The 144,179-nt window shown below is 42.2% G+C and overlaps 4 protein-coding genes across 12 annotated transcripts; 2 read left to right on the plus strand and 2 right to left on the minus strand.

Moving 5' to 3' along the window:
- Window positions 1-8,460: 8,460 nt before the first annotated feature.
- On the plus strand, window positions 8,461-10,975 carry aqp7 (aquaporin 7; the record flags this gene model as incomplete). Its single annotated transcript, XM_084543808.1, has 6 exons — window positions 8,461-8,820; window positions 9,658-9,784; window positions 9,884-10,021; window positions 10,118-10,236; window positions 10,384-10,601; window positions 10,786-10,975. The coding sequence occupies exons 1-6, from the start codon at window positions 8,683-8,685 to the stop codon at window positions 10,973-10,975; spliced, it is 930 nt and encodes a 309-aa protein (XP_084399934.1). The 5' UTR covers window positions 8,461-8,682.
- Window positions 10,976-11,842: 867 nt separating this feature from the next.
- On the minus strand, window positions 11,843-14,875 carry tpgs2 (tubulin polyglutamylase complex subunit 2). The gene is made up of 8 exons (XM_084543984.1): window positions 14,725-14,875; window positions 14,541-14,620; window positions 14,359-14,446; window positions 14,102-14,242; window positions 13,819-13,932; window positions 13,544-13,707; window positions 12,982-13,196; window positions 11,843-12,342 (listed from the first exon to the last, which is right to left on the minus strand). The coding sequence occupies exons 1-8, from the start codon at window positions 14,798-14,800 to the stop codon at window positions 12,318-12,320; spliced, it is 903 nt and encodes a 300-aa protein (XP_084400110.1). The 5' UTR covers window positions 14,801-14,875; the 3' UTR covers window positions 11,843-12,317.
- Window positions 14,876-15,030: 155 nt separating this feature from the next.
- Window positions 15,031-29,912, plus strand: kiaa1328 (KIAA1328 ortholog). Of its 2 annotated transcripts, none has more exons than XM_084542849.1 (12): window positions 15,031-15,121; window positions 15,606-15,641; window positions 15,743-16,002; window positions 16,121-16,221; window positions 16,330-16,445; window positions 21,992-22,116; window positions 23,136-23,524; window positions 23,660-23,878; window positions 24,062-24,154; window positions 24,307-24,392; window positions 24,524-24,632; window positions 28,977-29,912. In XM_084542849.1, exons 1-12 carry the CDS (start codon window positions 15,067-15,069, stop codon window positions 29,203-29,205), a joined length of 1,818 nt encoding a protein of 605 aa, XP_084398975.1. In that variant the 5' UTR covers window positions 15,031-15,066; the 3' UTR covers window positions 29,206-29,912. The 2 variants fall into 2 exon arrangements, with proteins under 2 accessions (XP_084398975.1, XP_084398974.1); XM_084542848.1 differs by having other exon boundaries at window positions 15,108-15,480.
- A 7,740-nt stretch (window positions 29,913-37,652) lies between these two features.
- On the minus strand, window positions 37,653-113,078 carry celf4 (CUGBP, Elav-like family member 4; the record flags this gene model as incomplete). Of its 8 annotated transcripts, XM_084543042.1 has the most annotated exons (13): window positions 37,653-37,780; window positions 38,867-39,010; window positions 40,062-40,139; window positions 40,515-40,577; window positions 41,784-41,894; window positions 42,276-42,428; window positions 43,886-44,024; window positions 44,328-44,468; window positions 44,819-44,898; window positions 45,776-45,904; window positions 51,380-51,428; window positions 91,792-91,874; window positions 112,802-113,078. In XM_084543042.1, the coding sequence occupies 13 exons, from the start codon at window positions 113,076-113,078 to the stop codon at window positions 37,653-37,655; spliced, it is 1,575 nt and encodes a 524-aa protein (XP_084399168.1). The 8 variants fall into 8 exon arrangements, with proteins under 8 accessions (XP_084399168.1, XP_084399172.1, XP_084399171.1 ...); XM_084543046.1 differs by lacking the exon at window positions 41,784-41,894 and having other exon boundaries at window positions 38,927-39,010; window positions 40,062-40,142; window positions 44,325-44,468; window positions 45,776-45,901; window positions 112,802-112,949; XM_084543045.1 differs by lacking the exon at window positions 41,784-41,894 and having other exon boundaries at window positions 38,927-39,010; window positions 40,062-40,142; window positions 40,482-40,577; ... (1 more) ...; window positions 45,776-45,901; window positions 112,802-112,949.
- Between the last annotated feature and the right edge of the window lie 31,101 nt (window positions 113,079-144,179).

Here is a 144,179-nt window from a genome sequence, read left to right on the forward strand (position 1 = left end):
ATCTTTCTTCTGAGCTGCTCTACCTCCCTCCCAGGTTGCATGCAGCACGTCCTGAGACAGCTCCTCAGTACATGTTGCCACATAGTTGTCAATATCGAGTGGGATGCGTGAGAGAGTATCGGCGTCGATATTGTTTTTTCCAGGTCTGTATTTGATATTGAAGCGGAAGTCTGACAATTCTCCAACCCAGCGATGTCCAACTGCATTGAGTTTTGCAGTGCTCATGACATAGGTAAGTGGATTATTATCCGTATAGATGGTAAAATGTGGAGCGTAGAAGAGATAGTCTCTGAACTTCTCACACACTGCCCACTTCAGAGCCAGGAACTCGAGTTTTCCACTGTGGAGTCTGTAGTTCCGTTCCGCTGGTGTCAGAGTTCGTGATCCATATCCGATCACTCGCATTTTCCCACCCTGTTGCTGATAGAGGATGGCGCCAAGCCCTTTCTCTGATGCATCGGTGTGTAGGACGAATGGTTCCTCGAAGTTGGGGTATGCGAGGACTGGGGGCTTCGTCAGCACACTGACCAGCCTTTCCAAGGTGCCTTGGTGATCAGCCTTCCACTCAATGGGTGTTTTGGACGGGAGTTGGGGACCCTTGGACTTACAGTGACGTGGAGGGAGTTGGGGCATGGAGGGCTTAACTTGGAGCAACTCGTACAGTGGTTTCGCTATTTTAGCAAAGTCCTGTACATAGGAACGGTAATAGCTCAGGAAGCCGAGAACCTGTCGTAGGTCACCAACTGTTTGGGGTGGTTTGGTTTTTAAAGCCAGCACCGCGTCGAGGTCTTTGGGGTCAATACGAACTCCCTGGGCTGATACCAAGCGCCCAACATAGCGAACCTCCTTCTGGAACATCTCACACTTCTCCGCCCGTAGCTTCACCCCATGGTGCTGCAGTGCTTGGAGAACCTTGCGGATCACCTCCACGTGGTCACTGAAGGATCTGGAGTAGCAGAGTAGGTCATCCAGGTACGGAATGCAGCACTCGTCTCTCAGGGACCCCAACATCTCCTCCATGCTCCTCTGAAAAGCTGCAGGTGCATTAGAAAGTCCAAATGGGATTCTTTTCCACTCGTAAAGCCCCCAGGGAGTGATGAAAGCAGTGAGATGGCGTGACCCTTCTGCTACAAACCCCTGGTGGTAAGCTTTACCCTGGTCAAGTATGCTGAACATCGAATACCCACCCAGCGTGTCTGTCAAATCCTGTATTCGCGGAAGTGGATGCCTGTCAGGTACAGTTTTTTGATTTAGGAGGCGGTAATCTATACAGAGGCGCAGAGTGCCGTCCTTCTTCCGCACACACACCACTGGGGCAGAATAAGCGGACTTAGATTTCGCTATCCATCCCTTTACAATAAGATCTTGAATGTATTCCTTTACCTCTTTAAACAGCGGTTTGGGGATGGATGTGTACGCCCTCTGCACAGGGACATCATCTTTGAGGTTGATCACCATCTGCAGATTTGGGATACAGCCAATGTCATCTCCATCCCTTGCAAAGGCGTTTGACTCCTCATGCAGCATCTTTCTAGCAGCCTCCTGCTGTTCTTTCTCCAGGTGGTCGAGGTTTACAGGTGGGTGCCACAGAGGTGAATCTGAGCTGCTCACATGAGCGGCGGTGACCTCGCTGACAATCGCTGCAGGCTGTGTTTTGTCCAGGACATCTGCCTCCACAACATTTTCAACATGCTGCAGGATCCCTAGAGCTGTTTTACGTGGTATTGTGATGTCATGGTTGGTGTTGTTACCAATTGGAATGGTGACATAGGGCTTGATTGGGTTCTGAATTTGTAACAAACCTGGCCCCACATCCCATTGCCCCGACGGCGGCTTGTCTTCATCTGCTTCGAACAACACTAATCGGGTAGAGGCATCCATGTTTGACGGGACCCGACACTTCACCCATGACACTTGACCAGCGGGGAGTATGATGTCGTTGGCCCCTGTTCTCACGCGTCCCTGCTGCATGACTAGCTTTGACGTCTGAATAAAGTTGACAAGAGCTTCAGCTGTTTCACTGGGGACAGATATGGCATTGCCAAGAAGGTTAACAAGTACTGGCATCAGCTTCTCTGGTTGGCCACAAATTAACACCTCCAAAACATTAAAGCCAATCAAGGGTCTTTCCATGGGGTAGCTGCTAATGAGGAATGGGACACTAATGGACAGATTGGGGTCCAAATTCCCTGGCAAGTTCACTGTAATGGCTACCCACCCATCATATGGGATGAGACCGCCATTTGCTGCCATGACCCTCAGTTCCTCCTCCCCTAAGATCTCAGAAACTGGGTGGATGCTGAGGTCTGGTAAGTATTCATCTTTCCAGGCACGGCTGACTATACTGACTTGTGACCCCGAGTCAAGCAATGAAGTGACTGCTAAGCCATTTAGATAGCTCTGTACTAGGGCCTTTTTCCCAATCAGGCTAGCAACAGCTCTAGCTTTAGCTACACGTGGTAGTTGAGGAGGGGCCTGAGCTACTTGGGTGCGGTGACTTTGTTGGCTTGTCATTACTGGGGCCGAGGGTGAGGAGGGGCGTGTTTTGTCATTTTTACCCTCGCTTACCGCTTGGGACTTACTTCCAGACTCGGCCACTAGATGTCCCCCTCCAGCGGCCGGTTGAAGTTTCCCTGTCTCTTTGACCGTTGTAGACAGCCTGCTGCACGGTGTCCTTCATCCCCACATATGAAGCAATGTTTACAGTCTTGTCTGTCTTGTTCCACACAGCTTGGGCAACCATAGAGTTTTCCACGTTTAGATTGTGTCCTATTTTGACTGTACTGGCGCCCATTGTGGGTTAGCTGTTGTTGGTTTGGTTTTTGCATGGTCATAACCAGCCTGGTGAGTTCCTCTACTTTGGTCGTGAGGTCCCTCAGTGGATCTGGTTTTGTCTGGTTTGATTTGGACTCTACACTCTCTGACTTTGGGCTAGGCCTCTTTACCCCATCAGACTCAAGCTGTGCGCTGTGCGCATTTGTTACAGTTTGCCGGCGGGAAGAGCCAAGTCTTTTCATCCTCTCATTCTCTTCACTGGTGATTTTCATCACATGGCGAAGGATCATCTCATCGGTGACCCCACTGCTTGACAACAAAGGTTTGAGTTCTCTGCGTATGTCAGTGTGTTTGTGTCCAAAGCCTTGGTATACTGTATGCAGAAAAACATCTTGTACTGTAGCTGCCGAGTATTTAATGTCAGTGTCAGCCAGTTTTGATGTGAATAGGATGCGTTGTTTTAAACCTATCACCCGGTAGAGAAATTGCTGTGGTGTCTCGTTCTCGTCCTGTTTCGTGCACATCAACTCTTGGAATAACTCTGTGCTGTTTTTTTCTCTTAGGTGAGTTTGGAGAAACCCCTCGAGTTCAGTCACTGTTATGTCATCTTTGTTTATCAACATCTCTTTAAAGATGCCTGGTCTTATGATTTTGAGCACTCCACGAACAATCTCTGAGTCGGAAAATCCCTCCCTGATTCCATCATCAATTTGCTTGCAGACATTGTTGTAACTGATGTCAGAGGATTGATCACCCACCTGACCGCCTTGCACTTTGAACTCTCTTCTAGGTAGGTAGCTGAGTTCCCTCAAGGACACCATTCCCTCGCGAGCTGACTGGGGGGCAGGCTCACCCAGTGGACTGCTGCTCGGCTGACTGGGCAGGATAGGGGGTGGGGGCATATGTGTCTGTGGCGGTGTAGCATATGCTGGTATACACTGTATGAATTTCTTGCTCAGCTCTTCATAGCTAGCGAGCACTTTAAGCAACTCAGCATTTGCTGTGTCAGGTGCATTTAACATTGTACCTTTAACGAAGCCTAAATCTGGTGCAGCAATATCACTAGGTGATGCAGTACTGACCGAAATGGGTGTGCGGTGACTCTGAATGTCTGCGGTGGCTTTAGGAGGTGTCTGGTTAATGACAGAACCATCAGACAAACTAACAAGGTCAACAGGCTTTTCCCCACTCTGCACAGTATATAACTCAGAATCACCTTTCACATTTAGCAGTGACATATCATCATCACGACGTTTCACTACATCATCAATAGCGTCTTTTAACATCAGCAACTGGACCATGCCCTCGTCTTCTGTTTCAAGTAACTGCTTACTATACATGAACGAGTTGATGCGGTCGTAATATACTTCCTGATCTCCCTCCATAAGCTCTGACTGGTCCGCATCCAACGCTGGATCCACCACTCTGGCAACCCGAAAGAGCTCTTCAGCTGACAGGGTGAGTAGGCCCTTCCTGATGTCCCACACCAGGCTCTTCCTCCCACCACTCGACATGATGGCTCCTCGTTTCCCTCTCGGCTGGCAACACAGCTCGATGATGGCACAGTCAGCTCTGAATCACAGACCTCCACTCATCCACGGTCGCAGTCCCCACGGCTGGATAGGGCTGTTGGTCGGCGGCTGGATGATACGGCCCTCCCTCCTAGTTGCTGATCAGCGGTGTCATCGACATCACTCGGCTTCCAATCCAATAGATGGCACCGAAGAATCCCGGACGAGCCCCCAAGAATCTGTAGCGGGTCCCAGCTTGGTCCCCGCTGACAGATATATAGATAATCCTGGATTTATCAGATAGAAATCAGAGAAGCAGGACAACTGTTGCTCATTCTCCATTCATCTGGATTATCTTTATTCTCACATTCATTTTAACCTTTACACTGCAATCATGAATTATTTCTGTTATTTTGTCTGCATTAAAGCACTGGTATTAACCATTTTTAGATAACATTCAAAGTTAGTTTTACATATTTTCAAGAAATAAACTTATCAATATTTGTATTAAACCAAAGATAAACATTTACCCTTTTAATCATGTCATCCATCTATCATCAATCATGTATGTACTTAACCCTTACACACATCATCTTTATCCTCTCATTGGAAGAGTATTTTCTTCATATGACTGTACCTAAAGTACATTAAATACATTAAGTGCTCACTTAATATAACAGAATAAATCTCCCTTACAGTTAAACTATTTCACATTTACACTATATGAACACAAACTGAAATAATAAACATGGCTAGCCCACAGCTTGCCGCTCTAACCCGTGAACTCAAAACCGATTTTCACACATAAAGCAATAACCCACAAATGCCCAGGAGCCGAAAGAAACAAATGAAAGTAACCATTTGGTTACGGCGTCGGACGCCATTTTCTCTCCTACAATCCTCACGTACCGTGACAGTTTACTTTATTTACACACTTAACGAGCTTTCCGCTTATGGACCACACATCACCGGGAATTCATGTTAGCTTACAATCCTCTGAAGTCACAGAAAAGGTAAGTAACTAACCTGGATTTATCAGATAGAAATCAGAGAAGCAGGACAACTGTTGCTCATTCTCCATTCATCTGGATTATGAGCCCTACTTCGCGCTACATTGCGAAGAGTCCCAGTGACGCTGCCGGTGAGTGCTGCCACCCAGTGTCCATTCCACGCAACAGCATGTAATTGTGTGTTTCTCTGTGTGACTTCTTATCCTGAATTAGACAGACTATAGTAAAATAATACAATTGCAATAAACTAAAAAAGTGACTCTCAGAGTAAATAAAACAATAATCATATATCCACAAAAACATTTATTTTGTGAGTATCACACAAACACGGCGAGAACATGCAAAGTCCAAACAGAGAAGCAACTGCCCCATGTAAGCATCCAGGTGTGTTTGACGTTTCCCACCCAGATGTGCACAACACCCTTCTCCCTTCAATGTTCTTCATCTCAAGCAAGATGTTCTCAACATACGGTGGTATAAACAGCTCAAATGTTGTCTTGATGTCTTGAACATGTGACACAGCGTATCTGGTATAGGCCCAATGGTCATTCTGATGATGTTCTCAGTTGATGCTCTGCTTTGCGGATCATAAGGGATTGATGACCATGAAATGTTTTGATTTGAAGACCTCTCTTAGAGCATCTAAGTCATCCCTACTCTTCATCAGATTTGTGTTCTTCTTCATGATCATACTCAACATCATCCTCATTGTCAGACACATCTTCCTCAATGTCCGTTTGGTTTCCATCTTCACTATCAGTTTGTGGAGTGGGGGATGAAATGCCGCTTTTTTTATTTGAAAACCTCTCTTTGAGCATCTTTGTCCCCAAAGATGCTCAAGTCACATGCGAGAAAAGTTGTGTTGCCAAGGGATTAGGCGCCCCAAGGGTAGACTGGTGCAGTGGAATGGGAAGGTGATGGCATGAGATGGGATGGGGGGAGTGTAAATTGAGCCAAATTTAATCTGCACAGCAACCTACAACTTTTTTATGATGGATGCGTACAACTACCAATATTCTTGGCGGGTCATACTTCACCTATAACACACCATAGATGTCACTTTCTTTTTTGAGGTTTTCAGAATTTACAAAAATGGTGAAAAATTCTGTTGTTGTGTTAAAATAGCTATTCCTGGGGATATCTTGAAACCTTGTTCCAATAAAAAGAAGGAAATTGTACTTTTTACATAGTTTATGGTAAACAGGTCAAATTTGACCCTAACACAATATAAGGGTTAAAATGATTCAAATGAGTTGGATAAAGCATAGAACACAGACAAGACATCTTCCAGAAAATGGCTCAACAGTAAAATTGTCAAGAACAAGACATCCCTCTAAAGTTGATGAGATTACAATGGGAGAACTGGGCAGAGAGGCTTTCAGGGGGTGTACCACAACATCAAAGTGGCTACATCTAGCAAGGACTGATTTATCCCTTCATGCAACAATCACCTCTCTGTTCTTCATCACTCTGGGTTATGAGGCAGGGTGACAAAAAGCAGGCCTCTTCTTACCAAAAAAAACAAACAAAAAAAAAACAAACATCCAACCCCGGCTTAAATTTACTAAAACATACAGTATATCCAGAACCAGGTGGAAAAATGTGTTATGATCTGATGAGACCAAGACAGAACATCACTGTAAACACAATTGTTTTAAGAACCTGCTGGCCATCCCCCGGACCAGGTTGCGGACTTTTGGGGACAGAGCTTTCTCTGTCAATGCTCCCACACTCTGGAACACTCTACCACTCCATGTTCGCTCTGCCCCGTCCCTGCCCATGTTCAAAAAGCACCTCAAAACATTTCTTTTCACAAAGTCCTTTAATGTGATTAGTTTTCAGGTATTGGACTTATAGGCTAGTGACAATGCCCCCAAAAATTTGAGATACCCCTCCCGGAGGTAGAACAAAACCTAACAATGTTTTTCCTCATCTCTAAGGTCTCCCATATATGAAATGGGTTCTTAGGTTAAAATATTTTACTGCAAACATTGTTAAATTGATACATATTGTTATACACCCCAAAACTAAAAAAGAACAAAAATATAGCCTGGCCGTATGGGAGTTAAGACATATAAACTTATGTAGATTAATAACACAAGCTCTGACAGCTTTGAAACTTGACGTAATTGTGATCAGGAAGTTGCTTTACCTATTAGAAAAAACTGGATGTGAATATCTTGATGTGTGTAACATATAGAGCCCTATGAACACTTGCCTAAAATAAGCGGACATACAAAAAAAGAATATCTATGCAGAATGTTCACATTTACTTTGTTGTTGCTTTGTGAGGGATTGTCACAGAAACACATATGATGGCTTGTTGGAAAGATGGGGTTGTGCTTAATCCAGTGATACCAAATATGTAAATATAGCATGCAAAGTCAGCGTGCTACATCACTAAATGTATGAGGTGTCCCAAATGAAAAAATACTAATACTAATATTATTCCTAATGTCCAAGTGCAGCTGGGTTGTGGGTTCGATCCAAGGCTCTTCCTGTCCACATGCCGAAGTGTCCCTGGGCAAGACCCCCTGCATGTCAAGACCTCATCCTGTCAGTCTATAAGAAAAACAGATGACAGATAAATGTTCTTGTTTTGTTTCTAGGTATTCATCAGCTTTTACTGCCACCTAGAGACTTTTTATTGCAATGTAAATCCCTTTGTATTTTTTCAGTGTTTAGATGGGATAAGCATTTGTGGACTTTCTAAATTTCTGTCATGAAGTCCAGATAATGTGTGACTTTGGAGCCCTCCTTTTAATCAATTCTGTCTCTTGTTTTTCCCCCCTCCACTGTCCTATGAGCTCAGTATTCAAAATGAAATTGTTTCAACAGGGTAGCAGTGCAGAGGGGATGGTAAAAATGCTGCAGGACATGTACAAACAATATGGAGCAGAAGCCAAAATAGACTGAAAAACAGAAAAGAATTAACTATTAAACAATCTCTGTGAGAAAACAGACGCTCATTTAACATGTAATGGTGTCATTTTACAGAAACGTATTTGTCTTTTTGAGCTCATCATTACTTTAGCCTTAGTACAGAAGCAACTGGGGTATGAGTAGCAGAGCAGGTTGACTTTTTCTAAAGCCTTTTCTTCATTGGTCAAGTGCTCTCACATTGCAAAGCTATTGGACAATGTGTCTGACTGTGAGTGTCTTTGAGCATGTCCAGCAGGGGGGGAGGGGACAAATTGTGGACACACACAAAATGAGAAAGTGAGTAGCTGGAGGAGAGGAAGGAATAGTCACTACCACACTTGTTTTGGACTACTGTGTGACATGGGAGACACTTCATAAAGGGAGCCGGAGCAGATCTTTAATTTTGGCTCACTGAAAAAAGAAACCTGTCAAAAGGAAGAGCGCAAAAGAGAGAAGAAGAAGAAATGAAGGACTTGGCGCAGTCAGTAGAACTAGGGGTCTCTCAGCGGAGGGGAGTTAATGTAACGGCACCCAGAGTTTGGCTAAAGAATGAACTTGTTCGCGTGGGACTCGCTGAATCTCTTTGCACTTATGTCATGATGGTAAGAGAAGCTTCATTACAAAAGATATCTGGATGCTTTCACACTGCTTGATGTCATAATTTGTACTTCCAAGTTGCCCAAAATGCCTCTTACTTCCATCATTTGTTTCACAACTTTACTTTTATTTATTTGGTTTTGGACATTGCTTTATTCTTATCTGTAACAACCATATACCATTAATTATTAATGTCATGCTCTTTACCCCGATGACCTGCCGCCACCCACAAATGCACGCACCCACAAGCGTGTCACACAGTCACATGGCAGAGTGCCGATTGGTGGGTGCTAGTGGGTGAACCAGGAAATCCAGTGTTATTAGATGAATGGTCAGTCAGTGGGCCACATGGGGAAGGTTGCAGAAGTCACATGTTATTTGTCAGCTGTTACAATAAACCCTATACTTAGAGCACGACATGTAGATAAACATGTGAGCACACACACAGGGGAATTTTTCTATTTTATAGTCTTGAACTTTGTTTGCAATTGGGAAACCAGCTTTAACGCAAATGGGTTTCGAAGGAGGAAGCACACTTTTCCTGTTTGCTCATGAAAAGGTTCCGCTATTCAGTGTCAGCTTTTTTCTTTCCATCTGTTTTCACAGCTAACAGTTCAGTGAAAGCAAGAAAATGCTTGACTTTGGCTTCTTTTATTCCTGTTAATGCAGGGTCACAGTTATTTCAAACAAAACACTTCCCGGAAAATAAAATGTCTTGGCACAGCTCAGTCCGTAAACAGATTTATTATTGTTCATATCTAGTGTTGATAGGCTTTCCCTGAATTGGCTGTAATCATCATTAATGGGTGTGCTTGTCAGTTGTGGGTCCTCTTTGTGTTCAGGTTTTCGGCCTGGGGTCTGTGGCTCAGGTAGTGACTGGACAGGGAGCATTCGGGGAGTACCTCAGCATCAACCTGGGCTTTGGACTGAGTGTTGCTATGGGGGTTCATGTCGGAGGGAAGGTCTCGGGTATGAAAGCAGACCCTAACAAATTCTTTAAAAAAAGGCTTGCCATTTATGGCCTATCAGCCATGTTACTTATGTTTTTTTTATTTATTATTCTATCAGGAGCTCACATGAACGGAGCAGTGTCATTCACAATGTGCGTGTTTGGACGCCTTGCGTGGAAGATGCTACCCCTGTATGTTTTTGCGCAGCTGTTGGGCTCATTTCTTGCAGCAGCGACAATTTATGCCGTCTACTATGGTGAGGACACGCTACTGTACATCAAACACAACTGGCAGTGAATGCTTGCATTTCCACATCTGTGATAATCTGCCTTGTCAATGCTTTCATTTACAGAGGCCATTTATGACTATTGTGGAGGAAACCTAACAGTAACTGGTGCAAAGGCCACAGCTGGCATCTTTGCCACCTATCCTGCACCGTACCTTTCCTTGATGGGTGGATTTGTTGACCAGGTAGCCATGAAATTGGATTAAAGGATTACAACTAAAAATCACTAGCATCTCACAGATTCTGCACTAACCCTTTTAGTCTTTGTTGTACTGTTTCACACCCAGCTATCTTGTTTCTATATTGATGTTTGTGCTGCGTATGTGCGCCAGGTGTTTGGCACAGGGATGCTACTGCTGGGCCTGATGGCTCTGTCTGACCAGAAAAACAAACCGGCCGCAGCGGGCAGCGAGCCTGTCGCAGTGGGCCTCCTGGTGCTGCTCATTGGCATTTCTCTGGGCAGCAACAGCGGCTACGCTATCAACCCGACCAGAGACATCGCACCCAGGGTCTTCACCGCCATAGCAGGCTGGGGTTCTGATGTTTTCAGGTATACAGGAAGGATGTATTGTTTTTTTGTGAAGAGTTCACTTCTGCCACATGTCACTTTAACTAAGGGTTAGTCAGGGGCATCGCATCTCTGTTAATAATTAACTGCACTGGAAATCTTTGTTTGCTCTTCGATAGTCCAGTTTATTTAATCAATTTGTGGTTGTCTGCCCTTATCTGCGTAGGTGTGGAAATGGGTGGTGGTGGGTGCCTCTAGTCGCCCCTCCTATTGGAGGAGTGCTAGGAGCAGGGCTATACAAGGCCTTTGTGGAGCTTCACCACCCACCCCGCTCTGAACAAGGTGGGGAGCTGGTGGAGGAGGAGTTGTTCCCGCTGGAGAAAGAGCAAAACATCTCTTCCAATGTATGTGTGTGACAACCCCTGACTCTGCAAACAACTCAGCGCACGTAGAGCTGTGTGGACATTTGTTGAAACATTCCATGGTGACGAAAAGGACCAGGACTTATTGATCGGATAAGGACAGCTGCACTTTTACAAAAAGGGAGACTGACTCAAATATGGGCTTTTACATCTAAAATGATCAGGCTATCACATTAATTTCACACTAATTTCATTCAGAGTAAGTGTTATTGGAGGAATAGGCATACTGATGGATCTGTAGCGCTGCAAGGTTTAAACAAAACTTGAGCCGTTTCATGAATGAAAGGTGAACAAAAACACACTTGCCGGCTTAGATGTTGTGTTTTATAACACTGAGGCAATAGCAGATTCATTTAACAATCAAGAGGGGCCCACTTAAGGCAGTGGTTCCTGAAGCTTTTCTGCAAGTCCCCCCAATTGTAAAAAAGCAAATATATTGCCCCCCACCCACCCTAGTTTGACACAGATATTTGTCAAAATAGATATATTTGTTGCTGTCGGTCGCTTCATCCATCTGTAGAGCAAAGCGGCATCTTTCTCGTAACTTGTCATTAAGCTGTTCCTCTATGTCCTCTGACAGAATCTGAATCTGAGATCACACATGAGCCTCGTGATGGTATAGTTTGATAGAGGAATTGCTTGCTGTTGCTTCATCACCCATTGCTGAGACCATATCAATAGCAGAGGGAAGTATTCATTCCTCTGCTACAGTATGTGGTTTTTACACTGAGCAACCCTATAGGAAACTTTATATGGGGCAAGCTGAGCATTTGAAGACAGACGCAGCTTTTATAAAGCAGTTTTGTTGTGCACAACAGTTTATATATTTTTTTTCCCCCTGAAGAAATCTATTGGCTTGTCCTTATTATCTGGATGCGCTGTCTCCAAGTGGCGTCTTAACTTGTTCAGCTTGACTGTCAAAAGCTAATATTTGTAGACACACAACACACTATGCCCAGTCATATTTTCTTGTCTTTGCTTCGGAAGTTGTGTATTAAGTTGATGGAAGACTCACCCTCTGCTGTACATTTAGCTGAGAACCCTCTTACAAACCTCTACACGGTATGATAGCAGTGCTCAAGCAAGCCTCATTCAACTGCCTTTCTGCCCCCCACCCGCAATAGCTCCTTGCTCCCACTTTGGGAACCACTGACTTAAGGTTAATGTAAAAACTAAGAGAAAAAAAAAAAGTAAGAGAGCAGCAGCACAACCAAAGATAATACACACATTTGTCTTTCCACCAATCAGCTGCACAGCAACCTAATGGCAAAACATTAATATGTGTCTCCTCCAACTCCAGAAAGCTTGGACCAAAAACTGAATTCTTCAGATTTCATCAGGTAGGACACCACTTGTGCCACCTAGAGCAACAGATAGATAAAGACAAATAAAGATGCTTTGCTCGGTCTTTATTCATACGATTCTTTGTTGTATAATGCATTCAAAGAAATTACAAGCACATGGAAAATAACTGCAGTCATAAACTGATAATGTTCTTTTTTGAAATGTCAGTATTATTTGTGTTACCACAGCAGTACAATTACATTATAGGACTTGGCTGTTTTAAATTCTGTTTACCAGGAGGTGTCACTAGTGAACAGTGTATCAAATGACTGTGAGTACTAAATCTGTTGCTGGTCATTCAATGAATATTTAGCAGCAAAAGGTAAATAAAATGACTGTATTATCAGTATTGGCAAACTAATCAAGTGATATTTTAAACTATCTAAACTATCTAACTATCTTTAAACTATCTAAGCCTGAGGTGGAGATGGTGCAATTATGGTCTCAAAATGTGATCAGTGTTGGAAACATAGCGTACATTTCACATTACCTGTATCAAATAGGTACCATCTCAGCTATAGACATGCAACATAGTCTTGCACAACTTTCAGTGATATTGCTAACGTACCAGTTGCTTATAGGTGTTTTCTGAGCCATGGTCATATGGAGACAGTAAAGCTCACAGAAATGTCTTTCTTGAATGGGAACCTTCTCACCGCTTTGCTCCACTGTGTCTTCCTGTGTTGCCTTGGCCCTTGGCGGCGACCCCTGAGCTGCACTGTGCCAACTGCTTCTTCTTTGGGGCTGGCGGCTTAGCTTTGCCTTTGAAGGCCTTGGTAGGATCCAGCTTGTTGATATATGAATCTCCAGCAGGATCTGCTAGGCTGGGCTCACAGCTGAAGGTCAGGGGCTGGTAGAGAGATGCCCACTGCTGCAGAAAGACCAAGGACAGAGATAGTTTAAAATCATATATACATACATATATAAAATTTCCTCCTTTACCAAATTCAAACTATTGAAATATCCTTTATAGGTGTAAAGAAAAGGAGTGGTGATGAATGGAGCACAAAAGTATGCAATGTCCCAGATGTTGACATCTTTGTGAGTGTCTCATACCTCAGTGTTAAAATGTTGTTAAAATGTTAAATCTGCCACAATTGCTGTATAATATAAAGGGAACATGCAGAATAAAATGTATTTATATACCTATAACAATTTGAGTGTTTAATACTCTTACTAACTATTACCACTTTGAAAGACTCATTAACCATCTGCTACCTTAGACTGGGGGCTTGGGCCGTATGGGGTGAAAGCATACTGCCACTCTGGCAGACCCAGGTGGGTTATCATCAGTCTGTAGTAAGAGGTAAAGGTTGCCGTGAGAAAATGCCAGCCCAGTGAACGGTCTAGGAACCAGATTTCACTCTGCTGGGCTACCACGCCTGGAAAAAACAAAGATCTAAATGATGAAATTTTGACATTCATTCCTATTTTTTAGGTTAACATTAGTGCATTAGGAATTAATGAGAAGGTAAAATATGCAAACAGATCACCTGGCGTGCAGTTTTTGTAGACTAGACACACTTTGCCATTGCCACTGCAGGAGTCCAGCTCGAAGATTCGGCTCCGGGAGTCAAAATGAGGTGCAGCGGGCGCCTGGTCCAAACCTGACAGATAGCATTAATGAATCTTGAATAAACATTTACTGGCCAATCAACAGCTCATTCATTAGCATGCTTTCTGCACAAGAGAGCACACACAAACAGACATAATTGAACTTGACATGCTGTAATTGTTGAGTTAGGGCCTAGCGAGGATCTGACAGGTGAATTTTACCACTTTCTCTGCTGCTTTCCTCCCAGTCCAAGTCGACCAGTGATGGCGCATTGGGGAGAGAGAAGAGTGACACCGGTTGGAGCAGCGGGCACAGCCTGGCCACGCTGTTAACAGTCATGCATCCTAAAGGAACACACTCATCTGAAAGACACACACACAATTAAACAACATCACATTATTTTAATATGTTTTGAATAAATGTAGACTATTCTTGGAAGATTGATATTATTACAGGCAGATTATAGGAAGACACCTACTGTCTAGTTTAACGCTCCATGTTAGTGTGAATCCATCAGTTGTCAGATAGAAGTCTCGCAGGTCCTCTGGTAAAATACATGTGTTTTTCTGGGAAAGGATAAAGCAGATTTAGGGTGCACTGAAAGAACACGATTTGACATATTCTATTTGGAAGATTTAGTTTTTTTTTTTTTTTCTTCACCTGTTCCCATGACAGCAGGCTCCTCTTCTCTGCAGGCTCCCTCTCTGCAAAGCGCACATCGACCACACCAGGCATGTTCTCTGGCCCAACATAGACAAATTCATGACATTTATTAAAATGCATTCATTTGCTAGCCAACCTTGATGTTAGTTGCTAGTTTCACTGCGAATGCCATGATACACACCAAGTATACGAGTAATGCCAAGTGTCAGTCTCTCAGCGACACCTTTGAACGCTAAGCTCTCCTTTGTTTCTTCCATTTGGATAATTGCGCTTACAAATTTGTAAGAAACCCTGAATACACCATCTGCATCGCATCGTTCTCCTTGCTCCCGATAGCTCAGTTGGCAACATACGCACAGGAAGCGACGAGAGCAGGTTTGACGTAAAACTGACACATATTTAAGCCAATAGAAAGCAAGCTTTCTACAGCTCAGCCAATTGCGTGTTTGGTTGTAAAAGAAAGGCGGGGCTTTAATTCCTTAGCAACGCTTGGCTCCCTGGGAGTGGTGGCGGTTGATTCAATATGGCGGCAGCAACCAAAAGAAGTGCAAATTCGGGGATATTTTGGATGAACGGCGGTATGTCTACTTTCACTGGACTACATTACACTTATTGCCCAGTTCCCATCCGTCAGTGTCTTAAAGATAGATGTTAAACTTTAGAAAGGGTCTCACAGATGCTACTTCTGTGTGACTACTGAAAAGTTACAACAGCTGAGGAAGTGAGAGAGCTTCTTAGCTAACTACATGTAGTTAAAATATTAGTTAACTAACCACCTCTTTTATGTTACGTCCAGCGTCAGATACTTTATATAAAGACTTAGGTGTAACAATATCAGTGTTTTCTATTAATATTAGCCGATCGTAATGCTGCTCATATCAACATAGCAAAGACCATCCGCAGTAGAAAGCTAACTCTGATTTCCTGCTAATTCAACGTAAGATACTGTTTGTTGTTTTAGGAAATGGACAGCGTTTGGAAACACATGCTTGACCAAGTCTAGTTACACTTTAACGCGACGTTAACTAAAGTGCTTTTCCTCTCTTTGTCGTCTTCACACAGTGTCTGATGAGGAGCAGCCTTTGGTGTTTGTTCCTGGTGAGTATTTGACATTGCTTGGAGCGTTTCTGTGAAAGAATTTAATGCATTTCATGTCCACTGGCTTCCTCTGATTGTGTTTTCCCCTTACTCTGGCACAGGGGTTGACCGAGAGGTGAAGGCCCCTTTCAATTTGGGACCCAGCAGCACCAGTGCATCCAATAAAAGAGGCACAAGGATGGGAATAAAACGTATATCTAACGGCAAAAGTCAGTCGGTGCAGAAGTCAAGAAGCAAAAAACAGGACCACTCCCAAAGCGATTGCGATTCTTATACAAAGGAAAACATCCATCACAGTACTGTGATGACTGCAGACCACATTGTTTCCCCACACTCTGGCCCCTCGCTCCCTTTATTGCAGGTATACCAGCATTTTGTATAGACTTTGCTTTTCTCCACATGGATGACTAAGGTTGACAGTATTTCACTACTACTCTCTTTTAAGAAGTCATTATGCCTGTTAACTTTTTTCCACCTAGGTAACGTCTGACACCAGCAGAGCTAAGAGCGACGTCTGTTTGAAGGACCTCTGTCCTGAAGATAAACGCCGCATTGCAAACCTCATTGAAGAGCTAGCCAGGTAACCAAATGCATATGCCACTGAACTCTGTAAAGTGACCCTGCACTCCTGTATGTTCTCATTCCTTTGTGCTCATTCCTTTAACAATGTCATTTCCTGTTCCTACAGAGTGAGCGAGGAGAAAGAAGAGTCAGTGCAGCGTCTGAAAGACGAACAGGGAAATTTTGAACGCAAGATCCAGCAGCTGGAGCAACAGAACCTGGTCATAGCACAGGAGCGGGAGAGTATCCTTTCAAAATATAGTATTGAAAACACTGCACTGAGTTAGATTTTACTTTTTGCAGTCTGTTATTCAATTTTTTTGTTGGAATAATGGGGCTGTTAATGTGGTGTACTGGTTTATGATTAGACAGTGAATGAATGCTGTCCAGCGTGGCTTTTTAAAAAAAATAAAAATAAATGTTTAATGGAGTTATTTGCTGTTGGTCACATTGTGGTGCCTTGATGTGCTCGAGCTATGGTAAAATGCTGTAGTTTGTAAAAACCTGAGATTTCTTTCTAATTCTGAGGTAACGCTGAGGTATGAATGTTGTAAAGAAGTTATGCCAGAATGCTCAAGTCTTGTAAGCAAAACTTTCATGAAAACTGAGCACTGCTTTTTAAAGATTCTTTAAAAAAGTGGAAAAAAATATTTAGTGGAAATTTCGCTGAGTAGCCCTGAAAGGTTTAAGTGTTTTCACTAATTAGCCCAGTTTCAGACAAACCAGGGGTTGTTAAAATACTGTGTATATAGAAAATAAGACTAGACCACACCATTTGTGGTTCTATTGCTGTATGTGCTATTCTAAAATGAAGTCTGTAGAGGGGAGTGTTGTCCTAGGTACGGGGTACTTGCAGCCGTTTGGCGAGGCCCCTCAATCTATTACAAAAGGCAGAGAAATGGAGCAGCTGCATTTAAACGATTTGATGCCTGCTGAAGTTGTCTTTTGCAAGTGCTCGTAGCTTATCAGCTGTTGTGTAGAGATCAATTTCTGATCTAAATCATCCAAATTTTGATATATGCTGAGAAGACAACGATTTTTGCTTTCACCTTGCAGTGTTTCCCCTGGGTTTATGGCTTCGGGGGAGGGGGACGTGCATGCGGTGGTGGCAGGCCGAACAGGTTGACAGTTAGCAAACAGGAATCATATTTAATAACAATACTTTAGAACACTCTTTTACAATATTTTTCTCTCCAACAATTACAACAACTTTATACAATATCTCACAAATTACAGATACAATTACTTACAACTATTTGCAGTGGTTTTATCAACAAAATGTGCATCTTTTGTTGCTACAGTGGATCTTTCTCAGCTTCTGAAAGACCATTTCCCGTGCCTCTTGATAAGCATCAGCGGACATACCTGGCCCATCCATTTTAAGAAAACTGAAATAATTTCCCATTCATTCTCTATGTACTGTGTCTATCTATCTACTTATTTACCTTTGTTTATTTATTCATCCATCTGTCTTTATCGATACCATCCATCTACTTATTTTTGTTTATTTAATCTATCATCTGTCTACCTTATTTTTGTTTATCTATCTATCTATCTATCTATCTATCTATCTATGTATCGGGTAAGGGTTTTATTTGTTTCCTTATTTCTGGCAGTGGGGGTCGACGCGACTTGTTGTCCTCCTCTCTTTCTGTCTGGCTATAGGTGTGTGTTCACGTGTCACGGGTCTCTCTCTGACTGTTTAATGTTGAGTATAAGATATATCTCCGTCCTTTTACAGAATGTGATCAGATGGGTCATCAGCCGATTCTTCAGGAGTTATAATGCTACCTCCCACCTACTGTCTTCATAACAATTCTACTCAGGTCAAACCAGAGCCTGGCCAGCAGTCAATTTAGGTTAAAAACACTGCGAAATATGGAGAGTAATTGACCCGGCTGGTAAATTGCATGATTGGCAACGGCGGCGGGGAAAATTAGGAAAGCACAACTCAATTAAAGGCATTTTGGCTTGGAGACTTGGCATTTACACCAAACTTCTAAACTCCATTAAAAAGGTATTTGAGAGGAAAAAGTGTTCGGATCCAAGCACCTCAGGGGGGATAACGTAGTCTTTTAAAGTGTGTGCAAGAGTCATGAAGGCTCTTCTCAGGCAGAAGGTTCCGGCACTTCTCCGAAAGGTTAAGGAGACACCAAAGGCAAACACATTGAATGAGCGTCTTGTCAAGTTTAATTCCATTACGCCTCTGCTTATCTTATCTAACCAAGTTTCAGGGTTGTCAGAAGCATAAAGAATGTAGGGTTATACCTTAGCCCCAAGCCACATAGGATGAGAGGGAAAAGTAGCCTTGATATTTGGGATGTTCAGCTGACATTTGGAACTGACTGGCACACAGGACCGAATTTTTGTTTTGAGATATGAAGGATGTCTTTTTGTACTGCAGGGTATGCTGGAATCAGCAGAAGTCAAAGTGGCGTTACTAACATGGTATACTGTGGTATGTATCAGAACAAGGCACAGCAGGTGCTACAGCTAATAACACCTTATTGACTTTAAACAATTGGAGGCAATCCTGAGGCGCATAGTTACATGCCACTACCAAAATGCTAATGTCTTTGCGATAGAGGAATGCCAGAGCAAAATCCATTTTGCAAGTTTTGGGAGTATGACATTTACAATGTGGGAATCTGCTTCTATCAAGGGTGGTTTTTGTGATAAGCACACATCAGAAGCTTGCTTTGTGAAAATCATTATTTTCCCAACTTTGTGGGTGTTGTCATCCTCTTGTCTTGGTGTTTTTTTATCTTACCTTTTATTCTTGGATTGTAGTGTAGTGGTTTAAATAATTTGCTCTGTGCGGTGTGATGAATCACAAACTTATCTCAATCTTAGTTCACTGTCTTTTCATTTAAGTGCTTGCCACTGGTTTGATATTTCAGCTGAGAACTTTTTTGTGAGTAATTCTTTCTTCAAACAGAAGATTAAACTGATGTCTTGTCTAATGATTCATTCAAGATGCAACTTCCCTCAAAACTAGTGTTACTTTTAAGTTGTGATCACTGAATCATACAGATTGCAGAATGTTTTTGATGATAATGGTTCTCTTAATGTTTACTCTTGGAAATTTACTGCCTCTTTCAAAATAGTTGTTAGCTGGTGTTATTTATACTTTTATGGTGTGACTCTCTTCTCCATATTCAGTAGTATTGAAGCTGTTATGTAAACCGTCTTCTTCCATTAATTCCCCGCCATTTTTCCCCCGCACGCATTCATACGCTCACACAGATTCACACATCAGTCTCCACCCCCGTTCCTCTCTCATTCCTGCTCAGGCTCAATCTGTTTGGCACCGTGCGCTAAAGCAGGCTTTAAAATATTCCCCCCTCCTGTGCAAATTTGTTCCACCTTGAAGTGGATTTCATTATTTCATTTGAGCCGCGGTCTGACAGGGAAGTGAATCATTTTGACAGGCCCCGTCTGATGCCGCTTCAACCCAAGCCCTTGATTCTGAGTATTTTTGGAGCAGAGGGGAGGAGTAAGTCACTGTTGGCACTTTCCAGCTCTGATGTAAACCAGGGGCTTGCCGAGTGCTTGGCCCCCATTGGCTGATGTCCAAGGCTGTGGAGGAAGCATGTTTAGAGTAGCGACGGGCTGAGAGGTGGAATCTTATCAGTGTTGCTCCATTCGGTTCAGATTGCCTAGCACTTGCTGTCCAGGGACTGCGCTACCCTGTCAACACATTAATACACGTTACCTTTATTTATGTATTGGAACGCTAAGATCCTGTATACTGGTAGGTTCCATACCACAGAAGACTTTATTTGTGTGTATTGGATTGTATGTTGTCCCGAGCATATCTCATTTGTACTGGGGCTTTGAATCCAGTGTGCTGTACTATGTATGTATATATGTTGTTTTCGGCACAAGAAATTGTGAAGAAATATGTTCTATGTGAATTTGCTATCTTGCATTGAGATTAGGCATAGCTGTGTAAGCATATTCAGTATCTTCCCTTTAAGAGCTGTATTCATGCTGCATAAATAGACCTCCCAGCACAGGTTTACATGATGTGATGTCCTTGTGATGTCCTTACGTTTTCCATATGAAAAACTACTTCTGTGGACAAGAGTGCAGCTGTGGAGCAGCTTTAGTTAGACGAAGGGTTCAATCAAAGTGTCTCTTCACATTTTCCCAGTGTTTATGGAAGCTGCTGCATTGCATTTGTCTGGTGTCTAGTCCTCAATTCAAAGTCATCCCGGCTCTCTTCTCTTTCCCCCTGTTTCATTTCCACAGCCTGATTGAAGTCTTCTAACAACCAAAGTGTTTTCTTATGGAGTGTTCTGCCAACTATTTCTTCAATAAGACTCTACTTTGAACTTTGATTTTCTCTTAAAAGGAGGGCTTTTTTTCAAATGGATGCTGAGAAACTCATCAGCTGGGGGAGCAGGGCCACCATCATAAAAAGATATGGCCTGGAGGAACACACTTTATGGTCAGCTTGGGTGGGAGTGTGTGTGTACTGCTTGCTTTATTGTAGTGTTTGTGTGTGGGCTGTTTACTGTGCAGGTGGGGAGTTCACGCTCTCATGTCTTGCTGTTTTTGTGTGTACTAGAAAGTCAGACTGAGGTTGATTATTGAATGTGTGCGAGCGTGTCTGTGTGTAGTCTCTCCATTCTCATGCTCATTATCTTTGCATGTGCTGGTGTGGTGTGGTGCTGCCACTGTCATTAGTGGGCTCCTGAGGCGCAGCAGTGGTCCCGCTCCAGATTAGTTTTCTTGTGGCTGCCAGGTCTCTGTCTGGCAGATAGCCTGGCGTGGCACTGCCGAGCTCAGCTCAACACAGCTTGGCCCGACCCAGATGGTGAAAGCACTGTGCCACAACAACAACTTTGATTTTGCTGGATTCTTCTCCCTCACTGATTTCAGCTTTGCTGTTCTCTCTCTCTCTCTACTTTTCTCTTCCATTGTGTAGTTGATTGCTGAAAAAAAAAAAAGTTTTAATTTAGACTGACAATCTAAATGCAGCATCTTTCGTTGTTCAAGTGAGGTTTCACAGGAGATCCCGTTCCTTACTAAAATGGCTGCGCTGTACAAGTGTACCTTTGCAATAGAGCTACCCATTGGTTTAAACCTTCAGAATATGTAGGTCCATTTTAGTTTATTACATAAAGTTTCAGCCACACAATTTCACTTTTTCTTAGATGAATCTCGGAAAGCGGCTATGAGACCATCAAAGAACTATCAGTGTCAAAGGCAGACAAAATTTTGCACTTGAACACACCACATCACTATGGCCTACAGCCAGCTGGTATCTACATTCTATGCCTACATGAAAGGGAAAAAGTCTTCATACCTGCAGGTGGCAGTAGTCTGTATTTGACATAGAAACGGGGACCAGAAGAGCTAGTATGGCAGATAAAAGACTTTGTGAAAATATTTGTGTAATGGAATGTTCAGATAAGATGAAGATGAAAAATGGCACAAGTCTTATGTGTGTTTGGCCTCTTCTTGCTTGCTATTGTCACTTCCATTTCTCTTCTCATGCATTGGTTTGCTAAGCTGAACAGCCAGTCAGAGCGATGTCTTTCACTGACGGGCTGCTCTGCTGATTCACCATGTTCAGCTGGCTCAAAACCCGCAGACAGGGGTCCAACTCGTGCCAGCAGTATGTGGCACACTACAAAAAACCAGGGCCACAGATGCTCACTGATGACTCTAGATTGGCCAGCGGCCAACTGTCGGCTTGGTGTGTCACAACCCAAAGTGTTGTATTGTTTTATTTTAGTTGTTGTTTTATTTTGTTAGTTACTTAACACTCGATCCCTCAGGCCTGCAGCAGCAATACAGAGAGTGCCAGGAGCTGCTTCAGCTCTACCAACAATACCTTTCTCAGCAACAGGCAAAGCTCAACCAGTCCATTGCCCAGCTCAGCCAGCCACCATCCCACAGCCATGTAAGGTATAGGATGGAATGAGTGTGTGATAAGTTGTAGATGCAGTTACTGTTGTTATTAGTGCATGTGCAGTGGAAAATACTTGGTAACGATGATGGCTCTGCTCCTATGGAAGCCATACTCACAGAGAGCCCTGGTTCTCATGTGCCGTGTGCTGAGACACAAAAATTATCCTTAGGAAACACATGCAACAGTACATGATCTTATTGCCAAATCACTATAGTACACTTCAGTCACTTGTTAAACATGGCAACAAAATAGTGAAAACTCTGTCAAGGTGACACTTTAGAAACGAAGACACCTGTCTGGCTTCAGTCTTTGTAAGAACAGATGACTTGGCTAACCTCATTGTCCCGCAGTGGCTCTGAATAATGTGTGTTTCTCTGCTCTCTGACCTGCAGCAAATTAGTCACAGTCTCTTTCCCAAGTAAACTGTAAGATGGACTTTCCTCCATATGTTTATCTCATAATGTCCGTAACCTTGGCTTACCTGCAGTTTATGCTCAATTGTAAATTGCGCTCTTAATCCACTGGCGAGTTTACAGTTTTAATGGGAGGTTTTGCATTTGTGCTGCTCAGAAGCCCAGCTAGTCTCATGTCTATACAAGCTCTGTTGTGAAAACATTAGAGTACAATGTGTTCAGGTGTTGCTGTTGATATAACTTGTGCTTCAGTTGCACTTGGAGCTCAGTATGCAATCACTGTAGTAGTTACATGCTAAAACATGGAAATAGACCAAAAAAAGATGCTCTGGGTTGTAGCAACCCGCATAAAGTGTAAGTGAAACCTAAGCTCTTGTGAAACAGCTCTTGCCAGCAAGGGGAGCTTTTATAGCACATAGCAACATGAGAAAATTAGACTGGTAAGCAAGGACTAATTCAGTATTGGTACATTTCAGTTTGTAGTCCTGCCCTAAATTAAAGTTTTATGGGGCGGTCTAATGTTGTTGGCTGAAAAACTTTCAGAGGCTTCCAAAATTGGCCAAAATGCATTCATTGTCCTCTTTGTTCTCTGTCCAGGTGCTCAGTAGCGAGGAAGCCCCCAGCAGGATATCTACAAGCAGAGCTAATGGCTCACTCTTTGATGGCTCATACCTCAGCCATGCTGCTACAGGAGCACAACAACCTCACATGCACAGGAGTGGTGACGGAGGAAGAGGAACTGTACAAACCTGCAGAAATCCTGAATCTTTTCCCTATGTTAGTGAGTTAAGTTCAATCAGTGGGCAGATCAAAGAGCATATGAGCCAGAAAAGGGAGTGCAGGGAGCCACACTCATGCCACGCGTGTGATCACTGCAAAGGTAGCAATCATGACACAGATTATGGAATACAACAATGGAGAAGTGACAACGGGTCCCGTCTAGTGAAAGGCCACTATGACATCTTTAACCAAGAAGAGTGTGAAAGGTACAGTAGTAGTCCATACCGTCATAATCCATCATCCCCCACGACTACATCATTTTCCTTGACTTTTTGTGAAAGAAGCAAACAAAGAGAATTTTAAGTATGAATATTAAGCATGGATCATGCATTTACACACAGGCTCCGCAGTAGGAATATTATGAGCTCGGAGGCTAAGGAAGCCCTGATCCGGCCTCATCTGGGTCATGAGGACTGGGAGGAGAAGAGGCACCAGCTGCTGCTGCAGAAGATGCAGTTGGAGTTGGAGAGAGAGAAGCTGCAGGCCCGGCTGGTGGAGCAGGAGGAGAGGCTCAACAGACAGAATCAGCAGCTACACCAATCACGTCTTGATTACAGCAGGTAGGATACAGAGGCCTGAGAGAAGTAAATCATATTTTTAAATGTTAGGTAACAGAGCTGATTGCAGTTACTTCTTGTGTAGATCTAAGTACCTGTCCATGACCAGAGTCCTTTTTTCCATCGTGTTGCACATCTTTGCAGACTAGTAGAACCTCTCTTTTTCTTTTCCTGTATTTTTGTTAGATTTCAAGCTACTCAAGCACAGCTCAGCACCTCAAGCATTAGAAATGGAGGTCCAGAGCCAGAGGGTCCTTCACACCAAAATTTACCCTCCAGGTAAACTCTGGTTGAGAGAAAGACAGACTCTCAAACTGCAACTGCTTTAGTCAGATACACACAGACTTTCTTTCACACACCGTAAACCTAAATATACACATACACTAGTCACACACATGAAAGCCATCTTAATATGTGTCTGTGATCTACAGTGTGTGTGAAGATGCAGAGGCACATCCTGCAGGACGGAGCTTACATGAAAAACACTCACAAAGAACACCTGCTCCTCTGGGCAACGGTAAGCTTGTATTTTCAGTGAGATGTTACACATAGAGGAACAACTCAGCTCATAACATATCATATTTAATAGCACTTTCATATGCATGTAAACTATTTTTTAAAACTATGTTTCCTGCACTGTAACGACAGATCCCGTAGTACGGTCTAGCAGGGACATGGCCACATCTCCAACAAGGTCCCTTGCAAGCCCGAGTAAGCCCACATCAGTCTCTGCAATCCAAAAGACCCCCGAGGCCAGGTAACACATTCTCACTTAGCACCAATGAACCATTTAATAAACATTTACCATTTACTCTAATAGTTTTTAATTTCACTGAGTCTCCACAGAGCTTTATGAGGTCTGTACAATTTATTATGCTGGATAAAAAGTAGGACTATTGCAAACAAAGTGGATAATCTAGTAGTATTAGTTCTCAGAAGAACAGCCTGTGTGGCTTCCTGGTAATAAGAGTCAGTTAATCTCCTGAATGATGCAGTAGAAATATGTGACTCTGTGCTGGTTTGAATTTCTGAGTTTTCTGCTATAAGAAAGTTTAGGTGAAGACAAAAGTCATGTGTGGGACACTGGGGAGATCGTTTGCTTTTTTAAATAGTTTTCGCTGACCTCTGATCAACAATTGTTGTTTTTCCTCATTCCCCGCGAATAGTAACATAATTGCAACACATATCGAATACAAGAATAAAATGAATATCTTGAAGCTTTTATTGGACTTTGCTGCAGTGTTAGTGGCTAAATGATGACGTTTCTTAGTGTATCTAAGTTTTCGAGCTGTGAGAAGCTAAATGAAGCTTTTTACTGGGCTAGCTAGTGCTGCGGCCAGCCTGTCAGGAGACATGCTGCGTTCCATTAGTCGGCCTAGCAGGGATCCTGCAGCAGGTGTAATTGAACAGACTTCTGGATGCACACGCTGCCCTCCCTTCTCTCTCTGCCACAGTAATGAGACAGAGAAAGCAAGAGTGAGGGAGAGATGTTAAAAGTGTGTTTGAGGGTGAGAGCATTGGATAAAGTGAAAAATGCAAAGCGAGGAAAGTTAGAGCGGGTCCAGATGGATAGCAGTGGAAATGTTGAGAAAGATGTAAGGAGGGAGAGGAGTTTTGAGGACGGAAATGAATTACTGAGTGTCAGGCTTTGCTAAAAAGGAAAGGAGACTATACGTGGAATGTTAATTAACCTGACTGTGTGTCATCTTACTGTGCGTACGTGTGCAATTTCATTCCACTGTTTAAGGACTTTTTTCGGTGGTGCTGGCTTGAAAATGAATGAAATTAAATACTGAAGCAATTTGCATTCCTAAACATTTTAATGTCACAATTTCCTCTTCCCTTTTGTAAATGTGATCATTGTTGGGAGATACAGAAGCTGTAAGGCCGCTCCTTGTTTTGAAGTACAGGTCTCCAAAACAGCTCAAAGTTTATAACATCAGATGATTCGCTCTTAATCAAAACACTGTGTGGTCCAAGTTGAACTGTGAGCTCTGGCAGATGCCCATTAATTCCAGCAGGGGACCCGGGGTATCGGATCTTATTACCATCCGTGTTTTGTTGTTTTTTTTTTACCTCCAAAGCCTATTAAAACTGTTGGACTGTTAGCTACACAGTGTTTTTTTTTTTTTTTTTTGACTGTCAGTAATGAGGAAGTCTGCTGCTCACTTGCCTTTCATATGTTCATATCCATCTCTTTAGACAATTATAATCCTTTGGTAATTCACTGATTCGGATTAGACATATGTCTTTTTCTTTGCTGGTGTTCAAAATTCACTGCTGATAAAAACTTAGAAAATATAAACTATAGTAAAATAGTGAAAGAGGTAAAGGCAAAACTGTACGTTGTGTTCCTCAGCTCACCAGATATCTTGTCAGAGTGTTAGCATCGTGTTATTTAGGTGTTGTGTTAAATATATATATATATTTTTTTCACATTTTTTTTTATTAGAAAGATGAGTCATCAGTGCCCACATCAGTTATTTCTAGAAATATTTTATTGCAGCATGTATCACGAAAAGAACTACATCAAATGTTGTTTAAAGGATGGATCACTTACAATCGTTGAATGCTTCGTCTAATATTTAAACAAAATGGGAAAACCTGCTGTCAGTCTGTATCAAAGATCCAGAAACAACACTGTAAGCTAGATTAAATGAAAAGTCTACTACTGTAACATTTGGCATGCTACCTGAAGCCTTCTCTTTCTTTCGGCAACAGCATGCCCCTCGTGGCCGTCTAATCTTAACCAATTCAGTCTTGATGTGCAAATTGCAAAAACCAAGCTGGGGTTAACATTAAGGGACCTTCTTAATCCTTTCATGAATCCTATGCTCGTTAGTAATGAGACGGTTCCAACGCACCCCGCCCATCTCATCGCCATCCTTCCTGCCATAGCCCGCCTGTTATTGATTGGTTGGGAAATTGACATGCGGGATATACGCAGTGGCCATTATAGGTTTTTTATCTTACTGTTTGGACTGCAAATGAAAAGGGGCGCCGGGGCGAGACGGCTATCTTTAATGAAAGAGAGGAGCCAAATAGGCAGCGAAAGTTATGAGTGGTGGGAAGCGTATGCAGAGGAGTTTTGTGGAAATTTCTATCTGGGGTTGCAGCGCTTGAAAAGACACACACAGTATTGGTGCACCGGGTGAACGAAGCCCAACTAGTTCATTATACTGAAACGATTCGGTTCTGGTAGTATTTATGTACTGTTTCTGAGTAGTCCCACATCAAGGTGAAATATTGTCAACAGAGTTGACTTTGTTACTCTGCCTAAGGATGATTCTAATAAGAATATTGTTGTGGTGACAAATTGAGGTTCTGTAATGTTGGCAGCGCCGTGTCTCCAGATGCTCTCAAAATGACCCAACACACCAGGGCCAGACAATGACAGAAACCCGTGTTGCTGCGACTGCTGTCCATGCATTTTCTCTTTATACATGTAGCAGTAAAATAGATCTGCCAGGGCTCCCTAGGGCGATATTAATATCTAGCAGCAATTCACAACTTTACTTCACGCAAACTGGAGCCAGGGAATGAAGTCTTGTGTCACACCGTATACTCCTCTGAAAGTCTATTTGCATTCTTCTCTGTGGCCCTCGTGCAATCTCTATGCCACCACCCCTGCCTCGCCCCACCCACTGCCATACCCCCCCCCCCCATCCCCCGTCCCCCATCCCTGCCCAAACCGTGCCCCCCACACTACCCTTGTTATAGATTGTGACCGCCGGTAAGTGATGCATTATTCATTACCAACATGTCGTTTGTTGATGGATGGCTGTTTGAGAGCCCTGTCCGTTAAATAAATCAACAAATAAAAATGCAAATTCTCACATTTCGAGTGAGGCAGCCCAGCCAAAGTCCCTCCCCCACATCCCCCCCTCTGCCTTCCTATCCCTCTATCCACAAAGCAGCACTCATTTCCAGTCTTTCTTTCACAAGCAGACACACACTCTCAATTGTGCTCACTGTCTCCTTCTCCGTTTCTCCTTCGGTGTTGACAGGCAGGCAGTCAAATAAGGGGAAAAAAATTGACTTACTCGAGTTTCTGTCTCTTTTTTTTCATTAGTTTTCATCCCATGGTTGTCTTAAACCTCATTCACTTTCCCTGCCTCACACTCAAACATGTGTATGCATGAGTTCAGGTCGTTAAAGCAAAATATGGCGTTTTAAAGCTTTTCAGCTTCTGATATGCGCTGCCTCGAGTTAGTTTGAATACATGACATATCAAGGTCCGTAGTTACGTGTGGTGGAACACAAATGCGCCCTGATTGGAAGCGTGTGTCTGTCTGCTGACCACCCACATGCATATCAACAAGTACATCCCAGAGATAGGCCTTACCTGGGAGAGCTGTGCGCAGAGCCGTGCCATGCAAATCGATGCAGCTTTAAACGAGCAGAGAATTATGTTAGCAACATCAGTCGAGCGTGCTTTAAAGAATTCATGTTTTGTATCTGGAATGGCCGTCGTTCGACTGTGTATACACTGAATAATTTATCAAGCCAGCCAGACTGAGGGATTGAATCTCTATTAGCTTAATCTCCCCCGTTTTGGTTTATTTATTTCACTGCACATTCCCTCATTTCTATTCCAGGGGAGAAAGCACTGGGTTCTCTCCCCCATTTTTTTCCTCACACCTGCAAGAAACTGTGTTTTTCTGCCAGGACGCCCCAGTGGTTTTGGCTTGTTAATGCTGCTTGTTGGGGTTCAGTAGGCAGTTCGGCAAGAAAAGATTTTGTTAACACTTGGAAGAGAGTTTTGCTTTCATATCGTCTGTGTTAACAAGTGAAAGGTGAATGACAAATATCTTCAGGTGCTGCAAGTAGTCTTTATTCTTGTTCTTGTCTGGTGTTGGTCCCTTAGCTTGCACTTTCTCTGCTTAAATTTGAGGGCACGTAGTGTGAATGGCGGCCTTTGCTGCCACAATGAAACGGCTCGAGGGTGCTCATTTACAGCATTGCCTCTCCACTGGATTCTCCATTATAGACATAGCCTTTGTTAGTTCAACCTTTGTAATAAGCTGATGTCAAATATGGGAAAAGCAACTAAGATTAATCAAAACACACGCAAAAAAAACCCAACTTTAACTTTTTTCAGGTTGGACCTTTCTGTGGTTGAGTTATTGGATATCTTTAGTCCTGTCCCTGCACCAGAGCGATGCAAGCCAGCTACTCGAAGAACCAAAACATCTCAGCATAGGTCGGTCCTCGCTGCCCCCAAATCAGTGGGTCGAACCTGGCTCACCCCCGGCGGGTCTCATCCTCAGAGCACTCAGCAGGACCTGGAAGAAAGCCAAATACTGGAAGATATTTTCTTCATTTGCTGACAAAGAAGAGAACCCAGAGATATTCATTAACCTGGTCTTAACCTTTGTTTTTTTTGTTTTTTTCATTTCTAAAATCAGAGTGTGATGTTGTAGATTGTACTCTTGTTATACTGTGATTTTTAATTCAAATAAATGCTTATTTATTCAGAAGAGTTCTCCTTCTGGTTTGTGATTGATATCTTATGTTGCCCCTCCAGGAAAACTTTGACATTGAGCTGTGTCGATTTTCTCTGAAGACAGCATAAATCTGCACTCGCCAAAATACTAGGTAGTAAAAACAAATGCATCTAATCCAACGGTCAAGCACTAAATCTTAGCTTCATGACTGTTCTAACGTTCAGTTTATGTTGAAACAGCATCGGAAAAACTAGTAATTCATCTGTATGATCATTTTGGGCGGATGGAGTTTGTGGTGCTGTTAAGCTGGATTGAATTAAACACATTACAATTCAATAGAACTTCAAAACACATCAACAGCTCTTTCTGTTAGTTTAAATTAATGCTGAATAACATGACCTTCGTGAAGATGAGATTTAGTGCAGGACTGTTATATTAGAATGGTTTTGTTTTCACCATTGTACCTAATGAACTGGCAAGGGAGTGTAAATCTTAAGATAGAGTTGGCGTTGTGAATCTAAAATGTATTATGAATAAGTGATAGAACTTCAGGGAAGTGTATACCACAAACCACAACCAGGGGTAACCTTGTATAGTGAGTAATTATGACGCAACACGTGACACTTTATTCTAGACTGTGCTTTATTATTGGGCTAAGCTGAGACGCATCATTCATTTAAAATTACAAAAGAAGAGTCCAGGGGACCAGAGAATGGTGCAGTCTGGAGAGACGGGGGCGGGAGCCTAAAGCGCACTGCCCAGTCAGAAGCTTAGCTCATCAGGAACCTGGCAAAGCTTAATATGCAACATTCATATCCCCACCCTCCATATGTGCTGAAATTGGGAAATCGATTTCCAGAATACTTTGAAAACCACATGAAGTAAACTGTGATTCTAGCAACACTACTGAGCTTTAGAAATAAAATCACAGATAACATCACCAAGGGGGAAAAAAAATAAAATGATAGAAACTCAATTTTGTTTTGATGAAATAGTGCAGTTTTCATTGAATTTTGTTCTTGATAGAACGCATCAGTTGAACAAGATCAGAGCTCTGTCAAACAATACAAAGCAGGATGGGGAAGATAAGATGAGGTTACTGATGATTTAAAAACTATGCTAGCAAGTGATCAATAAATGATACATTATCTCATTACATATTAGCAGCAACTTATAGTTCAAGGCATATCTTCTGTTGTGAATCCATGTCTGATTGAACAGTTGTTTAATGAAGTTATCCCTTTTATTTGACCTTGTTTGTTTAAGAATGGTAGCGAATTACTCAAAATTAAAGAGTATCCACCAATTTTTTTTTTTTTAAACAATCTTAACAAAGCGTCTTTTTTTCTTCTTTTTTTTTTAAACAGAACAATATGAATTGATAATTACAAATATACATAAGGCTTTAGTGTCGTACTGCATCGTTGTGAATAGTTGGTCTGCCACAGGTAATCGTAAAATCAGTCTTCGAAGTTGTTGAATCTAGAGTTTTCTGAATACTCAGAGATGTAGTGAAACAAAGAAGCACTTACAGATCAGTGGCAATAGTAGAGCTCAGATCTTGAATCAAACGGCACAAATAAATAAACACAAATAAATAAATAAATAAATAAATAAATGATTAAAATCTGTCTTTTGACATCACTTGGTCATTTGGGAGCATTTTTCTCCGTCGTCAAAGAAGTGCTGAAGGCATGGTCCTGCAGACAGGAACAATGATCATCTGTGGACCACAGCAGCGGCCCCTGCATGTCATATAAAAACTATTTGGTCACGTACCAACTCATAGAAAAATAATGCCATGAAAGCATGCATATCATCTCAGACATGACTTATAAATAAATATCTAAACAAATAGATAAATGAATAGAACCCATTAAAGTATTTTTTTTTTTTTTATAAAATCAATGTGTGTCTAAGCTCTAACTGAGGTCAATGCTCTCCCTGACTGTATTCTGGATAAATGCCTTGGTCAGGTCCTACAGTTTGTACCGTATCCTAGCGACTATTTTTATTTTTTTTTTCAATTAATTTTTTTGTACCTGGTTTTAATGAGCATTATCATGTTTTCATTCATATATTTTTTTTTTTAAAGTATTTAAAGTACTTTATCCAGTCCTTGTAGATAGAAGTAAAAGTCCTATAAAATATGCAAACCTATGTACAGAGGAAAACAGAGCAAAAAAGGAAACAATTTACAGTATATTCATCGGTTTATGTATATATTTATATATATATATTTATACTCAAACTTCTGCTCTGTTTCTTGATGTTTTTGAACCACTATACTTTTGTTTTACTCTTCTCGTGTAAACTTGCAGCTTAAAGTTGGAGCAGATGATGATGAGGTGCTCGGCGTTCTAGTTCCCACTGTTGTCCTGTTTCCTTTTGTTTCACTCAACATTAAAATACGGGTGAAAGACGAACCATTAGAAAAGCCCGGATCGTGTCACTTCTCGGTTTTGTCAGAGTGGTCTGGGGCAATCAAAAAGGGCACACAGTGTGGCGATCGGGGACACCGGCCATATGACATTTAGCTTCAGATGTTATTGTCGGACTGAGACCGTTCAGGTGGATGTGCGGCATGTGATCATGACGGTCATCTGCCTTGCACTGTGGGCCATGCTTGTTGTGTGGCACACACCAACAGAGGCACCCTGGGATGTGCAGTGGTGCCTTTTAGCCTCGCTGGAATTGGAAGGTAAATGTTAAATTATTCAAACTGCTAAAAAGGTTAGACACAGACACTGGGGAAAATGGCATAATGAGCAGCTTATAGGAAAACTAGTAACAGCACCCAACAGGAAGCATTGTCTTCCAAAGTGTCATATAGCCTTATAAATATTCATATATATAAATATTCATTGACTAATCTCCACCGGCTCAATATGTGTTGAATGCAGGGGCCAATAAATCCAAGTCTGTTGACCTTTTGCAGGTGTACAAGTTGGTGTTCATACCATTTTTGTAGACTATTATGAGAAACTGTATGTTAAAGCAATATGAGAGCAGCCTCGGTGATACAGCAGTTGTAATGGGTAAATGGCTTTTCACACTTATTGCTTCATTTTACAGTTTCACTTTAGTTTTATGTTTGGATTTAACTGCACGAGGATATACAGTGTAACATCAGGCAATATAACATCTTCTAAAGGATATGCTTCATGTCAAGTGTTACCAGCAGATATCCACGCGTTAACATGGGGAGGTACATAAAACCTTTTCCCCTTTTTAGCGTTCAGTGGGAAGCCAGCTGTCCAACATATTCGTCAGTATTACATCACCTTCACAGCCATTCAAATCCTGCTGCTTGCTCCAGTAATCTCAGTCGTGTCCGTTTTCAAGCCACACTGTGCCAGTTGAAACACGGAAACTTCACCCTTCCTTTTTTAATGTTTTTTTTTTTTTTTTTTTAACTCCGACCAGTGGTACTAAGTCACAGGCGTCCTGCACACAGCTTGAATAGTTAGTACCTGTGCCAACAGGTTACCTAATGCCCACTTTAGTTTGAAATGTAATCGCATGAGTCTACATTAATCCTAAATGCTTTTTTTTTCTCCCTCTAAAGATGATGATGGACCAACAGTGGTTTGTAATATTTGACATGCACTGAAGCTCTCTACATGAGAAATGATATGAGTCTGGCTGTAGTTTTGACATCATAATAGCGCGCTGGCTGCTTGCAGTAGTGTGTGTGTGTGTGTGTGTGTTCATTTTTTATTTTTTTTGTTTTCTGAGAGCACAGTGCTTGATGGCAGATTCTGCAGGTGACAAGGCACACCTTGACATGGTGACAGCCCATACGCTACATGCACTTTACTGAATGCAAAAAAGAGCAAGGGTTGTGAGACATATTCATTTTGGTTCAAGTTTCAAAGAGAAGTTTGTGTGTGTGTGCGTGTGGTGTGTTTAAGCTCAAAAGATATGTCTGGAATAGAGTCGAAGATAATTGTCCTTTTCCTCTAAAATCGTTTAGCCTGATTCTCTTAAAGCCTGCTACTGAGATGTGGCTTTTTGCATTTTTAGATAATATTTACACCATATGTGTCTTCTCACACATGTATCTTTTAGCAGTATATTGTGTGTCAGCATATAGGTAATCAGAGATAGGAATGCCTGCGGTTTTGGGAGCTGCCAGATTTGCGATTCTTCCCAAGCAGAGCAATGCTTCAAACTCCAGCTAAAATCTACAAAAAATTACAGCTCAACGTAGTCAGTAGCCGTTCTATATACAGACACACATATATAAAATATGTGCATATAAATACATATATTTGTGATTAATATCTATTTATCCATATATACTGTATATATGAATACATTTGCTTGAATGCTTGTTATACATATATATGTACTGCAAATATAAACAAGTTCATATATTTCAAACCTTTCTGATGTTATTCTATCTATGAGGTTAGGATGTCAAGTTAAAAAAGATAAGGCTGTGATACGGAGCAGCCCCTCCCATGCACTCGCCATCCCTCCCGAGACAAAATGAGAAGAGAAAAAAATAAACATTTTGAGTAATTGTAAACTAGCGAAGTGAGAGACCCCATTTGGTCATCTGAAATAGTTTTGCCTGTATTCAAAAAGCATATCAGCAATATATATGTATATATACATGTGTTGTATATATTCGAAATGTACACTTCTTTTAAGTGCAACTCCCCCGGCCAGTTAACACTGACCGAAAGAGACGCAGTGGTCCGAGTATATTAGAGCTACAAGTCCTCAGCAATAAAAATGTTTGGTCTTTTGGTCCCTAAAACAACTAAGGAATGACAGATAAGACTCCCTGGAGACCGTTGCTATGGCTCTCCTCGGCAACGGTATCCCCTGGAAACGGACAGGCACTCCGAGCTAAAGATGGCCATCCCAAATCGAAGCCAATTTGTGTCCTGAAAATATCACATTCCCTACTTTAGTTCTCTCTCCGAAAATTTGTCCCTTCTCGTTTCAAGTCTCATAAATTGGTCTTCACAAGTCAATTGTCCCAAACTCAAACCATCTTACAGAAAGATCTCCTACGGCAATCCGCTATTCAGTTTTTAAAAAGTTTGTTTTGTTCTTGTTGGACTTTTGACATCCATATTCCCTTTAAGAGTTCAGTGGGGTTGGTCATTGTAAGTAGGTGTGTTGTTAAAGTTTTCCTTCTTTTTCCTCATTGTTCAAGTAAAAGCTTTTTTTGTGGTCCAGAAAAAAGGTAGCTGTCATTCAAGCAGGGTTTTGTGGGGAAAGAGGTGTGTATATGTGTGCAGAAGAAAAAAAAAAAAAGTCCTGGGGCTAGCCAGGCTGGTACAAATTCTCTCTGAGTTCCAAAGTTTTAGTACATCCAAAAAGAGGTGTCCTTGACTCGGTCGTTGCTCTCTCTCTCTCTCTTTCTCTCCCCCCTCTGTTTCTGAAGCAGCCTCAGTGGTCCAGATGTTGAGTTTGCACTCGGCGGTGGGTAGCAAGTAGTCAACATATGATTCAGCTCAACAAAACCTGAAAAACACATGGGAATCATTTGAGAACATAAACATAAGCTCAACATTTTGCCCATATTAATATTATTAGCGTCTTCCTCAGCTATTGGATGGGTTCCCATCCTCTAGAACAGTGATTCCCAATCTGGGGTATTTAAAGTGACGTAGGGTGTATGCAAAAGAGTTGATTCTGAACTCAGCCTGATTACATTTTGAAACTGAAAAAACAGATAACGGGTTGTTTTTTTCATTTTCTGATTCTCCACCTAAATGAAAAATCAAAAGACTGTTTTTCATGTGAGTCAATTATGTTAATAGCTAGATTGTAGGACAACTGGCTTTGAAGCTATGTATCAGTTTTAACAGCTACCACCAGTCAGCCCACAGGCGAAGATGCACATGCCAGCGACAACAACCCAGGCTATTCCTCCACTTCTATATCTAACTTTGACCAGGATGCTAGAAGCAGTGCAGATGTGGCTAGCGAAGCTGCTAGCATAGCCACGGACAGCGATGAGGAATCTGAAGTGCGTGAGAGCAGGGGGTACATGGCTGGAGGTCAAATGTCTGAAGGGGTACGTGCTGTGAAAAGTTTGGGAACCACTGCTCTAGAAGAGTTTGTTACTTTTTGGTAAAATCTTTTTAAAAGTTTTTACTTGTTTTTTAAATTTAGCATAAATAGTCGTGGTATTGGGAGAATGAACCCTAATCACTTTGGATCCCCCCGTGTCTAATGGATGAATTGAGCCAAAACTTCTTCACGTATTTGTAGTTCACATCCATAATGTATCCATAATGACTTTGTTGATCCATTTACACCACTATACCAGTTAGAGATCAACAAGTTAGCATTATTATTGTGAATTATCAGCATGCTGGTGTAACACGCCATTTGGATTTCATTTATGGGGATTGTTTCAGCCTATACAGAGGAAAGCAATACACTCCACACACAACTGGGTAGTCCTACAACCAGTAAGAGCCATTTTCAACAAATTCAACTCCACAGTGCTCAGATGAAAGGATGACTACGTTGTTGTTACCCTGATGTCCGTCACCACATAAACGATTTGATTGGCATGGCAGATCTTTGCTGGAGCATCATCAGTTTTCCAACTGAGCCACTCCAAACCAACTTTGTGGGCATCGACGTTGTTATAGTTTATGGGCAAAGCTGGTGTTAGTGCTGTGCTCAAAAGCTTTATTGCATAATAAGAGAGCTGCTAGCATGACTGTGGCTCTGATGCTAAAATTACACACTGATACTGGCAATTGTTTGTTTACTGGGGCCGAGAGTAACCAGCAATTATTAGCACAAATGATGTTTCTAGTTGTGTGATTTGTTTAATTTATTCACTTGGATATCTATTACACAATTCAAAATACATTTCTACTTTACAAATGCAATAAAAGTGAATGGGGGAGCTTAAAACTTGTTTTGTGACTCTGTTAAAAGTTGCCACAATATCATCATTTTTTTGTGTCCTCATTTACTTCTTGGCGTATTCGCACGCAGATGGAGCCGTGCAGGGTACTTAGAGGACACCTGCCTCTCCAAAGCGCCTTAGCCAGCGCTAAGACTCTGAGTCCTGGTATGGATAAATGTAGATCATTTTGCTGAGACAATTTTGAAAACAAATCAGTGCTCATCCTGCAGCGAATTAATCCGTCTCCCAGGCGGTGACGCCGTTGTATTCGTCTGAGTGATAAAACAATTAGGTTTTGTTTTCCGTTGAAATCACATTGTCTAATTCTGTTTTTGAAGTCATGAAGGGATTTTATTCAAGATGCACCTGAACCCTCCATTGTCATATGAAGTTAAGTAGCAGTGCACTAGCAGTGTCAATAGTGCCTTATTATTATATTTTGATATAATAATAATAGTAAAACTGAGAATGTAAGTGGAAAAACAGCAGTGTGTTAATGTGTTAAAATTTAGATCACTGTAAAAACTCTCTGGCCGAAAGCGAAGGAAATCAAAAAGATGTTTCCTCCAACATTTTGTTTCAAATGTCCTGATAAATCAAAGGGAATGGTGGCATATACTTCGTGACAAATTCATATGAGATTGCACTATTCCACCGGTAGTGATTTGCCTCGGGACACTGTCTGGTATGGTTCAGTTAGTTTGTGAGTGGGTGATAAGTTGCCCTTGAATGAAGTCATCAGTGGTGAATGAACGACACAGCCTAAACTCTCCATCACACAGATGAAGGGAGGAGACAAAGAGGAACGGCACAATTACCCGCCTGAGGGGTAATAAATGCCTCTCCCTCGGAAGCAGCTCCTTCCCTGTGCAGCACTCTGAACCATTTGCCAATTATCTTTTACCTACAGGGTAACATGAAGGGTCACTTACTGTAAAGATGTTCTACAAATAGAGGAGGCTACGTGTAAGTAAATGCTTCCACAGCTTTGCTTCAAGCAGCCATTCAAACGGACCGATCTGTCCAGTGTTTTTTTTTTTTGTTTTTTTTTTTAATGTCGTCTTGTTTTAAATCTTTTTTCCCCCATATATATGTGTCACTTTTCTCTCTGAATTAGCAGGACGTCCTGTACAACAGTGAAATAAATTCATCACTATTCTTTACAACCAATCAACAGATGATCATCCAGTAGTTATTAGGCACCTGCAAACGTTTTATGACATTTATAAAAGGTCCCAGAAATCCCATCAGGCATCATTCCATAAATGGGCTCGCAGTTTGAGTGCCAGTGTAATGTGCAGTGGTTTTGCACGCGTTGGTTCAGTTAATTGCCTATCAAACGTCAAGTGACAACAAATGTTTCCAGAGGAGTAGAGCCTTGAGGCCTGACCTGTCTTTCCCTGTGTTTGGCGGCTGCCCCGGCTGGCTGGGGCGGGGGCTAGTAGGGGCGGTTGGCGTCCTTTGGCCTCTTCAGCTGCACCTTGAGTCTTTTCATGCCGATCTGGAAGCCGTTCATTGACTGGATGGCAGCTTGGGCACTACCTGGGTTGTCGAAGCTCACAAACCCTGGGGGAAAGGCCCAACAAAGACAGAGAGATAGAGAGAGAGGGATGTTGTTAGATGAAAATGCGCCGACAGTTCAGGCTTGTAAAAGACTGGAAAATGAAGACGAGTTCAATAAAATACAGCAGTCTTTCAAGTGTAAGAATGAAATCCTTTAATCTGCACAGAAAACTACAGTTAACATCCACAAAATGATTAGATATAAGCATTAATATGAAGTAAAATAACTGCAATACAGTGCTTTATAAACTTTAATATGACTAGCATAATGTAGACTAGTATGGCAACAACAATAGGATCACAGTTATAAGAGGGAGAACAGCATGCAGCCAAAATCACAACACAATGTGACGATGGGATTTAGAGCCAAAAAAAACATCAATGTGGTTGCGCTACATTTAAGTGGAAAAAAAGAACGTAAAATCACAAATTAAAACCTGCATCTCAAAATTGCAAACATGAATAATACAACGTTAATGTTGTGTTGTATTAATGAGCAAAAGCTAATTTGCAAATGGGTTGCACCTGATGGACTCTCCATTAAACGTTCTCAGCAATCCATTTATAATTTGACACATAATTATACGTTCGGCTACATTGTGCTGTCAGTGGCATAAAGTGAGACGGCAGTTCTCTGTCTTCGCATGCCGGAGCGACTGTTAGTTTTATTCTTAGCATACATTGCCTTTGTTTTTGTCAGCTATAGACAGGGGTAGAGACTGAGAGTCAGCATTTGTATTATACAGTATATCACGAAGAGCACAATGAAAGTATGGCTGAATATAAAACAGATCAATTTCTCATCAGTATTATGAACATCACGGAAGTTTTGAAAGAAATTAGTTTCAAAGGAAAGCAGCTTAAACAACGAATAGAAAAATCTCGACATTCATTCTCCATCCTGTCTTAGTAGTAATAGCTTTTTCACATCTGGAGAGCTCCTCTACTGTTTTCATTGTTTCAAGGGAGAAGTGTTGAGAGGTTAGGAAGGGGGGAGGGGTGTAGACTGCAGTACAAAAGGTGATTAGTAAAAAAGAATAATCAGAATAAATAACCAATAATCTTTTGGTTTTGTTCATTTTTACCCACCAAAGCATTTACTTTGGTTTGTCGCCCGATCCACAAACACTTTGGAGGAGATGACATTACCGAAAGGCAGGAACATCTGCATCAGCTCTCCATCCCCAAACTCCTGAGGGAGGTGGTAGATGAACAGGTTGCAGCCCTCTGGTCCTGCACGGAAACAAACGGAGAGACAGAGACAAGAGAAGGGAGACAGGTAAAGGGCAAAGGTTCGAGAAGGAGAGACAAGGAGACGGGTGGGTGTTAAGGATGAAGAAAGGAGAAAACGACAGGGGGTTTCAGTGATGACAGCAAGAAAATATTAGGCGCATATAGTAAAAAATAACACGGAGAGTAGAGGAGCACGTTGTTAGTGAAGGCGTAAGCCCCGGAAACCCTGTTTCATCCATCAGCTACTCGTGAAGGAAATATGAATTTTCTGCACTCTGTTTACAACTTTGTCTGAGCTCTTCACGCTGAGTTTAAGTGCTTGGAAAAATAAGATATCAGCATTTTAACTCTGGAACAAATAATTTGTCAATCCACTGAGTTGGCAGATATTTTGATAGCCGACTGACAATTTTCAAGCATTTATTAGCTTCAGTTTCTTATTATTTACAGCCATTCATATATGATAGTGAATTTCAATATCTTTAGTTTTCGATTGTTGCTGGAAGAAGACTTTTAAAGAAAAACAAAAAGCATTTTTGAAATATATTTTCCTTATATTACATTTGCAAAACAACACAAATCATGCATGCTTTCCTGTTATCTTAGCATGTTATTATTGCTTGACAGTAATCTTAAGAGGTCAAGTTGTTTCAGCTCAGTTTCCATACATGTAACTTTTATGTGTCCCTTATCAAACAACTACTAACGCTTAAACGGTAACCTCAGGGACGCCACAGCTGTCCAATGATATTTATTTTCCACAAGAGGGCAGTAAGGTCCCAGACACAACTGTCCCAAGTCTGCAGGTCATTAAGTTCATGAGTAGGTGTTTGAAATACTCGGTAATACCCTTTTCTTTCTTCTTCTGATTCATAACTCACTCCTAAACTCGTCTCTGCTTTGGATTTTATTTAACAAAATATGAAGAATAAGAAGCGATTTAGCCTTGTGGCTGTTTATTCCAGGACAACATTTTTAAAAAGAATATGAGTAAATGTTTGCAGCGAGTGTGAGTATTAAGGGAGTGTGTGGGTGTGTGTGTGTGTGTTACCTTCTCGTTGCTGCTGTGGAATGATGGGTGGAGGGTGGGGGAAGGCTTGGCTGATCTGACCGTATGCAGCGGGGTAGGCTGCTGAGACACACACAACCAGACGCACGCCGCGGATCAGATAACAGTCATGACTAGAGCGCACACTCTGGATACATACAAACAATGTGATATATGCAGGGGCACAGCAGGCAATCGATCAGATAACAGACAATAGAGTCTACATGTTGCACAAACACGCTGGACACGCCACAGAGAATAAATTGATGTAGTGATGCGGAAACACTTAATGCTGCAGGATCAAGATTCAGATTCGAACAAAGGAATGCTTTATTTCTTGTTTTTTGCTGTTATCCCCTGCTTTCTCAAGAAAACACCCACATCCGCACGTCCAGGCATGTATACGCAGACACACACACACACAGAACAGTGGTGCTGCAAGAGTGACAGACAGACCTGCATACTGCTGGACTCCTGTGTAAGCCTGCTGGAGAGGATCAGCTGCAGTGGGACTTTGAGCTGCTTCAGCCGAAACACAGAGAGGAGGAGATGGAGGAGGAGGAGGAGGAGGAGGAGGAGGAGGAGGAGGTGGTGGTGGTGGTGGTGGTGGTGGTGGTGGTGGTGGCAGCGGAGGGGGAGCACAGATGGATGGAGGTGTGTGCGCGTGTGTGTGTTGGGGGAGAGATGAGGCAGAGAGAGACGGAGGGAGAATGTAGATGGAGGAGAGGGCACGGAGGAAGGCGGGAGTAATATATAACGAGGGTGAGAGGGAGGAGGTGCGATGGAGAGGAGAACAGACAGGAGAAGAAAAGCAGAAAGGTTAGGGAGACGAACAGCGTGGAGTCGACTCACTTCGCTTTCAGCGTGCGAGGATTACGACTCTCTCTTTTGCACACAATTATTTTACAATTATTATGCGTTAAGAAAAGTTAAACGTAAAAAAGTACAATTTTAAAAGACAAATATAACAACACAAGCCTCCATTGTCACCACACAAAAAAAGCCTGTACCTATTACACACACACACACACACACACACACACACACATCCTACAAACTATATTTATTTTCCACATGTACTACAGGACAAGTACAACACACACGACACTGGATACACCTGTTGCTATCACTCCACATGTTTGAGATTTAAATCGCCCCCTTCGTTCTCTCGCACTCGTAACGACGCACAGATGCTGCGCGACACATTTTAACCACCCATCTGTACATACAGTGTAGTACATGCACATTAAGTACACCAATGAGAAAACACACTGATAACCACGTACACACACCGATAAACCCCAGTAGGCCGAAGGAAAGACTGCACACGCTGTGAACTAACAGCAACACGGAACGACAAACAGAGGCAAGAAGGAGGAGAAGTATGGGCTCAAATAAACCTGAAGAAAATCACAGTAATCATACAGTGGATAAAAATGAAGTAGTCTTTTCAGCCCTGGGTGTTGTCTGCAGATATATCAGGTTTTCAAGTTATGCCCTTGTGTGCAGGAACTGTTTGTGAGTGTGGAGAATTTAATTTCTACTCTAAACCTGAACAGTTTCATTCTGCAAATCTTTACTAAACTTTCCAAAACTTTAATATCTTCTTTTGCTATTTCACAGGTTTACAAATAGTTTTGAATTTATTTCTTAATCCTCCTGAATCTTTTGAGCCCATAGAGGAATGGGATGAGGGTAGGTGGATGGGTGGGGGGAGAGCGCTACCTTCAGAGAGAGAGGAGAGGAAGCAGCCACCCTGAACCCCAAAACAACTCCGCGGAGCCACGCCCAAGCCGTTTTTCTCTGAGTCCTCTCTAAAAACCACCTCCTGCAACACTGGGGAGACAAGAGCGCAAAAGAGAAGACAGATTTGTTCCTCCTCCTCTTCACAAACAGAACCAATGAGGTACTAGCCACGGCTCATGACACAAGCGCACACTTAAGCTCCAGCAGCCCGTAAGCACCTCCGCCAAACACTCATCTCCTCGACATGCTCGCTGTCTGCGGGCTACATTCTTCTGGCCTCGGCCTCCTGAACATGCTTCAAGGCCATCCGTGAGCCAGCAGCGTGCATGCTTTCCTGTTACAGTGTATTTGTGTCTACACATATTTACATAAATTCATATATTAAGGCTGTAGTCATCAGTTTGAGCGTTTGCCACATCAGAGAGACCTTTTGTGTGTCTGAATGCATGCTCCTGAGATTACCAGACTTACCAGGGTAATGGTGTATGCCATTGGTGAAGACCGCTTCTGCAGGGGGCTGCCCGTTTGCCTGGGGCGGCGGCATTCCAGTAAAACCATTTACGCTAATGGGAGAGGGGATGCTGGTCACTGTGGGGGCGCTGATGCCTGGTGGAGTGCTGCCACCTGCAGCCGCGGGGCCAGACGGACAAAGACAGAGAGCAACAGTAAGCGTTCCGCTGTATTTTTCTCAAGGCGTTATGGGGAAGTTTTACTTTCAGTGGCCACCTAGTAACTCTTGCAAATGTCAAAGGGGCCGGTCCAGTGGGCCGGTGAAGACACTAAATGTCAGGGCTGATTTCTTGTCCCTGTATGGCCCTTAGTGTGACACCACAGCCATTAGATCTGAGTCTCAGTCAGACTGTATGAGAAAAGTGAATACCGTGCTGATGTCAAATGAGTACCAATCATACATTTGCAGAATTATGTTCGTTTGCTCTCCCTCTGTACATCTGGAAGGAGAGAGTCTTGATCGTTTAAATATGCCCATTTAAATCCACTGCACTGTGTTCCCTGCTGCTGCAGTGATACAGAAAGGCCTTAGAGGAGCCTACTATTTTTATTCAATGATTTATTACGCGGCTGTCCTGACCATTTCAAAAAGCATTTTATCCTTTTTAGATTTGTCTCCATCTAATTTGTATGTCTTAGATTTAGAAGGAATGGATATAGTGAGTTAAAAATCTATTGCTCCGGAGTGATGCACATGTACATTATGTTGTGGATGGCACTGGGAGATTTGAGTTAGCCACAATATCTGTTAAACGCGATAAACAGCTTTGCCACTTCATAGTTGATAGGACCGCCATTTTTTCCACACATAATAAATTATAAATTTTGATGTATAGCAATCTGCTCAAATTTAAAAGTTTTGGTGCGTTTGCATTTATACCATATTCATACCACTATAAGTTCATTTAGAGTTTACAGTTGTATAGGTTACCTGTACTTAAAATAGTAATATTATGAGCCATTTTTGCAAACTAGGAAGTTGTCATTTAGTATGTCTTTGTTGTTTATATGCTTTATTTTCATTTGGGCCCAAAAAGCAAATCACATTCGTAAAGAATATATCCAAGTAACAAAAACCTATAAATGAAGCCAATCATAAACATCTGATGATTTCCTTTATACATGTGTAGCTGTAGAACAAATTAATTTCTAACATTTAAACACTAGATTCACTGTCAAACCTGGGTCTGATCTATTCCACTGATGAATATGGACATGTCAATCAGTTTTATTAAGGTAGTTATCCTGTGATCTGTGACCTAAAGTACTCTTGTTGATAACATATTTTCATTGTGAAAGAACCAGTTTAGAAACACAGATGTTTCTTGTTTGCCAACACAATGACTCATTTTCGAAATGACGTAATTAGCTGGTTGTATTTGTTGTGGTCACAGTTACTATCACTTACCTTGTTTGAGGTTTCAACATCTAGTATACTTTTAGTATAGTCACTTTATCTCTCTTTTAACAGTACTGTTGGCTTATCCCTGTATATGGGTGTAATGGTCAATAATGACTGCACCGTAATTTACAAGTTTAATGAAAACCTGTTGGTCTTTAGCTCATGTTACCTGACGTGGGGGTCAGCGGTGCTCCAGGGAGGCCATTGATGGTGGCCATGTGCTGCATCTGGGCAGCAGCAAAGGCTGCCATTGGACTGAGGTAGCCTCCCTGGCCTACAGAGGCCATCAGTGCTGCCTGCTGCTGCACCTGCAAGTGGAGAAGAGATTCTTAATAGGATAGAGAGTAATAAAAGGAAACACAAAAAGGAGGAAGAAGTAGGGAGAAACTAGAGGCAGAGACGACTGGCTGAAAAGCAGGGATTGAATCTTACAGAATGCTTGTTTGCTATATTATGTTTGCATTTTCACATTAACATAAATATATTTATATTACATCTAGTTCTTTTGCTATTTCACATTTAGCTGAGATCTGAGCTTGACTGCATTTAATCTCCATGCCTCACTGAATAAATAACTGTGGATAAAAAAGGGGTTATGTGGGGCGTCTTGCCTGAGCGTAGGCTCCATAGGCTCCAAACTGCAGGGCCATAGGGTTGAAGATGCCCATCTGACCAGCCATCTGCTGCATGCGACGAATGGTGCGCTCCTTATCCGTGTCTGCGAACTTTACCACCAGACTGGATGAGGCACCCTGTGCACCAACCCAGCCATCCACCCACACACGCAAACACACACACAGTACATGTTAGTGGGACTGAAAAGACATGCGACATAAGCTTCTATCTAAGCTGGCAAACACGCATCCTCTCCTAAATCTCCTGCCAAGACAGCACTCTCAGAGCTGTAGATGGTGCCCACTGCCCTGTAAAAAAAAAAGTTAGTCTGGACCATATCTAAAGGACAAACGTCCTCACTGGGATTAATAGTGTGAGTGTAACTTAACTTTAAGGTGGTAATTAAGCGCTATTTGACTCATCTGTGTGTGTGACTCACCTCTCACACACACACACACACCTACATGCTCACACACAGTATACTCACAGGCATTGTCTGGCTGCCGTGTAGTGCACTGATGGCTGCCTGAGCTTCAGCATGAGACGAGTATTTTACAAATGCACAGCCTTAAGGAAGAGAGAAAATGAGTGGGGGGATAATGAGACGGCGGAAACAAAAGAGAAAAGTTTTACAGCAAAACATTTTTAGTAACAATACAAAAAAAAAGTTATGTTTTCTTCACCCGGAGTTACATTTCCTACAAGATTACAGCAACAAACATTTAGTGAGGAAAGTGGAGGGTTGCATCAGTGCTGATTGGCGCTCAATAAGCAGGCTAAGCATGTCGCTCTGACACCATTAACAACATTGGGATGCTCTGATGGGGCTTAAAATGCCACAGCATTCTGGTGTCGCTTACTATTGACAAGCGCCGTTGATGAATTTGAATGATCAAGTTCCCAGTAATTATTGAGCTAGAGCCCACTTAGACGAGTAAGCTGGCTGATGAAGCCTTGTTAATGGAGCTTCGTCGAGGAATCAGAATGATCAAGCCCACTGTAATCATCAGGCTTAGTTATCATTGGGCCTCATTGATTGGCTGCTAAGCCCACTGATGAACTTCATGCGGTGAACTTGTGTAGCACTCTGACAACACTGTGAGAGGACATTTTTCTGGCATGACATAAAGCCCATGGTTAATAAGGAGGGTGACTTATATTTTTCCCTCTTTATCAGAGCCATGTCGGTTGACTCATGAGGTTAATGGGGTTCATCTGTAAAGACTTGGTGGTTTATATCTCTCATCCCTGCGGGCGAAGCTTTTCAATGGCGTTTACAGAATCTACAATATTCTTATGTAATGGCTCCTCTGATGATTGTGAAATAGCCGGCGTTGACATCACTCAGCACAGAGTGCTTGAGGAGAACTTTGCAAAGTCACCCAACTTTGAAAGGCCAAATCATTTCTGTGCAGTAGCCTGTGAAAATCCGCTATAAACTCACCTTTGCTGTTTCCGTCGGGACCTCTGAGGATGGTGCATTCCTCGATGCTGCCGAAGGACTCAAAAAGGCGCCGCACATCATCTTCTGACTGTTGCTTGTTGAGCATGCCGACAAAGAGCTTTCTGTCTTCTAAAAGGAAAGAATAATAGGTCACGATCTGAGGATCAAAGGCGCCTTTTGATATTCTACATAAAGACACTACATTCGCTAAAATAGAAGCTTTTTTTGCTCAGCCTTAGACGTGCATGCAAAAGCTACCAGGGAGAGGTTTTTGTGATTGAATGCACTGATGTTTGTTCTTGGAATTGTGCAGAAACTCACACAGTATGTCATCTGCCCTTTTCTTCATGTGGAAAACACAACTTTAGGTGCCATTTTGGTTTAAAAGCTATTTGCTATTTGCTTTAATATGTTAATTGTCATAGGTTCTCAGCTCTGTTTGTAACATAGAAATTGATCAGTAACAATGAAAAAGTTCTGAATACAACAGACGCTGATAAATGTATTACATAAAGCCCCAGCGCGTGGAACTTGATAGCTTTAGCGACATATTTCACTCGAACTAATGATGCAGTCCTTGCATATTTGTTATGTAGTGGAGCACAATGAGCAGCATTTTAAATGGAGTTGCTATTGAGCAACTACATACTTTTATTTTATTTTTGGCTTTGAGTTGACTGGTAACTCCTCACTTTCGATATATATATGATAATCTACTGTTCTTTGGAGTTCACTGAGTAAATGTTGCTATGTTATTCAGTTATTTCAGAACTTCATACCATCTTAAATGCTTGACTGTATTAATACCATGACACAAACAGACAATGTAAGCGATCTCTCTTTTTATTTCGTGAGCTCTTAGTGACATATTCAATGCAGAAACCAGAAAATCAAAGAATCTAAAGCTTCTGTTCATTTATTAGTGGAAGTTAAATCTGCACTTTCATTATGCAAGGTGCATGGATCTGTTATAGCCTTAACTCAACAAGGGAAAACTCCCTTCACAGCATGCTATACTACTACACCACAAAATATCAAAACTTGACAGAAGAATTTAATACTCTTCCCGAAGGTTAGAAAGCGCTTCAGGCCAATCTTTTATGGGCCAAGAGCTAGAAATCACCTTGTATCATATTTTAGGTTTAATGAGTATACCATACATGATGTGTGAAGAGACGATATACTCTACACAACACCCCGCTAACTATTTTAGCAGGCGTTTTTGTTTGACATGGCGTGTGTGACAGTCTATGTCTCTAACTTGTCATAACCTGACTTTTTTTTTTTCTTTCCTCCACAAAAATCAAAACTAGCACCTGTGTGTCAGGAGCGGTGCCTGTCATGTGTCAGGAATAAGACAAGACAGATATGTTGTGCGCCTGTCCTCAGGCCAGAACACAGTTAAAATTTAACTAGAGTTCAGTTCTACAGTCTCTCCAGAGAAGTTTGTTTAAACGGAACAACATACTTGTTGTCATTGTTATTTAGAAATGTGCATCAAAAGTAATATGTATGAATCAAAGGTCACGTTGAATCCAGCTGTGGGCCTGAAAGGCGAACTTGACCTCTGCACATATTCTTCCCAACTTGGCTGATGGAAATCCCTGACAACTACTTTAGAAATGTCTGTACATCAAGTTAAGAAACTAATTTGATAACATCATTAGTTTAGCATCATTTTAATCTTTTATTTTCACAAAGGCAGCAGCGGAACTCATCTAAAGTGCTTCTTTAATTCTAACTGGCTGGTGGGGAGTCTAGGTTTTTATTTCAGAACACCTGCGGGTGAGTTGTTTCATAGATAGGTAAGATATTAAAACGGTCTGGACGGCTTAGAGCCTTCACAGACATACATTTATGTCTCATTTATGGACGCACAGCAACCATCATTTTGCATATAGCAACTGCTGCCTTCTGCCTCATTTGGTGAAAAGCCCCCGTGGACCCCCAGCAGCACATAATCAAAACCAAATTTATTTTTCCCCCTACAATTTTTCTATGCATATGCTGTCAAAAAGAATTGGAGCGCGACATAATCCCATACAAATCAATCAAATCGGGGCTTTAATGCAATACAGGCCCGGCATCAGTTCATTAGAGTCGGCACATGTCGGTGTAGGTGAGTCACTGAATGAGGGTTTGAGAACAACTGTGAAGCAGACGGTGAAAGTACGTTAGTGGCCAGATGTTTCGGGATGCAGGGCTGTCGTCTGCTCTTACGTTACATAGAATCTAGGTTTGAAAATTAATGAGGCTTAGAGCAATTTCCTCTGAGTGTGCTGTGCAAATGAACGCGTGCGTGGGTGTGGGTATGCGTGAGTGCGCGTGGTGTGCGTGCGTGTGTGCTTGGGGTCCGCTGCCCGCTGCCTGTGCTTGACAGGGTGTCCTTGCCGACTCAACAAGACTAATCTGCGCTCTGGCCTTGCACTGGGCGGGGTGGGGTGGAGTGGTGAGTGTTTACAAGTGTGTAGGACGCATCAGAGATGGAGAACACACATATATGCACAGATAAACACACACACACACACACATACGTCTCCTCTCACATCTTCTTAGACACTCACACTTTCATAGGACACATCTCACTAGCGGCCTACACTTCTCCTTTCCCGAATAAATATCCCATCTTTCTTCGGGAAAGGATGAATCGCACACGTACATGCACACGCATACACACTGACATATTCAGCAAGGGAGCAAATCAGTTTACACTAGTGTCAACAGCCATGTATAACTCTGTCTCTCATGTGCAGAGACTGTGGCTTGCCCTGATGTCCTTCTACTGTAATATATAATGGATGTGAGTTTTAGCAAGTTACGTAAAAAGTATTAGTTTCCAATTCATTTTCGATTTTGATCACACATTAAAGCCTTACAAATTATACCGTCTCCTCTTCACTGACATGATCAATTGAGAGTTGTACTTAAAGAACGAGGGTGCTTTTAGTTGAATATTTTCTATTTTCTGTTTCTTTAATCTTGAGCTCATTTGAGAGATGAAATGACGAACTTTTTTTTTGAACCGCACACACACACACACACACACACATATATATATATATATATATATATATATATATTTAAATTACAAATATGTCTTCAGTAGATGTATTAAATACAGACCATTAAATCAATGTCTCAAATCTTTGGGTCCCTTTACACTATGGGTACCCGTGCCGTGTTTCTGATGTCTATGATTTGTTAGCGGTTCCACAGAGCAGTCATTTATTCCGTTTCAAAGAAGTAATCCCACAGAGGTACGATTATTCACTATTTCACCAAAAAGATCCCCCATTCATCACAGTCTCTCTGCTCAGATTTATTTGTGACCCATTTAAATATTAAAAGTTCCATCTCGATGTGCTACACCAGCAAAATGCTCCTTGCGCCTGCTGATCAGTATTAAGTTTCTATGACTGTACTTTGTAATAGTAAATCAGTCACATGGGTCATTTTTCTGCAGAGTGCGCTTTTTTACTTTTGATACTTTAGGTACACTTTGCTGGTAGTGTTTCTATATTTAACAGCAGCCTGTTTTGACATAGTGATGTTTCCTTTGGCTTGTCGGCACATTTGGCTCTGCTAAGTCTGTAGAAAGTCTATTAAACATCAAATCTGTGGTGGCAACTCAAACAAAGGTATGCAGTGGAGCGATGTGTGCCTCTACCAGATGTTGATGCTCACTCTGGACCCAGCTCCAAAACCACAACTAAAGAGGAGCAAACTTTAGCTGCCAAATTATCTGGAGTCATCCTATATGGACAGGGGATTCCCAAACAGGTAATGGTACTTATTTACACAGTCGAAAAGCCTGTAATTGGTGTTGAAAACAATTAGTGCAAATTAATTGCACATATTTATTTATTTTTTTAAATCTGTTCTGTTGTCCAAGCGCCTCTGTTGCAATTTAACCAGCTGCTTAATCAGTTGGTAACTTAGTTGACATCGACAGTAGATGCAGATAACTTTGTTCTTGGGAAGAGAACCATCTGCCAGGGCTTTTTTAAAGCTGAACATGCCGGTCAAAAGACTCGTTTCTAAAGCAGTTTCTTCCTTGCTTTCTTTTTCTGCTTCTTTGATGATTTCTGGCGTTTTTGATGCCACTCGGCGTATAACTGCCCTCCACGGGCTAAAATAATTTACTTCAACCGCACTTCAGAGTCTGCTTGCTTTCCACAGCTTGACTGCAGCTTTGATCAATTCCTGATTTGTCCAAACTACTGTCCATACTGTTACTGCCAAGGTCATTCATTTTTACAGTCTTAACAAAAAAAGCCTCATTCATTCATAAAAATTTTGTATTTTTCTTGTGAATGTTTCTGTACTCTAGCAATCACGCTATTATTTAAAACTTTTTTAGAGTTGCCTTTTTGATATTTGTTGATGCTTGTTGATACTAAATATCACATATGCCATATAGTATTAATAAAACCATTTTTAAATCATGTTTTGTCTTGAGTTTAGGCAGAAAAATATCAATTCAAATCTTGAATCTCCCATAACACACGCACACACTAAAAATCAAGATTTAATTTTTAATTTTCTTTTTGACCATAACACCCAGCCCTAAAGGAAGGTACTGACAAGAAAAATATACGCACAAATAACTTGGAAAAAATAGCAGAGATGGAGAAAACTGGGGTGAGGGCATACATATAGAGAGCCCAACAGAGACAGGTATGGACGTCCTGAATTGCCCTCACTTTGTTTCCTTGCGCTCGGTGCTTGCCTCTTTTCCTCCTGCTCCATCAATCATACTGAGAGAAGCAACAAACTACATAGAAGAGGATGTTTCACAATCTCTCTTCCATTCCGTAAAGTTTTTTTTTTCTTTACACCTCTCTCTTAGTCCTTATGCTTCAACTGCTTATCAACCTTCAACTCTTTGCATGCTCTATTTCTTCTTTTCTCTCCCCCCTCTTTCTCGGGGCTGGATTATCGCTCTGGTGCCAATTATATTAACAACTGCAAAGTTTGAAAGACTCCAGCCAGAAATGGTCAAACTGCATCAGTCTTCTCTTGTACAGTCCATTGATTGATGTCAGGAGCAGGTCACTACAAGTCTAGACATAGAAAATTCGCTTTAAGCGCGCCTAGCTGTCAATACGGCACAATGCACACAAAATGCCAGAGTAGACGTCCACTTCCATCCCCGCAGATCTGTCATTTAAATCTGCCATTCATTTGCCTGAACTTGTGACACCAGTCAAATGGGGTTTGCTTTGCTGCATGCGGGTTTTTAAAGGTGTTTGACGGAGGAAGCGACCTGTTTTCCCCTCAAGCGTGACAGGACATGTTTCTGTGCATGTACATGGATGAACATGCATCAGTGTGCATATGATGAAACTCCAAGAAAGGAGCTGGAGGCTGCACTGGCCAGGAAAAGATCTGTTTACATAATGTGTTCTGAATACTGGAGGGTCCAGCCTGCGCGCGCTGTCAGCCAGCGTCGAGGCACTGGGCATCGTCTAATGGGACAGATAATGGTGAGGCTGATATGCACAGGCAGCATGTTTGTAGGGCTGGAACAAAGAAAGGAAGCGGAGGAAAGGAAGGTAGCAAAGAAAGGGGGAGGAAAAGCAGGAAAAAAAGGGGACACGGTACCTCCTCGACTCTCGCTGTCTGCTGGCTTCACCTGGATCGGTCTGTTCATCTGTGACAGAGAGAGAAAGAGAGGAAGCAAATAACAGAAAAAAAAGGAGGAAGAGAAAAACAAGAGACAAAGAAACTAGTTAGCATTTTGTAGTGCAATGGCAGAAGCGTTTAGCCTTCTACCACTCGAAAAGAAAAAAACTTTTTCAGAATCAGTCAGCCAAATTGTGGGTAAAGTGCGTTGAAAATCTCCAAAGCTGCAGCTCTTATAGCCATTGGGGGGATAGCTGGTTGGGAGTATGTGTTGGAAATATTATTTGATCTGAGATGAAAGGAGAGAGATGGGTTGGAAGGGGGGATAAGCAGAGGGATGAAGGGGACGATAGAAAGAGGGATGGAGGGATGATGGGCGGAGAGGTAACTCTGGGTCAGCACAGCTACTGTGACTATCATCTCTGTGTCTGTGGCTTCTGGATGCTTGTGTGCCATTCTAATGTGGTCTACGAGGACTTTGTGTGCTCGGGCATATTGCTGTGGATCCAAGCTCACACATCTAGCAAAAATACTACGTATGTAAGTATTCAGCCTCCTTAGTCTCAAATACGAAGTGTTCCCGCACAATCCTCTCTTACCGTCACACACAGGCTTGTACATACAAGTGCGCGCGCACACACACACACACACACACACACACACACACACACACACACACACGCTCTGTCCCCCAGCGAGACCTTTCCACACTGTGTCCGCCGAGGCCCTCCTTTCATTTCATTCCTGCCTGTCAAAATTTCCCTCTCTGCCTCGCCACCCTGCTAAACGCTCGCCGCCAATCAATTTTTAATAATGCCAATCGCCACGCTGCCAGGAGGAATTCAGAAAAAGGAAGAAAGGATGGAGAAAGTGTAGGATGAAAGGGAGAACGGAAAGGTCAAGGTTCCGTGTGATGCAGCATCAGTGTTTTGCAAAATGGCGTTAAATCTTTCCTTTTGAGTTTGCTAATACAGTCATCGTCATCTTTATGAATCGACAGTCTTCAGCTGATTATTCGCCAGAGGTGAGGACCTTTGAGGACAATAACGCAAGGACACGACGCAAACACAATTAACACTCGGACCTTCGCTCTTTCCTGGCGCCTTTTCTGCTGCTAATTTTAAATCACATCATTCTCCACAACACTTATTTAAAACTGAGTTACCCATTCCTTCCTCTCCCTCGTCTCCTCCCTCTCTTTGACAGCCAAGAGAACCCTACTAATGTTTTTAATGTGCTGTGATGCATTATTTATCAGACTGGCTGTTGATATGGAAAAAGGACGAGAGGGGATAAAGAAAATGGGGAGTGGAGAAAAGGGAGTTAAAAAAACGAGTAAAAAGTGAGAGTACGTGAATGAAAAAGCGTTAGGGAAACGAGTGATCACAGGAAGGGCGAAACCACGCAGGGTGAGAAAAAACGAGAAACTAACAAAAAAAGCGGGGAGGTGGTGGTGGGGGGAGGGGGGGTGTTTGAGGAGAGAGAAATGTGGTGATAAAAAAAGAAGTAGTGTGGGAGGAAAGATGAGAGACTGGTGGAGGAATGAGGAAAAGAGGACACAGGGGGGAGATGAGGACATAGATCAGAGTACGGGACAAGGTCAGCCCCATGCTCCCAAGGGGCCTATAAGCCTGCATACATATGAGCACTTTTACCGTGACCCATACAAATGGTGTGGCCTCAATCTGACCTAATTGTGTTCCACCTCCTCTGGTTTTATATGCAAGAGCCGGTTTTAACGTGCACTGTATATGATGGTTCTGACCTACTGAGGCTGTGTTTAATTTTCCTGGTTTTTAATTTCACTCTGCACTGAGCTCTGAGGGACTGTACATAAATTATTTGGGTGTGCAGAGGGGCAGAATTTACATATATAGCTAATTTTTATTTAACAAATAATAAAAGAAACTGTAAGTTTGACTTACATCTCATTTGCTTTATACCCTCTCTCTTTCTGTTCCCTTCTTCCTGATAATGTTCACATTTTAATATGTTATATCATACGACTAAAATAATCAAAAATAGTCTTTTTTTTTTGTTCTAAACTTGCAGTTCTTCATTCTTAACATGCAGAATCCAGTAAACCTCGGTGACACGATTCATCAGCCCAAACTTCGCTCTTCGCACAAACTTGTCCGCTCATAAATTTTTAGCTACCGCCCAAAATAACATTAAGTGGTTAAACCATTATTTTCTTTTGTCACTGAAAGCTGAGTGCAATTTCATGGGCTCTCTATCAGTGGTTTCCATTATCCCATGCCCATAAACTGCTTCAAGGTCAGTTTTATCATCCTACTCATAATGGGGGTGAGTTAGCACCAGCCCACTGGACAACCGATCCCAAAACAGTTGTTAAAACCAGACGCTGACTCGCTCGGATAGCTCCCCTAGGATGTCTGTGCTGGTGCTGGCCAAAGCCAGATGGCAGCATTGAGCAGGAGAAGCTTTCTTAGCCTAATGCCAGTATGAAAAAATAAAACCATCTTACATTCATACATATACCAACATATGTGGCCACGCGGGCATGAGTGGGAAAGCTTGAATGAATGCTTATATGCGCAAGCATGGCTCATACACAAACATGCGTTTGTGTACGCATCCCGGCATGCATGGAAGCCTACAACAGGATACAAGGAATCACACACGCAACAGCCAACATGTAAATGTAGCCTTGTGAGTCAAAATGTGCAGCGCCCAAATAAGCTCATCTCGCAGCATGCACACTTAATACCTTCTTTGTAGCTTGCTTTGTCTCCTCAGCCTTGTAAACGCGGCCGCCTATTCATTCACGCATATGCCTTTAAAAAAAACACTAGCGAGTCCACACACGGAGACACATACACGCTAAGCTCCATTGTTGCTGAAAGTCCACCTCAGCAGCCTTGTGTTAGAGTGGCCTTGGTGTACCACATGATCGACAGCTCAAGAAGAACTGCGGCTACACAAAAGCACGAGGGCGCACACACCCATTCTCGCTACACTCCTCTGCTGATTATGTAACTCAATGACAGCGCTCTGCCTCAGTGCTGCCATAGATTCCCTGTTAACTAGAAGCTGAGGGAATACATGGTCTGCATGCAGTCTGTGCTGTACCAAACTGGTGAGTCATTCTTCTGAATCAGCCTGGTGCGGCCCGGGTGTCTGGCAAAGGCCCACAAGATTAGCTCCGAACAGTGAGGGACTATAGTCTGCCTTATTGGATTCTACCTCGAAATGGGACAAAAGTGAAGTCCTTGATCGGAGTTTCGCTGCTTACTGTATTGATTTCTGCACGCGCAATGAAGTTACAAAAACAAAGTTACGATAACAGTTTCTAGATAGTATCTTGCTGTATCAAATACGCTTCAGGAGCAGTTTATTGCAAGTTACTCAAGGCAATGCCAGCATCCTCAAGAAACACAATACACAACAGTCACAAGGGCACAAAAGTCCACAGCCACTCGCACTCCCTTCATTCTGTGAAAAAGAATATTGAAAGTATGCTTTACGAAACTCCGGAGAGGAGGTAGGATTTTCTCATTTTCACCCTCGTCTGGCAGATGTGTTTTTGAGAGAGAGCAGAGCAGTGCAGGCCAGGTCATTTCATTATCACAGTGAGAAAGCACTCCACGAAACTCTCCCAGGGAAGCAAAGAAGGCTGCTCATAATATTCCTCCTCTACTATTGTCAAAACTTGCTCCATTTTACATTCTGCTGCTGAAAGCCTTTTTTCTTTTACATTCCAATTGCTGTAATTCTGTCTCCTTCCCATTTGAATGTTGAGATCTTTAGGGCTTTTTGTGCTCTCTCTTCATACATATATTTACTGATTCGTAAGCGCGCTGTATATGAAAGCAAGTATCTGAAAAGGAGCCGTTCCAAATGTGAGAGATTCTCTACGGGAGCAGAGTGAAACCAAATGCCGGTGCTCGTGTCACACGAAGCACTGGCACTCGACCTGGACCTGCTTTCCAAAGGATCTCAGCATGCGCAGCACTCATCTTGGGATGGAAACATGCCAGTGGAAACATTAGCCGAACAAATATGGTTGTAACCCTGAGATGCTTTTGGGGAAACTGGACTGTTGTACGGAGAGAAAAAAACACCCTCTTTGGCAAGATTAGTTGAAACATTGAGCAGGTTTGTAATACACTTGAACAGGGGCCACAAAGAGGACACCAATAATTCACAGTCTGAATTATTGTAAACCTGTAGAAGACCCCCACATTTCCATTAAAGCACCTACACAACACGTGAAATTTTCACTTAATTGACCCTCTTGAGAACATTTGAAGCAAAAACAAAAGGGGCTACGGGAACTGGGATCAGCTTGTGCGAGGCGGAAATCTATTTTTTGTCATGGCATCACCTCGTACTCCGTGATCTTCTTGCAAGTGCAGAGGCCAATCTGGGTAACAAGCGTTTTTCCCACCAATGTCACTCAGCAGGCCGAGCTAGAGAGGCAGGTTTTTGTTTTTAACATTAGGGCTGGAAAGTTTCTAAATTTACCAAATGCTAACAATGTGCTAGGACAGGAGGTACGGATGCAAACATGTTTCAGTACCTACAGCGCTTAAAATATGTGTAATTAAAATCATATATATACCCATACAAATGTCATACGATGCACACGCTGCATCTTATGCAGGCACAAAAAAAAACTCAAGTTAAAAAGCAGATTAAGCCTTAACATCTATTCTCTATGATCAACAGTGACTTACTCTCAGTCTTAGCTGAGCTATCATAATGCACTGTCACCAGTAGTGTTAAATTCGATGCAAACTCTTAATAATTCATTTTATAATTTAGAATTTAAAATAAATTAATTCGGGTATGTGGTATCAGTCTTAACTCAGGACAACATTTTTGTCATCCTGGTAGAAATTAAAAGGACTCCATTAAAAATCTGGCAATTTCATTCTGCCCCGCTAAAAGAAGATATGATATGCGAGGTAAATGATTTTTTACTTTTTTTTTTTTTTTTTACTTGTTAATATTCTGTTGTTATTTCTGCGCAGAATAATACATCAAGTTTCAGTTACATTATAGACCAAGACTTTCTATAATCCGTTGTTTCACTGCTCAGTTCCTGCCACGTTTTACTGGGCATTTGTTAGACACAATTCAGTTTGAAATAAACAACAGTCGCTAGTCTCTTAAATACCCGGAATGCAGTGTGATTTGATGTCGTCCTGATCCCTTCTTGACAAGAATCTTCAGGTTCGTCTATAGCGGTGTTGATAAGGGCTTATAAATTGATGAATGGTTAAATCCCACTTGGATTCCCCCAGGTTTAATCTCCACTAATGTCTACACATCTCAGTGAGTATTTCTTCCTCTTTCCTCCCTGCTAGTAGTTCTTCATTCTGACATATGGCCGAACATTAAACCTCTCTTTTGAAGTGAAACATACTGCACAGAGATCAGTGTTAGCGTGTGAGGGTAAAGAGGGCTATAAAGCAAAACATCCCAATCTCTTTCCTTTTGTTGCATCCTTATCCCCTCTCATCTTTACAGTCAAACAGAGATGGGCAATCTGTTTCACGTCAGATCAAGGATGAGAAGAGTATTTTCTGACAGCCGGTCGGCTTGGGCCCAGTTGTTTGGGATGGGATTGAGTGGCATGCTGCAGTCAGCATGAGTGGACAAGAGCAAAATAAACACTAAGAAAAAAAAAACCCCATCCAGATGAATTATGAATTGGAACAGAGTGTGCTTTCTTTGGCTGTTACACCGCAGCACTGAGGTGGCTAGTAGAACAATAACGTGGATGCAGTGTGCATTATAGTAAATGATACACTTGCCCTCATTTATCAATATTTCCTCATGTTCTAAATGTTGCACGATGATGTAGCACCGCTCCAAAAATTTCCCTGAAGAATAAAATGCATGCAAAAATATTCAAAGGACTCTTTACGTTTGCGTTCGCTGCTGAAAAGAATCGGATGTTTGAAATATTTCAGTGGACTGGCGCTTACGAAACCCCTCAACAAACAGCATCCTAAACCAATGTAAATTTAATACGAGGTGCTTTCTCTTTCTATCCTAACCCTGAAATCCCTCTCAGATCCACCACATGAATGGAAAGTACAGTCACCGTCTTTCTCGGCCTGTTTCTATATGCTGCTGCTCGCTCCGCGGTGGTGCTGTCCCAGTAGTGTCTACCGAGATCACTACGTCTCCACGAAGGGGGATCAAAGGGAAACATACAGAGATCACAAAAGGAGGCAAGCCTATCTGTCCGACCCTCTGATCAACCCTGGTTCCGTCATCAGCATGGCTTTTATACGGCGTTTAAGCATACACAGGACATGACGACAGAGAATGATATAGACAGGCACACACACAGAGACGTGCAAATCATATATATCCTTGAGTGTATGACTTCAGGTTAGTAATTCCTGTTCCTTTCCCATTAAGGACAATTTCTTGTGCACACAAGCCACCTTCGAAAATACTTTCTTTAACTTTCTGAAGACTAAAAAAAAAAAAACTTGTTACAAAACACAGACATTTTGAAAGCAGCACGTTATCACACACCCCCACTCCTCCTCCTCCACTCTTTTTTCTCTTCTGCCTGCAGTTGGTAGAGAACAGCAATGCTTTTCTCACATCCATTGTTTGATCCATTTCACACCAGCCCACCTCTTCTTTATCTCCTCCTGTTTTCTCCTTCTTTCACTGGCAAGCAGCCTGAATGCTGGCAGTAGTGGGACGGCTTTGGAGCGGTTTTGAATGAGAGGTTAAAATGAAAATATAGTGCTCTCTCTGTTTTCCTTTCTATTCTGGTTCTGCGTCTTATTATTTCCCCTCATTCTTCTCCCTCCTCTTCTCCTGCATGAATTTATTGTCGAAATAGCGTAAATGAGTGCCTGCGTGAAAACAATTTTATTTTATTTTTTTCCACAGCAAGTCAATGCATAAAACAGCGTTTTCCCCTCATTTCCTCCATGTTTTCAGCGCTCTACCTGGGTAAGAATCGATGTGGAATGATACTTGCGCTTCCTGCGGACGCTTTAATAGGAATCGTCAGTTGAGAATCCTGTTGTCACAGCGTAACTGGATAGAAAAGGCACATCATCCTCACCCCCAAATGATTTTACCCTGTCAGAACCTGTTATAGCTTCACACTTGCCTGTGACATGCACTTGTTCATAGACTATTCCCTGGCACACTAAAGACTCTTGCAAACGAGATGCACACACAGATGCATGGACAATCCCGAGTGATGCATTGCTACGTGTCAAATATTGGATTTTAAGTGATTGTAATTTGTTACCTTATGACACAAACCATCACAACTGACTGAAATTCTTTTGTATGCCCTGAACACAGATTGATCATCTCAGAACGGACAAAAAGAAAAAGAGCCACTGCTAATACAAGACAGCGCCTGGGTGAGAAACAAATAGGCTGCAGAGCTCACACAAACACACAGACACCTCTTGAGATAGTTACATAATTAGATGTACAGCACCTTGGCAATCAACAACTCTGATGTTGCCATAGGGACTATAGCTTTGACTATAAAAAGAAAAGATCTATATGTGGAGGCGGTTGAGGGCGGAGGTGCAGAGTGAGGCAGCGAGAGAAAGAGAAAGGAGAAGACACGGAGAATGAAAAAAGTGTGAGAAAATTGGTGCGAGAGAAGCGAAGGTGTCGCTTGGGGCTGAGCAGCTCTCAGCTGATGTGTGAGCGTGCGTTTGTGTGCATAGTGCACCTGCATGCGCGTGATTACAAGTGTTCAAATGCCACATGTGCACCTATGCGTGTGCATGTATGGGCGTTCCTCTGTATGTAAGGAGGAAAAAAAAAAATGCCAAGGACAAAATGTGATAGAGTTGGTTAGTAAGTGAGAGAAAGAAAAAGGAAAAGCTAAGTAGAGAAAATGGAGAGGACAATTTTCAGCCTCGCTCTCCTTCTCCCTCTAAGCTTACTGCATTGCTCGGGCTTTGCTGCACATAGGGAAGATTAGGCCAGATGAGAAAGCCATAAATTCTACTTTTCTCTTTCCAGAGGTGAACATAAATCATGGCTGGTACCGGCGTGCCATCACCGAGTTTTTGCTTTTCACTTATCTAATGAATAAAAAAACAGAAAAAAGAAAAACAAGCGCATAAGCTGTCATGCTCTGAACTGGGCAGACTGCTTTCACTTGCATCCCTGCACAACTTTTGTCCTCTTCTCCAGCCGTCACCGAGGTACGGAGACGATAATTGCTGCGGGAGTATTCATGAGCTGCATATCGCTGGACTGTGTGTGTGTGTGTGGGTGGGTGTGTGTGCGCGTGTGTGTGTGTTAGTGAGAAGAAGAGAGTGAGGGCTGACTTGAAAAGCCTGCGCATATGAAAGATACCTTACAGCATATGCAAATGTAAATATAGACACAAATAGCAGCATGGGCAAACACGCCATGGATGAAGTCTAGCGAGGAAATGCAACCACTCTTATGTTCAAATACAGTCGAGAATCTGCACACGGGTGCCCACACACGCGCTAACACACGCTCACGCAGTTCTCTCTGTCTCATGAGGTTAGGGGGTTAGGAGATGGCGTTGTAATGAGCTGTCACTCACAATAGCCTGCTGTTTTGTATTGGAAAAAGCCAGAGGGGAGACAGACAAAAATAAGAAGTTATATTAAAAAGCAAAAGCTAGACACCTCGTTCTAATAAGAAATTATAACATGATGTTTTTCACCGCAGAAAAACGTTAGCGTTCAATAATGTTTTCCAGACAAGAGAAATCTAAGAATACCTGCCGCCTGTCTCAATCTGAATGAGTTACTTTAAACTAACATATTTTTTGTTTCCTATAAAAATTTTGTCACACGGCAAACATAAAATGATGATTTTGTTGCCAAGTTATTGTAGTATCGTAGGAAAACCCTTGGTTAACGGGTAGACTTTATAAGCTGTGCTCAGATCACTGCTTTGTGCTCAGAATGACAACTGAACAATACAAAAACGAAAACTCAAGAGTGGTCAAAATTAAGATTTAAAGAAATAGTTTGACATTTTGCTTGTGGTTGTATTTAGTTTATGGAGTTTTACTGCAGGGTTGCCAGGCAACCTGAGGACACTGCACCAGAGAAACACTGGGTAAAGCTAAGCTAAGTCGCTGCTTGTGGTTGCTGAATATTTACTGGATAGATACACAAGTGGCATTGATTTTCTGATTTAATGAACCTTCCCAAAAGCAAATAAACTAAACACATTTCCTCCATAGTACATAATACAATACAAAACCTTGTACTCTTGCTTTGACTTTTTTTTTTCCGTCATAAGGTTTGATAAGAGACAGAATAATTTTTTCCTGTGCCTCAACTGTGAACCCTTAAAATAATGTTAAAGTGCGTCAAGTTGTGCATGCTTTACTGCATTAAATATGCAATTTAACAAAGTGTGTTTTCAGTCATGTCGCATTGCAAATTTGAGCCAGTTTTAACTTTGACCCTGCTTTTTTCCCGCTGAAGCTGTCTGCACTGGAGCCACCTGAGTTCTGGTCAGGTCTAACGTCCGTTTCACATGGTTATAGCGTGGATCCATTCTGAGTGTAGTGAAAACGGCAGTAGGGACATAAAGGAAAAGTGAGAATGATGCAAGCATAAAGAAATATTTAGAGGGAAGTAGCCTGGAGGTATCATGCATGTTTGTATTGCCCACCTTAAACCCTGCAGGGCCCCATCATGCAATATGTAGCCTCTATGCTCCTCTCTGCTTCGGCCTGAAATGACGGGAGGGTATGAGAAGATTCAGGCAAGTAAATGACAGCTCTCCTCACACACTCCCCTCTCTTGCCTCATGTTTCCATCAAATAATCACTAATTCCACACTCCCCGGCTGATTAAATATAGAAAAGGCAGGAAGAGGAAAAGAGATGAGTGTTGGGATCTGAGAAACAGAGCAGAGCGAGCGAGAGAGAGGAGGGGAGTCGAGAGTGGAGGAGTAGGAGGAGAAAGAAGGAAGTGATACAGTCAAATCTGCCTGTTAGGCACCGCCAAAGAAACAACAGGGAGTTTTTCAGTAAGACAGCTCTGCTGGCTCCAAGCTAAGCCCAGGTGGGCGATGTGAATGTTCTCTCACTCCCACACACTTAAGAGTAAAAAAAATAAAAAAAAAATAAGCACAAGCACGTGATTGAATGCGGTATATGATGCACATAATCACGCGCAAACACTAATCTGGACTGGTGTAGCGCGCGCAAACACTGATGTTTGCATGTACTGTACCAGTCTAGGTCACACAAAGAAGGAATACACACACGCGCACACACGGAGGAAGAATCTTCCATCTTTGTCAAGCTTCAAGGACACAACGACCAAAATGTCAATCTGACTCTAATCTTTTTCTTCTTTTTTTTTTTAACATCATTGTTGTATCCACGCTCATGATTTCTGCTATTCAGCGGCCTGTAATAATGTCAAAAGCTTGCCCCGTCTGCAATGACACAGATGGAAAATAAAAAGAGACTCAAAGAAAGAAACATTAAATGGTGACCATGAAATTTAATGTAGCACGGAAAAAGAAACTGAACTTTGGTTAGTTTAAAGTTCCTCTACATTTTTCTCATTATTTCTATTTTAGAATGGAGATGGACGGCATCTCTTTCCCTCTCTACTTGTCTTTCTGCGTTTGCATCAGTTTTTATTTGCCTTCACCCTTTCTGTTTCGTTCCCCCCTTCCAAACTGAAGGTTTAGCTAAGGATAAGGGGAAGAGAGACGAGAAACGAAGTGTGAGAGGGAGTTTTAAGTAGCAGCAACAGAGCAACACCAGGTTCGTTCCAGAGGGAAGCGAGCGCGGGAGAAGGGAATATGATTTCATTATTAATGGAGGAAAAGTTCCTTCAAATTGAACCTGTAAAGTATCTCCAGCTGCCTTTTCTCAAACACAGGGACCCAGAGACAGGTAGAGGAGGAGGGGGTGAAGGGTAGGGGAGTGGGGAGGAAAATGCCAGGTTTAGTTATTTTATTTTGCTACAGTTCTGGTTTATTTAACTTTCAGTATTTATGGACTTATTATGCAGTGAAACTAATTGTCAAGGTGGTCTTGGTGTTGTGAGCAGACTTGTTACATGGAAGCTTTAATGCAAGGTTGTTTTTGAAAGAGACCAAAAAAATTAATAAGGTATAAAATACAGCATTGCTGCAGTCAAAGATTCAAAAGGGATTCAAGGATTCTGTTACTCAAGGGTTTTGCTAATAAGGCGTAACCTTGTATCGGCTAATGTTAAATAGATGCCGCTGTACAGCTGATAATACTTTTTAGTGGTTTTATTTGCTTTTGCTATAGTTATGTTATGTTTCAGGTCATTCTTGTTTTTCTTTTATGATTAAACTATTCAGCTGTTAATCTGTGACTACAATACACCGTGGTTGGACCACTAGTGAGGATAAATGATAAAGAAAGCAGTAAAATCAGATACACAGAAAATACTGTAATATGACCATAAAGTTCAGCTGTTTCTTTTAAATGTAACTTTTCATTTGATTGAGGGAGATTATGTTATTTATTTTTTGCTCAAAACTTAAACTGAGCTAATTTACCCCCCCCCCCCCCATGCGTGCCATCAGGGTTTGTGCTTTTTTTTGAGCAGGGCAGCTTCTGTTTGTGCTCCCTTGGCGTTAATTTCCGAACTGTGCTTTGATGTTCATTGCGGGAACAGTGCCAAAACACAGCAGTTTTTCATATTTATCTCATCTTACGGAATAGACTCCCCTTTACATCTGGCACCAAATGACTCAAATGAACTTGGGAGTGTGGTTCAGACTGAGCTTAACTACTCAAATGTGTATGTGAAAATGTGCCAAAGAAAAAAACATAACTGACTTTGGGATCTTATAGATTTTTGTATTTATAATTGCTTCTGTATGCAAAAAGAAGAACAAAAGCTGATGTGACCAGTTGTGCAAGTGCATGCATCACTGCAGGTTTTGACATATTTTTGCATTTTTCCGAGAGAAAAAATGTAGTCTGATTAAATATGTACGCTTGTATTTTCTGAAGGAGAGAGCATATCGATTCAGTGTGAAGCAATGAGATGCATTTTAATGAAATGCAGAATAATAACTCTATATCACGGAGTCACCCAGGAGAACTCTTCGCACGCTGTGGTCATGAGCGCTAAAATCAAGAGTTACATCTACATCGTGTTAGGGGTCCACTTCTGATTGTAAGACCTCCACCTTCAACATCCAACCACTCTGAAAACTTCCCTCGGGATACCCCATATGTCAGGGCAATGTTTTATGTTGTATGAGCTAAACTTAAAGCGCTTATGCACCTCTGCGGTGGAGCGGCCTTTATTTTCATTACCTGTCAGGATAGGTATTATGTCATTCTTATGACAGCGCTGGCCAATATGTCAGCCTCTTTAGGCTGAGTGCATCCATCTGTGTTACTATATATCTGACTGTAATATCTCCCTGGCTGTTGGCCAACTGAATCTTGGTCTGCCAGAGTTGCTACTGTATCTCACAGTATCTCTGCTGCTCTCTCCTCTACCCTCACCGCCCCCATGGACCTAAAAATATTGGACATGGTGATAGGAAACCAGATGCTCCAGCCAACTTTTTACATCCTTAAAATCTATGAAGAGAACTGACCATTTGTACACTTCCAAGAATTTCTGCGAGGACCAGAATCCGAATCTATAAATAAATGCACAAGTTTGTACCTCCAGTGGTTGCAAAGACATTCAGCAAGAAGAAATCCATAGACATTCAAGTGAATACTCTTAGGGCGCAGTGCCTGGGAATGCGAAGGCAGAATGACTGATTTCTGGCGATAGTTTCTCCCTAGCAGAGTTAAGAGGGCCCACTGGCCCTTGGGAGCAGCCTGTCACAACTAGAGAAACTCCTGCTGGGGCCACTCTGTTGAGGTTTTCAGCCAGTTCCCAGGGGGTCCCCACCACCACTTACCCGTTGAAATAAAAATCAATGGCTTAATGATCCAAAACAGGAAATAGAATGAGAAAAAAAGAAAGTCCCTAAAACAACAAAATGTCTTTTGGCAAGGGACATTCTGTCCCGGGCCTTCATTTGTTTGTTTGTGTTGAAAGAAATTTGCTGGGATGGTAAGTGAGTGTATACGTATGTGTGCGTACATGCACGAGCAGCTTTGAGAGAGTGAGCTTACCCCAGCTTAGTGGCGCAAAACATATTGATTTATTGATTGCCTGTTTCACCCCCTTGCCATCTCTCTCTCTCTCTCTCTCGTTCTCTCTTTCTGCCTGTTATAGAGGCTCCGGGGACTTTAGGCTGCAGCGGGGACTGAAAAAGGGACGTGAGTTTGTGAGAGATGGAAGAGGAGAGAAAGAGAGTCAGAGAAGGAGAGAACGACTGTGAAAGCGAGGGAGGGGTATCCCATCTGAGAGTTGATCCGGCAGCCTTTTAACCAAGGCCCCTGCATCATTCAGATTTATGAACTGAGGTCATGACCAAATCAAAACCTTGACCTATCTGTGAGGATGCCGATTTATAAGCACCTTGTAGTGGGGACTTGGCAGGAGCTCGTATTCTCCTTGGCCCTGGCTTCCCTTTGGAGAGAGCTGGATCAGGGCTGGAGGAGAGGCTGGCTGTAATTTGTGATTAGCAGACAGGTTGTGCTTTATCATACACTACTCACGGATGGTGCGACTCGCAGCTCCAAAGAATGTCACTGTCGAATGCTATATACAGTAAAGCCTGCTGTCTGCTTAAAGCAGGGCAGGCTGGAGGTCAAGCCCCACCCTGCTACTTCACAGACAGAAACTGCTAAACTTTGCTCCAAAGTATACTTGATACATTTACATGGGCAGTATTTCTTTAACTCGACCGAAATGGGTCTGATCGGATTTATCTGGGTACATTAACCCTTAATAAAATGACAAGATATATGCGTTCACATGCCCCCAAACATCAATAGAAATAAGTTACATGCAAAGTGATTCTGCTGTGGAGTACCAAATCTGCCAGAAATATAGCAGAAGACGAAAAGAAGAACTTTATTGTCAGTAAAGTTCCAGTAAAGCCAGTAAAGTCAAGTTCCAGTAAACTGTCAGTAAAGTACTGAATTCATTCAATTGAAGAATATGACTAAGATGCACATAATGGGCCCGTCCACATTGATTCCAGCTTTGTTCATCTTTTCAAACACTTGTTCGACTTAACTCATTGATTCACTACTGCCATCTTTCTGTCCCTGCCGGAAACTAGTCATGTTGGAGCCCATGAAGAGAGAAATGGTTGGTTTACATGGTTATTAGGCACTGATATTTTGCCATTGATCGGATTACCAAAAGGTTTATACCACCCTTCTTAATCCCACTGAAAATAAGTCCTTCCAATTAGCCTGTTCTGACTGAGGTAAAAATGAGGCATTTTTATTCAGATTATTAGCGCAACACGAGTGTTCACACAAACAGCAAATGACACTTAATGACACTTAATGGGAGCTTATCTGCAAACACGTGTCACCATCGATTTTTACTGTTACCCCTCTTGTTGCTTATGACTCATGGGGGATGCTTATGACAAGTATCCCTCCGTGTTAGTGCAATGTCCCTTCCTAATCTTAGTCTCTCCATAAATTATGGACAGGATGAAATACGAGTCTCCATTCAACAGCCCTCCATTTCCACCTCCCAGGGAGACTCAGCCCAAAGCAACATTTGTTGCTATTTTTTGTCCCTTATAAATACAGGGATAGGAGGAGGTGCATAGAGAATGTGAAATGCCTCATAGATGTTAAAAAAAGAAAGAATGGAAGAAATCCACCAGGAAACAAAGTGCAAAGTCATAGAGAGACAAAGGAAGACTACAGTACGTATTTCCATTTTCTCCTCACCAGTTGCCTCCAGGTTGTCATGACGACATCTTATCCCAGAGCTGGTGCTGGTCTGCTCCCCCTGGAGGAATTGGGGAAATCAGGTAGAGGAGGGCCACAGGGACCGAGGCCATTCTATTCTTAAATACACAGCATAAGGCAAATGCAATTATAAACCCGAGGAGGGCCAGAGTCTAATCTAATAAAGGTGGTCCATGTGGTGAAAGCCACTCGCCTGAGATGGTGCGCCCAGGCACAGAGCGGCGTGGGCCCCCTGTGGTACTGGCTGACACCCTGCTATGTGAAGTCAGGGAAGAGTCTAGATGTGTGGCTGTTAGAGAGCGCACAGCAAGTCATTTTATCTTTGGTTCAAACCCACTGACATGAACAATACAGGATCTGTTGACTGACTGTGACTAAATGTAACACAGCTGAGTATTGATGGAAAATATAATACAAAGTTATCAGATTCCGACGGTGTAGTATTCTGTTGTTTTAAGGGTCCACTCACTGTTGATGCCATCAGAGTGTTTTGTCAAATCTCCTTGGTTTCTTGCTCTCTGCAGCGTGTTTCCTGCGGTACTGTGTTTGCCTGAGACGATGAGTTGAACAAAATCTGTCCACTCAGAGGGGTTAAAGAGTCCAATTGAGTGTTGGACGTCAGCTCGTCAACGGCAGCCAACTCGCTCAGATTACAAATGAGAGGATCTAATGGTGTCGGCCGTGGCCAAATTCCTCTAATTAAAATCACAATGGTTGAAAACACTGTAACACTGACTTGTCTTTGCTGAGGGACGCCCACTTTGCCCTTAATAAAGAAAACCTGGAGAGGAGAGGTTAATGGCACGGAGCTGTGTGATACAAGTGCCGGTGTAATTCTACTGGTAGTATCAATAGTATTTAATTCAGTTGTGGGAGAACAGTTTATACATATTCAGTTATGTGTAAAGGTTTTAGACGCTAAAAGTGATATCAAAAATAATGTATTATCCATTATCTTCATACAAAGTTAGTTACAAAGAAAAAAATGATAAAATCGACACATGATGCGACTACCTTTTCCCTTTAAAACATCAATTCATTCATAGCACTTGCCGACTACAATCACCAATGCAATCATAGCATTCCTCATGATACAAAACACACTCAACAAAGAGAAGACACCGATTATATTGAACTATTGAAGTTTTCAAGGGACCAGAAAAAAAATGACTCATGTATTAATTTCCTCCTCTCTCTCTCTCCCTCCATCCCTCTCAGACTATTTCAACACATTAGTGTAGCGGTGTTATCTAGTTTGCCCACACACAGCCTCAGCACTGATGGGAAACAATTATTTCTGCTTGGTTTGGAGTTTAACTCAGTCGGCTTGCATTAGAAGTGCTCACATCTCTCAGAAATCCCCATTCAGGACTGACTGTTGACCGGTAAACTCATAGCGCATGAGAGGTTTTTTAATACCTTGTTTCATGTATTCGGCGCCTGGAGACATGCATGTTATTTATCAAACAAGCTCACTGACGTGGAAGAGCAGTTTGCGTCTCATCTGAAGCCCACCTTGCATGTAATCAGTAAATTGTACCTTTTTCCTTTATGCATATTCATTTAGGGCAGGATTACAGGAATAATAATAAAAAAAAAGATAAGCGTGGTTGATTATGTATTCTGCTGGATTTTTTTTGCTGTTGATGTAATTTGTGAACTTGTGAAGCAAGATTTGTGTCAACTGTTTATTATCATAAAGCTAAGCTGAACGCACGGTTACATCTGGATGGCTCATCAGATATGGGAAGCACTCTGTCCTCTGTGTGTTATTTGTCCAGCACATTACCCAGCAAAGCTATTTTCATATTCACACAGCAGAAAAGAGCATAGCTCCCAGGAGCATGTTATTCAGACCTTTATGAATTGTGCGCATATGTACCCTCCCAGTGTTACCGACAGTGCACAGCGGTGTCTTAGACAAATACAAGTATAATATTTCTGTGTCATTTTGTTTAACGGGGTTCTCTACTTTGAGGACGTGTGAAAATCCGCTGATGTTTCGAGTCATTGCGCGGTGCAAATACTATTAAGCAGCACTGTACATAAAGAAGGCTGTCTCAATCAAAGGATGTCATGAAGGTAAATGCTCTTGTATTTATGTAGAGCTTTTCTACCTATTGGTACTTAAAGGGCTTTACAGCCACAATGACTCACGGACACATCGGCATGTGGCCTATGTACCAGTGATTGGACTGCTAACCGTCTGGTACAGTACATCATAAAGTGGCGTGGGACCATGGTAGTAGTTGTCTTAACATCTTTATTGACAATGAAAATCCGTGGCTATCGTTGGGTTAAACAATGGCAAAAGAAGTAACTTAATGAACATGTTGAACACTGCTGCAGTGTTAAAACCATAGCAACTGGAGTGGGTAAAGCAAGTACGATGCTACTGAAAGACGACTAAAATGTAATGCACTGTTACGTTGAATGAAAATGACAGATTTCTCCTCTTGGTTTGAACTTTGCTGGAAACACTATGGTAATATAAGTACAGTCAACAATATATGCAGTGCAATGTCAGTCTAGCTGTTTTTAGACATGTGTACATATTGAACCTTTTTATTTTTACTTTTTTGCCCAGATTTCTGTGGACCAGCCAGAACTCACATGTTGGAATAATACATCTGATCAACTGTTGTACCAGTTGTATTTATTACACACAGTGGGGGTATAATGTTAACTAAAAAGAAAGCCATTAAAAAATAAGTTTGGGAGCCTTGGATCACTAACAGTTTGATCCAAGGCTCAAGTCAGGTCACAAGTCCACCGAATTTGCAAGTCCCACTGTAGTCAATATTGTACCTTTGAACTGCAAATTCCTATCAAGCTATGTGCAGCTAACTGACAGCTACCTGAGGTTTTTGCTGTCCTGTGGCGGTTGCCTGCTGTGCCTGGTTAGTAATCCTGCCTTGCCATGTCCAGCAAGGTCTAGATATTTTTTTTTCCCACTACCTGTAGAGGATTTTGAGAGGGTACGCAGTGCTCTGTGTCCTGGTTTGTTGTTGTTGTTGAGGAGGTTTCTCCAGAGCAACATGTACTGATCCAGTATTTAGATGGATGTACTTTGCGGATTGGGACAGTAAATCAATACAATCTCTGACCATGTAATCACAGAGAGGATATGAAGTGAAGTGAAGTGGTATTAATTTTGATTGCATGTTTAAGTAGACTGCTTTCTTGTGGCGCTTCATTTCCATATCCAAAAAATAATGAATTCTCAACCCATGAATTTGGATTGAAGCGCTTATGTTAGCGCTTTTGTTGGCCGTCATAAGTATCAGAAAACACAGGCTAAATTAGTGACCAGTGACATTTAAGTAACTGCTGCAACTGAGGGAGAAAAGTTAATTTCCTTAGATATCGACAAGATTTCTTTAAAAGCAAAGCCGTGTTCCTGAAAAAAAGAAAATCCTTCACATCAAAGAGGTCAGCTAAAGTGTAACTTCTAAGAGAGAAAAATGTTGTGCACAACAGGAGGAATAAAATAAACTGCCTCGCCTCTGCAGAGGACTGAGCACTGACAATAGCTGAACGTTTCTTGCCGTTATTATGAGATTCATTTGAACTGGGGGATTTTAATAAGGAGTATGAAAAGTGCATAGGGTAGAGCGAGGGGAGACAAAGGCAAAGCGGAGGGAAGTACTCAGGAGAGAGAGTGAAAAGCAGAGAGGAAGTTGCACAGAGAGCTGGGGCTGACATAAGATGATACATGCATGGTAATAAATGAGAAATAAAGGGAGAAAGGGAAGCAGAGGAAAGGAGGAACAGTGTTCTTTTCCCCCCCAGATAAAACAGAGGAACATTACAAGGCTCAGGCAGGCAGAGTTATGCTCAGTTTACTTTGAACACATTTTGACATATTATATTTTAAATCTGACATTTATTTTTACAGTCATGGTCCCTCAATGACAAATGGAAACGAATCAGGGTACGTAATCTCCTGACAAATGGGAAACTTTGAGTTCTCCTATCTGAAGACGTGTTTTAAAAAAACACACAGCTGAACAATACAATTCTCCAGCCCGTGCTCATTTTACTAAAAGTCGAGGAGAACAGAAATCCTGTAATCCGAGCCAATCTGCACACAGGAGGCCAAGCAGCCAAAGAGCTCCCAACATGTGGGCCAGATGAACCTGCTCTCTTGGAACCTTGCCTGGACAAATAGGAGGGTAAGCTTGTATGGTCTGTGCATCAACACACCTGACACCAGCCAGGACTGTAACACATGTAGATTTGGCAAGGCACACGGATATTCAGCATAATATGACATGGAAGTTTTCCTACTTTTCTCTACACATTTCATTATTCTCTACACATTTCATCATTCTCAGAGCATGCTCTGATGTGAGTACCTGAGAGATTAAAGCAAGGCAGAATTTGCACGGTGCAGATGTTTTTAGAAAGCATAGATTATTGCAACTAGAAATAGTGATGTGGATATCTAGTTCCAAAAATGTCTTTGTTGACTTGTTGGTAAATTTGCATTGGAGCTATGTAAGCTGTTGGACTTTTTTCTAAAAAGGTGTTGATAACAACGAGTGCCATAGCAGGTACCAATTTCGTCCCAGATTGTGGACGGACTGTTGAATGAATCGCTGAATGAGGGCATCGATTAACAGGAGCTTGTGCAATGCATGCTAGCACAGAAGTGACGTGGGTTATTGGGCTCACTGTTCTGAGCAGCGTTAACATGACTGAACATGGCAACACTCGACCTAATACTAGATTAATTTACACCAACCCCTGCTGGTTGTGTGTCCAACTGTATCTCACGGATATGTAACATTAACTTCAGAGGATGCACACAACCAAAGCTTCAAAGGAGCATGTGACATGCTGGAGGCAAATTACGTATATGAGCACGTATAAAAGTATATGTAAGCGCTGTAAAAGAGCTCAAATCCTGCCTAGTTTGACATTTGTTTCTACTTCTAAAGGTGATACTCATTCCCAATCTAATTAGGTAACTAAATACTCTAAAAACTGCCCAAAATCTGGATCCTCTATCATCTTTGATGATCCCCTGGTTGTCCATTCCTTCACATGCAATGCCCTAAAGGACAATCGTAGGTGTTACACTTACCTTCTCACCTGTCCTCCCCTGCTCCTTTGTTCCTCTCCTCTTGTCCTCCCTCACTCCCCTGTTGGCTCCCCCTCTCCCCCCTACCTCTTCCCTCTGCTAATGAGCAGGGTAATTACGGTTGGCCCAGGCCAAAGGGAGAAGGGGAGGAGGAGAAGACAAAATAGGAGGAGAAGAGGAGGGAGACCCTGCCTAGTCTAGCCTGGTGCTCCAGATAGCATTAGTTCTCTCCCTCTCTCTCTGACACATAGCCCTACGCTTAATTAAACATGCCTCAGAGGGACGCAGAGAGAGAGAGAGAGAGAGAGAGAGACCCACACATAGAGGAGGGAGAGAAAGAGAGGTGGAGAGAGAGAGAGAGCGAGTGAGTTCATGCTGGCACCGAGTTGGAGAAGGGAGAGGGAAAAGTGAGGGTGATGCAAATGCGGAGAGAGAGGCAGATAAGAAGCTGGTGATGGAGTGTGAGAGAGGGGGAGGCGGGGACAGTGAGGGGAAAGGTGGGGAGATACGGCGGGAAGGGTGGGAGGGTGGGTGGTTAGAGAGCCAGAGAGAGAGAGAGAGTGAGAGAGGGAGATGTAGATAGAAGGGAGAGCTGGAGGGGGTTCGAAGTGAGGTAAGAGAGCTGAGCAGGAGATGAGGACATCTTCAGGAGAGAAAAACAAATGAGGTCTGATGGAGACAAAAAGGAATTAAAGACTGGTGAGGAGCGAGGGGAATGGGATTACTATAATATATGAAAATAATAGCAAAGTGGCTCTCATGAGACGGAGGAGTACCAGCTCCAGTGATACCGAAGGAGTGAAAATGGTGGCTAGAAATAACGTGTCTGCGTTCTCATTTCACAACAAGTGAGAAGAAAACATGAATGTAATTTAAAGTGTTGCTAGCATCATAGAGGCAGTTAAGTTTGCTACTCTAAAGTGCAGCACACTTTTATTCAACGCGTTTGTTTCCACATTCTGATCTGATGTGTCTTGTCATGAGGTTTAAAAATCAACCTGTTTTATAATGTGACAACTTATGGTTTTGTTGAGGTTTTGGAATCATGTTTTCAGCTAAAATGCTACTTTGTTAAGGTTAGGGAAACATCATGGTTTCTTGTAGAATTAATACTTTGTTAAGGTAAAGGGCGCTCTGTCATCACGCTGTTGAAAATACAGCCATGATTAAAGGTTGTTAGGACTGATCTTGGTTGTGTGGTCACGAGTAAAACAATAAAAATAAAATGGGAACTAAATGCTGGCGTCCATTTAGTTCCCATTTTAAAGGCTAATGTTTTGTTGACCCATCTATTCACCCCAATCTCCTCTGTATGAAGTCTGTATGATAACATCACTAGACTTCTTCTCTGTGCGCTGTGTTCTGATGCAGTTGTTCCTCTTGCAGGTTCATACAGACAAAAGGATATCCCTACTCTTGTGCAAACATCAGCTCTGATGCATGTCAATACGTCCCCCGTGTATAATGTTTCGAATAATACTGAGCAAATTTTGATGTTGTCGTGCCCGAGCGGCATTTTGAGTCTAATGCTAATTCACCATCTGAGGAGCGTGAATATCCACTGGGAAAATGAACAGAATTACTGCAGTTACTTTTCAAGTTAACTTTGTCATGGCCTGAAGCAACAGACCATCCACCTGACTAAACATCCCAATGAAAGTAGGTCAAAAAATCTGCACCACTGCTTATCGTATTCATTCAAATTCCATTTCTTCCACGGTGTGTATTTAAGTCTTCTGATCCCAAGGGATACAGCAAAACTGCAGCCATACCACCAGTAAAAAAAAAAATAAAAAAAATAAAATATAAAGCTAAAACACACCTTTTATATAGAAAATGAGAGACAACATGCTGTGGGCCCATGCCAATTAGTGGGCTTTACTGTTGTGAATAATAAACTAGGCTAATAACAGCACAATTATGAATGTGTAATCACATTAAGGGGACATGGAGACCGGTTTCAACCTGGTAATGATGACATGCAATTAGAGCGCAACTGTTATCTCCAGGATCACATCAATAATTCATCACCGCACGCATTTTCTGTTGCACAAAGATGACATCTAATGATTAAGAACTAGATACATGTGTGTCTATCTGTTATCCAAACTCTGACAGTTGATCCCACGTAATTGGACAGAAATGTTCCCAAAGAGGAATCGGAAGAGAGGGAGAAAAAAAAACACATATAGGTCAAATATAGTCGCTGAATTTAATTAGGTGAGCATCCATTGCCAGGCATTTGTTAATACTTATTAAGACATACAGTACCTATTCCTATGTTATGACCTGTGTGGAAGAAAGTGGAAGAAAGCACAATCTGATATTTTTGTGTATTCAGAAAATGATTTCAGAAATAAAAAAATCATACGCCTATAATTATATAAACATGTTGCCATATAGTTTGCAAAGATTTAGAAAATCAGGGCAAAATGTAAAAGATTAGGCAATGCTGGAAAATAAGTATGTAATGTATGAAATCATCACACTGCACACAGTCAGATACTCTAACTCAATCTCACTAAGAGGCTTATTTATCAACTTTTTGCTCCGAGGGCCACGTTACGTAAGTTTATCTTCGAAAACCCTCCACTCTTGATGAGTCTAGTTCTGTTGTTTTTTTTTTGTTTTTTTTTCCAAGACCCAAGATACAAAAATGCGGAACAACAAAGAGCCAGAACATTTACTCCCACATAAAAAAAGACACTGTCATTACAGCTCACACAGAGGGAAATGAAAACAACTTTACAAAAGTTTAATTAAAGAACAGGAGCATTGTCGTCAAGAGTAAACTGCCAGTCTCAACATCTGGGCTCCTACGAGCAGATTTTCTCAGTGGTCCGCCTCATTGGAGACGGCGCGGCAGAGCAAATGAAAGAAACTCCACACTTCCTTGGCACAGGAAAACAAAAAGACGTGACGGAGTGAAGGCAGCGTTGATGAAGACAGCGAGCGGTCTCAGGCAGACTAGCAGGGTCTGCGTTATCCGCCGCAAGTGACTTTGGAGCGCATTGTACTTTTCAAATTTTAATGAATATAGCCCTTAAGTCATGATGTAATGAGATCAAGAGAAGAAAAATAACACAGAAATCCCAAAGAGAGAGGGAGAGAGAAAGTGAAGGAGAGGACAAAAAAGAAAAGAAATGCTGTGTCATTATTGTTGACTCAGCACTCATTGAGTAAACACCAAATTCATACTGTGCTCACACTGGCCAGTATATGCACATATCCAGCTATAACTCCCTGTTAAATTGCTATTGATTCACCAGTGCCAATGTCTGCACACAACTTACAACAAAAGGAATTGTGTATTGAAGTTCTGCTGGGAAATCCAAAGACCGTTTTGGATATAAGAATAAAATGTGAAGAGCAAAAAAAGCAGTATAACGCTCTGACGTCTATCTACCAGATGTGACTGATTATAGGAAAGGAGATGAGGATATTTAATTAGGAAAACAAATCTCATTTGCTTACAGGGCATATTTAGGCAGAGACAGCCGTGAAGAAAATGCATCTGTGAATGATCTATGTTATCCATCCTTTCTTAATATAGCTCAAATGGAGTTTTCTTTTCTTTTTTTTTAGTGCGTAGCTATAGCTCTAGACTGCAACTAATTGTGAAATAAGTGCCAGTCCCAAGTGGGTTGATGTTCCCTGGTAAAAAATAAAAATAAAATCACACTTAAATTGTAGGGAAACATTATTTGCTCGGAGGGGCTTAAAAGGAAAATCAGCTGTGTTTGTTCGCATCAGTATTGGCTTTTCAAGAGGAAAAAAGTTGGGTTGGAAAGTGAATGTTGCAGACATTTTCCTCTTGGACTTTCATTTATAAGCAGCAGCCTCACATTGATTATATTATTATTTTGGACGAGTGCCTGGCCTGAGATGCATTTATTTAGATGTATTGCTAAGTGCCAATGTACACTGGGTCCACTGGCAGCTTTACTAAGCAGCAGATGCCTTTAGTTAACGTGATGTTATTAGTGGTTATTGGTTAAAGCAACTGTAGCCTTTCTGCATCAGTGAAACACAGTTATTATGCCATCATGTGTGATGTGTTAATGTAGTGTAGATATTACTGTGTCTCTGTAAATAAAGGCCACATAACCTGCCTTTGTGTTTCTCTTACTATTGTTAGTAGTCTATATCATGCTAGCTCGTTTGGGATTAAGGGGTATGCTGTCAGTCCACTCAGAGAGGTTGAACAGTTGCAAAAGGGACACTGGGAAATGCAAGAACGCATACCATTGCCTTCAATACCAAAGTGTCCCTGAAATCGATGAAAAGATAAACATCGCGGAGATTCGAATTTAAAAACATACTGAGGTGAAGTAGCAGACATTTTAATTAGTACTGCGCAGTCGAAGCTATTCACAGTGGCCATTAAAGGAGAAAATATACACCGCCTTATACCACTAAGTGCTCCTCCTGCAAGAGTCATGTCAAACTTTTAAGTCCTTTACTAGCCGGGAAGATGCGTTACTGTTCTGTAAATGAATTATTGCCTGGGCTGGATCCTTGCCAAAGACAACCTTACTGAGGAACATGATTGTTAATTAGGTCTAGATGTGCTTAAGGGCTAACAAATGTGCACAAACGCCACATCTCAAACATCCAGCTGAGATTACACTGCTACGACATCCTTATCTGTGCTTCCTTTAGCATCTTTACAGACCAAAACCTCTGACTAACAACACTGAAATGCACTGCCCTTTGGTGATGAAGGCAGTTAATGCATGCGTCAGATTAGCCATCTTTCATGCAATGCTAATATTCTGTTTTGCAGCCGGTGGGGAATTCATTTGTCTGTTTAATTTCGCAGGTGCCCTTAACGCACTGATCAACAACAGGCGCTGGTTGTGAACAGGCGGCACCATCTGTGTGCAGGGAGTGCCAAGGGCCCTGAAGTATTCGCTCTTTTGCCACCAAGCACTAAGACTCCATTAAGAAGCCTGGGTCCATGCATCTTTGGCCATCATTTATTTGGCAAAGGCAATTAAAACGCTCCCCCACGCAAAGGCAGCATGTGTGGTAGAAGCCACGTCTCCTCTCTTAATCACTGGTAGTAATTAGTTCCTGCAAGCGGTATCATTAGGTATCACCGCTGGCACCGTTGTCACAGCCAGTGCACGTCTGGGATGACAAAAGGAGATGGAAGAAAAAAGGAGAATCACCGCTTGTAACGGAGGATCTGGGGCGAGTTAGACTCCTGTCCAGAAACGTTACAAGGTTGTCCCAAGAGAGGCATAATCCATCAAAGTGATTTTTCTTCCCTCTCTTTCTCCCACCCCCTCCTGTTCCGCCCCCTGTCTTCTTTGCAACGTAATCATTTTCCTCTCACGGGGTGTGACATTCATAAAGGATGCTGGTGCAGGTGCCGCGTCTTGCCAAAGTTTGGGATGAGTTTTAGAGGTGTACTTACAATGTGGGGTTGCCAGAGGTAAGTTACAATGCTTCTTGGCAGACTCATCCTCTTCTGCCATGCTCTTATTTCTCTCTTTCTGTCCTTCTTCCCATTGATCAGTTATCTGAACATACTCTAACAGACAGGAGCCTTAAATATTATAATAATTAAAAATGATTGTAAGTTGTTACTTTCAAAATACAGTCAAAGGATTGTTTACAATAAAACGACTCAAAGGAATGAAAGAGAACAAAAAAGCAAAAGATATAATATTAAAAAGACCATAAATAACACCACCTCAAAGTAGTTTCGAAAAAGGTTTGTCTGTAAAGGCGATTTAAATGATGAGACTGAGTTTGCATTGCTAATCTCATTTCAAACTCTAGAAGCTCTGACGGCAAAGGCTCTATCACATACTGTATGTTTATCAGTCTGCACTTTAGGAACAGCACATATGAGGAGCTCAAAGAGCTGGAAGGGACATGGAGCAATAAAAGAGCTGATAAATAACTTGGGGCGAGACCTCTCAGGGCTTTGTAAGTAATCAACTATAATTTGAAATCAATTCTGAAGGCAGTATAATGAGGCTAGGATCGGTGCAAGGCCGTCATTTTTCTTAACCTGCGTCAAAATCCTGGCCACAGAGAGCTGGAGGCAGAGATGATGACAGAGAGCAAGGTATTACACCAGTCCAACTGGTTTGGCTGCGTGAATAACAGTTACCAGGTTTCTGCAGTTCTGACATTGAACCAAGACTATTTGATATTTCAGCATTTGCCTATGAAAATCTCTGTCTCATTAGCTGCAGGAAAATGTGTGAAATCCTCTTATAGCGGATCTTGAAGGTAATTTAGCAGCTCAACACTGTTAGCGCTGCTATTTGCACAGTTCTGTTTTTCTGGCCCAACTTCACCAACTTCCAAGGTGCATGGAGGAGGGATAAAAATATCAAGCTTTGACCACTTACTATGTGCATGGTCACAGCTTAAGTAGATCCTGCATAGACAAAAAAACAAATACTATGTCTACACATAATAGTGAAGAGAGAGTGCACGTAAATGGAGAAGAAAGCCTGACCCACAACTGAGCCATGGGGAACCCCGCACTCAGTGCAGGTGATCTGGCACCACCAGTATCGAAAATGGTAGGACATAAACCAAAACTCTGAACTTGCAAACATAGCTACATTGAGGGTTCAGAATAGCAGACCCAGGTGTCCCAGTCAGTTCTAGTTTTGCTAATTCAAATCCAACCCTTCTGACTTCCATTAAGTCTACAGGAATCAGGTCGCTGGGAGTGAGCCTCAGTGACGCTTACCAAGCTAAGTGACATCACCAATCTGTGTTGAAGCCACTCTCTAATAAGTACTAGTTATTCAGCAGGCAAATAATATCCACCGGCAAATGGAGCTTGAGCTGGAATTTCTTAGGTTCTTTTTATTGTGTGGCAAGCTCACAGCTGTTTAGTCCCTGTTCAGCAAAATATCCTCCTTTATTCAAAGTTTTTTCGAGCCTCAGTGGAAAGGTTGTTTACTTACAGTCTTTACAAACATGCTAACAAGCTGTCGGAACATACAAACCTTAATATCACACAAACCTTGTGACTGTCTGGCCGCTGCTCTCCACCCCCCCCCCCCCCCCCCCCCCCGCAGAATCCCATTTCATTAATGACGCCGCACATTTTCAGTCTGTTGACGTGCGAGTGCAGCGCATGTCACAGCACTTTGTCAAATACGTAGACAGCCTTAAAACACACAGGCGTGCTGAAAAAGAGGTACGGCAAGGGGGGTGGAAAACAAACATCATCTGACAAGTTTGTGGCACATTTGGTTCAGACAGTGTGATTCCCCCTGGATCTAAGAGTGGTAGAGAGGAGAGGAAGAGTGGGAGAGGAGGGCAGAGAGAGAGAGAGACAGAGACAGAGAGGGAACTCTGAGCAATTGTTCTTCCACGTGGAAAGGTGACAAAAGAAAAGTGTGGAAGAGTTTACCAGGAGGAAGGATGAGAAGGATGGAGAGACAATAGAAAGGGTAAATGATGCAGGACAGACTGTAAGACAGTGAGAAGGACTTAAAGATCATAGATGCTTGAGAGGCAACTAGTACAGTGGCTGCAGTGTAAATATGTTTAGTATCTTTCAGGGTTTGTCTGAACACTTACATACAAGCCACGCATGTGTTAAAAATTGCTTTTGTCCATTTACAACACGACTACTATTAAGCTGTGCCATTATTGATCGCCATTGTGGGGGGAATTCAAATTGACAGTAAAGCAGGGTTTTAACTAGAAGAAATGCAACACCTTTGCAGCACATCAAAAAAAATAAAAAATAAATAAAAAATAAAGGCTAAATCATGAGAACAAGCAATGGAATAGAAGTCTGTGTGGACATTCAAATACAGTTTGCATGTGCAATATGTGTGGTATGACAATTTAATGCAGTAGTCAGTAATGGTTGGGAGCTGGAGCATGGGTCAGGTATTAGGTGCTGTGGTCTTGTGGAGTCTGATGGCACAATGTTCAGAGTCACGTGACTAGATGGATGGATAAAATTTGCTTTGTGCTTTTTTACAAAGTGGTTGCAGGAAAGTATCACTTCAGAGAGTCAAGCTTTGTGTATTTGTTCCAAACTATTGTGTATTGGTCGCTGTATTCCTCCTATGAACCAGTGACTGTCAGAAGTCCACATTCCTTCTCTCTCAGAGCTGAAATTCTAGAGTTAAGTTGTCGTTGCAGTTGTTGTCTATTAGCTATGACATAGGATTAGGCTTGTAATCTGGGCAGACACTGCGCTGTTTTATTAATCCTGTGTTAACACACACGTCTCGTTTTAATCATCTTTCATGCGTGGCCAGAACCTGCCACCTCTCTGTACTCAGTCCAAGGGCCAACTGGCTTGCCATCATGTGAAGCTCATTTTGAATGTTGCTAGTAACAAAGCAGTCATATATTTTTTTAAAAATTCCTCATCTTAAAGGCAGCCTGGTTTCTCCTGTCCACATTTTTTTATTTTTTTTTCCCCAGCGGGAAGCTGGCCCTGAGTGGTTTTCTTGGGAAGTGAGGGGCATTTGGCGGTCTTTATAACACCAACATGTTCATACCCAGTGCACTGTTGAGTTGAATTTGTTTACAAAAAATGGCTCTGATTGCTTGTAGGACTATCCAATTGTGTGAAGAAGTATTTTTTTCCGTGTTTCAGTTGAAATTCACCCCACAGTGACATTCAAACTGTGTGTCCCCAGGCTCATATTCTGATAACAATTGGGTCTGGCTGTGCCAGGCGAGTAAATTTTAATAAAGTTTATTCAAAAAGGACGGCGATGTCCTCTGTGTTGACTAAAAGAAAGACATTTTATGATGAATGCGTTAGATTAGTCTTAATCAACATACTTGAGAGTCTACATGTCATTCTCTTATGACGGAGCATTAGGAATATTTGCCTCATTTAGATTTTTTTCATTTTGTCCATTAGCATTTGAGGGCTTAGCTGTTACAGTGAGAGTTATGGCCAATTAGACACTGTTCAGTTTACATTTTCCAAAAACAAAAATGTGAGTTTGGGCATGTTGTACCAAAACCAAGGTACACACTGTACTGACAACCTCTTGGTTCAGGGGAAGACTGATTATAGTTGCCAGCAAGTGTTTTCTTTCACACTGCAGACAGTTTGACTTGTCATTTGAAAAGCACATGTATAACTGACATCACAGCTCAGTTATATTAACAGGACCAGACACAATATTAAACCTCCTCTAAATCGAATGCTGCTGCTATTAATGTTATTGAATTAATCTTTTGATATGTCTGACAACATACGTAAGACATTTATCTACTGTGTAAGTATTGGAACAACATATAGAAAGATACAGAAAGGGTTGGGCTAAGGGTTGCATATACTCAGAACTCCTTCAGTCTTTTTCCGACTCTTTCTTGCATCCCTCTCCCTCACATATTCACACACACAGAACATGTTGTGTCTGCTGGTTGGGGTTGAAGCTCCCAGCAGTGTCATATCAGGTCATAATGAATGCTCATTGCCCGTAGTCTGGCAGTGTGGACAAACACTCTTTCTGTTTCCCCTCTCACTCATCGGCGCTGACTGACTCACAAACACACACAGAGAAACACTTAAGTGGGTGAGTCAGACCAACTCTTCCTGTGCGTCTCACACACATAAACACTCACCCAGCAGAGGCGAGGCAAGCAGCAGAGCCCCTGCCAGGTTATATGGAGGGACAGAGTGTTCTGAGTTACTGCACAGTGCAGCCACTCTCCACAGCAGCACCATACAGAGTCCATAAAGCATGATGGATGGCCTATCATCATTTACCTCTTTGGTGACTTCTCAATGCTGTCACACCCCGCCAAGCACATGCAAGAGAGGTGAGCCACACCAAAACAGACAGGCAAGCGAAGGCAGAGCACAACGACAAAAACAACAAAAAAAAGGCAATGCGGACAAAATGATGCTAAAATGAGCATTAGAGAGAGTGACAGAAGGAGGGAGAGGAAAGACAGAGAGATGGATGAGGGAGCATCTTCAATGTTTGCCAGAATTAATGCTACACTTAGTCGCATACACAAACAGCTGCACGCACACACACTTCAAAAAAAAAGAACTGAACCGTCCCCTGTCCCTTCTTGCCTTTGATGACAGCACCCCACACACGTAGGGACTGTATTTAGAGCATGCAAAATCTACTGTCTCCTCCACTCTCCTCTCCTCTCCTCTTCTCCACGCCACAGAGAGAGAGAAAGATACGGAGAGAGAAAAAGAATGAACACCAGATGCAGCGAAATGACACAGTGATAGTTTGCACGCCAAAGCGGGGGAAACATCAACAATGGCAGCAAGAAAAAAAAAAGAAAGAAAGAGAGGCTAGAACAGTAAATAACTTCCATAAGAATGAGTGCAGCCAGAGAGCCAGAGGGGCACCGGGCTCACAGCCTGCACCACAGGGGGAAAGTAAAGCGCTCTGTGCATTGTGATGAGGAATTTGAGCTCTTGTGCTGTTTTAACCTTGCGAACTTGAGGCTGCCTTTCACTGAGTTCTCTTTCAGCTACATATGCCATACATTGTAATTTTCAAGGAGCACTCCAGTGATTAAATACTGCACTTGCACAAAGCATATAACTCACAAGAGACTGCTGGCTAAGACATCCAGTGTATGGCTCAAGCTTGAACGTACCACGCTAGTGCAGGCAGCACACAGAGAAACGCTTGGAACAGAGGCTATACACACACACAGTGTGTCCAGAAAACATGGATTAAGTAATGCTGTCCTTAAGCCACCGATGTGCTTTCATGCCGCATGCATGCTGCCCCGCTGTGCACCTGAAAGCAGCTACCACTCGTGTCTACAGCCACTGCTGCTGTTCACACAGAGTCACAAAAGAACTCACCTTCACCCCAAAAAGTTTCCGCATCTCCCACTATCAAACATAAAAAGGCTCATACAAAAATTGCTTTGATTATCAAATTAACTCAAAACACAGATTTTGGCTGCATTCCCTATGATGAAAAAGGAATTACATGGAAGCAGTACCATGCAAGTTTGATGAAAAAGAAGTGGTGAAGTGGTTAATATGTTTAACATGTGCCTTAAATGCTGAGTGCAGACCCCCCTGCCGTGTTCCCACACCGAAAACAAATGTTTCCACCAGACATCTTGCCATCATAGAAAGACAGAAAGCATGAGAAAGGGGTGTAAGGGGTGGGGTCTGCCTCTCCGGACGTTGCCTATTGATCGCCACTGGGCACACATCACCACAACTTTCACAAATTGCTATTGAGAAGTGACCTGTAATGCAATTACTGGCCAATCTGGGGCCTTGGCTACCATCAATTATTAAAAGTTGCCTGAGTTGTGGCTCGCTATCCCGCCTCAGCTGGAGCGTTGTGTCATTATCACATCTGCCGGCCACCGGCTCACCAGCTGCTTCGGCTGGGTCGGGAATAAGATTTCCAAGCGCCACTTCTCACTCTGTCGAATATAACATACGATACGGGCCAAACTAAGAAACTGAAATTGCTATATTATGCATTCCAGCGGCTACGGTGAAGGTCACAGAATAAAATGGATTCTGTATTTTCTTGGCGCATTACCACTGAGCAAGAAAATAACACTTACTGGAGAGTAAAGCCGCTTTGTGAAACTGGGGGGTTAGTTTGTGCTTTATAGGAACTTTTAAAAGTAAAAAACAACATTAATATTGCAGCACAGCTCACCACTGGGTCCTGGTTTTAAAAACGTTCAGTAGCGTAGTCAATGCCAGTAACAAATCAATATAGTGTTTCTACTCCTAGCGTGCGGCGTCTCACTGTTTTCTAATCACTCTCTCTATATTCCCACCTTGCTACATTGTTAGGTCTTCTGTAATCAGCCATACATTCCTTGAACAGTTTCTGCCATCAGTGTTATGATGAAAGAAGACAGAGACAACAACAGCGTAAGCATTGCATGATAATTGCCCTTTGCTTTGAACTGACACAGTCATTTTTCTTTTGGTTGTTCTCATTATAGAAACCCTTGTTCAAACTGGGCTTGTGATTCTTATTCTCCGCAGTCATTGTGAAATAATTTATTTGTTATCTAGCTCAATACCAATGTAGCACTTTAAAATACTGCTACCAAAGATGCAACATTGCGCCTAGAAAGTAACTTTAACATACATTTTTAAAAGCTTGAACGGCTTTATCCTGAAATTTTGGAAAGCAAGTGATAAGTCATTGCTTAAATAAAGCATCATGCTTGGATAAAGTATCTTAAAGAGACCTCTAATAAAATTAAAGGGCTTAAATAAAGCTGTTCTTGGTAACCTTTAATTTTATAACAGCAGTTGGTTTACATTGAAAACTTGAAAGCTTTGATTAACAGGAAGAACTAAGAGAGATGTAGAGTACAGTCAGCCTTGTGCTGTATAGCAAAAGCTGTAAAACCTCAGAAAAAAAAAAAGGATACTTGAATGAAAATGTTCTGTTTCAAAGCCCCTGCTCTGTTCTGCACCACAGGAGAGACTAGAACAGACTCATCCAGCCACACCAACGCTTGACAGAAAGGAAAGGTATACAGTCTGGACCATAATATTCTCCAACGATCAATAAAACACCACTTTAATAGATAAATTATACTGTAGGTGTGACTGATTTATTGCTTTTTATTGTTTCCAGTTATCTTTCCTCTGTTCTTCAACGTTTAATGTGCATGGTAAATTACCTGAACGGTCCTACAATAAAAAATATCAGACCACACTGCACTTACTGTTGTGGAAATACACACTGCGCTGTATGTGTGTGGGGGCGTGAGAGCATGAAAAAGACAAATAGATATAGCAGTGTGACATGGAACTATTCAGAAAAAAAAAAAAAAAAACTGAACTGGCAGGGTATTTCAAAGCAGCTGGAGTCAGGCGAACTCAATACAGCAGGAGCAGCAGGAGGTAAAACTATGACAATGGCAGAATGACTATCACAACCAGCTTATGGAGATACTTAAATCTGTGAACTATACGCACGGCCAGAGCTGAAGTCAGGCGCACACTGGTTAGGATGCTATTAAAGCGTTTTTTTTTTTTGTTTTTTTTTGAAGAATGGTTCCAGCTGCAGCAGCCCGTGCTTCTGTCCTCTCCCCAGCGACAGCCACAGCCACTGCCGGTAGTAAGTAAGTGCACGGCTTTGAGAACAACTCCAGTCGTACATCCCAGAACTGGATGGCTGATTTCTCTGCACTTGGGCATCACAGAGGATTTAAAAAAAAATCAATTTGTTCTTTTACCAATGAACTGCACTTGAAAATTAATTCTTTTTTTAACCACTTTCCATGGTGAGCGCATGGAAGAGGCCTAAACTCCCCGTCGTGACATTAAGACTTGTAAATGCTCCGTGGAGCAGGATGTTGGGCGTGAACGCTCACTGGTGCACTGCAAGGCTGTGCTTTTGCGGATCAATACAAACTCCAGGAAAGGACAAGTTGATTCGAGGCTGTGACAATAGCTTGGGTCGGCAACAGACAGAGATGCTGAAAAGAACAGGGCATGGCTGAATTTGTGAAGTGCGGGCATGCTTTTAGTGCAAATATAAAAACACTGAGATCACCCAATAATGGCACTTACCAGAGGTGTTTTGAGCCGTTCAGACAGTTCAATCAATTTCTTTATAGAGCACATCACACTTTTTAAAACTACTCGTGGCTGAGGGCTTCTTCGTCCTCTGCAACATTTCCCTGGGCATCAATTTGTTGCAATTTTACTTATAAGGGGAGAATAAGTGTGACTTCAAATTCTAATAAGGATTTATACAGAATGCATGTCATTTATACAGAGACATTTTCATAAACCCTAGACTTTTAGGACAGTTACAGTATAGGACAGTTAAGTGGGGCAGTATTTAAACACTCATTTTCAAACGAGATTAACATCAGAACCCAGGTTACTGCCTTAAGAGGTGTAGTAGTGTGATTCCACGTATGGATCATCAATCTACTGACCCAGTGGGTAGCATGCACCACTTTTGAAATTAGTTGGCTTATTGGACGATAGTGAACTACTGCCTCGAGACAGATGAATTTTTCTCATTCGCACAATCTGCTCAAACTCCACTTGGCAACGGGAGGTTGTAACATCAAGCCTCGAGCCCAACGATAATGGGAGCATTCAGACTTTATATGACAAAAGATGGCGCGTAGGCTTGTAATGATCTTTGTTACAATTACACCACCATTCATGCTTCACTCCTCAAAGGGGTTTAATCAAAGCTGCTGCACATGGCCAAAAGTAGGTGGACGGACAAGCACTACAACCAAATCAGACTTAATCATTCAAAATATAGAGTTGACCTTTTGAAATGTTCTCCTTTTGAATTTGCTGTTGTGTGCTTTTGGTTCGTTTATTTTTTATTTATTTTTTTCAGTTTTGAAAAGGTTGGGCATTATGCTAAAAAGTTTGTATGCCATCCAACCAAGATGAAAAGCAAAGTGTTTATAGCTATTGAGCTGGTGAGCCTTCACAGAGAAGAGAGAGATGCCAAAATTGTCCAAATGTAGAAAACAGACACTCACAGCATGATGTGAATATGACCTTGCCGGTTAGGAAATAAAGAATATTTGGAAGAAGAGTTTTGACATGTTTTTTGACCATCGAGCAAGCACTTGAACTGATTTATACAGCACTGAGAGCATAAGCCCATATACACTAGCCTCAGTGTAGTTCAGGACACAAATCAATCAATGAATGAATCAAACTAAAGCCACGGGCCTTAATCTGCAGTGCTGTCTACAACTCTTTCCCCATGGCTTTGGAAACAGGCTGCAGGAATTTGCTCCCAATAAGAACTTTAGCGAGAAAGGCAACTGATGTTTGGCGATAAGGCCCAGCTGACAGTCACCTTTTCAGTTAATACCAGAGGTGTTTGCCGGGATTGAGGTCAATACCCTGTGCAGACCAGTCATGTTCTTCCACAGCAAACTGAGAAAAACATTTTTTAGCTTGGACTTTGTAGGGGCACATGGTGAAAGACACAATGTACCCTTCCCAAAACGGCAGATAAAAAGTTTGAATCATGTTATTGTCCAAAAAGTCACTTTATTCTGCAGCATAAATATGTGCCTGAACTGAAACTAAGGGGTGTAATCCAAAAGCCAAGAACATTAACAGGGCCATATAATGTATTTAATCCAACTGAGTTTAGTCCCTCTCTGGGTTGTTAGAAACAAATTCTTACAAAATTAATGAACTATGATGGCTTTGTCAACAAATAGTAGAATCTGTGTTTAACTCAGAACACTATTTTCAGAGTGTCTTGCTGCATCTCTGCTGTCTGTTGGGGAGACTCATTAGAGTTTTTATTGCAGGCCTATGACCTGCCAGATTCAGGCTGTACACTGCCTCGCTTAAAAGCTTTGCTCCAGTTTGGACACTGGATGCTGTTTATTCTTTTGTTACCTAGACTACTGCCGATGCATGCTGCTCTTTACTTTTTATTGTTAGGCATATAAGACTGATATAAGCTGCTCTTTGAGTCTCTGTCTTTGTGAAGCATATATGCTTATTGATTTTGTGTGCCAGAGTCGCTTTAAGTAAAACTTGCTTGTGCATCACTCCAGGATTCTGTCAATGGCCGTGTATTCATTAAGTGGAGCGCGTCATGTGGCAAACGGTTTTCTTTTGGATAAGGGTGATTAGGATAGTTGATGAGGTGATGGCCTGGGGAAAGGGAGGGGGACGTTTTAGCTCCAGGGTCCGTGGCATTATTCATGTGGACGTGCAGCTGTGCCTCCTGCACATTGCGCCACTAATCTAAAACTACCACAAGGAGTGAACTACTGTACTTGTGCACGCTTAGGGGAAACAAATCATAAATGAGCAAATGAGCACCGGCAACCCCTCCCCCTCAACCAAACACCTCTTCACCCACTTCACCTGGGGAGCCTGGCAGCTATCGACCAAAGAGGGCGACTTATTGAGAAAAAGCTGCCATGAAACTGGGTCGCAGGAGCCAATCAATGCCATGGATTTCTTGCCCTGGCATTATCTAGACTGAGAGAAGTGTGTGTGTGGGGGGGGGGAGAGAAACAGACACAAATCAGTCGGCATGGAGGCACCTCAACTATACCTCTCCTCCCACTCCCTCCATCCACCCACTCTCTCCAATCTGCCTCTATCCACCCCTTCCTCTTTCCTCCCTCCTGCTATTCATTTGCTTTCCTGTCTTTTCTGTTGTTTGTTTGCCCCTGGGCTGAAAACTCTGTGTGTTTATGTGCCTCTCCGTTTGTGTGTGTGTGTGTGTGTGCGTGTCTGTGTGTGAAAGCGCTCTGAAATGACGCATTGATTCACAGTGTTCTATATTTTCTCATCTGGCTCACTATTACAGTGAGAGTCAATCGACGCCGTATTTCTCTCTCGCCCGCTCCCTCTCTCTTTTACTTTCTCCCTGTTTCTTTCCCTCTCTCTCTCTTTCCGTGAGTATCAGAGTATCATGTTGTTGAATGAAAGTGTTTACGTGGAGTGTTCTGTTGCAGTTACAAGTGTGTGAGCACATGTGTTGAGAGGATCAGCGTTGGGTTTTGTACCTGTTTGTGCGTGTTTGTATGCATTATTTTCTGACTCAGTAGACGGTGCTTCATATTCATACATAAGTGCATGCTCCTTTGTGCACCACTGTGTTGGGGCATATTGTAATGCTGCTGTGGCCTGTACTGTACATCTGACACTGTGGTTGAAGGGGATCTGTTTTTTGTGTGTTTGTGTTCGTATTTATGTGTGCAGGAGGATTTGCTGTTGGGTATTTGTACCCTGCGGTTTGTGCACACGCCACACTAGCTCTAGCTCTGCAACTCCACCCTGTTGACCCACACGTAAACACACAACCGCACACAACCACACACACACGCACACACGTGCACGCACAAAAACACATCCTCCCACTCGTGAGGACTTTTGCCAAAATCAATAGAGGAGCTTTTTAATGCCTCTCGCTGTAGTACGAGTCTGAAACTGGAGCGCAGGATCACAAGTATGGCAGTCAGGGCCTGGCGTTTGGGACGCGCCCCATTTTAGCTCTGTCTCTCATAACCATCTCCAAAAGAAAAAAAAAAAACTTCCATCTTCTATCTTGTCAGTTAATGGGTAACTCAAATAAGGAAATGAAACTTTTTCACTGGTGTTCTTGCATTATATTGCCTGTGTTGGTTGTGCTGTTCACATGTAATTAGGAATGATTATTATTTTTTTCACAATATTCTGCCATTAATTAGCATACATAGTGTGGGGTAGGATTTAACTTCAGTGACTAGTGCCGATTGTAATATGCAATACAGCTGAATTATCTTGTATATGGTCACCCTGCCCACTCACATGGAAACCTACGGCCAATTTTGGATCACCGTACCAGCAAGTCTTTGTAAGAGGATACACAGCACATACACAGGGAGAACAAGTAAACTCTGCATAGAAAGGCCAGCAGGTTAGAACCCATAACCTTTCAAAATGTGATGCTAACCACTGCTACGGGTTACTACCACCCACAGCAGAAGGGTAATGGAAATTAATGTTGTTTAGTTTTTTTTTTATGCTAGTGATTAGCACTGTGATTAGCATCTACTCTCGAGTTTCTGTTGAGTTCCTTTCTCAAAAACAACTGATAAAGACACAATGACGCTCCTAATCTGTGACAACCAACCAACAATCAGACTAAACACACTGCAGAAGTCCAAATATATATAAATACCAAGTATAACTTATTTCTCATTTCCCAGAAAGTTCCCAATAGTTATTCTCTTGTTTCATTTAATTGCCCGTAGGAACAAATTTCAAACGAAAGAAAATTCCACAAGGAAAAAATACAAGTCACATTATAGTTAAGCAATCAAAGAAATGCTGTGGGTCACATTATATGGTCTTATAGCAGAAAGGGTTTGCTGTCAGACACTCCTGAATTTCTAGTTTCACTGCAGGCTTTCTGTACCTGCAAAATACACTCTGTGGAGCTGAATCATGTTATAAAAATATGTAATAATATAGAATTGAGCTTGGAATCAGGAGCAAATAAACACAATTGGTACATCCATACTTTTTACTGAGCCATTTCGCTTTTTGAATAAAAAAAATATTATGGCCGTTCCTTGCTTAATGGGCTCAGCGGCCTGTTGGCCCATCAGTGATCCATGCATGGGTCCAGGGAGTCCTCTGCTGTCTTTGCTCTCAAGTCACTGCATTGGTTTATCTTTCAGCTATACCTCTTGCATACTTTGAATGCCTTCAAACAATGCAGCAACAGCACTGGCTTCTGTGTCAGTTGTCAGCAGGGTTGATTTAATTATGTTAGCAGAAACTTATCCTCCATCAGCATAATCCTGTGCACCTGCAGTTTATAGTGCTATAATGGAATGAGGAATGTGAAAACAGTTTGTCATCTATCACGAGTGGTTCAATGTCAGTGTCACTTTAACATCAGTATTCTTGCTTGTCACTTGTTTACCAAAAAACTCTCCCGACACACTGCACCCGCTCAGTAGCATGCACACACACACACACGCAAACTCACACAAACATTCACACAAGGCAGCCCTCAGTACTTTGTCTGAGCTACACCAACAGCCTACAGCCACGCTTACAGGGCATTTCCACTAGGAAGTCAAATCCCCTCTTCTCTCGGCTCACCTGGCAGCTGAACAAAACATAAAAAAAAAAAACACGGCAGAAAAGTTTTTAAACGTAAGGGTTGGGGAGCAACTTTGACGATAAAAAGCGCATCAGGACACGAAGTGAAGGGGAAAGAGGCTTTAACAGGGAAAAAGGGGGATTTCATTTTCAGGGTTTTGGTTGTGTTGGCCCATGAGTGGGGGATTGATAGAAGATGGAGGAAGAGAGAAAAGAAGGCAGGTGAAAAAAAACCTCCCAAATGGAACAGAGGGAAGAGGGTGTAGTCGTGCACCATAAAACGTCCCACTGCCTTTCCCAGGGCCAAGTCCTCGCTCTGCTCCTAATGAACTCATTTATTCTGTTTTGCCGGCTTTACCTCCACCTGCAACAAAAGGCAGTCTCCTGGTCTGCCTCTCCGAATGCTCTGCTTCAGGGTTTGTTAAGCATCTAGGTCTGTCCTGTGGCATTACTTTTGTTTACTTAACGTTCACCATCTATCAAATGCAAACCCGAGACTATCCTCCGCTGGCAAAGACATTGCTGATTAACATTTCCTTGTACGACATACTTGATTACAAGTGACTGATTACAAGTGGCTCTTGATTCATATTGTGTGGCATGTAAAGCCAAATGCAAACTCTTCCCCTTCAAACCTGTAAAAGGGGGAATCCTTGACAATGTTTTTGAGCCCATATATTCTGGTCTGTGTCAAACAATAGCAACAAAGGCAAAAACATCAATCGGCATCACACTTTGTGTGAACATAAAATCGCATTCTGGTTTTGGCCAAATATTTAATCTCTCCTCCTCTCTCTCTCTGCATCTCTGTCTCTCCCTCCCTCTTTCTTTCTGAATAATATGCCACTGGGAAGAGGAAAAAAAAAAACCGAGAGCACGGATCCCCACTCCTCCGCTCTTCTCGACTGCACGTCTGTGATGTCATAATCACTCACATCAAAGGCTGCGCGCTCAACACGGCGACTGTCAGCTTCCCTGGAGGCGTCATTAAAAACGAACAGAGCAAACCGAGCCAGGCCTGACAGAAACGCATCAAAACTTCCTAACACACGCACACACACATGCGCTACATCCATGTGCGTGCTCACACACATGCATTCAGGTGCATGCACACACAAGTCAAAATGCGTGACAGAGAAACACACACACACACAAATATGTAATCACAAAATCATGTATACACTAAAGAAAACGCTCACATAGAAGACAATCCGTCAGACTCACATACACAGTCTGCTAACAACTGAATATCTGTGTCTTCTTTATGAGAGTGTCAAAACTCCCTCCTTCTATCATGCATGAATAGGAGCTGAGCATTTAGACGAGCGCACGTTGCATTGTACATGTGAGTGGCAACAGTCACAGCATGTGAACATCTGTCGTAAAGATGCGCTGTCGTGATATCCATTCATGATGCACGCTCGTGTCGTTGCCAGTCAGGAAATGTGCATGTATAAATGTAGAAAAAGCCTACATCTATCTGCCCACCCTCTTCTCATCTCTCACACACACTTGCCCACACACGTGTATGCATGCACGCGCACAGACACACACTCATTTACACAAACTGGAGGAAGGACTATAAATAGTATGATGTGATGCTGTGTGGTTTTTCCCTATGGGTTTGTGTGTGGGAGTGTGTGTGTGTGTGTGTGACTGTCAAAGTGAAGAAAGAGTGAAGCAGATGAGGAGAAGGAAGTTTAAGAGAAAGAGGGGTTGTGCTCATGTCTGCTGTACAGTCAGTGATAAACAGTACATGACACACATGGCAAAGAAAGAGACTCCCCTTTGATTTGAAATAAATATAAGTCATTATATGTTAACAGGAGCATCTGTGTTTCTGTGTGTGAGATTGAATCCAAGATGTGTTTATGTAAGATTTTGCTTCTGGGTCGTCATGGCATTCCTCTCGTATGACTTACCCCTGGCAGGGTCTTCTGCTCGTGCAATGCATTCTGGGCTTTCAGGGCTGACTCTCTGGCACAGTAGGTGAGGAAGGCACAGCCTGAAATACAGCAAGACAGAGAAAGAGAGAGACATACAGTAGTTATGCTATGTGTACTGGGGATAGAGAAGGAGAGACAACTATGGGAGGGGGCTCCACCAATCATCAGCAAATAGCCGATAACAGCACACACACACACACACACACACACACACACACACACACACACACACACACACACACAGGAACACACAGAGGGAGCCTGCAGGCTTAGCTCTGAAACTCCATCTACACGGCCTCGCTGGGAATTCTCCCGTGTTTGTGTGTGTGCCAGGGCACAGTGAACAGCATTTCAGACACAGAACAAACTGCACATTTCTGGTTATACAAACGCAAACCACATGCATGCCAAAGAGAAATAAGTGGGACCAGAAATTGCAGGGACGTGGGACGATTTGTGCATTCTGTTGCGGGAGAAGCCACTATGGCCACATCAACGCATCAAATCTGACCAAGCTTTCTCCCTGGCAGTTTAAAATAGCAGTTATCCATTCGTCCATCGCACTCTTCTGGCTGCTGTGACAGGGATAGACAGCCTGACAGCTTCTCTCTCTCTCTCTCTCTCCCTCTTCCTCTCTCTCTCTCTCTCTCTCTCTCTCTCTCTCTCTCTCTAACACCCGCCCTTCCCTCTCCTCCCTCCACCCTTCATTTCTCCATCTCGCTGCTCCATATGTTCCAAGACTACCCACAATCCTTGGTTTTGTTAGCACCTGGGTTGACATGTGGGGGCGGAAAGAAGATGGAGACGCAGGAGGCAAGGAAGAAGACGAAGCCGTGGGGAATGTGTAAGCTGTTCCCTCGCCACCCTCTGTTGACAGAGAGGCGCACACCACTGTCAGAAAGCTGACAAACTGTCAATCTGCGGATCAAGGCTAATGATTCATGTGTTTGACAGTTGAATAAAACACTTACAAAGACAATTGCATAACAGGCTGTGGTGGCACAGTTTGAGCTCATGGGGGAGTATGATTGGACTCTGGTCAAATTTAAACAGATATTTAAACGCATTACAATTAAAAAGTCCATCTAGCAAACAAAGAGATAGACATAAACGTAACAGCTGCAAGGAAAAAAAAAAAGAGTTCCGGCAAATGTCTTTTCCTGAATTACAGACGTCTACAAGATTTTTGCAGACTGTTCCCTGCTGCCACGAACACAAAGAGACAAAAGAATCACAGTTTGTTCTGGGAACATCAAGGGCTAAGCATTAGACGATTATCATAGACCCCCCCCCCCCCCCAAAAGACACAGACACAGTGCCGTTTAAAGGAAACACACCCTTCGTGTAGCTCTACCCATTTGTGTTTCTCTTTGTTCTTTTTTGAATTCCGGGGCTATTTATTGTTGAGGGCAGCGGCATGTAGAAGCAGCATGCCTCCCATCCTCTCTGCTCCATGTCTTTAACCCCAGGTCGTCCTGATGGGGGGACACTGGGGAGCTCCGCCTGTTGGTGTTTTTAATTAACGGGCCTCTCTCTCATTAGGCGAAGTGGGAGCTGGCCGCTGACAGCTTGGCTAGCTCCTCGTCCTCTCTGGGCCTGTCGTGTTAACACTACATGCCTGCGCAGTCCCATAGGAAAGACATGCAAGCCTCTGGTTCATACGACTCTCTCACTCGCACGTTTTGGAGCACAGACACCTCTGCAACCCTCGAAGAAGTATTTAGATCCTTCGCAGTAAACAACAGAGCAATACTACAACGTGAAAATACTCCAATACTTCATTCAAAATTGTCCAGAGAGAGAATTATTTGCAAAAGGCAAAATTTTACATTTGCATTTTGCAATTATTAGACGTTTGCGAGTGTGTAAGCAGCTTTTTGATATATGAGTGTGGCTGATTTTGAGATTATATTTACTTCTTTATTACAGTAGGGTAGGTTTATCCATTGGCTTCCAGTCTGTTTTACACACACAACTGTAAACGGCCTCTATGTAATACAAAAGTTGCAAGCTACTGTAGGCTCCAAATGTTAAGCATATCAACAGACACTAGTCTATGAAAAAAAAATGGTTAGGTATAGACAGTAACAACACTTGACTATGGTTAGGGAAATGCTGTGTTATTGGTTTAATACATTTTTAATAAATAAAAAAAAGCCTAGGTTGTGGTTCATATATTCTTTATATAAAAATAAATGTAAATTGGATTTGTGAAGTTGTACTATATAACAAAAAAATTAAGTACAGCAAAATTATGGTAATTAAAATGTATTTAGTTAGGGTCCACCCTTCTGTATACATAGATGAGGCATGGATCCTAACATGGTAAAACAGACAAACACACACACACATACACACACACATGAAAAGTGACAGTCAACAAACGTTCAATTTATCATCATTGTCACAAGTCAGATGCTGGCAGCGGCTCTGGTATCTGACTAAGACCCATATTGGCCCAGGAGAGAGAGATAAGCTGTTTGTTTCTGCTGTCAATGCTGCCAATTTGGTTTCCCATCACTTCAAATTCAAATCAACAGCAGCGCAGAGGGGATCTGAGAGAATGTGTGTGTGAGAGGGGAGAGGAGGGAGAGAGAAGGAAGGGCAAGGGAGCAAAAAGAAAGAGGGGGAGGAGAACAGTAGAGAGGAAAAGCAGAACAGTGAGGGATGCTCGGTGAGAGAGGGAGAGAGACTAGATAAGATCACCTAGCTTCTGTGAACACCATCCCCCTGTGTCCTACACTGGCTTCTTATCTGAACTGCTGCAGACACCCTAAAGGGACACACACCCACCGAGAGAGAGAGAGAGAGAGGGAGAGAGAGAGAGAGAGAGAGAGAGAGAAATATGGAGAAGGAAATGAGAGAAGATGAAAGACAGCAGCAAGGGAATGGTGGAGACTGAATAACTTTCTGGTGGGGGGAGAAGAAAGGAATCCACCAACTGTCACCAGGCCTTATTTAAATGACAGCTGTGTTGGACCACATAGAGCTTTGACCTTGTTAAGTGTGGAAATCCTTGACGTGATGAGATGTCTTTGCCTGATGAGTCGACTCTGAGGAAACTGTTATCTTTGTATATTTAGAGAGATGTAATTCTGTATTTAAAGTCACATCACATATTAGAATTGATACATTTGAGAATATGACTAAAGCTGCTTATTCACGCAGTCTGTTGTTGCTGAAGATACTTGAACACATAAGTAAAAGTTTCTTGTTTGGAACATTTCAGATATACCAATATATTAGTCTTGGTTTGGTGGAATCGTCATGTACAGTGAATGATGGAACAGGAACGTAGCCAGGATTCTGGCTAACTAGAACGCTCAGAGCAACATTATTTCCCATTTGAAATATACAAGTGCTTCAGGAGGTTGTGTGCTCATGTGATGTATAAGTAAGTTGTTGCAGAAGTGCCAAAACTGCAGTTCCTTGAATGACCACTTGAAGCTGGCAAAAGACCTCCATGTTAAACTTTATTCATTCATTCATTCATTTTCTGTAACTGAAGCGTTGTGGGGGGACTGGAGCCTATCCCAGCTGTCATTGGGCGAGAGGTCGCCAGTCTATCACAGGGCATGTTAAACTTTACAGGGGATATAAACATGTTTACAACCTGATACAAAAGGTTTTGGGGATTTTTGATGTTTTAATTTTAAATATATAGATATGATTCACATGTTAAATTATATCAAATTTAATAATTCATGACTAAGGTAATGTCTGTCTCTCTGTGTTAGCCCTGTGATAGACTGGCGACCTGTCCAGAGTGTAGCCCACCTCTCGCGCAATGACAGCTGGGATAGGCTCCAGACCCCCTTGCGACCCTCCAGAGGACAAGTGGTTACAGAAAATAAATGAATGAATGAATGACGAAGGTAATGCTGCTTAGAGTGACATCTGGGTGGCCTCAAGAGCTGCTATATGTAGCCTGGATTTAGGGGGAGTCACTTTTGATTTGTCACTTGGAAGCTGCATGTCCATCGCTCATAATGGCCAAACGCAATACCCCCTGATCCATTTCCTTTTCTCTTGGTTGTCACTCAAATACTGGATACAGACATCAGTGTGCTGTTTAAATGCTCAGAGCCAAAAAAACAAACAAAAACAACAACTCTAAAAGATGTTGTCTGTAGCTGTTGATCTCACTAAAAAGCACATGAACTCTTCAAAGTTGCAAAAAAAATTTCCCAATTAGGGGAAAGAGCCCATCGGAGGAGCTGTGAATGCAGCATATGCCCTTGAGTAGTTAAATGCTCCAGCCATTTACTTTGACTGTTAGCGTTGGTGCTACTTAAATGAGCTGTGTTGTTTTAACAATAAATCAATGAGTGGAGAGTTCCTAGGCTTGTCCCTGTGAATAACTACTTTCACATAATGCATGTGTCATACATTCTTAACATAAAAATGTTGATTATAGATATATTTTTTAACTCTTGGAGGTAATGTTGCAACTTATCTAAGGATAAAACATCTAGAAACATCTAGTTCTATCATGTGTGGTTACTGTGCAGGAACAATATGTAATCTTATTCTCAGACAATTAAAAAAACACAGAAACACAGAAACAGTACAGAGACCATGACCTCTGTGACGTCAGAAGCTACGGCACTGGATGGGGACACTCTGGTCTTCAAATTCCCCTCTATAGCTAATTAAGATCCTGCTGAAATTAAGAGCACTCCTGATTTAGTGCTTTGCTGGACACATGAATTAATTTTTCCAGCATGCATCGGCTGATGCCACCCAAGACTAGAAAACTTGAGGGACGATGTTATTGCACAGAATTCTCTAATTATCTTGTGCCTATTAATTCAGGGATTGTAAAAGGCTGACATAAAAAGTTCCCCCTCTCTTTCTCTCTCTCTCCTTTTATTCCCAGCCACAGACGGGTTGAAACTCCCAGTGATCATTTAAATATTTCAGAACATCTTGGTAAGAGCCTAAAAAGAGTCAATAGCATTAAAAAGCTTTATCCGAGCCGCAGCTGAAACTGTGCGCCACATAGCTCTGGAACTCTGCCTCGAAAAACTCTGGCAAGAAACTTTGTTTGAGGCTGTCCAATTTCAATCAGTCAATAGAAATCTCTGCGTCTCCCCCTACCTCAGTCCTGTTAGCACTTATCTTCCCGCCTGAAAGGGTTGACCAAGGACAGCCTTTGCTCAATAAACAGAAGAATGTTTTTTTCCCCTCATTTTTAAAAGATTGACCTTAAGACAAGAACGTTCTGACTGGATTTTTGTGAGTACTAAGGCTTAGATAACGCTCTTCAATTCACCCTCGAAATGGGTCAGAGTAAAGACGGAAATTCTTGACTTATTGTGTTCAGAGCAATTGCCTATAAAGCCTTGGTCCTTTAGTCATACGGTGGAAACGAGTATCACTGAGTGCAAAAGAGGAATACTAATAAGAGCATATTAAAAGATTTTCTCATTCAAGAATGATACATGTTTGCCTTGTACTGCTGTAACTGGCACACTCAATAGAGCCATAGCATTGTTAGAGAAATGTTAATACACTAGTTCAGTTCAGAAGATTTTATTTTCCAGTGTAAAATACAGCCACCGTTTCTGCAGCTGTGTGTCTGCCGTAGATTATTCCTCCACATTCTTCTAACAGCTTTATTGGCTGTGGAATAATTGTCCTTGTAGCTCTGATGCTTGGGTCCATTGAAATGCTTTTTGGATTAATTAAAACTTCTCCAAGTTAAAAATCTCCATCTGAATCTAGTATCAAAGCATAAAATAAAAAAAAAGACCCAGACAAGCCCCCTCAGTTTTGGTTCCACAAGGAATAGTAATTCAATAAAGCGTGCGGCAGTCGCTCATATCCCCCTCACCTTTGCTGACCTTTCAGATCATTACTCACCGTGGAACAAAAGAGACAGAGGATAGAAGCTATTTTAGGGGACACGGCCAAGGTCTCCAGGAACACTCTGACTTTCTCCCGTATCATCTTAAAATCTTTAATTGGCAGCTTGTAAACCCTGATTGAATAAAAAAGCACTTTCAAGCCCACAATGAGCTCGGAGAACAGAACTGTACCCTGTGTGAACAGAGGGGAGGAAAGAAACTTCAATTACTCACATAAGGCTTTTTTTTTCTTTGTGTAAATCAGGCCTTAAAAATTCAGGAGCTGTTTCAGGGACTAATCAATGCTGGTCTTGAGTGTGATATTATTTCAGCAGAGTGAGGCAGAGCTAAGGGGCAGTATTATGAAAGAGGAGGTGAATTCATTTGTAATGGCATGTAATAGAAGTCTCAGCTCTCCCATAGGCGACTATATGCAGATCCCTGTCCTCTGTTCAGCGATACTATAAGAATCTGTAATATAGAAACACATAACGAGCATGACACTGAGGGAACCGGAGAGCAAGAAAAGACAGAAAATGATAACAGCCAAGTGATGGATGAATCGCAAAGGGACAGCACTGCCGTACATCTTCAAATGTACAACTTTTATTTTTCTCAAATGTGTAGAACTTAGTCATTTTGAAGAATAAAAGTGACTCCGGTTGTAATTTAATTACTTTCTGAGGTCATCAAATTAAAGTCTATATTCTGGGTGAATACCTACTTCTGACTGACTGGAAGGTGTAAAATAAATTCCAATAACTGGCCAATTCCTGCAAGACTGTTTCATCACCGTGCCAAATCAAAGCCCTCCGAGAGTTTCGGAATGTATCTTTTCAGCGATACAATGAAAAACAGTCTGAAACAATTACCTTTGAGTGTCCCAAAAATGTGTGGGCACCTTGTGTGGGAATGAAAATTACCTGGTTTCTGAAAATAAAAGCGCGTTAAACTAAAGAACTTGATTGCACATCACACTCCTGTATCTGCGTGCAGCTGTACTTTTAGGAAGAAATAAGGAGAGATTACAGGTTAGCACTATTTTTTCCTTTTACATTGCAACCATAGAGAGATGATGGCAAAGATAGATTGTTTTTTTGTCATGACCAAAAATGTCTGACAAACAATTGGAATTTAACTTTGGTATGTTTATGTGTGTGTGAGAGAGTGAGAGTTCCTGAAGATAACAAGTCCCATCTCTGCCCAGCTTCCCAGAGTGTCCGTCTCTAAGCTGTGCTAATCGATTGGCGAAGGAGGAAAAAGGGCCAGCTTTAATGTGTTGCATGTGAAGGATTTACTGGAGAGCAGAGTCACTGAATCAATGGAGTAGAAAATGCATCATTAGGACAGTGTACCCCCCCCCCACTCACTCTCACACACACACACACCACCCACACTTCTGTCCCTCCCTCACCCTCCACCCCCTTCTCATCCCCCTGGTCCTTTGAGGGTCGGGACGCAAGCATACATAGAAAGGGCTTATACCATGTGATGCTTGTGCTCTCATCCCACAAAGTAAAAAAAAACAAAAAAAAAACACCTTAAACAACACTCACACAGAGTGCATTACATGAAACATAAATGTTTGAACACTCACTTGTACACACTTGTTAAAAGCTCCCCTGATGGCGAAACACACACATCATATGTCTCGAGTTGTCCCCAGTATCCCAGCAGACGAATCGCTTCACCCCTCTTCCCTACCTCAGCCATTTTGTCAGGAGATGTTTGGGAGACCCAAATTTAGCTTTTCAGGATATGAATTATTAAATACGGAATGACTCCTAAGATGAACCAAAAGTCTGCAGCAGGTAGGTCAGCTCAGGGAATGTATTGATGCTGACTAATATAACCAGTCAGCATCAGATAGCAGAACATTTCCATGCCCAACAGTTCAGTGTCTTATTTGGGAACATTGTACTTGGCAGAGTGTAAAAAAAGAACTCAGTGTTTGGACGATAACTGGACAGTAAAACTCTCCTCCAAAATCCAGACTACGCAGCACTTTAAGACCGAGAAGTGTCTTCAGTGATTTGCGTTGTTCTTGTGTACATCAGGGCACAATATCTCAGAATGAGTTCACATTGGACAGTTCTGCTATCTGTGTGGAAGCCATGTAGCAAACTTGGCTTTCATAAAGATTAGAGCTTGTTTGCAGGTAGGTTCTGCACAGTTTTGCACTTTTTTTTGATAGGATTGGAAAAGGCTGATGGTAAAGTATTAGCAAAATGTTCAGACTCTGATCTAAGACAAGTTTTACAGTCTGTCAGATGATAGATAGATAGATAGATAGATAGATAGATAGATAGATAGATAGATAGTGTCAACAGTCAGACGAGGACTTCGCAAAGCAGATTATTCAAATATCCATCTACAGATGAATCATGTATCACTAAGAAGACAAAGTGCTTTAATTCTATCGTGGGAGTGGTCCCATGTCTCATCCCCCTGGTAAAACACTTACAGGATAAACACTCCCATTAATATTCCTCTGTGCTCCTCTTGCCTCCTCTCCTTTCCTCTCCCTGTCCTATTATACCGCCTCGACGGACATCCTGTCCTGTCCCGTCCGCCTTGCCAACCTGCAAGATGGAGATGAGAGGACGATCCAAATGCAGAAGGGGGAACATGAATCATTACACTTCCTGTTGTTGCACACCGTCCAGGGAAGGAAGAGAGAGGACGCCCCCGGGGCTCCGATTGATTCCGGAGACTTAATTGGGTTTATTAGCCAAGATGTTGGGCCCCGTGAGGAGGCTCCCAGAGGCCGCTGAGTCCCCCCCACCCCCATTCCCACTCTTCTGAAGGAGAAAGCCTGCGTAATTGTTTTCCCTCCATCTTCTGTGTCATTGTCGGATGGGTCCTGCGGGATTATTAGCAACCCCAGGTCCCTCAATAATTCATCCAGAGCTATTTATACACAGATGGAGAGTCCTCTAAAGTCTCCCCCAGTGAGATTATCTGACGCTTAGACAGACAGACAGAGAGAGAGCGATGGAGAGAAACAGGGTTACAAAGAAAAAAGCACGAGAGAGATAGACAGAGGGAAAATGAGGGAGACGTACAAAGAGAGTAAGAAGGATGGAGGGAGGTAATGACAAAAAGAAATGCAAAGGCGAGCAAAGCAAGTCTGACAGAGTATAAAACAGTGAGAACGAGAGACAGCAGCGTTTTAGGTAGACACAATGACAATGATTCTGGTGTGCATTGAGTTTCAAGGTGAAACTCTCTCCTTTGCTTTGCCAAAGTGAACAAAAGCACCGTCCCGGGAATAGCATACCCTCACACAACACACATTAATGGCTTTTAATCTTCCCCCCTTTTTCCTCCATTTAACACAATTAAGATGTTTTGCAAAGCTAACATGGACCACTAGTCGCTATAGGAAGGACAGATGAAAGACATTCAGGGATTTTCATATGCAAAGTAAACACAGTTATCCATCCTTTCTAATGTGTCCATGCGTAAGACCAACAAAACAGCAGCCAGCAATTTCTTAAATCACATAATAATTCACTAACATAACATTAACATTAGCATATTAACATTAGTGCATTAAATAGCTCCTAATCCCAAACAGACAGTGGCTGGCCTGTAGAAGCTGTTTGACTGCATGCTCTTAATAGGTTTGCAGATACCTAGTCTTTCCGCCTGCAAGTTGAGGGGACATTTTGTTGTCGTCAGACTAATGAAGCCTTTGGCGCACAAAGTTGATTTTCAAAGTCCCTTTGTTGGCGCTCCAGCCACAGATAATTATATATATTCATCCCCTTTGGCAGTCACTTTTATCCAGCTCATTTAGAGAGCTTGGCTTCCTCTTGGACAAATTGGGACATTGAAAGGCAGATTGGAGTGATAGTTTTTACATTTCGCATCGGTGGCACATTAATCAGGGCAACTATAGCTATGGGAAATGACTTAAGCACCCCGTGAAAAGCAACCCATTTGTCTGTAACAAATAGTATCAGAAAAGTTATGCCTTTATCTAGAATGCATTGTTTCTGCCTGTGTAAATGTCTTGTACTGTGTATCAGTAATTGACCAAGGCATCGCTTAGCTCTTGCTCATTCATTCATAAAAAGTGTAATAATTAAAAAAACAACAGATCGGGCCAGTGCAAGGCACCAAGGAGAGTAACACGGGAAACACAGCTGGTACTTCTGATGGCTGGACTTTCAAATGGGAATTCCACTCAGTAAACAGTAATTATAATTATGACACAAACATCTGAAACGTCTTTGGTGATAAGATTTCTTTTGAATTTTAACTGATATAATAAACCAGATTTGATGAAATCATGACACTGGAAGCTAGTTTTCCAACATCCGGTTTAGAAAGTGGACTTTCATTAGCCTTGGGTAAAGCCAATGTCAAATTAATTGCTGCTGCCCACTGCGTCCTTACGGTATTGATGAACGATCTGTACAAGAACACGTTGTTTCTTTCTCTCTCTCTCTCTCTTTCTCTTCTACACACACACACAGCTGTTGCTCCAGGGAAAGCAAAGCTTATCAACTACCCAAAGCTCACACACTCACACACGCCCGTGCGTGCAAACAGACTTTACTGTCTCTATCTGTAAACCCCACAAAATCATTCCACACCGTGTGAAACGGGGCATGTATACGTTTGGCCAGGATTCCCATCTCCTGTTCTGTGATTAAAGGACCAAACTAATAGGCTGTGTCTCATTGGGAACCTGTGCGGGGCTGGGGGAGACCTCCAAAGCCATTAAATTGCAAATCTGTAATAATTTGCTGAAGGCTTTCTGTCCAGATCATTCCCTGGGCTGATTTGTGCATTGAGGTAGCATTGTGAATGGCCAAGCACAAACCCAGCTGAGCCCACCAGCCAGCCAGCCAAGCAAGTCTTCTGTGAGGCACGCTTCAGACACACACACACACACACACACACACATACATACACACCATACTTGACTTTACAAGAACCACAGTGCAAGGTTTTGTGCTGTGCCTCTCTCATTTAATTTGAATCGATAGTCTCGGCAAAACTAATGCCCGATTTATGAAGGCAGAAGCTAATGATGCAATAAGCAACTGGGACAGTTATAAGAGTGAAGAAGAGCACAAAAGGTGCACACCTGTGAGCTTAAATGTCATTGACCAGCAGGCTCTAAAAGTAAAAACACTCTTTAATAGAATAGAATTTCAGTTTACTCAATGTATCATTGAATCTGATGTAAAGAGTGAAATGGAAATGGATTCAGTCTACAGCATTAGCAGCTCAGCGAATGCCACAACTCAAAGCAATCAGTACTGTTTGTGTTTGCCGCCACTGGGTTTTGTGGTGTATTGTTTTAATCCATATCTTTATACATTTCTGTAGATTATCTTAAAGTATCCCCTAATCACCTGTGTCATGTGCAATACGTTCCTAAAGTATGAACTGAGTGGAGAAATGCCTCTACACTGCTCAGCATTCAGACTTCTGTTTCCTTCTACATCTGCCAGAGACCTATTTAAAGGCCCTAAAAACATATTTTCCCTCCATCAGCTTTTTATGTGAGTAACGGCATCCCACATGAACACTCACAGTTTTGGTTCTTCTGCATGAGAGATTTCTGTGTTTGTGTTTTTACATCTGCCTCTCTCACTGATTCATCAAGCTCAGGATTCAGTCAGGATTTGCAGCATATGAATCAAAAGTCTCAGAGCGCTGAACTACAAATAAAGGCAGAGGACCATTTTTCCAAACCTATGAAACTCTGTTGCTTATTTAATCATTTATACTCAGTATTTTATTGAAAAATAAACTGTTTTGTGCTTGTCTTACGGATGCTCTAAACCAAAACCAAACTTGAGCATGGCTGCAGTGCCGAAGTACTTTATACCGTGTTACTGACCAAGCCATTCCCGAGTGTAAAATGTGTTGTTGGAAAGTGTGAGAGCCAGCACTGCAAAAGGCTAGCTGCATGAAACTGACACTGCTGTCTGTACACGGGGTAATGTTTATGTGGCGCAAAAGCAGCTTCATTGTTTTATGTTGAGCAGCTTATTAAAGGTAGTTTGCTAATCTGTTGGTGTGAAGCAAAAACAAAGGGCACTGTTGCTCTCCTTCCTTTACCTCACCACACCAGGATACAGAAGCAAAGCCTAATACCAAAGGTATCCCTACCATGGTACAGAGTCGTGAAACTGGGAAGGTAACTATAGGGAAACAAAGACAATCAGACAGTGATTTGTAAACTGTGCAATGTAGATGTAGTTTTTTTTAGCTGTCAAGCATGTAAGCCTGCAGAAGGGTGTTTGACATGTGATCGGATCAGGACTCGGACAGGGCAATACTCAACATTGGAATGATCAGGATTGGTTTGGGGGCAAACAAAAACAACAATTGATCAGGAGACATCCCTAAAAGAAATACATAATATTTGAAGTCAAGATTGTACTTGTGTTTGACATTAGAAACACACATACTGTATGAAAGCAACAGCTACAGTGCTCTCAGAGCAGAGAAAAAATGGCCAGTAGTTTTTATAATTGCACAGGTAGCTCTTCTAACCAATTCAACAATGCTAGAGATCATCGATCTTTTATTTTATTTATTTAGAGGATTTGAAATAAGGAAAAAAACGTGGTTTGTCCAGACTTTGCTGCTGCAAAACTTTAATCAAAAAATTTATTAAAGGTATACATATGCCTCCCAGCTGTAGTATACTGCTGATACTGGCACTGTTCTGTTCTTATTCAGCAATAAATTGTTTCTGCCTATAAACACACCATTCTTACTACATATACACGGCCGTACCCTCACATAATAATGAAATACTATATTATAATGAAATTTTGTACATGAGCAAAGCTCAGGAGCATTAAGAATATACAAATTATTTATTGTGCACAAAACTGACAAGTACAGCAAGACCTGTCCCATTTACGTGTTGTCAGAGATCATGTTAATATGGAGGGCATTTGCTTATTTACCCCTGGGGCAGCTGGGAGCTGCAGGGGTCTAATTCTGCTCCCATCCCAGGAAGGTCATTCTCCCTTCTCGAGCCATGATGGCCACAGAGTAGTGCTTAAATCTGGCAAAACGCAGCCTATAAATTATAGCAGAGGACAGAGGGGTCAGAGCCTGGCATGGAACTGGGCCAGAAGCTATCAATCTGCCGGGGCCAGTGAGCGCGACATCTGTCTCTGGGACTCCCTCACTCTTTCTACTTCTATCTATTTCATTTTTTTTTTTTTTTTTTTCAGTCCCTACCAGCTACCTTTCGTTCTTTCTTCTTCTTGCTCACTGTGTGTCTGTCATTGAAACGATCTCTCCGTGCCTCCATTTTTAGTCTGCACCTCACTTTACGAGCTCTGCTCCCTTTCTTTCTTATATCGCTCTGCCTCTTGATATTCTCTATCTGGCTTTGTGTGCAGCCCCCACCCAAACTCTCTTCCGCGGATATCCCTTTCCTCTTTTCACGCATTCTCTTACATCATCCCTGTTTCAACATCTCTCTGATTCTCCATCCCTCTCTCCCGCTTTCCCTCTGTCTTGAGCTCCTTGTCGTTTTACGCACTCTTGCACCATCTCCCTCTGCAGCGATATGTTTTGGTCTATCTGCTCTCCAACCAGCAGGACAGGATAAAAGCCTTGATGTACTTTCTCTCAATGTGATGCCAATATGATTCAAATGGTAATTTCTGACCGTAAAATGCACTGATCTGCACAGTACTGGAGGAAATAAAATGGACTGATATGGACCCAGAGGGTATACAGAAACAAATACTAATTTTGAAATACAAATTCAAAGCTGCTGCCTTTTTTCACTGCAGAATGTGCAAACTACACATTTTCCACAAAAGATTTAACTTAATTACCAACCTTCTCTGAACTGTTGAAACAATCCTCTCACTTCAGATAAAGGTACAGTAACAAGTGGTCTAAATGTAAGATGCTGACTCTGGGAGTCAAAACTTGTCAAGCCTAATCTACAACAAACACGTCCTTTGGTTGACGTGTCAGAACGTCTCGCATTACACTTGCTGCCCAAACCCTCGAAAACTTCCGCATGACTTATTAATCCTCCTCCATTTTCTGAATCAAACTTGGCTTTGAATAATTGAGAGGGATCTTTGAAAAGCCCTAACCTCCATTCCCACCTTCCTTTTACAAGTCAACGTGGTGCATTTTTAATTGGGGGACATGAAATAGGCATGAAGGGAGATGGGAGAGAAGTGAATTGAATCAGGGACACTCAAACCTGGCAGTCATGTCACAGCATCGGCGGCTGTATGTGTGCATACAGAGGAGGCTAAATATGTGTCTGGCCTGACAAGTCACACACGCTCGACAGCCTTTGCCGGGCTTTCCGTCTGGGATAAACAGTACACAGCTCATGTAATCCCTGCTTTAGAATATCCCAGCAGGCAGACCTAGATACGCCACTTTGAGTTATGTTTAGCAATTTGGTTGAGAATAAACATCAATTCAACTTTCTATGAACCATAAATCTCCAAAAGCAGAATGATTTGTTTAGTATGTATGGAACAATTTCATATGTGCTAAAAGAGTAATTGAAAGTGCACGCAATACAGGTGGGAGAAACAGCGAGGGCTTATTACTGTACGGGTTTGGAAGGTAGGAACAATGACTTGCTTTTTCTGATACCAGAATAAATTCTAACCTTCAGAATAATGTAAGAAATAGTCAAAACAAAAAAAAAATAAATGTAAATACATTAGAGGGAGTCTGAAAGGGATAAAAGACTTTAGGCGCTGGATATGTAACAAGAATTAATGCGTGCTGGGTATGCATTAATGGGCCACTGCCACAGTTAGCTATGACGAACTTTGGTTCTATTTGTCATATTGCTGCTGTGTCATGCTGTGGAAAGCCACTGCAGTAGAGAGCTGCAGCTGGACCCGTTTTCTTGAGCATACTGAGAGTCCAATCCATCAGGTTTGGACCTAACATATAAATATGAAACAATAAAAGTCAGTATTAAATGTTACTCTGGCCGGGGTTGAAGTTTGATGAGGGTGTAAACGTAGGCGCAGTTCTATAGTCTGCAGCATAATAACACACAGAAGGCACACACATCTGAAACATAGTGGATGCACATATAGAAATATGAATAGAAGACAAATATGCAAAGAAAATGTATACTCATCCTTATACCCCCGACTGTGTAAAGCTTGATAAAAGGAGTCAGTTTCATAAATCACCAGTTTCATTGTTCACAAACAAGAAGGTTCAAATCCTTTTCAGTGTTGGAAAAAATAAATAATGTTTAAAACTTTTACAACTAGAGCACGGTGTTCATTTAAACGGCACAGATAAGACTTCCAGAAATGGACGTGAATGTAAAAATATGGCGCTAAATAATAAGGAGACCCTTATCATACGTAGTCAACTCTGAAGGCTATATACTAGAAGGCTAGGAGGCCATATACGATTGTGTTATGGAAACAGTATTTATGAATCTAGATGAAAGTGCTGTATTTATATTTATGAGCACATTGTATTTATCTTCCTTTAAATCTCACTAAAGTTATCAAGCTGAAAAGAAAAAAATAAACAGGGCTCTTCCCCCGCAGGAAGCGTTATTATTAGCACCGAAGACTTGAATATAATCACCAGCAAAATAACTCGAAAACAGGATGTAACACTTTCCAACATTTGGAAAATATTGCATTTCTTCATCTCCAGAACCGGCCAGTGGTGTGCTGAAGCAGGAGGGGGGCGTGGAAGATGTGTTAAGAGGAGCTAAAAGATTGAAGAGGCCCAAGGCGTCATCTTTTTAAAAATTTACCACAGAGCACAATAATAGTTAGCTGATGCAAGAGCCCTGAAAACAAAAAAATATTTACCTCTCCAAGGAGCTCTTGTCAAAAAGGGATTTTTTATTTTTTTTTATCCTCTGAAAAATGGATACACCGGGGCAATGAACATGGCAATAAGAAAGTGAGATTAGGAAACGAACAAAGGAAAGTAAAATAAATTGAGTCTAAATATCTTAGCCTGTTTTTATGGAAAACAAAAGACCACATGTTGATTAAACATTTAAGGCAGGCAGCCCTGAGCTATTTAACAAAACACAAGAAAGCCTTTACACACTTTATCTATCTATCTATCTATCTATCTATCTATCTATCTATCTGTACATCTACCTACCTGCCTACCCATCTGCGAAAACTGTTGAGATCAGCAACCTCTCTCTGACCTAACCCTCTAACAATGGCCACAAATCTACTGTGTTGTGCTTCTCCACAGGTCAGCACTGCCATCCACAGTGAGACATGACTTTTCCACGTGTGACCATTAACTGCATAACTCCACAACGGTATGTTCTAACCGGACCATTTTGCTTGACGGGCTCCTGAACTTTTACAGGCCACTTTCCGTATATACAAAAATGCAATTATTTACTTTTGTGTGCACCAAAGTTGCCTTTTGAATGCTGAGTGTGTTATCTTAGTTGAAGTGAAATGAGATGAACAGGTACAGCCATCCCTTCACATTATCTCTCTGTGTGTATGTAAAGGTCAGTGGTTTTAATGTGAGGACTGCCGAGGTCAGAGGAGCCAGAGGGCTCCACCTTCCTGACAGGACACATAACTCCTAACCTGCTGTTAGCATGCTAATGCTTGCATGAGCACTCCCTCCATTGGCTCGGCAAGACCATCTCTCACTGCGACTAACTGGCTCCCTGCTCGGCCATCAGCCGGCCCCCATCTGACAGTCCCCTCCAATAATAATGGACAACAGAGGCAGCACTGCCTTGACAATGGTCCTCCTGACAAATTAGGCTCACTGTACTCCCCAGTCTGGCTCCGCCTCTTGTTGCTTGGCAGTTCTGGGCTCTGACAGGACAGGGGCGAGGGGGTTCGGTGTGGCGATGATGGTAGAGTGCACTTTGGCATAAAGCGATCTTTTCTATGGCACTCAGAATCAGTTGTGATGCGTCTTCGTAGAAGCAGGGCACAATGTGGGGCCTGAGCGTGCATTCTGAGCTGAGCTGAGGATTCTGGGCCAGACAGAGAAGACGCACATAAACACACTCACGTTGATGCACACACACACAATCGTCCCAAACCGAATGAGAGAGGAGGAGAGAGAAGGACTCCACAGAGAGGATGATGCAACCGGAGTGAAATTTTTCGGCCGGAACGCATGCTGCATTAACGCAGACCTGCAGGACGAAGAACGTCATCCTTTCTTTGTTCAGAGCCAAATTCGGTTTTCTCTTCCTTTGTTTTTGTTTGCATATGGCAACCTGTAACATCGAATTGCTTGCAATAAAACACAGCATGAATTGTTCATGTTACTGGCATCGTGACTTCCTGGCCTCACCAAACATGGGAAGCAGTGATCACCTGAATCTGCTTCCTGGGCACATTTAAGTAAAAGTGGCTCAAATATCAAACCCAAGGCATTCATAAGGAACCATCCCTTTATGACCTGCACAGATTATGGCCCCCATCTGTAGAATAAGTCATCTGCAATTTGGGTAAATTTAAAGAATTGGTCATTACACTGTTATCTCTGCTTGTTTGATTTTAATCATACTGAACCTAAAGTGATTATATGATCATTTCAGCTCAAGTATTGATATCAGATTATAAAATGGTTTAATAGCCAGTGCAGCTCTTTCCATACATTAAGCCAGTAGTTTGTTTTCTCAGTGAAGAAGGCCTTTTGAAAGCAACTGATCCAAACTAAATAATTTGGCGTTTTCTTCATCCCTTGCTCGGTCAAAACCGACAGTTTGGTCCAACTCTAAATGAAGTTTTAACACTTGCCTTTACTTTGAGCAACTCTCTGGCTTTGTAACTACATTAACTGTCTGAGCCTATGGCGGGAGCTGCTCCTAATCTATTTTATTTTGACCAAGGGCAAATATATTGCTCGCATTAAATTACCACAGAATGAAACGACAGTAAAGCAAACTTTGGCAACAGTTGCATATGCATTTGCTTAGGGGAAAAAAAAGGAAGATGTAGACAATAAAGGCCTGTCTACTAACACGATACCTGCCCATAGATGTGACAGTAAACAGTAGATAACACCTTCAATTATTAACCGTCTTCCCCATATCATCGCAGCTCAATTTCCCCAGTGATTATTACATGAAATCAGGCTGATGAATAGGGCTAGCAATCATATCTACACCTACTCTTCTAGAATAGCTCCCCACCTCCCATGCTGCAATGCCAGAGAGAAGAGAAAGGGCTGGCTCTTTGTGCTCTCCGTGCCTCTCAGCCCCGTTGTGCTTGGTAGCAGCAGCAGCAGCAGCAGCAGCAGCAGCAGCCGGTGACCATTATAAATGGCCTCTATTAGCATGGCTCGGTCGCAGAGGGGAGAGAAATAAAATCATTGGGAGAATGTAGGCCTGCACTGGTGTCCCTGTGCCCGTTACCAAGCTCTGGCGACCCCCGTCCCAAGCGTCCCTCCTCCACGCTCCCTCCACCCCTCCATTGCAAGGGGACACAATCCTAAAGACTAGATTACTAGTGATACATGGAGTCATTATGGGGAGGGTTATGGCAATAGTATCACAGGCGGAGCTGACAATAGCAATAATAGGGGTCTCTTTCTTCAGTGGTAGTATTACCAAGCTTGTTGATGTACAGCAGAAAAGGACAAGGGCCTTTTATTACCTCCCGGAGCAGAAAAAGCTTTGCATTATCTACCTGAAAGCAGCGCTTATTTCTTTGTAGAAGTGACATGTCTCTGTGGGTAAAGTTAAATGAACACTACAGTATCCCCAGATGAGGCATTACAGTGTTAACTATGACAGTTACTAACTTATAGACCACTGGGAAAAACAGGGCTACAACAAAAACTGTAAAGTAAAATGATCGGTCATCTGTACTCTCCGGTTCAACCTGAGGCTTTGTACTACCACAGCCATTACGGAGCATGATGCACTGTCGCTGAACAGGCAACACGTTCAATGAAAAGAGAAGGAAGGAACGGAAAGAATGAAGAGGATTGAGCAGAGTTAATGAAGAAGAGAAAAGGGGGAAGAGAGGAACGGAAGAGGAGTTTTCTAGTGGGCCGTTCTATAGACTTCACTCCACTGGAGCATTTCACACCGTAAAGGTTCATCATGCCCGCAGCTCGACTCTCTCAAGTTGTACAGGAAACTAAAGGAAAACTTTGAAATAACCACTCCGTGTCCAAACATTAAATCGCAATCATTTTAACAGCTGAGATTTCAATTTAGAACATGCAGAGATTAACTGAGTCGCTCCAAAGTGATTGTGCATTTACTCTCAAACTCTCGCTTTGATGGCTTACTCTACCTGACTCCCCTTATGCCGCGTAGTCCTCAATAAAACCAGCGTGACGGCAGCGTTCACAGTCAGTCACTTTACCTGTTATTTGTGGGACGTGCTGTCTTTTACTGCTAATTTGGGGATCTTGTACAGAAACCTCAGGATGGTGTGAGGAGGCTGTGGAGAAATCGCGGCCTTCAAACAGCTTGCAGTGAGCTCGTAAGCCAGGGAGTAGCTCGTGCCTCCAGCTAGTTAAAATATGAGCACAGCGGGGGCTCGCTAATGAAAGCGGGGGCCCAGCCCGGGAAGCAGGGCCGTATATCGCGGTGAGGAGACAGTTCTTAGAATCAGCTGGCGAGCCGTGCCTATAGTTCTGGGGCCACTGGTGATTAACTGTCCAACAGGGAGTTGCTACTACAGCTGGGCTATTAATAAAAGATACCCCCATCCCCCCCAACCACCACCACCACCACTACCCTTCTCCCACCTCTTTGGTTTCTTTCATGCCTGCAGACAGTCTCCGCCCTCTGGACGTATTTGTATATCATAATCATTTCCTGACACATGGTGGATGTCACACAATGTTTACACGGGACAGAGAGAGGCTCATAAGGGGGAGGAGTGGGGGGGGCCTGAAAAGTGACAGCTTATTCTTGATGCACCTTACTCCCCTAGGAGATGTCCTGCAGGTAGGCTATAGCAGATCAATTAGTGACCTCTCATTAGATGGTGATTTGCACAGAATGACCCTTCCCTTGAGGGTAGAAAATAAAATACAGGTTTAAAGGGCCATGATTCCTGTTCCTGTCAGGGCCGATCCTTTCTGATCCAGCCAGGGGTCTCGTGTTTCAACAAAAGTTCACCATAATTCACGGCCACCTATATTTTAGCAAAAGGATCGGGCTCAGTGTCAGCTGTGGCCGCACCAGGAAAAGTTACAGAAAGTAAGAAAGAAAGAAAGAAAATCAGAGAAGGCTGACTGTCATTGGAAAGTTTCAATCTGTCCAAATATATATCTTTGCAACCTGTCATTTTTGCAGGGATGCTTTTTTAGATTTTATTTAAGAAAGAAAGAATAACTGGAAGCACCTGATTTCAAAACAAAACAAAGGCTAAAAGGCTGTAAAAGAAAAGAAGAAAGGAAAGTCGGCTTACATTATATTCATAGGCCTGTTCCTTCCACTGTCGTACACGTTCGCTGACACGTGCACGCGCGACCTGCCCCCTCTCTACCTCCCCCCTTCCCTTCCTCCCCCCCATCACACCCCCAACCCCCCAACTCACACACACACACACACACGCCGAGCGAGTTACAGGCAACAGAGTGTACTGTGCTGCGGGGCAATCAAACACAACCTCCCCGCTATTGCGACGTGAAAACGTGAGGTTAATGGCCTGGATTTAGCGCTGTGAATGAAAGCACGTTTACAACCGCCGGACTAGATACTCCCGTGCACGCTTCCCAGATAGGAACACCGCTCCTCCTAACAGCAGCCTACATAAATCCAAGACGTCGTGACTCCCGATTCGTGACACTCTCATGCTGGGATATATTTGCTCAATAAGGTAGAAAATGAAGCACAGGATTTGGAAACCGGGCAGTGACAAGTCTAGTGAAAGAGATGGTCCCTTTTTTTTCTTTCAGTGCCATCTATCCCTGAAACAACACGCAGAAAGTCATTCAAGCTTCAGCACTATAGGAAATTGCACAATTTGCCAACAATCGCTCTGTCCTATACCGGTCCAATCCTGCGTGATTTAGGGTCCCCGCTCTCAATAGTGTGTGACAGATTTCACACACACACAAAAAAAAAAAACCCAAAAAACAATAAATAAATAAATAAATAAAAACAAAAAAGAAAAACGAGAATAGTAATAGGTGTCTCAGGGAATATAACCCACCTTTGTGCATGCCCGTGAAGCGGTCTTTGAGCACAGTGAGCTCGTAGATCTTGCCGAACTCCTCGAAGAGGGGCCGGAGGTCCTTCTCGTCCAGGTTGCGGGGGATCTGACCGATGAAGAGTTTGATGGCATCGTGGTCCTTCATGGGGATGGTGGCCGGGCATCCCGCCGGACTGTGGCTGTGGTTTAATCCGTTCACGAGTCCGTTCGTGCTGGCGGAGACCACACCGACACCGTGCACCGTGCCGTCCACCTGCCCGTTGGTTAAAGTTGCCATCTTCGGACCGGCCAGTGAGTTGGGATGGGTGCAACAGCAGCGGATGGTGATGGTGGAGAATCGTTTTACGGTAGGAAAAAAAAGCTGGTGGAAGTCTTGGTCAGAATTTGGTTCCGAGACCAAGCCGTGCCAGAGACGATTCCGCTCTCGTCCTATCAAAGCCAGTATTTACAATAATTTGAAAACACATGTAGCTTTTGGCGAAGACGCATATCAAAAGCGCGCAATGCCGTTGGTCCCGGTGGAGGCTTTGATTCCTTATATTTATGTCCTACCCAATAACTCGTTCATTGATTTCATAAAAGAGAGAGAGAGAGAAAGAGAGGGAAGGAGAAGGGGGAGGGAGAGAGAAAGATGAGAGAAGAGAGAGAGAGCGAGAGGAGGAGAGAGAGACCAAGAGCGTTCACTGTCTATTTACACCCACGTTCCTTCGTCCCAGCTTCTTGGCACCCTTTTATTTTTTTGCATTGAGGAGTCGGTATGGGTGTCTTCTTGGTTTAAACGGACAGGGCCGGCTCAACCTCCGCCAGTACAGTGGGGAGGTTTGAATAAAGGGGGGCGTTTTAAACTCGGCACATATAAACCCAGCGTTTTCTGACCCCCCCTTTCTTACTCGAGGAGCCAGTGGTACATTCCACCAAGGGGAGAGGGTCTATAAATAGAGAGATATAGAGAATACGGTCCTTTGTGCTCCTACTCAGAGCAAATAACTACACGTTCACGAACTCAAGAATCGAATACTTTTTTCACTGGCATACACACTGCTCCTATTAATTGCAATAAAGAAGCGTCTTAACAACAATTTCCGCCTGACATGGTCAGTTTTTTGTAATAATAAACATTCGCCAAGGAGGGGATGTGATTGAAAAGGGGACTGCGGATCTCCGGAGGTTTGATTTTGTGCTTAAATCACATTTCATATCACCTCTTCGCCTCCCTCATCCTCTACGCCAGCAGCAGCAGCAGCAGCAGCAGCAGTGAATGGCTGCATCCTTACTTAGCTCCAGGGCTGCGGACAGCTCCGTGGTGCTGAAATTCAGTCCCACATGCGAAGCTAAAATTCACGAGCAGAAGATTCCTCTGACAGCGAACCAAGCGATGATTTCGCACCAGTTAGACCACACATTATGATGGTGCTTTCTCTACGAAAGTCATGTGGGATAGATGATTTGCTTCCCCAGAAAGGGGAAGTATGTGAGCACCGCCGAGTGGCGTAGAGAGGGCGCACATGGAAGAGGAGGGAAAAAAAAACACACAGGAGAGGGACAAATTGAAACGAAATTGCACATAAATCCAAAATCAGCAACACTCATACGCATTTGGTTTACTACAGAGGTTGAAGATGGTAAAAAAGAAAAAATAAATCTAACTAAATCAAAATTTTGAGTAGATGGTGGTGTGCCACACTTCAGAAGTGAGAGGCATCACCATTCACAATAAATACAGCGCGAGAATTTACGAAAAGCTGGTTCTCCGTGAAGTGGACACAATGTTCATTCAGTTTCTTCATCACACAGAGGGATCAACCAGACAGTTTGAGTTAGTTTACCACTCCCTCGTTGAATGAGGGAGTGGTAAAGTAATTCAAAGATTATCGTATCTTGTTATCTTATCTAATTAATTTCTGTGAAAGAAATGTACACACCATTCTTGACTGGTAGAAAATTAAAGACCATTCTGTTGTTTTTTTTTTATGTTAACAGTTTTACCATCACGCCCCAGGACAGAGCTCTGATGATCTGGTGATCTTTATATGACAGTGAACACCATCTGACTCCAGCAGTCGCTCCCTATCTGCGAGGACACACGGCATCCGGTAAATCGGCCCGGGAAAGGTGCAAGTGTACAGTATATTTGAACATTCACTGGCACGACTTCTCAGTTAAGATAATTGAATTCTGGTGTATTCCTCTGGGAGTCCGTTCATGCTGTTTATCTCTATTCCCAAAGGAGAACATCCACACCCGGGGTGGCGGTAATGTATAAATGATAAGAGAGCTGATAATCCTGTTTGAATCCCAGCTGATGAATGCCATTTTAACGGTCAGCAAATCAGACTATTAACAATGAATAACTAACAGTGGAGTTGCCAGTTGCCTCTCTTGCCGGGCAGTCTGTTTAAATAGCACGATTCAACTCCATTATATCACAGTGAGTGTGAAATTCGGACACAGGGGAGCAACCATGTGCACATGGACCATGTTGAGCTGCTAGGGAAAATAGGAAGCAATACTGCTCCTACAAATTCATAATATACTGTGAATTAATGTTGTTTTCATTTTGGTTATGAGGCATCCCCACATCTACCCAACCCCTGCCTAGACATTAGCAAACCATTAAATAACAAAAGGCTCACTCTCACGGATACACAGCTCCTCTCTCACCTCTTTCCGCTCTTCTGCCAGCTAAATGGCCCGGTAATGTCATCCCGTTCTCACGGCATGACCGAGCCCCAGCAGTTGCGACGGCGGTGGGTGAGGGGGACGGGGCTTGGCTTTCTTTGGCATGACACCGTGCTCTGCTCTCCAAGCTTTCCCCCGGGGCCCACACTCCATTCACCACAGCAGTCCTGTCTGCGCTCACGCCTCACTTACCTCAAGCAATATTTTTTAATACAAGGGCGAAATGGGAGGGCACAAATCATTGTAATTATGTTCAGTGGGTTACTGCCGCGATGATTATGTGAGGTACGGTGCCACGATGGTTCCCTCACGGTCTGTCTTGTCACCACAACCTACCTGTGAGGTAGTGGAATGGCTTCGGTGGCTGAGCCCATCGGACTGATAACAATAACACGCAATTAACGAGCAGGACGTGTAGCAGTGTGTCTTTTCACTCCCCAAATGGTGCTTATTTCAACCCGTTTGGGTATGCTCAAATATGACTGTGTGGCTCTTGCAAATCATTTGCGCCCACTGCACAGGCGTGCTGAGAGCAATACTCAAAGCACCCGGTCTGTCAAACAAATTTTCATATTTATTCTGTTACTTATACATTCCCCCAAATCTGTTTGATGCAATGAAATGATTTCATTTCTGCAAATATAAATGATAATCTAGTTTCCAATGCTCGTTCGTGAAATAAATCAAAGTTGGACTGTTAATATTTACAGCTTCATAGAGACTAGATTGCGACTGTTAAACTGCACCAACAAAAGGGCCTTTAAATAGAGGAATGCTGACAGAGATAAGCCTCTGTCCATGGTGCTGAAACTGATGTGGTACAACGGTAACAAATGTATGCCCCTGTCCATGGTGCTGAATTTAATACAGTGCAATTCAGACAAGTGTTGCTCCTTTATAAGACAAGAAGCCCCTATAAATTCTCAATGACAAAGCTTAAGCCCTGTAACAAGGCACTGTGAACAAGGTGTAAATGATCATACGTCGCCTTGCTATTTCCCTCAAAATATTCCTCTAAGCTCATCAAAAAGAGGTCACTTCATACTCCCCTCCCCCCCCCCCAGTGAACCTGTGCAATCATACAGCAGAAGATGCCTATTTTCCCTGGGAATATTGCTCCCTTGCTCGTCATGGCTTCAATTTTCAGTTTCAGCACTGTAAACGGTTGCAGCAAGGCAAATAAATGAAAAGGGAAATGAAATTCTGGGTAGCCAAGTTACACAAATAGATTGATAATCTGCATGGGGCACCATAAAGTGCTCCGACATTTTCAATATTACCTATTCTGCATAGTAATGTCTTTTCTCACCTCTCCTTCATACAGGACAAAGTTCTAAATCTCCTTTAGCCTTGGGACACCCAGGCTGTATATCACCTCCCAGTAATTTAGGAGGAAGAGCACAAAGGAATGAGGAAATGGCAGGTGCATGACTAAATGCTCAGAAAGTTTAGAGGGACAAGAAGGGCAGTAAGGTTCTCTTTAACTTGATTAGCACCAATTTGTTAGAGATTGGAAGGGATGTGCCAAGAACAGAATTACTGCAGTCATTTAAGATGTGTGTATAAAAATTACACTGTGTACTTGGCTTATACTGTATCTGTGTGATATGCTGACTTCTAAAAACAGTTTATTATATGCAAAGATTCCCATCGACTTTACACTAGTTTATAAATTACTTAATAAAGAGGGACACACAAATATATGGAAACCCATACAAACATAGCTGGTAATTGTGAGTATTTATTCATTTCCTGGGGAAAAACTGCGTTTTATTGGGTCATGTGTGGAATGAACAGTCCTACCGTGGAAGTTAGCTGACACTGGGATGAGAGGCAGCGTATTATCTCCCCTTGGGCAAAAACAAACAAAGCCACAAATGCATTCAATAACGCATTAAACCATTAAAATAATTTGGAAAATATCCTTCCAGCAGATCTGTGGCCTAAACATGTCTCGAAACCTTTGTTTAGTTTAATACACACAGGGCTCTTGCTGTAATAAATTATGGCTTTAAAAATTCGAACATGAGTGTAGTTCCATTTAACACATAATTTAAGTATGCAAAGCTTCACACTCCACTCACCACCGGCAATAAAAATAATTTCTATACAAACCAAGTCCAGCTAAGTTTAAGTCGTGCTTTGGTGCATGATATTACAAACTGTTTCTCTGTAAGAATTAAAAAAATTGCTGCATGACGCATTTGCTGCCCAAAATATCTCAAATGAGCATACAGATTATAAAACAATGATGGCAGATGCTATGGATGTTAACATGAAGCCTGTAGATTTGTGAAATTCAGAGTCTCATGGGAAACTCATTCTGTGGAACAATGAGGTGTGTCTGTCTCTTGCCTCTGCAGTTATACCTGGCCTGCATTGGAAAGAGATTAGTGTTGTGACATTTGACATGGGTAGGCGTCTCCGCTTGTGCCAAGTCCCGGGTTGCACAGATCAGCCATGCTGACAGCTCCTCTTCTGACTGACTTGGCTGTCCTGAAAACACAAGCCTCTTGACAAACACCAGCTTCTCGACAGCATCACACTTACACCCGCTTGCACTGTGCACATATAAATCCAGTTTTGGCACCCACACACACATGCTTTCACACTCAGAAATATAACGTTAAATTAATGTTATTCTATTGCATTGCTTTGTGACCATAAAACTGCATTGTAGTGTTTGAGGTCATCAATCCTCTAGTCGATCATTCAGGACCAAAAATGACTTCAGCGCCTGGCTGCTGTCTGAATCACGCAGCACCGAAATCCTATTTCCACTACAACAGATCAATTCCACTGAGAGGTCACGAGGCGAGATGAACTCTGACCCCCGGCTTTGTTGGCGCACGCTGATGATACTCCGGGGACTTGACCTGGTTGTCAGGGTGACGTGACACCTCCATTCCAGATAGGCAGCCATTTTGGGGCCAGACTTTCTGACTCCAGTGTGTCATTAATTGCTCTGGGGAGGAAAGCAGGACTCACATGGGAGTGTGATAACACCTGGTTCTCTGGTACACCCTAGGGGAAAAAATGTCTGGGGTAAAGATGAGGTGTAGTGCATGCGTCATTGCATGTGCGTACGAGTGTATGAATGTGCGCCTGAACCATTTTTTTAATCTTTTTTTCCATGTGCTCATTCATGTGTGCACATTAGATTTTTAGTTTACAGGAATTCACTTGTGTTGATTGCCACTGTCCACTTTAGTGGCCACTGTTCAGAAATTCCATCGTATACACACACACACAGTGTCCCAAGACAGCTCAGTCCCAAGACAGTAATCCATTATTTAGGTAGAGTACACTGAATAGCTATACCTAGTCCAGATATTCCACAAATACCAACCTGACCAAGAACAGGGGGGAGGGGGGATTTTTGTCTTCCCCAATCCCTCTTCTTCTTCTTCTTCTTCTTCTTCTTCTTCTTCTTCTTCTTCTTCTTCTATATTCATACTGCCAACCCAAAGTTAATCCATGTTTATCTATGTGGTCAAATGCTTTTGAGGTTTTTAATCCACAGTTTTCACCATACTTCGCCAGTACATTACAGAATACCAATTAATACAAATAATAATAATAATAATAATAATAATATACACTGTCTGGCTCCTTTCCTGTTGTTGCTTCCCTCCTCAGCTCTAGCAAACCAATCATTGCTGGCAGACTATTCCTATGGTTGCATTACATTCTTTATCAATATACTCTATCTATGGTTGGCTGTTTTTCAGCAAGTGTATGTATAGTCTGTAATTACATCTGTGAACAGTTTTCAACCATTCCTAACTTTGATTCCAGTTGCTTGTCTATGCCTACATGCAACATTTGTTTAATGTAAATTCTGGGACATATAGTAGTTGCATTCATATGCATATGTATGTACAGTATGTTCCATTAAGAAACAGTTCATAGAGATCCTTAAGCACGGCCCTTGACCACAAGGAAGCCAACAGCACCATGCATTACTCGATGATGGCAAAACAAAGGATTTTAATTGTTTTCCCCAAAGTTCTCCCTACTCACAGAAGGCTGTGAGACTTTGGTTTGGCTGAAGTTCTTCACAGTACCATCCCAGTAAGCAGTCTAATTATAGCTGCTAAGGGGAAGTGATAGCGAATATCGACAGTGCAGTTAAATCCCTGGCACAGAGAAGAGACAGTGATTGCAATATAATAATTTGGCATTTGGCTAGACAAAAGAGGCCACGCAGAAATATCTCTAAAGTCTTAGACAGAACAATGACAAGAAAAGAAATAATGGTGTAATTGAGGTGAGTCTGTGCAGAGTTTCTTGCGGGTGTGTGCATTTCTGCGGCCCCAGTGGTTTGCTCCTGAGTGATGTGTGGAACCTTATCGGCCGAGGAGAGGAAGTATGTGTTACACTTTTTGTCTGATAATGACAGATGAATGGAGGCAGACAGACAAAAGAGTGGCAGAGTGATGGAAGGGATTGCTAGATAAACAGACAGGTGAAGCGATAGATAGATAGATCAGTTTTACTGTACTGCCCGCCAGTGAAGTTTGAATGTGCTTCGGAGTACGTCTTTCACAGTGCGGGCGTGATTGTCAGTGTGTAGGCACTGTGAATAGAATATCGAGCCTGAATGAGCACATTTGAGGTGATTGTTTGAACTCACAAACACACACACGCGCACACACACACTCGCAGACGCTCACTCACAATGCGCTGAATGCATGGCTGCTCTTTAAGTTCAATTAGCATGAAAATGCTTTTTGATGAGACAGAACGCAGCTAATGCAAGACAACTGAGAAAAGAGGAGGGTTCCTCATGCTGCCTGTCTTGCACTCTGCCTGCATCCTGCCGGGTCTGTCTTCTCTCCTGTCAGCTAGAGATAGACAATGCAAATATCAAAATACCATTCCTCCTTGTCTGACCCCTAATTTGTGTCTAGCATGCCTCTCTGAACTTTAACATCTTGCCCACTGTGTTCATACTATTCTTTACACAGCATGTGGACTCGGCGGGACAAATTAAACAGTATTTGTGCGAAAGACGCATACCAAGCGCAGAAATCCATCAGCCAACAAGTCGGAACAAGGCCGCAGCATCTGCCCCCAGCTTCTGGCAGGCACAAACACAAGGGGGCTTCCTGGCAACCGCTTTGCTCAGGTAGGGAAAGGTCATTAATAATGAATACTAAATCAGCATCTGAAAAAGGTTACCGTTTTCAAACGCCGCACTCTCTTCCTTGCACCTCTCCCATAGCATTTATTATAGCCTTTTCACTTTCCTTTCACTGTCACCTCTTTTGTCAGTGGAAATATGAGCTATGGCTTTGCTCTGGTTCTGTAGGGGGCAGGAAGGGAGATGAGAGGAAAATGGTAGCATAGTGTGATTCATTCATACACGGATCATGCGTGATGGCTCTGGGAGTGGTGCTGGCTTATTTGGTTTTCTGGAGCCCAATGTCATTGTGTGAGGTTTTTCATAAAATGTAATGCAGTCCTAAAACCATAGAAAGGTATATACTGTATTTCCATATATATGGATACATTTCATAATAGTGTTGAAAAAGAGAAGGTTCCCAAATACCTTAGTCAGGAGGTGGATGTACATTATACAGTGTGTCTTCTTTTGATAGAGAAAGTATGGCTCATTCTTCAGCAGGCAGTGCTACACACTTGTGGACCACATAAGGCATTCTCCCGTGTGCACACATGCACATATTCATTTGACTGTGCACAGACATGGATACAGCCCCAGCATTGTGTTATCGGATAAAGTGAGCTGGAAAGAAGTAAGCTGTGTTACAAATAGACTTTCAGAAAGGCTTTTGAACAGAAGGAAGGAGAGCCTTGAAAAGTGTGAGCCTTCAAAAAGCCAGACGACAGCGCATGACTACACTCCCTCTCTCCTTCCCTCGTCTTCCTTGTACTCATACAACAGCAGGAACATAACATAAACCGTGACATATTTTGCCAGCTTTCATAAATTCATCATCAAGCCTAATCTTCAAATACATCACCCCGTCTTCAGACAAAGTGCTGCTCTCTCGCTCGCAGCGTCCCATGATCCTTGTGGAGGACTCCTGGAGGACACGGTGGTGTCATGCTGTGAGGCTGTGGCCACATATGTGTGCACCACATGGTTCCCCTGGGGGAACCGTCTGATTGGATATGGGTGCTGGAGCCTGTCGCCTATCTGTGAACTCTTCCTTAATCTGGATATAGTAAGCCCACGGGGAAAGACACATCACAAGGGCTAAGTTCAGCATTTCCTTCACTATCATTCTTTCCAATTCACTCATGCAGCTGACAAGAAAAAATGTCTGAACAGTACTATGTTATAAACTGTAGCATTTATATACTGACTACACTGGCACTACAGTGCAGCGGGTCAAGTAAAATAAAATAATATTCTACTAAAAGCATGTCCATAGTCATATCCCCAGATAAGGTTGGTTTGGGATTTGTGTATTTACGTATTTACTTATCAGGAACACTTTGCAGAAATAAAATTAGCTCTTTAATTTAATTTTGAAAATCAGTGAGAAATGCTATTTTCCTGTTATTGTATGCCCTGGTGCTCAGAGAGAGAAAAATCTGATGTGGTGCTGTTGTTAATTACCCACCTAGACCTCATTACTGAGGTGTTGGGTCATTAGGCGGTAGGAAAGTTAACTAGGGTGATGATGCTGCTAGGAGATGTTGCCAAGACAACTTCATCCTACACAAATGCACAGCCACGATCTCAAAGGAGTGATTCTGACATCATTGTTGGAAAAAAAGCCTAAATATTAAGCTTTATTTAAAACTCACATTGGAAAGCCCAGATTCAAAAACAAAATGACTATGAAATGAGTTTCATGTGAATGTTTGTGTCTATGTGTGCGTGCGTGTGCATAAGTGGGCTGTGACACACACGTGCCTAATGGGCACAGGTGTTTTGGCCCGACTCTAGCTGGGTGACCTCTCCCTTTATGCTAGAACCTCATGTCATGCAGAGGCATAGACAGCACTTCCCAGGGTGGATCGATCTCCCCTACACCGCAGTACGCTGCTCCTCTGTCTCAAACATAAAGGGAATGCACCTGCCTGAAAGTGCAGCTCTGACACAAAGCCTGCAGGGAACCAGATGTCTCTGAGGCGTGTTGTGGAATTGATGCTTCCGCTCCCATTCTTTTACATCCAGCAAATGGATATAAATGTGAAAATGATGCTCATAACTTTTGGCTTTGTCCACAAAGAACCCTAATAATATGAAAAGTAAAAACAGTGTCACCAGTATCTGTAGTATTGTACATTTATTTATATTCAGCATGGAGGGACATATCTTTTGTCCAAAGAAATGAGTGCTACCACATTAACAGTGGTCAAAGACTACAAAAACTAACAGCTACCTTCAACAGCAGACAAAAAACAATCAACACAGAGAAGAAAGAAGTGTGCAGCTGTTACGATGTTATGTGAAGGCATACCAAAGAGTGTTGCTTCGCACAAACAAGTAACTACTGCAGGGTTTGGTGTCGGCATGGAGGTGGAAGCAGAAAAAAGCATTAGGAAAGTTTTCATTTATACAATGGAGACATCAAAGGAAACAGAAGCAAAAATGGTTATTTTATAGTTATTTGTTTCTTTTTCTTTTCAAAGTGAAACAGACTTGCAGAATGGTACAGTTGTTCACATGCAAATCAACAGACAGAAAATATGGATCCTAACTACACTTAGCGCCCCAATGTCTGTGTTCATTTCAAGTATTTCTGACACTCGTTTGTTCTTCGTCTGATTCGGATAAGGAGAACAAACTCCTTGTCTGATATTCAGTTTTTTCCTCAACACCTGTGATTCTGCTTCTTTGCCTTCTATGCCGCCTCCAGGTCACCACATAGTTAGCAAATGAGCTTCTGCACCACCCAACTTCAGTAGCCTTGCACGGTATTATAAGCCCAGCAAATGAGGAAAATGATTATCTCATTTCCTGCATTTTTTCATAAACCTTATCCAGTGATGTCACTGTTAAACATGTCTTCCATCAAATGTTCCTTTGTTCCAACACTTTAATACTGGTGGTTAAAATAAATATGGTAATAATTTATTGATGTAAATTTTTAGTTGACTTTTGAATGAGCTGCTCATTTTTTTAATTTTTTTTTTTATAACACATTCGTAACTGGAATCATCCAGTGACTTTGACTTGATTTTCATAGCTTTTCAACATTGACGTCCTGTTTATTGTAATTCTTCATACGTAGGTAGAAATAAAAGAGCTAAAGGAGTAATCAACAAAACATCTAAACAGCTGAATGAGGACACATCATAGGGAATATTTACATCAATCTTAATTATCCTCGGTAAATTAACTGAAACCGAGAAAGCAAGGGTATTATGGATCACTATTTTGATCATGAACTAATATGACTGACCTCATAAAAGAAATGTATACAGACTAAAAGAGACAGGTAAAGACAAACACACAAGGACAAGGTAAGGGCACATACACGTAGAATCTTAAATTCCCCTCCTTTCAATTTCTTGTTTTTAAGAAAAAAACATAGACACACATGTAATTCATCAAACAAGGAATCTGATGTGAGGAGCTCATTGCATCAGTTGTGTGTAGAAAAGGCATGCAGAGAACTAAGAATTTACCCAATTTTAATAGGAACAACAAATTGTAACCCATCACAAAAATATTGCTCCTTTGCTGACTGATCTCAGGCTGAGCGAGGATTAATGTCCTCCATAATACTAAAATATAAAAGGCAACTGAGACAACACCCTGTAAAATGCCCCCTCTTCTGCCCTCATAGGGTAAAACTGTTTTATATCTGAACTCACACACGCACACACAAACACACACCTTTGTCCGTTTCAACACATTTCAAATCCAAACCCAAACGTCAATAGTCATTTCAGTCACAGACAGGGAAGAATGAGAAGTGTGTGCGCGTGAGTGTTTGTGTGCGTGTTAAGGGGTGGGTGAAGCGTGTATACGTGTGTGTATACCGGGGGGGTGCTTGTACTATGACAGACGTGTGGAACAACAAATGAACAATGCCTCGAGCAATATCAAAGATATCGATGGGAGGAGATTTGAATGGCGTGTCGGTGGAGACGTTGATTCGTTGATTATTACTCATGTCAATTGTTGAGACGATGAGCGCTCTGGGGCATCTGTCTCTCTTTCTAGCTGTTTTTCTTGTCATATGCAGGAGTTTCAAGGTAATGAATGCCTTTTGTTCTGTTGTCTGATGTAATTGGATAAGGGGCGATATACACATGTAGCGCAGTGTGAAAGTCACACAAAGGAGTCAGTCCATGTCAACGCTGCTGTACTTTCTCTCACTCACTGGCAGGCAGAAACACATCAGATGTGTTTTGTCCCTAGGTACTGTTTTAGCATTTAGAAGATAAGGCAAGTCATATTCTGTATTTTTCAATTTTAACAAACCATTTTTGTCTAAATAAAGTGCGGTCAGATATGTGAGGGAGTTTTCTTCCCGCCTGTGTTTTTTCAGTTTGGTCGTTTTCTTATGTTGCTGTATATTGAGCTTTTTAGGCCACCGTTCTAGTTTATAAATTTTCTACTGTGTTCACCATACACTGTACAGTCCAGTTTGCGCAGTACTGTCTGAGACAGCAAATACCATTATGGAACCAGACTTAACTGTAAATGCTGTCCATAAAAACTGTCAATTGAGACGTTTCTCCACACAGAGCTCATACTGGAATGTTATTTTAGCTAGCTAGTTATTTACATGCTGCAAAGATCCCGCTAATCCTTGAGGTCGGTTAGCACAGTTTATAGCACAACAAGTCAGGTTTCAGGTTTATTTTGACGTACCTACTCTCTATACCAGTCTCAAAAAGGATTTGGGACAGCTTCATGGAGAAAATGTAAAGACAGCTGTCTTCATCGTGATGTCACATCCTGTTTTTGTAGCATCAAATAACCAACTAAAACTAGATTTGTCCGAAAAATGGACACTTGAACATACATCAGCATTATATTAAACACCTAAAATAGCAGGCAGCATCTTTGGAAATTATTTACTTCCGTGTTTTAATTTGGTCCAAGTCCCATTCAGTAACATGCTGGGGTGGGGTGCAGCCAGCTATAAGAGAGAGCTCAACATGCTTTGTCATGGTGTCCACTTTTTTTACAGTCTATATTGTTCACCAAGCCGCAACTTTCAGGGTTAAATGTAAAATCTTGATTGACCACTTGAAGCTAGCTCCAAAACCACATCTACTAGTTGTTGACTGCTAGTTGACTGCTAGTGCCAAGAAAGTAGCGTACAGCCAGTGGCGACCCTAAGTACTATCCCCCAGTCCAAACTCCCGAAATCTGTCATATGGTAGATAGAAGGGGGGCCTTAGGTGGAGTTATGGAGTACTGTTGATGCAGTGCAGGGCCTTCATTTGTTTGAGGGTGTTTATGGTTGTCATTGCAAAATATGCCAGAAGGTAACCATCTGGTGGTCCCTTTCTCATTTTTTTTTTCACAGTACCCCAAACAATTGCTTGGTTTGCTTGTCCTGGTAGTATATTTTTAGAGTGTGTTACTGAAAACAGCAACCTGCTGAGTCTGGGCACAGCAGTGATGTGAGCTGTAAGAGTGCAACAAAAAAGTTGAGGTTGAGTTAGAAGACATAGAAATGCACAGTAGATGTGTTTGTATGTCTATTGTTAATAAATATAAATATGGATTACTCTATATTAGCCTTAAACTTGTTCGTTGCAATAAGGCAGACGGGAAAGATATAAAAAAGACAGACGTATTGAAAGAAAGACAAGAGCATACGTTGACAGGCACATAAACATAGTGGAAACAGACACAGGCAGACAGTGAAGAAAGCAGACAGACAGTGATGTGACTGGTAGGAAGACTGATACACAGGCTGGTAGATGTGGACAGGAAAAAAGACTGACAGAGAAAGAGAGACAAGCATGTACAGTAAGATGACAGGTGGAAAAACATGAGGAAAGACACAGGAGCACATGGAGGAATACATGCATGCGGGTAGACAAGCATAAACACAGACAGGTGGACAGAAAGACAGGCAGGCAAAGGATCCGGGCAGGCATGTTGAAAAACTGGCTGTCCAACAGGCGCATATTAAGATGCATTGAGACTGCTGCACATGACCAGGCCAGGAACCCAGAAGCACGTGATCAGGCAGACAGTCGGGAAAGTCTGGGAAGGTTTTGGAGTGGAGAGACCAGCAGGCAAACAGGCCGAAGGAGAAGGAGAGAAAGACAGTGTTGCAAATGGTGGAGAGAACACACACACATGTGCAGAACACACATGCAGATAGGCAGGGCCAGGAATGAGCCTGGGCAAAAGATAAGATTCCTGGGTGGCTTTGCCATGGGCACCGGTCTGCAGAGCACAGCAGCCTGGGGCAGAGGGAGGAGTAGGGGGAGGTGGTGAGGGGGGGGGGCAGGGACAGCGTTATCAAGCCGGTGCAGGGTCTGGGTTGGGCAAATGGGCAGTCTGGGAATCCCACTTTCACTACCGCTCTCCCTCTTCGTGATCCAGCAGCTGTGGTGAGACAACGAGACGAAAGACAGAAGAAAATACCAAAAAGTAAGAAATGAACAGCCCTAAAATTGCTTTTATGAGTGACTTCATGGGCGGTTGCTTTTCTCTGATTTTCCACAGATGAGTGAAGAACCCAGTGTTCCTTTTTTCACTATTATCATTAGAGAAAGCAAGCGATGTGCACAGAGAAGTGCAAGATGTGTACATCTTTGATAATGAGGGTTCTCTGCGTGGGAATGTTTACAAAAGGATAACCATGAAGTTAGAGGCATATCTGACAAGACCCAGGTAAACCTATACATCATACATAAATGCATATACATTCTCCTCTCTTTCCCTCTCTTGTTGTCAGTGAGTACTACTGTGAACAATCATGTGTCTTTGCAGTCTGAATAAGTATCTCACAGCATGCAGGCGGTGCATGTGTATGTATGTGTCTGTGTTCACAGCAGGATATGATCTACTCGCTATATGTGAGGGTTTAAAAAAATGCAGCATTCAACCTCACTAGCAGCTTCACACAGGCAGCACTGAAACGCAACACAACCTAGACACTTTTGCTGTAACTTTACCCGACAACATCACTCACAAGTTGTTGCAACAACTTGTGATTTATAAATGCTTCATATGCAGCCAGCTGTTTAAACCTCCATTATGCTATGACACTTTAAAGTAAATTGGTTAATCAGCAGATTTATTTACAAATGAATAAAACATGTAGGTAATGTTACAAGTTTTTTTTTAATCCAGTGCCATTACAGCGGCCCATAAATACAAAGCACACACAAAGCTGAAGGCATGAACATTCAGGAAAGGGAGCTCCAAATATATAAATGAAAACCCCAGATTCATTAAGGTGCATTGAATGCTGGACACCAAGGAGACAGTTACTGTTCCCTGGAAAGAATATGCTGGATTGATGTGGTTTTGCTTTTGCATTGTGCTTCTCGAAACTCTGAATTTCCTATCTCCAAATAGGGACTATCAGAGACACTAGCAGAAGTATATATATTAAAGTATAAAATGTGCCATGAGATTATCAATATGAGCATGTGTTGGATTTTTAAGGTTTGTCCAGATTCCCAGAGGCAGTGCAACCTGAAACAACTAGTGGAGAACAAAATATTTTGCAGCAACAACACAAAAACAAGCAACTTTTGTTGTGGTTCACGCTATATTTCTAATTCAAATCAGTAGAAATAGTTTGAAGATTGGCAAAGTGCTCTTTTAAAGGTCTAACAAGTAGGATTAAGTGACATCTTGGGGTGACGTTGCAGATTGCAATAACCTCCTTCAGCCGTTTCCAAAAATTGTTGTCCTGGTCTCATCAATCTGCCCCATCTCTGTGGCCTGCAGTCACCACTCCTACCTGAATGTATAATTTTTATCCTGCCTATGATACCTCTTATATTCAATCATATAACTCACCTGTAATAGCACTACAGCTGTCACTAATGGCTTTATTTATATTCATTATCTATCTCTCGTGTAACGTCATCAGCTATATCTTGTATTTGTATCATGATCAGATTCTACATGTACACTTTAGTCACTTGTATGTATCCATGACAGATATATGTTTATCTCGTTCCTCCTCTCTTCTCTCTCCTTTTCTATAGACGGTCCCTCTATATAAGCTTGGTTCTGCTCAATGTTTTCTTCCTGTTATATGGGAGTTTTTTGTTGCCACCATCAGCTTTGTGCTTGCTCTTCGGGTTTCAGGCCAGATTTTGTAACCTTGAGACTGTTTGTGTTATTATTGATGTTATATAAATAAATGAATTGAATTGAATTGAATTGAGGCGGCACAGTGCCGTGGTGGTTAGCACTGATGCCTCGCAGCGAGAAGGTCCCGGGTTCAAATCCATGGGCCGACTGGGCCTTTCTGTGTGGAGTTTGCATGTTCTCCCTGTGTCTGCGTGGGTTCTCTCCAGGTACTCCGGTTTCCTCCCACTGTCCGAAGACATGCTGGTTCTAAATTGGCCGTAGGTGTGCATGTGAGTGTGAATGGTTGTCTGTCTCTCTGTGTTAGCCCTGCCATAGACTGGAGACCTGTCGAGGGTGTACCCCCACCTCTCGCCAGATGACAGCTAGGATAGACTCCAGCTGGGATAGACTCCAGGCCCCCTGTGACCCTTCACAGGAAAAGTGGTTACAGAAGATGAATTGCTAATTTCGTCTTTTATTTATTCATGTTTTCTTTTTTATTTATACAACTCATCCTTTTAAATGATAATAAGACTTAAATTCATGTATGATTAAGGCCATGTTCAGCATCACTGTGTACCAAAGCGCTTGTTGAGTCTTATCGTAACAAGAGCTTTGGTAAATTGCTGCTGGCTCTAATGTCCTTAAAACCAATAAAAAGGACACACGGCCTATGTGTAGTCTATAAACAGTAATGTTTATTAAAAAATCTAACCAAAAAATGCATAATGTTAATTTTTTGTTTATATGTACTGCCTTGTATTGCAATATGGTGATACCTGTACATATAGAGATTGCAGAAATCTTCACTGATTAACCCTGTATTCTACCAGCAAAATGTAAACCATTGCAATTACAAGGATACAGCTCACATGAAAAATTATGCATAATAAGTATTCACAAGTATTTGTAGTATACGAGTGATGAATGAAAATCGTTTTAAATGTTGCTTGTACAAAAATAATTTGAGGATGCACACAGGCAAGGTGGGTGGGGATCCTTTCCCCATCTATCTCTCTTTTCCTCATGTCTCAATCTAGCAGTGATAAAGGAGAGCCTCCTCTGCCAGACACATGGCCAATTACAAATTAGCCAGTTTGTCGGGGGGAAATCGTAATCAGGCTTCAAGAGGTGGAGGCCCTTGAAGATTAATTGGAAATGGGCCCCCGGTAAATGTCAATGGCAATCAAGGGTTTGTACAGCTCTGATTGACTCTATACACAGACCCCTCTACCCAGGATAAGCTTTCTCCAGCCGTGACATTGCTGGCATCACTCCCTTACCCTCTCCATTTCCATTGAAAGGGAGTGAAGACAGGCACAAAAGAGGCAAGGAAAAATGGAGTCGTGAGACAGCGATGGAATACCAAGGGAGGAAAGAAAAGGGGAACGTTTGACATTTCTAACCTCCTGGAGTGTTCATGTTTAGGAGCTTTGGTTATGACTCGAAATGGTGTGTTGCCGAGGCACAAACACCAAAAGAAGCAATTTTCCTTGCTGGGACAAGGTCTGATGTGAAAATCCTCATGAAGGCAGTTTTCTCTTTCTCCGAATGTAAGCTTGCAAATTTATTTTCAAGCTATTCTCGTGATTGTGATGAATGAATGATTGAAGTTACATGCAGGTCTTTGAATCAAATAAACTCATCCAATAGAGTTTGTATGTTTATAAGTTGTTTTTAATTTTACTGTACGTGTAAGTCAAAACCTCATCTACTCAATGACAGAAAGATGCTTTATTCTGAGTGACATCTCAATTAGGAAATGAGGTGCTGAAGTGTTAAACATATATATATATTTTTTTTCTGACTGATTATTGCAAAGCTCAGAAGATACACAATTTGAAAAGTTCAAAATTACAGATCTGGAAAAAATTAAGGGACCACTACAAAATTATCATTTTTTTATATTACTATTTAGAGGTATGTGTTTGAGTAAAATGAATATCTTGTTTTATTGTATAAACTACTGACAACATTTCTCCCAAATTCCAAATAAAAATATTCTCATTTTGAGCATTTAGCAGAAAATGTCAAATGGTCAGAATACCAAAAAAAGATGTAGTGTTTTCAGACCTCAAACAGTGCAAAGAAAAGAAGTTCACGATCATTTTTAAACACCATAATACCAATGTTGTACCTTAGGAAGAGTTCAGAAATAAATATTTGGTGGGATAACCCTGATTTTTAATCATAGCTTTCATGCATTTTAGCATGCCCTCCACCAGTCTTTCACATTGCTGTTGGGTGACTTTATGCCACTCCTGGTTCAAAGATTAAGTAGCTCAGCTTTGTTTGATGGCTTGTGACCATCCATCTTCTTAATGATCACATTCCACAGGTTTTCAATGAGGTTCAGGTCTGGAGATTGGGCTGACCATGACAGGGTCCTGAGCCGGTGGTCTGTCATCCACACCTTGATTGACCAAGCTGTGTGGCATGGCGCATAGTCCTGATGGACAAACTAATCCTCAGAGTGAAGGGAACAGTATCAGAGCAGTTTTCTTCCAGGATAACCTTGTATGTGGCTTCATTCATGTGTCGTTCGCAAACACAAATCTAAAACACCCCAGAACATCACTAATCCTCCACCAAATTTCACAGTGGGCACGAGACACTGTGGCTTGTAGACCTCTCCAGGTCTCTGTCTAACCATTAGATGACTAGGTGTCGGGCAAAGCTGAAAACTGGACTCATCAGAGAAGATGACTTTAGTCCAGTCCTCTATGGTCTTTTACAGACTTCAGCCTGGCTCTTCTTTGCTCCTCACTGATGAAGGGCTTTTTTCTAGCATTACACGACTTTAGCCTTGCCCCTAGGAGCCTCTTTCAGCCCGTTCTCAACGTGCACTTTACCTCAGCTGCCACTTGCCATTCTTTTTGTAGGTCACTTGATGTGTTCCTTCCGATTGCTGAGTGACATTCGAATGAGTTGACGGTCATCCTGGTCAGTGGAGAGACGTTTTTTTACTCTACCAGCCTGTAGCTTTGTTGTCCCCCATGTCTGCTGCTTGACTTTGTTCATGTGAAGTGCCGTCTTAGCAATTTTAAGGATCGAAGCAACCTGATGCTCACTATATCCCTCTGCCTTTTATTCACTTAAGACTTTTCTTTTAAACTCTTTTGGCATGGTTAAAAGTTATTTTAGTGCAGTGGTCTCTTAATTTTTTCCAGAGCTGTACCAAGTACAGTACATATCATAATAAGTTAATTAACCAATCCCATCCCTAAGCCTCATTCACCTTAGTTACTGTTGTTATATCAGCAGTTATCAAGCTTTCCTACCAGGACACAGTTTACACAGAGATTGGTGAGAAAAAAAGCTGCCTTCTTGTTTCTAGCTTGTGGCTGTCAGTTTGTCCCTATGACAGCTGTCACTGGCAGATTTTATCAGCTGTATCTGGCCAGCTAATTACTAACCATGAGTTGGCAGTGGAATCATATTCTGTGACATTTTTCCATCAGATTTTAGAAGATTAGGATAGCCACACTCATTATAATACTTTAGTTTCCCCGTAAAATATGTAGCATAGAGAATTCCCAGAAAACTGTATTTCCTTATGGGACAATAAAGGCTATCTATCTATCTTATACAACACGTCTGTTTGATTGATTGTTGAGAACCTTGAAGCTATAGTGCAAGACTTTTAAATATAAATTGATGTCCATTACACTAAAGCCCCTGCCAAATGAGCTCACATAATGCTAATGAGCTAATCGGTCCTGGGAAAGTCTTTAAATTCTATAATATTTATATAAGTCTGTGCTACCTCAGTCAGATTCTTGCCTAATCCAATAATGGACAAAGAGGTGGAACGTTAGTGGAGCTGAGGCGGCCACCTCAACCTTAACTATGGAAAACAGCAATCCACACACAGTTTAATTGGCTGAGTTCCATAAAAATTCAGCCCACACACAGTTGTGGGGAAATGGGGAATATTTTTTGAACCAAACACGTTTGTTTTCGTAGAAAAAGTTTAATTATGAGGATTGTTTCAGCCTCAAGGAACTGAAGTTTTCTGGCACTTCCACGTTCCCAGACGCTTGATTTTATGCATAGATTGTATATAAATACAATATGAACGCATCCCCACTTCTTTGCGTTGGCCAATCTGACGCCAGTTTCCCGGGGATAAAAGCGCCGCCATCTTGCGAGTTTGGAGCCGGAGTCTGCAAAGTACGGTCCGAAAGTGGAGCCATGCAGAGCTATAGATGACCCGCCCACACTTTTGCAAGACTCACTCGATGGATTCACTTGAGTATGCATCAGCATTATATTGACTTCCTAAAATGACAGAAACCATCCTTGAAAAAAAAAAAATTATTTTATGTGTACTTTAGTGTTTTAGTTTGGCCCAAATCCCATCTACTAACATGGAGGGGGTGGAGCTTATGACCTGTACTGCAGCCAGCCACCAGGGGGAGCTCCACGTGCTTTGGCTTAATTTTTGAGGAGCTGTTCCGTGGTCTATCTTTGTACAGTCCATGGTTTTACATGGTTTGTTTACATGGTTAAACAGCAATGATTATTTGCCATGGCTGAAGACATGAGCACCTGTAGAAATGGAGACAGAGTAGCCTACACAACTATGAGTGTGGTGAAGCCTATGGCAGTACTATTAATTGTGGGTGAGAAAATGAAATTACATTTTTTTTGCAATAATTTGCTATTTTTTCAAATCCATTTATTGTATGGGGAAACATCCTTTGTTTGAAACCTCCTTATAGTGGTATCATAAGTATGTTAGTTAGACTCGAGCATCCAAATGTTTGAAGGAACTTTTTCTTTTACAGTGGTGTTTGTGACGCCTAGAGAGTAGTATTGGATGCTATGGAAGAACTGTCCTCACTGTCACAGCTACCTGTCTTTCGTGCTTTGGGATTTTCACCTGCAAAGAGCCCGGTGTGACAGCGAATCGAAGCATGACAGGTCAGCCCAGGTTTGGATGGCATCTCGCTACTCCCGCCAATGCCGCACTGTAGTGACAAACGCCGTCAATATATTGACTCAGTGTCAGAAAGTTCGAAAACAGGATTTTCTCACACAGCCAGGCCTTGTCGCACACAATCCCTATACAGTACATTTAATTCCACCGCTTCCTCCTGTCTCCTCATATCGTTGCAAATTCCTGTTACTGAGGCAGAAAACACGTGCTTATTCGATTAGATCCCCGCACTGACAGGAAGAGCAAAGTCAAGTGAGCACTGAGGCAAGATGACTAATGAGGAGGGAGTGACAGAGGAGGAGACTGAGTGTTACGTCAATGATTTCATCGATACTGGTAGTTCATCAACCTGAACAAACATTAATTTTAACTAGAGGATATTTTAGGGTTGTGTCATGATAGAGGGCACAGTTCAGTAAAGCTTTGTTTTTAAAAATAGTATATAAGTTCTGATAGCAGTAGTTATAAGTAGATTGCCCAGTTTCTTTTATCAGTCTCAGACACTTCTAGCTGTTTTGGGGAAAATTGTATGCCATATAGTTTACTCACAATTATTTTTTAGTAAGTCTACTATTACATTGCTTGTACTATGGTATACAGTATAGCTATGCACCAAAGCTAAAGGCATGCACTTTTCTTTGATGACTGCCAAAAATTGTGACAGCCAAAATACTCAGGTAGTAATGAGGACAGATTGTGTTTTTGTTCCTGCCCTTTTTAAAGCATAAAATAAACATTTTGAAAAAGACATGTCACCGCCACGTTCAATTATTATTTCTTAGATGCACTGCACAAAGAGATGAACAGACTGGCTTGAGAGAACAAGCACAGATCAGCATGTAAACACAGAGCATGAGGTGAATCAAACCGGATGTAGTGGCCCAGCAGAGGAACAATGCTGTGAAACGCGGACGCAAAGGTGTTAGGTTAGTAATGACAATGACACAGAGACGTAGAGGAGCTTCAAACTGCTAAGCAGGAGAAGCTTCAGACTGACAAACACTCGCAGTGTAATTCATGCAGGAGTGACACACAGATGGATCCCACCTCTGCCACCAATTTGGACAGACATTTCTAGGAATGTGAGGGCAGAGGAGGCTGATTTGCTGTGCCAACAAAAGTAAAAAGCTGTGTGCTCTCCTGTCATCCACAGCAACACTTTTCTTCTACACTGAACACCTTTGACAAGACCGGAAAAAAAAAAAAAAATCCTGGACTTGTACACTACAGAAAACAAGAGCGAGTCTCATCAAGTTGATTTGTACAGGACATAGTCCAAAAGCAGATGGTAAACAAATATTTTGAAACCGTGTTTCCTTTGATATTCAGGATGGGACTTCACTGTCTGATTTGTAAGCCAGTGCCAGCGACAACTGCATTTTAGAAGCGCTGCCAGATATATTACAAGGGGGAACTGGAGCAGAACAGCTCTCTGGCAATGCACCATGGACATTATGCAAATACCATAAGAGAACATATTAGCTAGTCTATCGGTTCCCCTCAGAGATGCCTCCACCAAATTGTCTTAGAAGTCGCAGTGAGCTCCCACTGAGCCGAGGAATGGGTGAATTTAAATCAGGGTGACGGAGCAGCCTTTCTGACATTTTGTACTGCTCTTTCTTCCTTTGAAATGTATAGATTCAACATACTGTATATCACTAAATGTCTCTTTATTTGTGCCTCCTGCAGCAGTTGCATGCAGATACCAGATACAGTATCTGATCATCACACATATGCTTTAATGAAGATGCATTTAATCGGAAAACCCTGTAGTAGTAGTTCATTGAAAGGCATTTGGTGTAATGTCCCATAATACTTGACATGCACATCTCCAACTGAGAGTATGAGAACAAGTCAAAACGGCTGGATCAACAACACTGACAATGGCATATATTTCCAGTAATAGCCTCGATGTTTGTTTTTAAAGAGGCTGTGGCACTGCATGCCATTATAGGGCTAATGATGTACGATTGTCATCTCACACATTGCAGAGTTAATTGGGCCTCTGTGATCATGCCTAATGGCTTTACCAGGGAATTATTGACACAATGATGTGGGCCGACGTGCTACAGGTTGGTGAATAAATAAATAAGCAAGCCCCCCCCCTACACCCACCCCTTTCTCCTCAGACACGGAGCTCGTCAATCTTGGCAACTGCCTCTGGAGCAGGCCAGTCAGTTAACATTTTAGAAAATGGCTGCCCATTAATAATAAAGGCATATTAACATAAGTGAATTCTGCTGTGGTGTGGGTTTCACTGGAACAGTTATTAAAGTCCAATTTGGCCCCATTAATAATGCATCCACCTTTGACTTTTTGATATCCAGATTATGTGGTATTACTGTGGCTATACATTATTTATTAACCACTTTCAATTGGGGACCTTGATGACTTCTAATTGTTAGGTGGTGGTGCCATTAAGTTATCCCTGATGAGGCTTGTCAATCAAGATGCATTTTCCCGACCTCAGTGTCCAACCGACTACGCGTACACACACAGTGCACGCAGTCAGAGCCAGGTGCCAACAGTGCCAACAGTGCCACTGTGCGGGACAAGGGCATAGTGCTCCACCCCACAGCCCTGCCGAGACACAGAGGTCTGACTCCTGTCCATCATGTCCATTTGAAGTGTTGCAGAGGGGAGTCTAAATGGCATGGGCCGTGCTGTTAGCGAGGCTTGGCTTTAAAAGTTAATGGCTCCCGTACTATGCTGAATGACACTGGAAGGGTGAGCGATTGTCATGCCTCCATCCTCTGGGGGCCTTTTGTCAGTCAGTCACTCAGATAGACAGACAGCAGCACATGCACAGCCATACAGATACACCCAAGCATACATTGTATATGCTCTATACACTGTACAGTATGCACTCATGGACAAGTGCATATGCAAGCAGAAACATGCAATACATATTTGTAAATGTGCAAGCACATTATGCTGAAGAAACAACAAGAATGTCAGCTTGAAAGGCAGCATGCCGTAACTTTTCTGATGACACACATTGTGCTGTACAAATGGCGAGACAATGACAACACATCCCCCTCAACTTCGGGCTATTACAATCATGCTGAATAGCATGTCATTCTGTCCAGCATGTTGAGATTTTATTGCATGGCAGATCAGCCCAAACTAATTTGAAAACTGAATGACAATCACTTGCCGAAGAACGTCCCTGCTGCACAGAAAGGGCTGAGTAACAATTTGTGCACAGCAGAGTAAAGAGAAAAAGGGAAAAGGAAAAAACGAGCGTGAATGAATTCGGCTCCCCTGAGTGCAGGCAAGAAATGGAATCAAGATAAAAAAAATTAAAAAAAAGAGGAAGTGAGATATCTCGTTAAATACACTGGAATTGGATACACACAGCAGCACCACACAAAGGCACACCCCCTTACACACACCCGCGTGCACAGACACACACACACACATACATCGCTGAAACACAGAACCAGCTGAGCACACAGTTTTATGCTCCACACATCCGAAAACTTACAAGTGATGCACATATTTTTACACGATTAAACACCATCTTTGGGATCCTACCTGGGTTTTATTAATTGATATTTAATCAGAGCTCCGTGGGGAGAGGCTTTCTGGCAAATAAAAGGGACCTCATGTTGAATTTGGCAAGCACTACATCCCAAGAGCTGCACTAGCACCAGCTGTATGTGACTCTGATGATATGATATTCAGCAGTTCTGTTAACAAGGATGAATCTGGTGCAAAGTGTACTTCTTGGATGTTCTAAGGTCGTCTCGATCACTTCATCAGACCACCTTTAATTTGCCACCACTTAAAAGGATTAGACCAGGTCACACATTCATGAACTGCAGTTCTCTACAATAGTGGCAAATCAGACTGATAACACAAAGGATAGTGGAAATGGAAGAAATGGTGAAGCTATGCAGGGCGCCAATAATGTGTAAGGTAGAGCTTAATGAATCTACGCTATAGATCCAAAGTCCTTTTTAAAGGGTAACCAGTTTAAATCCACCATGTAGATTCATGTTTTCATCAATGTTTTGGGTAGATTAACCGAGATGTTGCTCTCTGCTTCTTTTTATTGATTTTTTTTTAACTGAGCATATATACGCTCACTTGCCAGTGTAACTTTCTGATGGGAAACTTGTTTCATGACAGGACATACTGACATGAAGTATTTTCCACTAATTACAACAAAGTGTGCTCTTTGTTTACAAGACTGACAAGATGTAACTCTCGCCACATCAATGATGCATTTATCATTTTCCTATATTTAAAGTATGATTAATGGCAGTTTTATGATGGTTAATTAATCATTAACTAATAGTTTGTTAAGGTCTTGTTAGAGACATTATTATAAAATGTTGGCATTAATATTCATGCCCACTGAATATTCATGTCCATCCTTGCCCATCAGTATGCCTGCTAGGCGCCAGTAGAAGGCCAACACTTATAATTGGCAATCTTTTCCTGTTGGTTGACAGTACAGAGGAGTCATTTCCTTGCATTCAAATCTGCGAGTTGCACAAAGCCGGCTTGTCAACTTTCCACTTCATTACAGGTCAAGCAATAGACTCATTTCTCTCAGGCGCATCGCTCCCATAATTGTTTTCCACCTCTTCTTTCGTAGCCAATTTACATGTGCTCCCTCGCTGGGTGTAATAGAGACAGAGGAAGGAAAGCCGAAAATGCTCCTGCTTTTCACTTCCACTCACCGTCCATTAACAACCTGACACGTGGAACGCAAGAAGTAATATGAATTTTGTTCGCCTTTCTGTGGCATTTGCTTTGAGGCATATGATACAGTATGTTAAAGTGAGCTGGGAATCCGATAGAAAATTATGATGTAGAACATGGAAGAATGCAAGGCATACTTTTTATTTTTTTAAGTATTTAAGTATACTGTAAGTATTCCCTATAAGTATAAATCCATTAAATAAAGGTCATGTGAAATCAAATGTGATTGCCATGGTGTAAATGAAGGAACAAACACCCCATTTAGGCTCTGAAGACATTAGAAAGAATAGTTCAGAGCTCATAGGAATGTTAAATCAGGAACAAAAATCAAGCAAATGGTCTATATTTTGTTCCATTCAGGGTTATTCTTTTGTCCAGCTGACAGTCAAATGCCTATCAATATCCAGTGCCTATAAATATTAGCTGTCCTGCAACAGCTTTTTAATTGGGGCCTTGGCCTAATACCCCGATTGCAGTGGCGGTCATTTATAAATGAACACAGCAGACAAAATGACCAATTGAAGCACGGATACCGTGCATGCAATTATCTTGATTTAATTAAAAACACGACAACTGCGTGGTCCGCAAAGAGAGAGAATGAGGCATCGGAGCGGAATACACCAGATACGAATTCAAATATTACACACCAAAATGGAAACTGCCCCCAGTCTACCCACAGGCTGCCATGGGGAAAACCAACACGGAGGCAGAGGAACCAGCGTTATTAGGGAAATATGAAAATATTAAAAGCACGGTAACAAAACACACAAATAAAATCTATTTATTTAGAAGTGAAACGGAAGCAGTTTTCACTTCTGTCTTTATCAGATATTTCAAAATAAAAAAGATATTTAAGTTCACACTGTCGGGGACGCCATAAACCTGTGTGCTCTCTTGGCACAACACCAACTATAGAATCACAATATCAGCTAATGAATGCTTCATATGTGCCTATGCCATATCTCCAGCCTACAGCCTGCTTTTAATGACACTAATCTATTTTCCTGACATATCTGGATACTTATTTTCAGCGTTGGGACATTCAGGTTTACGCAGTATATCTGCACACTTGGGAAAGTGTGAGAAATACAATGGTTTGGTTTCAAACTTCACATTTGAGGTGGATCCAGACATTGGACTACGGTAGAATAAGACAGTGACAAAGTTTTTTAGAAGTGACAGTCCACAAAGAATTACTTGAAATATTGGAATGGTTTTGAAGAAACAGCTACACACACCAAGCCTGTTCTTTTCCCCCACAAAATGTAGGAGGGTCACAATAATGAAACTTCATCTTCTTCAACAGATTAAACCCCACAATGTGATACATACTCACTTAGACACACGGACACTGTACAATAGGTACTGGCATTAATTTATTCATTATTTCATCAGTGATGCATATTTAATTTCAAAATCTTGCTCCGAATTTTTCCCTCAGCATTTTTAAATCATAGTGCTTATACAGCATCCTTGTATCATCCTCTCTCTGTTTCACTCCTGTGTGTGCCTTTATAAATCATCATCCTTCTGAAGTCATAGTGCTGCGATAATCGTGCCCCCTCTCTTCCGAAAATCTCTCTCATCCGCTTTCCCTCCCACGCTCTTCATCCTTGTCTCAAAACCCCATTTCTAGGTGCCAACTGGCAGCGGCAAGCGGAGACAAGTTTCTCTTATGTCACCCTACGCACAGACTGCGCTATAATGCTAATTCACCACGACAACAATTTAGCATCGTTACTATAAATGTTCGACATGTTCCCGAACTGTTCCCATCATGATTGGTACCGCAATTACACAAAGAAAGGAGCTGACAAACCGAAATATGACGCGAGCAAACCTTACTCTTGATTGCATCAGTAATGCAGAATCAACTGCAACAGACGCAATCTGGCAAAGCAGAATCAGGATTCACTGTGGTTGTGCATGTGTGCATTTTAAGACTGCTTGACCCAAAGGATTGCTAGAAGGTATGGGGGGATTTAAAACCTGGTTGCTTGTCACTGCTGCCTTATTCTCCCTTTTTCCAAAAAGCAATCTGGTACTTTCTTGGACTATCAAAGAACCGTCTTTTTCTGTGTTTTTTTTTTTCTTAATGTCTGACAATTTCTGTTTCATCAGTGAGTGACTGGATTTGTGCTTGGTTGTATGCATTTTATCATAGACGAGCATGTGTGACTCCCCTTTCTTGCACAAGCCTGCTGTTTTGGCAAACTTGTGACAAACTGCTATCAAACAACTGATGGGAGCGTTTCATTTTCCATTTCACCCGACCACGAGGCTGTTTTCCTGGCTGTACTGCAGAGAGACCTTCACAAGGCCGAGCTTTTAATTGCTTCTTCGCGGGGGGCTCGTCTTGACAGTGCCACACATCCTTTCTTTTATGGAAAAAAAAAGGAGAGAAATCTCAGAAATAGCGGCAAAAGGATTTCTGCCTACGCTTGATCTCCCCTGTGGAGTTTGTCAAACAAAAGAGGATCCTTTAATTTGGTCGCAACGGGGGCCTTCCACTATACTCGGCATGCTGAAATTCTGGGAAGAAAAGTCAGCTCTCCCCCTAATGTCCCGGAAGAGTCCCGTGACCTCACAAAGTTCATGAACATGACTGTGACTATGAATATAATACAGTCAACACTGTCTTTTATTACAGCGTGATCTTCTTATTTTACAATGTGACACCAGTAAAGGAAACACGCCGTATTTAGTCTAGGTTTTTTATGACGAGGTGTGTGTTTCACCAGGCTCACCAAACCACCTGAGTACTTCAACTTTTTCTTCTTCTTCACGCTGCGAGACTCGCACCTGCACCACGACCTCTGCAAGTCTCCATGGGAACTGGCACAGAGGAAACTGTTTCTCATCCTGTGCCGTTTGACACAGGAGATACTCATTCTGTGTGGTCTCAGTGGTGCAAAAACGTATGCAGCGAATGTGCCAGGTTTACCTTTAAAATGATGAGCTGTAAATCCATCCGTGTTGGTCACATGTGGCTCTGCTCCATCTGCTGCATCAATATATCCTCAGTGTGTGAAACAGAGAGAACACTTTTAAGAAAATTGCCTTTTAAGAGAGCTTGCGTTTAAATTTAATGGTACAGAGAACAACCTGACTTGTCATGTGTAAATAACACAATAAAGTGATTTTTGAAGACTTTAAATTAACACGCCACCTGTACGTGATTGTGGTGTGCATGGTATATCCTGCAAACATGACACTGAATCAAATGCATGTGTTTCCTGATCAATTCTTTTCTTTTTTTGATTATTTTCTAAGCAACATGTACAGTAGGCTCATGGATGGAAATGCTATTCAAATATATGCATATATTTTGCATTTGAATATACTGCATAAGAGTGGGTGTGAGCATGAGCATTTTCTCTTTTACCTTTTGAGAAAAAAAAGTATGCCTCCACACTCTGTCTCTTCAGTAAAGTAGATTTGTTGTGCTCTCATGTGGTCCTTCTTCCTTTTAAAGTGGTCTAAGGTGTTTTGAAAGAACCTGAGTGGCTGAGTGATCCATTTGCCCAGCAGGAGCTGCTGCTCTGTGGGGAGTTGGAGGTCTCAGTGTCCCTGGAGTATCTTGATCCCCTCTCATCCGTCTCCCCATGCACCTGTGTGCTCTCACTCAAAGCCCCTCTCTGACTGTGCTGAAAGCCAAATGGATCCCGGTTAGTCTCGCTCTGGGGCGCGCCTTTGCCATGTCAGGCTTAATATGGTGTTAAGGTTCAACTAGCTAATTGAGCCACACTGAACTAATGTAAGTGTCTCACAGCTAGGGAATACCTCATCACTGAAACATCATTTCTTCATTCATGTGATCGTGATAAAAAATATTTATCATTTTATTCCATTTCCTCCTTTACATTCATTTGGCTGATCTGTATTCTGTAGTTTCACACATCATTTCTGAATCATAGACTGTATATGAAAGCTGGATGCTACAGCGACGTCACCCATTTGTTTGTGGGCCGCTGTTTTGAAGCCCCCAGTTTGGCATTTCATCTTCTTTTGGAGGTAATTGGATCATATTTGGATGGAAGGGAGGAGCAGCAGGGAAGCATGGGGTGGATCTGACTGAAAACCACAGGACAGCTTGTCAATCTCTCCAGCCCAGACTAGTCAATCAAGCCAGACGCAACCCCAAAACATACCTCCAAGTGATGCTAATATTGAAAAATACGTAATTTATTGTAGTTTTATTAAAGAAAATCATTCAGAATATAGGTAAGTTGTTTAATTAGTCCAAAGGCCTATTTCTGTTCAGCACCTTTTAAAGCTGCAATTTTTTCCTTGTGCCTTTTATTTCACTTCTCCTTTCTACTTTCCCTTATCAACCTGCTTTTCATTTCAACCAGGCTAATTAATATAAATATCTAATATCCAATCTGAATTCTAATTACTATCAAATAAGTTGTGCTTTTGTTGGGTTGCGTTAATTAGCCTTTCCCTGGTTTGAAATCACCGCTGTAAAGTCTTAAACCCCCTGTCTTAAACACTACTGTATACAATATGCATTGTGTGTATTGCAGTGTGAAGACAACTAATAAATTGAGTGCTATATCCATAGCAGCAGCATTGATCATCATCAAATGAAAAGCATGTGGTTGCTCTGTAACTGGAGCACACCAGCTAATAGTCATCTGAGAAGCTGGTGTACAACAAGAGTGTTCGCTGGCTAATGGTATCTTTGAGAAGCAGCTGGGGGGATTCAGATGTATGCAACAATGAAAATGTATGAGGACAGGAGGTGCAGTATAAATCGTGTGTTGTGTGACGTGTGCTGTAGTTGACAGGCAGTTTGTGGCGCCTCTGAGACAAATGAATGTTGCCTGTTGATTTTTGCGTGGTGGAATACTGCAGGAATCAGCCTGGGCACTGCTCATTCTGTCATCTCTGGCAATGAGAATGAATGCCAGACATTATGCTTGATCAGCTATGACCACTCCATCCGCCCTCAGGAAATGTTGACAAATACTTAAATCACACATTTTGACTGAGTTTGCAGCTCTGCACTACAGCGCCCCAAAATCTCTCCATTCCCCTCATCCCCCCCCCTTTTCTCTGCTTTCTCTCTCTTCATCTGAGAATATGATTTGTCATGGTGACTGAGAGAGGAGATAGAAAAAAATGTTTACTTCAGGAAAAAAATGTCTCTAACGTGTCTTAATGTATTCTTTTAAAAGAATTGACGCAGTGGCACGGAAAAAGATTAATTTATCACGCCATCAAGCACAGGAACAGCTGCAGAGAAGGATGGGTGTAAATTGCGAGTCGCTGACAATGCCTGCGTTACAGATGGATTTCTCTGTCTGCGTTTCATATTGAGATGCGGGGTGTATGAGAGGAGGGGAAGGGAGGGATGGGAGAGAAAAGGGGTTAGCGGAAAAAAAGCAATTTTGTCAGCTTTCGTCCAAACTTTGTGACGGGGGTAATTTTGATCCATTAGCTCTCAGCTGCTCGCCTTGGCCAATTTTCCATCTTTCTCACTTTCACAAGATCTGCTCCAGGGAAAAATACCTTTGGCCTTAATGGAATCTGTTTTCAATGCAAAATGTGCGTGCAAACATATCTGTTGGATGCCTCGCCTTCCTACTAACCCATTCTGTTGTTTAAGTCAGTGTGAAATTGTATGTAAGGGTGTGGATTGTTAACAGAATATCAGGCTGCTCTTTCTTTAACTGGAGTTAAAAGTTTTATGACAATTTGAGAAGTTTTAGGAATTGCTCCAGCAGTGGATCTGCCTAGAAAAGCCTGGGAGATGGGCAGGAGGCCAAGAAGCCGCCCCCTCAAAACTGGGATTGTGAGATGACAATAACAGGCAAGATCAAAGG

This window comes from Chelon labrosus (genome assembly GCF_963514085.1).
Source record: "Chelon labrosus genome assembly, chromosome: 4".
Taxonomy (NCBI): domain Eukaryota; kingdom Metazoa; phylum Chordata; class Actinopteri; order Mugiliformes; family Mugilidae; genus Chelon; species Chelon labrosus.

Bases quoted from the DNA above. Each gene is read 5' to 3' on its own strand.
- tpgs2 (XM_084543984.1), bottom strand. From the start codon at position 14,800: ATGGAAGAAACAAAGGAGAGCTTAGCGTTCAAAGGTGTCGCTGAGAGA. The intron at 13,197-13,543 runs GTAGCAGATGGT...GTCTTTCTGCAG, and splicing joins GCCCAAGCCCCCAGTCTAAG to CAGTGGGCATCTCTCTACCA. The intron at 12,343-12,981 runs GTGAGAAGGTTC...CTGTTGCTCTAG, and splicing joins AGACACAGTGGAGCAAAGCG to GTGGCACAAGTGGTGTCCTA.
- kiaa1328 (XM_084542849.1), top strand. From the start codon at position 15,067: ATGGCGGCAGCAACCAAAAGAAGTGCAAATTCGGGGATATTTTGGATG. The intron at 15,642-15,742 runs GTGAGTATTTGA...ACTCTGGCACAG, and splicing joins GCCTTTGGTGTTTGTTCCTG to GGGTTGACCGAGAGGTGAAG. The intron at 23,525-23,659 runs GTACAGTAGTAG...ATTTACACACAG, and splicing joins AACCAAGAAGAGTGTGAAAG to GCTCCGCAGTAGGAATATTA.